This window comes from Nerophis ophidion, linkage group LG13, assembly GCF_033978795.1.
Source record: "Nerophis ophidion isolate RoL-2023_Sa linkage group LG13, RoL_Noph_v1.0, whole genome shotgun sequence".
Classification (NCBI taxonomy): domain Eukaryota; kingdom Metazoa; phylum Chordata; class Actinopteri; order Syngnathiformes; family Syngnathidae; genus Nerophis; species Nerophis ophidion.
Window position 1 is genome coordinate 31635709 of NC_084623.1, and position 144179 is coordinate 31779887.

The following is a 144179-nucleotide window of genomic DNA, read 5'->3' on the forward strand; positions in this document are numbered from 1 at the left end:
TTAACATCCCTGTTATAGACCATAAATCATGCATCTCACCTGGACAGAAGAAGTCTGAGTAGGTATTCTGACAAGTTGTTAAAATTTGACAGCCATTTAGGAATCGAAACTGGTGAGGATGACACAAAAAGACGGTTGAACCCTACCCACCCCTTTTCTTCATGAGGATTATGAGACATTCTTCATCTAAATGGGAATATATGTACATTCCAGCAGTCAGCATCCTGTTGACAGCTGATTTTGCACAGTAAGTGATGTTTTATTATGTTTGTTGTCTCTCATGAAGTGTGCAGTGAGCAATAATCAGTGATTAAGAAAAAAACGAAAACATTGTGATGCGTTTTTTAAATGAATGTGACGCGTACGCTTAAAATTATCAAAATAGGTAAAAATTAAATATTACTATAAATGTGCTGTTTACTACATTACACATATACTTACATCAGGTATATAAAACCTCAACGGAGGGGCTTTTATGTTTTTTTTAATGGTTTTATAGATGCAATTGCGCGGCTCCTATAGGCTCAGTTGTAAGCGGATTTTTGATCGCATTTATTTCACATTTAGAATGCAAAAAAAAACCAAACATCATTCATCGTCATGCCTCTCATAATGATTGTGAACAATAGGCAAAATAAAATAAAAATAAATGTGCTGTTTCCCTTTAAAAAACTTCTTTATGACTTTAGCTTCAGAATTCTTCCGTTTGTTTGATATTGTCGTTACTGCCCCAAGTGGTGATAAAGTGTATTACAACTGTGTACCGCTTCGGCCCATACGGACCACAGCTGAGAAAACAAATATTTTAATACGGCACAACAATGGGCCGCAGCTCTGTAGTTATGCTTTAATTCTTCCTACTCCATCGCTATGTTTAACGGGGTCAAGTGTACATTTGTGATTAGTTTGGATTGTATTCATAATGTTGACTTCTATTGTTTTTTTGTAAATGTTTAAACATCCATCAATCCATTTTCTACCGCTTGTTCCTTTTGGGGTCACGGGGGTTGGGGGGTGCTGGAGCCTATCTCAGCTGCATATAAGAAGTAATATGCAAAGTCCACACAATCCCGATCCCCATGGGTTTTTCTGCAGGACTTAACAGCTCGGACACCCATGTCTTATCGTACTAAACTCCATTTAAATGTTCGTTCAAATTCAAAACATAAACACCTTGTGTTGATTTTTAATAAACATCGATTTTTTGACACCCACATCTCAGAGTAACTTTTTGAAAAAAGTCCAATGAATCCATCTATTGACATAAGTGCGTTTATTTGACAATTTATACAGACGAATCAATCCCGGAGACAGTAGCATCTGCTGCATTAATTACATTTACAAAAAAAAAAGACAGAAAATAAATTAAAAGGAAGCAAAAATGGTCATAAACTGCTATGTTCCTTCATTGAAGGGATAAAGGGCTAATGCTCCCTCTCTTTTTCGCTTGTGACGTACTGTAAATTAACATCAATGAAGACCCTAACATACACATATAAGTCTGGAAAAAGCGTGTTAAGATATGATTGGTAATTCAAATGAAACATGAAAATAATGTTAATTTACGCAACATGTGATAAGTATATCACAAACATCAAACATACTGAATATGGTTTGTAAGGCTGCTACCTACTGCTACAACATAACATAAAATAAACTACTAACATGTCTTTGAATTTTAAACAACTCTTGATAAAAGCTATGAAATACATTTTACAGATCTTGTGATGTTTGGAGTCATTGAAAGGCTTACAAAGAAACCATGCTTATTTTCTGGATTCTAAAGAAAAAAAAATCACATTAACAGTCATCAACAAATGCATGTGTGTAAAAATGAGAAGCAGTGAAACAGGAACACATGAGAAAGATTGAAACAACAACCACCTACATTGATGTGGCCAATAGCTTGACAGTATGTAAGACAAGAGGTACAGTATATTTACACCAAGCTGTGCATTAGTAGGTTTAACCTCTTAAATCCTTATGCTCGAGAAAAAAAAAAGACATATCCAAAATAAATAAAGTTTTCTCTGCATGTACAAGGTCTACATGGATGATCTTGGTATCATCTTACTGTAAATGTGAAATTGTAGATATCTTAGCTACAAGGTAAATGTATTTGCTACGTGTTCAGTGAGTTTTAGTGATAGAGGAATGGTAATTGTACTTTTGGAAGAGCAAAGGCCAAGTTTGTTGCATTAAGTTAAAGTTAAAGATCCAATGATTGTCACATACACACTGGGTGTGGTGAAATTTGTCGTCTGCATTTGAACCATTCCCGTGTTCACCCCCTGGGAGGTGAGGGGAGCAGTGTGCAGCAGCTGTGGCCACACTCGGGAATCATTTCCTGATTTAACCCCCAATTCCAACCCATTATGCTGAGTGCCAAGCAGGGAGGCAATAGGTCCCATTTTTATAGTCTTTGGTATAATTCGTCCGGGTTTTGTAATGACAGTCTCAGGGCGGACACTCTAACCACAAGGCCACTGACTGTTTCAGGAAATTACTCATGAATTATATACTTTTTCCTAGTTTTTGACGTTTGCATCATTTAAGGACTTGTGCTTCGAGTTTTCCTCAAATCAGTTAAGTTGTACATGTTACGAGTGTTTATTGATAACAATAATAATAACCATAGCAACAGGGACGAGCCAGTGGCCCCAGCAATTTAAAAGGTTATTGCCATTTTCCTTTTGTGTGTTGTTATTTTTTTATTGATACAGTGGAACCCGCTTATGTCGGCTCACATCAACCTAAGTGGTTGTCCAGACTACAAAGACACTGAAGATTTTAATAAAGTGCAACTCTCTTATTCGGCCCCCCAAAAAATTTAATCAATGGCCGTATCTTGTTAGGTGCTGTAGTAGAATCTAAGTTAATAGTACTATGCTTTAATTATCAAGCTTACTTTTTCAATGAACAGGAAGTCACTGTGAGCACATTTTAATGCTAATTTTATCACTGTTGTCATTTTACTTGACCCAAGGATGAGGAAGTTAATAATGTGGGTATAAAAACTTAAAATCCCCCCTTTGGCTGTTAAATTTAATGTCAACAAAAACGGTTTACCATATATGTCGACGCTTACTTACGCGGGCACTTTTTAGCAATACAGTTGGACATCGATTTACAAACACCTCTAATTGCGACCTTATCGGTTTACAAACCTTTACATCGTGCCATGTATGCCTTTGTGTATAAACCATGTTTCGGCGTACAATCGCTTCATTCATTCATTCATTTTGCATACCTCTTCAAGCCATCGGGGCTGCCATTTCGATTATTTTACTTTTTGTACACGCTGGCATTGCCATTTTGAAGAAGCTGGGCCCCTTACGTCCCATCTTGTTTACATCCTGTACACACGGGCGCAGCCATTTCAAAGAGCTCCGACAGCGAGCGGCACTTCTTACGTGTTTATTTTGTCAATGGTCCTACCTTGCGCTGGTCAGAGCTGTGTAAGCCTGTCTTAGAAGTCACTTTGTGTGATCAGAAATGCTTTAATTGTGTCTAAACTCTCACAGTCTTGATGTATACCTTGGGGTTTCTGGACAAGTACTTTGAGATAGTGTTTTAGATAGTTAGTCACCTTTAGTTCGAAGATTTTATCAGTGAAAGAGGCTTTGTTCAGCATAAAAGTCTTAAATTGTGACAAGACCGAAAAAGATGTCACGGCGGAACTTAATTACAGCAAATAAGAAGGCACTACTAGGACACTTGTAATAGCGCTGACTACGTAGAGCCACTGTTTGTTTATCACTCCGAAACTTACAGAGTGTTCAACAAACCACAAATATTTGCAGACACGAGGTAAAATTATTATCCTTTTTTTGGTTTTTATTTGCAGCAACATGGTGGTTAATGTGTTGGAGCGTACCAACAAGACGTTTGTGTGATAGCGTTTTGACAAATAAGCTTGCTGTAATGTTGTTGTGTTGTTTGGATAAAAAAAAGATTGTAGATCCAATATATATATTTATATATAAAAAAATATATACATACAGCTATTATAGTGGCTTCAAAGTGTGCATGTTTGTTTGTTTTTTTACTAAAAAAGGGACTTTTGTCGAGACTAGAACCAATTATTCTTGTTTGATTCTTCTGGGGAACTCTGCTTCACTACATGTATGGAAACTTTTAGGTTGACCAACCATGTTCATGAACGAATTAAGTTCGTAAATTGAGGTTGCACTGTATCAATAACATGGTGGATTTAATGATTGTTTGACAAAGATGGATTGTTGTCATAAGCGACAGACTTAGGCGGGTTCCGCTGTATATATTTAGTAAATTAATCCAACCCAAACAGTCAAATGATTGAGTTGTTCATTAGAGTGGAAAAAATAAAACACAGCACCTTCCATAAATGGCAACTCATTACATTCCCGAGGTAGTTTTTCATTGTTTACTTCCAACAGTGGTTGTCAGCAGCCAAAAGTATCACACGTTTTTCAGAGGCACTCGGGGTTGAAGCATTCTCCTGAAACAGGCGCAGGTTTTTTAGTATGATCACACTTCTCTGGTTCAACAGTCTTCCCAGTGTAGTCTATGCAGACGATGCTGCGATGCCGGTGCCCCTGACCACAAGTTTGTGCGCAGGCGGACCAAGGTCCCATCTGCCAGATGGGGCAAGGCAGATCCCCACAGGCCCTGATGTCCAACGGCTTCAATTCTTTATCACAAAGGCTAGAGAGAAAGCCTGTGCTGTCTCTGCACTCCACATTCCTCCTGGACCACCCAGAACCGCAACTCTTGGAGCACTCAGACCACTCCCCAAGCACCCAATCAGAAACGCTGAAGGGATGAATCATATGCAGAGATGGCAAAGAACCCTTTTTCTCTTTAGACTTGTTAAAAGTTACATCTTTGGGGACGAAAAATGAATATCTCACTTTGGGAGCAGTGGTATCCCCTGCTGTGGCCAGAAGTTGAATGATGATGGTCTCTTTTAGCTGCATGAAGCTCTGGATCCTCTCCAACATTGTTGAGGAGCCGCTGTACTTCAACACAGCACCAAGCACAGGGATGTCCTGTTCCATTGTCGATACAGAGAAGTTTCCATTAAGGATGTAGCTGCCAGTCTCTCTCATTATAGCCAGATAGTTCCCATCATGTTTGATTCCTCTGTGGCTCCGCTGTTTGATGTCAATATTGGTTGCACCAGCAGGAATAGTGACAATGTCGCTGTATCCATAGCTGAAAGAAAATCCGAACATCACTCAAATAGTCCATTCATTTTGCAATGCAGTCTACTGAAAATAGGCCCTTTTCCTAGAAACTTTAGCTCCGGGAACTATGGTTTCCGGTAGAAGTGTGTGGTTTGTGTTTCCACCACATTTCACAGTGAAGAGTAGTTTATACATATCAGGCTGATGACATATGGAGGAGTGGTCTACTATATTTCTTACCTCATACCATGTAAATAAACGGACTATATTAGCTCACAGTTCTGTTACTAAAAAGTTAGTAAATTAAATACAAAAGAATAATCTACAAAATGATATGATTTAAAAAATAAAGTGTAAAGAATTGTTCAGAAAAAGTCAGGCTTTTGTCCGCAACAGTCAAAAAGTCGTTTTCTCTGTAAATCATGAATTCATGAGATTCCTTGTGGTCCATTTCAGCTGTAAATAACATCCATCCATCCATTTTCTCCTGCCTGTCCCTTTTGGGGTCACGAGGGCTGTTGGAGCCTATCTCAGCTGCACAAGGGTGGAAGGCGGAGTACACCCTGGTCAAGTCGCTGCCTCATCGCAGGGCCATTACAGATAGACAGAAAACATTCACATTCACATTCACACACTAGGGCCAATTTAGTGTTGCCAATCGACCTATCCCCAGGTGCATGTCTTTGGAGGTGGGAAGAAGCTGGATTACCCAAAGAGAACCCACGCAGTCAAAGGGAGAACATGCAAACTTCATACAGAAAGATCCTGAGCCCAGGATTGAACCCTGGACCTTCGTATTGTGAGGCAATCGTACTAACCCCTGTAGCACCGTGCTGCCGCTGTAAATAACAATATATAAATAATAAATACAAGTGTTTACCTAACGCCGACAACACAAAGACATTGGCTTTAGCGTTAGCTTGTTAGCATTAGCATTCTGTTCACTCGGGTTGAAGGAAATAACTACCCCAATGGAGTGTCACTGACTACTTTCAGAACATGTAATAAAGTAAATAGTTAACGATTAATGCCATTTACCTTCATTCTGCTCGTAGACTGCCTCCTTGTTTCCACAATCATCCAACAAAGTCACAGTAGTAAGCAGCTGAGGTCATTGCTTTGAGTCCGGCTTTATACTTCCTTTGTAAATACGTTTAAAAGAGTCCATCAACCTCTTGTAGCTTTGCGTATCGAAATTAAAGTTTGTAAAAATAATAAACAACATTAAACTGCATTGATAGAGTTTAAAGACAACGGCTGAGTAAAAACACTGCAAGATTAATCCGCTGATCAGCGTTCTTCAGCACACAGATGCCCCACAAAAAATTCCTGCAAGTCAAAAGCTCCATTCGTTCTTCTTTCTCTCAGTTGTCAAGTTTGTTGTAATAGAAATACACAAGAAATGAAAAATAAAAAAGTCGTCCTCGCATAATTTTACTAAAAAGTTTTGGGAACGGCCTCAACAAACTTTGAAAAGTCCCACTTAGTTAGGAGGAACTCCGAAAAGGTTCCTGAAGAACTAAATCCTACTTGGATAGTTTTTGGTGGAAACACAGGGGGAACTTTGTCCCTCCAAAGTTCCACTCTACATAACAACTGACGCTGTGGTCAAAGTTGGAATTGTCACAAAACACATTTTAAAATATATAACACTTAACTGCCCATTGGGGCCATAGGAATACCCTTCCTACAGTAGTGCTGTTGAATAAATAGTCCATTGTAACTTACATTGTCTTATTGTAGGACCCAGTGATCTTTCTACACTTAAGGCCATTTCCTCCACATATTCCACACTTGTCCACTCTCTTATTGGATCCGATGACTTGGTCACAGCCTGCCTTCACACACTGCCCTTGGACGCACATCGACGTGGTGTCAGGACCACAGGGTGTTCCATCAATTACCTACAGAGATATATCGATCCTATTATTATAGTTCACGTGAGAAGGACTTCACATTTTCAGTATAAACACATAAAATAGGGTTTAGATGTTTTTGCACTTAGAGCCACATTCAGAAATATTAAAAGACATGGAGAGAACACTTTGATACATTTTCTACATAAAAGATGCCAAAGGTGTCAATATGTGCTAAATTATCTGAATGACACATCCACATATTGCCTTTGCATGAGAGTTGACAAAGCTAATTGATAACTGTGCAGAGGATTTAGGGATCCTCCGATCGATCAGACACAAATGAATATTAGGCGATTTCCTTAAAAAAAATATTCGATTGGCAAAAAATAGATTGACATTCAAATCCCGATTCTGATTTATTCCAATTCTAAATTGATTTTTAATGTTCAAGAATCTATAAAAAAAGTTTTGTTTTGTTTTGCTTTTAAAGAGTTAATTTTTAAAAAGACATTTTTGAAGTTACTCGCTGCGTGTATACGTAATATGTCGGCAGTCAAGAGGAGCTTTTGTAACCTGTTATGAAAATATTATATCATAAATCTTACACCAAATGAAAAACTGCAAGAATCTGTCTTAATTGAGAATTGTGTTGAATCGAGAATTGATTCTAAATGGAGATATCACCCCAAGAATCGGAATTAAATTGTAAGATGTTGTCAGATTCCTTTCCCTACTTGTCAATGTTGGTAATGCCTTTCAATAATGATCCTTTTTTAAAAAAAACATTTATTATTAGCAGCTAACTGCGCATGTTCACAGTCATACACAGTGTGGAGTCACACCCCTAAATCAATAACCATCACCTCCATTGCGGCATGTAAACAACATTTCTTACAGATATCATTACCCCTGGAGGACTGAAGGACGAGGCTAAATAGGTTACACGTCAAAGCAGACAAGAAGGCATGCTAATGGCTAAAAAATCGGCTTAAATAGTTTAAAAGAACATAAGAAATAAATGCCTGGTAAACGTGTAGTGTAGTGGTAGTAGATGCACCACATTACAGCAGAAAGCTATCAGCTATTAAGAGATCATTAAAATTAATACCAATGGCAGTTTCATTATCTGATCGATATGATACTAAAGTAATTTGATCGATATTTTTATTTTCACAAAATTTGTTTTTTTTCCCTTTTTCGCAATGTTTAGAAACGCAAGTCCTTGGACACGGGAGAACTTTAAAGGCTGAAAAAAAGGATTCAAATGTGCAGTAGATCATTGTTTTTTATTTAGTTTAGTTATTGTGTACTACTGGCTTTATTTTGTGCGAAAAATTGTATGTAATAAAAATACTATCAAACAATATTTTAAATATTAAATTACACTGTCTTATCCTATGTTTTTTTCTTTCGGATTATAATTGTGATTAAAACTTACAGTTAATACATGTGATCCGTATGGGTTGCTCTCACTCATGGATGAAAGGTGTCGGAATAGACCACATGATGTTCTTTAAAGGTGCTGTTTGCAACTTCCTCATAGTAACATTTTTCAAAGCAAAAGATACAACAAGAACACCACTGGCTAGCTTCTATTTTTACTATTAGTGATTTCACAGAACACATTTGTTTCACAATTGTCTATATTTTTCACAATGAAAAAGTTTATGTAATATATTTTTTTATCAGCCCGAATAAAATGATTAGTGTTTATGGTGGTCACTGAGCACTTCACGCGGGGAGCGCATGCATATGTAGAAAAGCAGTCCACGAGAAGCAACGGACAATATGCCGTCATTTTGTTGTTATGATAGAATATACATTCAATGACGGCTAAATCTCGCTATCTAAATTGCTAATATTAGCTAACAACTCCTAAAGCTAATGCGAGTGCATGTGTTACATACGGGAGTAATTAGGTCTAAGAAGCCGTGAGAGGGCGGATATACTTGGTAAAATACATTGGAAAGTTGCTGCCCTCTAAGCATCTGTGTAAATGTTGCAAACAGTCCCTTTAATGTAACATGTTAATCTATCCATCCATCCATTTTATACCGCTTGTCCCTTTCGGGGTCGCGGGGGGTGTTGGAGCCTATCTCAGCTGCAGGGCCAAAACATGTTCATCTGTCTGATAAACTTATATAATAACTACAACCACATCTATATAAGTGGTTAATGACGTAACCAAAACTAGCCATTGCTTGCATAATTAGGTGTGACTTTGGCCAGAGAAATAAGGAGAATGGGAAATAAAGGATTTTTGAACAAACAACACTTTATTGACACTGTTTTCCTTCATCTTTGCATATATAAATGGCTGTATCCTATTAGTTGTGGAAATGCGGATAAAGGAATGGCTGAGAAGTCTACCACACAAAAAGAAAAGATCCTTGGCCCTGAGCTTTGAAGATTGGGAGTGACTTTCCTGTTGCCTCTACCACCTATTATTGTTTGCTTTAAATAATTTTGACATAACTACAAATCTGCTTTTGCAAGTGATAATGATTGAATTATTACTACGACACATAAATATAACACCTGCGTTGAGGTGGCGACTTGTCCAGGGTGTACGCCGCCTTCCGCCTGATTGTAGCTGAGATAGGCACCAGCGCCCCCCGCGACCTCAAAGGGAATAAGCGGTAGAAAATTAATGGATGGATGGATGGAATGTTAATGGTTATGTTTAGGGATGGGTACTGTTCACATTTGAACCGATATGGTACCAATTCCTGTTACCTGGCAATCAATATCATTAGATGGCAGTAGCGGCTAGTCAGTTCAGTCTTTTGCTGTCTTTAGTTGCGCCCTAACTAATACTATAAGTATTGCACTTATTATGTACCAGCTGTTCGATTGTAAATTGCATCTTAATTGTAGTTTTCATTGACAAATTTGGGGGTGTTAAAATTGCAATAAAAAATTGCTAATACTAGCATCCATCCATCCATCCATTTTCTACCGCTTATTCCCTTTCGGGGTCGCGGGGGGCGCTGGCGCCTATCTCAGCTACAATATATATTAGCCTCAAGATAGCAACTTTTTGGACAAGGGGAGCCTGATTTCACTTATATTAGAGCGTTTTGTGAGTTATAATGTCTTTGTTGACATATAAAACCGCAACATTACCTATAAGTAGTTTGGCTGAGTCCGCTCTCAGTGCTGCTGGAGAGATCGGCGATAGCTGAGTCGCCAACCGGGTAGCGTAACATAGTACCGTTGGATTTTACGCGAATCGGTATCCGTTAGGACACCTGGGATTAGATCGGTGTCAAAAAAAGTACAGATTTTGGTACCCATCCCTAGTTATTGTAATTTCAAATATGCATACAATTACAATGTGGTCCATAACATACACTGCATTTGCAGTTTCACATTTCAACATGTCCGAAGAGGACTTTGAAAAAGAAGAGCCAACTTGAGATTCAATTTAAGCAGGCATTTTTTTGTAATAAAACGAGGGCTTAGAATTGTAGTCAACACTGATGACATAGACCTTAACAGGTTGCACTTGATAATGAATACATGTTAATTTTAGAATAAGTAGATGACCCATGAAAAAACAAGTGGCCCGTCGGACGCACTTTTTGGACACCACTCACTTTGCAACTGAGTTGCATAAAATGCAATGTTTGTCATTGGATTATTCAAAAAAAGGTTCAGCTCAGTCCACCTCTATCCATCTTCTACCGCTTGTCCCTTTCATCTTCATAAGTTATATACAGTAAATACTTAATTAAAAAGTAAAAAACTATTTCATGACTCAAATTCTAATCCTTATTTTTGCGTCTAATGTGTTTAGATCGGCTGTGATGCTGATTGCATATGTACCTTGGGTTCGAACACCTTAAATTCGTTACTGCCCTTGGCCCGGCAGAATAGTTTGCATCTGTCCCTGGGAGACACTCCAGCGTACTTTGGTATCCAAAGTTTCATGTTCCCGTTGTAGTCCAGGTAGTTGTGGCTGTTGTACTTCTCACACTGCTCCTCTCGAAAACTCTTTTCTATTAGGAGAAATAAAAATAAAACTTTTTTGAGTGTGATACACAGGATGTATGGCTTCGTATTCAATTCACTAAACCCAATCCAATGTGGTCAGTACATTCGTATGCTAAACCAGTACTTCTTAACCATAGGGCCTGGGCCCATTGTCGGGCCGTGAGATCTTCCTACAGGGCCGCCAAAAAATATCCGTTTCGAAGCTGCGGTCTGTATGGGCCGCAGCAGTACTCAGTTGTAATATACTTTTCCACTACTTGTGGCAGTAATGACAATCTCAAACAAACACAAGAAGTCTGGAGCTGAGTCATAGAGCAGTTTCTTAAACAAACAAATTATGACTAAAGTGGTGAAGCTGTATTTTCATTTGCAATTTAATTTGTTTTTATTTTTAGATTGTATTTATTTTGGAACTGCGTAATTGCATGTAGATGTCCCTCATTTTAAAGTATATTTTGTAGTACTTATTTTTGTAATCAGCCTGACCTAAGCCTTGATGAAAATATTTGTGATTAACACATGCTTTTATATATCATAACTAACATAAATAATAAATATAAATCGTTTGAGGTGCTTACTATGAGGTCTGTCACACCGCTGCCTCTACACCTGGCTGTTATCTACCGCCCCCGAGGGCCCTATTCGGACTTTATCAATGAATTCTCAGAGTTTGTTGCTGATCTAGTGACACACGCCGATAATATAATCATAATGGGGGACTTTAATATCAATATGAATACCCCATCGGACCCACCGTGCGTAGCGCTCCAGACTATAATTGATAGCTGTGGTCTCACACAAATAATAAATGAACCCACGCATCGCAACGGTAATACGATAGACCTAGTGCTTGTCAGGGGTATCACCGTTTCCAAAGTTACGATACTCCCGTATACTAAAGTATTGTCCGATCATTACCTTATAAAATTCGAGGTTCAGACGCATGTTCGTCAAACTAATAATAATAATAACTGCTATAGCAGCCGCAACATTAATACGGCCACAACGACAACTCTTGCTGACCTATTGCCCTCGGTAATGGCACCATTCCCAAAGTATGTGGGCTCTATTGATAACCTCACTAACAACTTTAACGACGCCCTGCGTGAAACCATTGATAACATAGCACCGCTAAAGTTAAAAAAGGCTCCAAAAAAGCGCACCCCGTGGTTTACAGAAGAAACTAGAGCTCAGAAATTATCATGTAGAAAGCTGGAACGCAAATGGCGCACGACTAAACTTGAGGTGCACCATCAAGCATGGACTGATGGTTTAATAACTTATAAACGCATGCTTACCTTAGCTAAAGCTAAATATTACTCAAATCTCATCCACCGTAATAAAAACGATCCTAAATTTTTGTTTAGTACGGTAGCATCGCTAACCCAACAAGGGACCCCTTCCAGTAGCTCAACCCACTCAGCTGATGACTTTATGCAATTCTTTAGTAAGAAAATTGAAGTCATTACAAAGGAGATTAAAGACCATGCGTCCCAGCTACAACGGGGTTCTATTAACACTGATACGATGGTATATACGGCGGATACTGCCCTCCAAAATAGTTTCTCTCGTTTTGAGGAAATAACATTAGAGGAATTGTTACAACGTGTAAATGGAATAAAACAGACAACATGTTTACTTGACCCTCTTCCTGGGAAACTGATCAAGGAGCTCTTTGTATTATTAGGTCCATCAGTGCTAAATATTATAAACTTATCACTCTCCTCGGGCACTGTTCCCCTAGCATTCAAAAAAGCGGTTATTCATCCTCTTCTTAAAAGACCCAACCTCGATCCTGACCTCATGGTAAACTACCGACCGGTGTCTCACCTTCCCTTTATTTCAAAAATCCTTGAAAAAATTGTTGCGGAGCAGTTAAATGAACACTTAGCATCTAACAATCTATGTGAAACCTTTCAATCCGGTTTCAGGGCAAATCACTCCACGGAGACAGCCCTCGCAAAAATGACTAATGATCTATTGCTAACGATGGATTCTGATGCGTCATCTATGTTGCTGCTCCTCGATCTTAGCGCTGGTTTCGATACCGTCGATCATAATATTTTACTAGAACGTATCAAAACACGAATTGGTATGTCAGACTTAGCACCGTCTTGGTTTAACTCTTATCTTACTGATAGGATGCAGTGTGTCTCCCATAACAATGTGACCTCGGACTACGTTAAGGTAACGTGTGGAGTTCCCCAGGGTTCGGTCCTTGGCCCTGCACTCTTCAGCATCTACATGCTACCGCTAGGTGACATCATACGCAAATACAGTGTTAGCTTTCACTGGTATGCTGATGACACCCAACTCTACATGCCCCTAAAGCTGACCAACACGCCGGATTGTAGTCAGCTGGAGGCGTGTCTTAATGAAATTAAACAATGGATGTCCGCTAACTTTTTGCAACTCAACGCCAAAAAAACGGAAATGCTGATTATCGGTCCTGCTAGACACCGAACTCTATTTAATAATACAACTCTAACATTTGACAACCAAACAATTAAACAAGGCGACACGGTAAAGAATCTGGGTATTATCTTCGACCCAACTCTCTCCTTTGTGTCACACATTAAAAGCGTTACTAAAACGGCCTTCTTTCATCTCCGTAATATCGCTAAAATTCGCTCCATTCTGTCCACTAAAGACGCTGAGATCATTATCCATGCGTTTGTTACGTCTCGCCTCGACTACTGTAACGTATTATTTTCGGGTCTCCCCATGTCTAGCATTAAAAGATTACAGTTGGTACAAAATGCGGCTGCTAGACTTTTGACAAGAACAAGAAAGTTTGATCACATTACGCCTGTACTGGCTCACCTGCACTGGCTTCCTGTGCACTTAAGATGTGACTTTAAGGTTTTACTACTTACGTATAAAATACTACACGGTCTAGCTCCATCCTATCTTGCCGATTGTATTGTACCATATGTCCCGGCAAGAAATCTGCGTTCAAAGGACTCCGGCTTATTAGTGATTCCCAAAGCCCAAAAAAAGTTTGCGGGCTATAGAGCTTTTTCATTTTGGGCCCCAGTACTCTGGAATGCCCTCCCGGTAACAGTTCGAGATGCCACCTCAGTAGAAGCATTTAAGTCTCACCTTAAAACTCATTTGTATACTCTAGCCTTTATATAGACTCCCTTTTTAGACCAGTTGATCTGCCGTTTCTTTTCTTTTTCTTCTATGTCCCACTCTCCCTTGTGGAGGGGGTCCGGTCCGATCCGGTGGCCATGTACTGCTTGCCTGTGTATCGGCTGGGGACATCTCTGCGCTGCTGATCCGCCTCCGCTTGGGATGGTTTCCTGCTGGCTCCGCTGTGAACGGGACTCTCGCTGCTGTGTTGGATCCGCTTTGGACTGGACTCTCGCGACTGTGTTGGATCCATTGTGGATTGAACTTTCACAGTATCATGTTAGACCCGCTCGACATCCATTGCTTTCCTCCTCTCCAAGGTTTTCATAGTCATCATTGTCACCAACGTCCCACTGGGTCATTATTGTCACCGATGTCCCACTGGGCGTGAGTTTTCCTTGCCCTTATGTGGGCCTACCGAGGATGTCGTGGTGGTTTGTGCAGCCCTTTGAGACACTAGTGATTTAGGGCTATATAAGTAAACATTGATTGATTGATTGATATCATTTGACAAGGTTTATCTACTTAAACTGTAAGTAAGTTAGATATAATTGTTGAATATGATAAAAATTAGGAGTAAGATTATTAATTCAGTGTTAATATTTGAGAGCGCCACAGGCCCTTCAGCACTGGAAAAGTTGGGCCCCGGGGTTAAAAATATTGAGAACCCCAATGTAGCAGGGGGTTGCTTGAGCCTATCTCAGCTGCAATCGGACGAAAGGCGGCATACACCCTGGACAAGTCGCAACCTCATCGCAGGGCCAACACAGATAGACAGACAACATTCACACTCACATTCACACACTAGGGCCAATTTAGAGTTGCCAATCAGCCAATCCCCAGGTGCATGTCTTTGGAGGTGGAAGGAAGCCAGACTACCGGAGGGAACCCACGCAGTCACGAGGAGAACATGCAAACTCCACACAGAAAGATCCCAAGCGCAGGATAAAACCCAGGACCTTCGTATTGTGAGGCAGACACACTAACCCCTCTACCACAGCGCTGCCCTACTTATCACAATCTAAACCAGGGGTGTCAAACTCATTTTAGACCAGGGGCCACACAGAGAAAAATCTGCTTCCATGTGGGCCGGACTGGTAAAATCACAGCACGATAACTTAAAAATATAAGTTTGATTGTTTTCTTTGTTTAAAAACAGAACAAGTACATTCTGAAATTGTAGAACTCATAATGTTGTTGTTGTTTTTTTTACACTTACATGTTGCAGTTCATAGTATTATATCTTTATTTGTCGTTATTTATATTTTCTGAATAAATTATATGATAATGTTCATCACTCATTGGTGTTTATTTTCAATCTATCAAGATAAAGAATTATATCAAAATCAAATTACAGTATGTTATTAATGTAGTTTGATCATTTTCCTCGACCGATGTACTAATGTGGTTTATTTTGTACATATGTAGCATCATCTACAATGATACAAAGAATTGCTATTGCGACATCCAGTGGACACATTTAGAACAGCTGTTTCTTTCATTAAAAAATTTCCGGTTAATTTTTATACTTAGCAAATTCATCCCGCGGGCCGGCTACAAGCTGTTCGCGGGCCTGATCCGGCCCCCGGGCCGGACGTTTGACACCCCTGATCTAAACAAAATACCCACATCTTAGCTTTGTGCTATTAGGGACAAAGCAAATTAGTGTAATATTTAATAATATATCTGATGAAAAATATTTTTTATTTTCAGGATGAACTGCGGGCAGAAAATGGCACATTGGACACCATTGCCCTAAATCATCCGCCTCATCTCTTTACCACCTATAGTTATGTTTCCATTCTACCAATTACAGTGCTTCTGGAGAGTATTCACAGCACTTCACTTTTTTCACAATTTGTTATATTACAGCCTTGTTACAAAATTAAATACACTTTTGTTCTCAAGATTGTAAAGGCATTACCATGACAATGTGAAACGTTTTTTTTTTATTTGGCAAATTTATTCAAAATTAAAAAATCACATGCGCATTAGTTTTTCCAGCTTCTGCTCCATACTTTGGGAGCAATTACAGCCTCAAGTATTTTTGAATATACAATGCCACAAGCTTGGCACACCTATCTTTGGGCAATTTGCTCAAGCTCCATCAGGTTGGATGAGAAGCGTTGGATTTCATCCAGGATGTGTCTGTGTATTATTGCAGTCATCTTAGTCTATTTAGGTAGGTGACCAAGGTGGTGGTGATGGTCACCTTCCAGAACGACAACCATCTCTGCAGAAAACCACCAATCAGGCCTGTATGGTATAGTGGCCAATTTTTTTAGAAAAAACATTTGCCAAAATGTACCTGACAGACTGTCAGACCACGATAAACATAATTATGTGGTGTGATGAGCCATAGATTGAACTCTTCCCAACAGTGAAGCATGGTGGTGGCAGCATCATGTTGTGGGGATGTTTTACAATGGCAGGAACTGGGAAGCCAGTCAGAATAGAGGGAAAAAATAATGAAATAATATACAGAGAAATTGTGAATGAAAACCAACACTTCTCATCCAATCAAATGGAACTTGAGAGGTTCTGTAAAGAGGAATGGCCGAAACTGCCCAAAGATAGGTGTGCCAAGATTGCGGCCTCATATTCAAAAAGACTAGAGGCTGTAATCGCTGCCAAAGATAGATTAACAAAGTATTGAACAAAAGCTTTGAATACTTTTGTACAGGTGATTTTTTTTATACATTTGCACAATAAAAAAACAAAACAAACAAAACCAACAACTTTTTACATTGCCATAATGGGTTATTGTCTAGAGAATTTTGAGGACACATATTGATTTATTCCATTTTGGAATAAGGCTGTGACATAATAAAATGTGTAATAATTGAAGCACTTTGAATCCAGATGGTTGTTTTTGCTGGATCAAAAAACTAAAATGGCATGTGCATCCAACATTTGTCTTGAAAACTGTTTTAGGCTGAAAAGCCTATATCAGGAATGGGCTATGCAAGGACAACTTGATTTATATATGTATATATATATATATATATATATATATATATATATATATATATATATATATATATATATATATATATATGTACATATTTTAATATCAATAAGAAATTACAATACAGTTGTCCCCTGCTTCAAACATTATGGCTTCACTATATCACAATTCAAAACAAAACAAAACCCAATTTTTTAACGTGTTTTTGGCCTTAAGTGTTGAATTAACTGTTGAATTAAATTTTATGGATTATATGTATTACAGTGCAGTATTTGTCTTATTTTATATTATACTATCATAGAGTTTTTTTTCACTAAGTAGCACTTTAGAAAACACTTGGCTATCCAAGTACAACCATAATGACCAATATTAAAATACCGTGGCGTAGTAGGCCTATGTATTCATAAAAACAAGACAGAGGTTTAATTGAACAGTTATGTTAAATAGTTTTAGCCATTGTAACACTGCGTTTGAATATAGGAAAATAAAACACTGTAATTTCATCAAGTGATTATTTGACGTACCACTAGATGAAGCCTGCATACGACCACAGTTTGAGAATCACTGCTTAATCATATTGTGGCAATCGAAAAAGCTATTCACCAAACGGGACTTCTGTTTCCGGATTTAGGTTAACCATGCTAACAACAATGTCTGGTTTAATCGTCGAGCTATCTTCACAGCGACAATCTCAAATTAACCAAATTTTGGCAGAAAAACTCTTTGATGGAAGTCACCCTCAACTCCTGCCTCAATGACACATCTTTACATTGCTGAACCTTGGAGAGCAATGTCGGACGACAACAGCAAGATGTAGCATCAGACATTCGGTGCAGCACTTCAGGAGACTACTATTAGCTACCATCAACAGCTGTCTTGGCTAAGTGTAGGTTAATTTTCCTGATTTGAGGTACACTTTATCTTTGACATCAAAAACACAGCTTTGGCTTGAGCTATGAGGATTGACAAAGCAGGACACATTGCTCACAAGACAGATTACTAACAAGTAAACTAATAATGGTAGCTGCTACTGTTGACAACGCTTTTGCAAAACTCCACACACCGGTGTTTCAGCACATGGGAGCCCAGTTCTAGCTTATAGGAATTAACCAGGACATGACAAAGTATTTCCACGTCGTGGCCTTGTTTTAGTGGCCAGGTGATGGCCTTAGACACGTGGAGGATCCTCCAGGCTACCTATGAGTACTGTGATCTACAATAAAACACACTCAAGGCTGTAACAAGTGTAAGTGGGACTACATGGATGTTATTTCATGTTTGGAGGGCTCAAACAATGTTAAAAAACATATTTAGAAGGTCGGAAAAAACTTTTATGCTCCAAATATGAAAATATTAAATTTATTAAAGACAATCCTACTTTGTGAAAATTTGGTTATCACGGTAATGTACAGTACCTTTAAAAGGACTAGTGCATTTTTTTGGAATTTTGTCTATTATTCACAATCCTAATGAGAAACAATAACACATATGTCTTTTTTCATGCATTCTACCTTGTAAATACATGTAGAGTCAGCTTACAATAGAGCCAATGGGAGCCATGACGTCATTGCGTCTCTTGCGTTTATTCTGACCAAAAAACCCAATAAATCAAAAAAGCGCCAACAATACTCCATTTGCATTTGGTTACCTGAATATTAACCAAGTTATTGCGATATTGTTGGCTCTCGTGAAGTCTGTCATGATAATTAGTGTTGTAGTTGAAGGAAAAAGTGAATGTTGTGATGCATTTGTGATATTATGCACCACCCGATGCTTAAAATGAGTTAAATATGAAAATATTACATGTCAATATGAATGTGCCTGTTACTACATTACACGTATATAAAACTTTAATGGAAGTGTTTGACCCTGTTTTAAACACTATATTGGCTGAATCGAGCGACTGCCATAAGCTACATTGTAAGAGGACCTTTGCTGTAATTTATTTACTAGTTTGAGTGCATCAAAAAATTTAAAAACATATGTGTTCTTGTCTTACATAAGTATAGTGAATAACGGGTAAAAAAAAAAAAATGCAGTTCTTCTTTAACTGTGATAAGTTAAAGCGAGTGGCGACTATATGGTCAAGTTTGTGCCTTATTTATTTATATGGTTTTTCGTGTCAATTGTCTAGTACCATTAGAATTTAGATTTTTGACTGTTGACCATTGTGTGAAAGCCTCATTATGGAACATTACCAACCCTGGATCTGACATGGCCCATAAAAAATACAGATCTGCCTAAAATCTTTTAATTCACACTTAACATCCCTATTTAGGACTACCAGAGCAATTGTCCCTATAAACATTTTTTAAAGTTCCAGATAAAAATTACACATTATATTTAAAAAATAATTAAATGTGTTCCTCACCATTGTTGCTACAGGGCTCTGTATTGCAGGACTGGTACTGAACCCTTAGTCCCTCACAGTATTTGCCCCCATTCTGAGGCTCAGGGCTTGTGCACTCCCTGTTGGAAAACTCCACTCCACCTCCACATGTCCTGGAACATTGCTGCCACGGCCCCCATGTGCTCCAGCCCCCATCCACAACCACCTGTGGTAAAGAAAAAAGCAGAAAAACAGGCAGTAGTTAGAGAGCTTGGTTGACACAGGAAGTCTTAACTGTGCAGACCAGACCGCAGTCTGGAGTTTCTGGGTCTGAGGCTGCTGTGGGTTGGCATGCCGTGATGTCAGACTAATTTTGTGTTGAAGTTCGGCACGCGTCAACTGTCTATCTGAACCCACATTTTTGCTACATGTGTCACTCACTACATGTGGAGCCTGCCGGGCTTCTACTTTATGTGGCAAAATGTTAAGTGTGTGGGCATTTTCCAGAGGTTTACTGACTTTGGGCAAACTCAAATCCCAGCTGCCACTTTGTCTGGGTGCAATAACAGATGTCTGATGATAACACACGCAGAAGCTATTCAGTCAACCTAACTACAGTTGTAATGAAAAACAACTCTTGGAAAATTAATTGTAAATATATATAACACACATATCATTTTGGTTGAACGCTGCTCAGTGCTGCAACATCAGAGCCATTAGGCAGAGGTGTCCAAAATGCAGCCATTTTTGCCCACATCTACATATTAATACAATAAATCATCATCACAGAAATAATATTAGAGAGTTCACATATTTTACTTTATATCACAAAGTTACTTTATATCACAAAGTTAAAATACGGGTAGGTCATTCAGATAGCCTAGCATTTTTTGACTCACATTTTATAGCCAAATTGCCAAAAAAAGGCATTGACTGTTTCTTTAAAAAAACTTAATGGTGTCCATACTGCACATATGGTAGCACATCTTCTAAAACATTTTCAACCCTAAGGTGCCATCACAACATGTCATTTACAGTTATATGAAATAAATAATCAGTGGAGTGCCCCATTTTCCTAAATGACAGGACGCTTTTTTAGAAATTTTACCGCTAAAGTATTCAAAGCCGCTTCCTGCTTATTCACTGATAAGAATATAATGGAAAATGCTATGGTGCAGTAAAATAGTGCTTGTCTCGTGAAACAATAGGCCATGGGTTCAAATCACATTTGAAATTGTTGTTGCAAGGTGGAAAAATCTACATTCAAATTAAATATTTTTAAAAATTTTGCGGTAATAATTATTGAACTGTTTATTTGTAATACATTTGTTTTAGTGCAAAACAGACATCAACATATATTCCAATTTAATTGAAAATGTAGAAAAAATGGTTTACATAAACAAAAATGTGTGTAATGGGGAGGGAGCCTCTAAATCAAATAATGCCTGTAGGGCCACAATTTAACCAGAGGTGGCCTTGCAAAGTAGAAATAAACCGGTTCAGGCCCACATTCTAATCAGTTGTTTCTTATCCCATTTTGGACATTTCCTGAAAGTTTCATGAACATCTATCGGTTCATCTATTATACAATCTAAATTACTCATGTGTTAGGGTAGGGGCTCTCAAACTTGTTTTACCAAGTACCACCTCAGAAAACACAACCACTATAAGGACCAACTTTAAAATAGATGAATACTTAGTAGGCCTAAGTATTCATTAAAACACTCCAGAGGTTTTATTTAACAAGTATATTCAGCATTTTTGACCATTGTAACATTGCACATAGTTTGAACAGTAACACTGTGTTTAAATATAGGAAAATAAAACACAGCACTTTTATAAAGTGATTATTTGGCGTACCGCAGTTTAAATTCACTGTCTTAGAGTATATCAACTGTTTTGAGGTATAGGAAGAGTGTATAAGTGTGTGTAAAAGTGCTGTGGAGGGTTTATAATGACTCTAAACACTTATAATATTAATAATATCAAGATCATAAAATAAATAGCATTTCTACTTTGCGGAAACACACCTACCACAGGGCGTTCTTGAACTTTGCGATAATCAAGGGAATACTGTGTATTTAGTTATTCTTACCAGTGGCTCGTGCACCCCATGAGTAAGACTGCAAACTCCATGCAGGCATGTCCTGTTGAGACTACACGGGGTTCCATCAGCCCAGGGCAGGCTGCCATTCTTTGTGGAGCACTGTGATGTTCCATCCTCCTGACACCAGAGCTGGCTGCAGATATCATTGTCTGTTGTGTTGGGACAATGGAAGAATTCCTCTCCAAAAATCTGCTGGCACTGATGGTTTAGGCTGTATTTGGTGCCTGGCAGCTCCTTTGGTAATGGCAAACTACTCTCTGGAACATCCAGCAGACAGTCCCCTGTGGTAAGTCAACACAGTACTGAGTCACCATTTTTTTGGATTTTGACAACAGACAATAAAATTAATATCAAACCAAATGTGCATCCAACTTTTTGAAAATTATTTTTAAATGGCATGTATGTAATTATTTTCTGAATTTGACTTTATTCATTGCTGTGTAATTAGCTGTAATGGCATTCAACAAGCATTTATTGTCAAGTCACGTTCTCAGTTTGGAATAAACATGTTTTGCCACCAAAGCAGTCTTTGGAGACATATTCAGATTGATAAAGAACATAGTTTGCCAACACCAGCTGTTTCTTTTGGCTTTACAGAGAGCAAACAGGAATTTGTTTGTAGTATGATTCAGAGATAAAAGGTTTGGCAATGTGTGTTTCGATGATACAAATACAGTCAATAACGTGAGGAAAATAATAGAGGGTTCAGAAGATAAACTATTCCTGTGGCTTATAATTTATAGGTGTGACATGTTAAAGCAAGAAAGACACCCCTGAAGCGGAATATCTGTATACAATGTTCATCTCTGAATCAGACTTAATTACAGGGTATATGAACTTGTCAGACGTCCACAACAAAGAATAGTCTTATTTTCACACTACTGATTTATACTTTGTTTTCATCCACCTACATATCTCTTACCATGACCACTGTCGAAGAAGTCTGTAATGTAGAGAGCACTACAAGGAGACCAAGGCATGTTTTTTTTGAGGCTAAAAAACAAAGGAGCCATCAAGTAATGCCCTCCAAGATCCCCAAACAGCCTCTCGCAGGTTTTGGAGTCATCGTGCGGCATGCTTAGCACATGACCTACAGTAGGCAAAAGGGGGGAAATATATGAAAAACAGCAAAAAAAACTAAAGATATAAATCCCACATTCTTAAAAAAACTAACCAAGCTCATGTGCAGCAGTGAAGGCAGCTTGCAGACCGTTGTCCTCTATAACGGAGCAGCTTCTCTTATGATCACACATCGTCCCGACATCGGCAACACCCAGAGTGTCACAACTCTTTTGTCCACAGATGTCCTGCCACGTAGAGAAAACACATCACAGTACTGAATTGGCAACAATCACGCATTGTTTGTCTTATTTAAAAAATGCTTAGCAAAGATACACAGAAGACAAATACTTTCATGTTGACACAGATCAACATGTCCGAAAAGGAGAAGGAAGAATAATATCATATTTTATCCTATACTCTTTCACCTCGTCTCAGCAATTACTGATTATTTGTTCACTTGCTCTGTTTAATTTGACTTTCCTCAAATTGGCTGAATCACTTAAACATAAGCGGGTGTTGATGTAACTGAAAACAGCCTTCATGCATATTTTCGTGTAACTTACACCAGAAAAATTAGAATGATGGGAGATTAATTTTGAACCTACAGCGGTTGTGACATTGTTTTCCTCTGCCTTTGGTTCTAACTGGATGTTTCAATTGTAAGTAACAGTTACTTTCCTTTTTCCCCTTCTAACCTTGTTTGTTTGTTCTGACTGATTTTGACATAACCACCAGTGACGTGCAGTCAGGCGTGGCCTCACCTGCCATCATGGAAAGAAAAAAATTTAAAAAGAAAAAAAAAATTATATTGTTATATGTATCCAGTGATTATACTATAAAGTTATTTTCTATTTAACTTCACCAGTTTTAAACTATTTTTCATTCAAAATCGCTTAATTTTCACATTTGCCGTTCAAATACTGAGAATTACTTGCTGTGAGTCACAGCCAGCGGTGAGTCACAGCCAGCTGATCATCCCGTGGATTGCGCAATGACTCAGCTAACTGCTGTCTGCTGTGCAGTGAGACCGTATTGCTATATGAATTATATTATACATTTCCATAGTTTAGTTAGCTGAGGTATATAATGTACAGTGTATTTTGTCAACAACTGTATGTGTGTAACGTAATTCTTGTGCTGGGCAATCATAAAACTGCTGCAAAACACGTACAATGTGAGGCTCCTGTTCTCCTGGTGGTAGAGGGCACTAGTGATCCCAGAGATAATTCTTGCACTACTCGGCTTGGCCGAAGCCGGTATGTTTTAAAGTTGTCGTTTGCCTGCATATCGTAAAAACAACCGTCCGACATTTTACAACTAATTGTAAACTTATAGGCGCCGACCATCAGGGCCGAGTTGCGACGAAAGAGTGTGTCGATGTTGAGATATTACGCCGAGTTGGTAAGTGAATTTGTTTGCTAATAGTAGTTACTAGCCGTACCCATGTATCTTCTATGGGCGGCTAGCATGAGGTTTTAATCCCGTTTCCGCCAATGTTTCTGATCCGATTGAATTTATATTTATGTCGAGTCTTTATTTTGGGTACTTAAATATGGTGACTGAGTATTGTGGCGTTTTAAGGCCATCTGCATTTTTTATGCTACAGTAAAGACAATGAATAAACACGGCCGCTGGAGCGCGGTTACACCTGTCATAGTGACAACACTGTGTACTGTCGTGTTTGTTATTTTCTACATACATGTGATTATTTAATATTGTTAATGTTAGCAGTATTATCGCTAATAATGATAATAATAAGTGTAATTTATTTATACTATACTATACTAAAGTACCTGCTACATTAAGTTAAAGTACCAATGATTGTCACACACACACTAGGTGTGGTGAAATTTGTCCTCTGCATTTGACCCATCCCCTTGATCCCCCCCTGGGAGGTGAGGGGAGCAGTGAGCAGCAGCGGCCGGGAATCATTTTGGGTGATTTAACCCCCAATTCCAACCCTTGATGCTGAGTGCCAAGCAGGGAAGAATGCTGGTATGAGCTTTTAAACATAACCCGTTAACTGCTGCCAAACAAATGGTGAATAAGATACTCTATAGGGTTCATATGTTTATAAATCTGACTGTGAAGAAGTCAGTGCCTCACCAGCCATGAACCTCATTGCACGTCACTGATAACCACATATCCACTTTGGTAATAAAAATGTGCTAGTGATAGTAACAGAGTTAACAAAACCGTAACACTGACATAAACAAACCGAATTTCCATTTAAAAAAAAAGGTTATATATGTCTCTTTTGTAATAAAGTTTGGTTGTGCATAAAAACATCTCTGAGTGGATAGGCACGCAACTATGAATCGGTTCGAAAAACAGGTCCGAATGGGTAAGAACATTTGTTTTTGCATATTAGGTCCCTGTTAAGGTCAGCAAACACACATTATATGTCTACAAGATACATGTTATTTAATACATGCAACCGTTTTGAGTTTCATAACAAGCCTGCTATAGTATGCTATAGTGACTTTGGATTACATAGTCTACACATTTACGCTGAATCTGACTAGGCACTCCAGCTGGACCATGGCTTGTTGTGTCATTTTATGGCTGATTTGTGACCGCACTTAAGTTAGCTTATCCATGGGGAGCCTTACAGCTACTACTTTTCAAAACATATCTTTGTGTGACAAAAAAAAAAAAAGAAAACACAAACAACATTTGCATTAATGAAGCCTTTTCTGAATTAATCGAATACCTTCATGTACCTCTCTCTCATAACATTGATCATCATGTGGTTATGATTTATATGAGCATGTTATTCAATGTCTCATCAAACTGCACCAAGACGAAATGGCTGTAAACTGTTTACAATAGTTGTTTTTACTGTCTAGTGTTTAGTTTTGGTTTGTCTATTATTGAACATTTTCAGATTCTTGCTTTGAATTTTTTCATTTCTTCAAACCACATAAGTTATCATTATCCCTGCCAAGCGTGAAGGTATTGTTGTATCCCAGTTTGTTTGTGGGATTGTGCAAAAATCAAAAACAGAACACAGGAAAAAATGTCATGGTTAAGTGAGCCAACGGAAAAATCTTTACCCCGCCTTCTGCGCAGGATTAGCTGGGATATGCTCTATCTCCCTGGTGACCCTCATGATGACAAGCGGTATACTGTAGATCAGTGGTTCTCAATTTTGTTTTACCAAGTACAACCTCAGAAAACACTTGCTTCTCCAAGTACCACAAAAATGACCATGATTAAAATAAAGTACCGTAGTGGGCCTTAGTATTAATTAAAAAACAAGACAAAGGTTTTAGTTTGATTTCACAATCAAAACATGTGTTTAAAATCTTTAGATTAAGAACTGCTAGTCCAGTTACTTTTACAATCTTAAAAATTGTCATTTTAATGCCTACTGTATACTCATGGAACTTAAATGGTCTTGAAAAATGTATCCAAATATGCAATCCCACCGTGCAAATTCCAGACCAAATGTCTACTGCAGGTCTAAGCAACAGCACAGCCCCACAACATGGTATGGCTCTAAATCAGAGGTCTCCGACATGCGGCCTGCGGGCCAATTGCGGCCCGTGAGACGTTATTTTGAGGGCCCCATCTTAATATGAAAGTTTAATGTTTGTGCGGCCCGCGAGTTTTACTATATGAATGGTGCTTGACAGCGTTGTGTGCGGAGCTGAAGTGATCTACCAATCACGTTGTGGTATATGGTTCTCGAGGGCCGAACATTGACGTCACTTGCGTGATTCAAGCAGAGAAACGTTTTGCCGCTTTTCCACTAGACCAAAATGGCTTTTTCAACTTTCTGGGTTGCCTACCCCGTGTTAGTGGAAAGGCGGCAAATGAATGAGAGCGACAGAAACCTTCCCATGGAGACAAGGGTTTTCATATGTGCCTGGCTGCAGTCACACCTCGACACCTGTCCGTCAGTAATATCAGTCCCTGATAACCTGGACCAAATCAAACATTTTTTTTTTAATTGTTTAATTTACGATGCCTTACACATTGTTGCTGACTGGAGAAATCAAATTACTATTGTTATTACTTATGACTGATTTATTTACTTAATTTTCATTTTGTTCATTTATACTTTGATTTTATTTTGTGGTGAAAATAAAAATAAAGACATTTAAGAAATCTTTTCTTGCGGCCCGGCCTCACCCAGACTCTGCATCCAGTGGCCCCCAGGTAAATTGAGTTTGAGACCTCTACTCTAAATGAAGTGATAATTGGTGTTCCCTTCCAATCATATCTTTGACCGCCACAATTTATTAGTAGAATATTAGTAAAATGTTGGTTCTACATAATACCCTAACATTTTAAAACTACAGAACCCTAGAACTAGGGGGTTGCTAGGTCGTCTATTTTTTGCTTTGGTAATTGCTAAAGATAAATAAACACATGTCCACGTGACTGGAAAAATGTCAGTTAAAAGCAAACGTAACAGATTTTAGGATAATAGAAAACATTTCAATCAACCAACCTACATTGGGGCAACTGTCCAAATCAGTGAAGGAGTTCGAGACCAGCTTAAAAGCTTGTAAGCTAACACATAAACTTTACAAGTAACAGAACAAGTATGAATCATCTACAGATAATGTGGCCAGTAGCATTCACAGGTTCACATTTATAGTAAGCATCAACATTTCCCCTTTAATTCACTATTTTTGTTATGTTTTATCAAGGAAAATGGTGCAAGTTTGATGAGATTATTGCATAATGATGATGGTGTTCCTTAAGGTTCAGTTATTTGACCATTGCAATTTACTAGTACAGCACAAGTTAATTATCGGCTCCATTTTACACAATTTTAATGTAATGGTGCTAACAGAAAAAGCCTTTCATTGGACATGCTTAACAATCTATTGAATATTTTTATATTTGTTGTGTTCATCATCCAATTTCTGTTCAGTGCAAGACAACGCTGATAACTTATTCCACTTCTGATATTTGAACCTCAAATATTGGCCAATACTGATATGAATCCAATATAATATCAGCATGACTTGCACATAATGTAGAATGTTAGAAAAGGCTTAATCAAGTGAAATTACTCAGAGAACAATTGTTGGTATGATTTAACTTATGGTGTCTTTAGGTTGAAGGCGAATGGAAATTGTTTACTGCCTTGGAGACTTATTTGTAAGTAATATGTAACTACAATTACTTGATACTTTTTTATATTGACAAATGTTGCGTTTTGGCTGCAATATTGTTCAATTAAAGACATTTTACGTACGTCTAGTTTGTGTGCTTAACTGTAGTGTACCTGCAGTCTCCCACGAGCATATATCCTACAATGTTAAACTTATGTAAATTACTTTTCCAAAATACAAGAAAACGCAAACCATGTGTTTGTTTTTTGTATTGGATGACATTTAGATATTAGAGCGGAACTGCACAATTTTGGGAATTTTGCCTATTGTTCACAATCATTATGACAGACAAGATGACAGATGTATCTTACAGAAAAATGCATTTTAACTTAAATAGAAGTCTGCTTAAAATGGTGCTAATTAGCGGTCTTAAATTCCGCCCATAAAACCCACTAAATAACCATCCAAAAACTGCCTACATTTAGATTTTGCGACTTCAATATTAACTAATCATTAGTGATATTGTTATTATAAGCGCTAACGTAGAATAACTATTTACTTATAGCAGCGCCGTGATCGCTAGATTGTGTGGCTATGTTGACATTAGCGGCTGGTAACGTAATCTCTCGCGTCAGAGCTCGTGGAAGTTTATTCTAGATCATAAACAATTCCTCTCACCTTGATAGTAGAAAGATGAGTGCGTAATCCGACAAGTTAGTAAACGTTGACAGCCAATTTAGATTCGGAATGATGACCTCCACTTTTCTTTGTAAACATTATGAGTCATTCCTCATCCAAACGGGAATGTAACAAGATTCTATTAGTCTGCATTCAAATGACAGCAGACATTGTACAGTAAGCAATATTTATTATGTTTGTTGGCTCTCATGAAGTCTGCAGTGAGTAGTAATCGGTGATGTTAAAAAAAACTAACAATGTAAACTTAAAATTATCAAAATATGTTAAAATTGCATGTTATTATGAAAGTGCCTTATAATACATGACATATATACTTACAGCATGTATATAAAACCTTAATGGAGGTGTTTAGATGTTTTTAAGGGCTTTATAGGCAAAATAGAGCGACTCCTATAGGTAAGCGAAATATGTTCTTGTCTTACATAAGGATTGTGAATAATAGGCAAAACTACAAAGAAAGTGCAGTTCCTCAAAACTACCTTTCAAGCTCTGAAGAAATAAACGCGCTATGGAACTGCTTGTATCGAAGAGATTGTATTGGAGATTTTAGATGCAAGCCGATATAATTTGATACTTATCTATTTTTTGCTGATATTTGGGTGATATACAATGTCAATATCGGACTGAGACACTGAGTTTCAGGTGTCATACCGCAATTATTTGACTGGACTTTAAGTACTTGTACATCCACTACAGTATTTTCTACTTACCTCTCTCGTGAAAAGCATGGCGGTGTCAAAGTGCTCCGGGTGTCTCTGACTTGATGGGTTGAAGAGCTGCTGCCAAGAGCAAAAGTTCCTTAAGGCAACTCCTCCATTGCTGGAGACATCTGGACCGACTTCCTCATCCTCTATGACTAACAACTTTACTACCAACAAAGTCACTGAATTCTTGATGCTGGGGTGCTTGTACAGCTGAGCAGCCATTGACATTAAAGTCAAAATGTAGTGCTGAAGACAGGAAGAAAACATGAAAGGTACTTAGAAATATTGCAATGTGAATGACAAAGGAATGTTGTTCATTACAAGCTATGGAGATATTTCTTTTTGCGGGTATAAGTGAATGTTTCACCAAATAATGACTTGCATTTGGCTAATACTGTACTACTACAAATTTCGTAAAGCAGAACAATTTCATTTGGACATTGCCATTTCTTTGCTTTAACTGTGCATTGCCAAGCAGAACAAAAAGTGAAGAAAAACTGGAGGAATTGAGACTTTGAGGCTGAACCAATGCCTTTCAAAAGACATGCAATGCTAAAGACTCTATGTAAGAAGTTTTATTGTACAATCATGTGACCATTCAAATTGCTTAGATCAAGGGTGTCTACATTTTTTCCACTCAGAGCAGCATACAAATAAATTGAAGAATGTGGAGGGCTACTTTTGTAATAATGACCTTTTTGCTAATTGAACACATAAAATCAATTTTAAGTAGATCAAAGCATCCTAAAAAGTTAAATTGAGTGCAGGTTCACGTCCACCTTTTTATTCCGATATGTTGACAAATGTGTCTACATTTTAGAGACCGCTGGATATGTTGGTTAAACAGAAATGTGAAAGCATCATAACAATAACACCTGGGTTAGTTGTACCACTAATTCAACAGTCTAAAGTTATTATACACAAATTGTGCAAAAACAGAATTGAGAATGATGAATGTCATCATTATTTGTGCTAGCTGTATTTTCATTCCAGGGTTGCTACATTTGTGTGGTTTCACTTAGACCGTGCTGTTGCCATCTGGAGGGAATGAGGGGAGCAGATGCCATGAAGTCTGAAAGTGATGTGGAATATTTTAGACTCTTTTGCTAAGTGAATAATTAAGATTGATCCTCTCACTGGACTTGAACGTGGAAAGACTTGCATCCAAATAGTCGTATGTCCACTGGCCATGACTTTCATTCAAAGCAGCAACAGGCATGCTCATCCCTCAAAACCAGTAAAATGCAGGAACTGAATGCACTTTAAATGCATTGGCTATAGCTTTTCCAATGTTCCTTGTCTGGAAACATTACTGATGTTTTGACATCTGGTGTTCAAACCAAACCCAGGTTTATTTGTCTGACCTTTGTCTATTTTACCGTGAGGTCTGTGAAACCCGTTTGACAGCAGAGAACACTGTTAAATGACAAGCCAGTAGTTTGGTCTGCACAAGACAAATGCATTATGCTAAAAATAAAAACAATAATATGTATGGCATTTCAAGATTTTAACCCATTAAAACTAGGACCCCTTTTTGCCTAAAGTAAAATAATAGGATATATATAAATCACAGACCAAGTGGAACACACAAAACACATTTATAAAGTTTATTTTTTCCAACAATGCTAATTAATATTGGCATGGCGCAGCTGGAAGAGTGGCCGTGCCAGCAACCTGAGGGTTCCTGTTTCAATCCCCACCTTTTACCAATCTAGTCACATCCGTTGTGTCCTTGAGCAAGACACTTCACCCTTGCTCCTGACGGACGTGGTTAGGGCCTTGCATGGCAGCTCCTGCCATCAGTGTGTGAATGTGTGTGTGAATGGGTGAATGTGGAAATAGTGTCAAATCGCTTTGAGTACCTTGAAGGTAGAAAAGCACTATACAAGTATAACCCATTTACCATAATATAAAAAATGTGTGCTACAATATACGCGTTCATGGTGACGTATATGTGTTATGTTGTTCATGGCAACACATTTTTATGTAAGTATGGATGCATGTTCCTCAGGAACCAATTTTAGGACCCATTCTTTTTCATCGTTACAGTATATGCTACCTCTTGGGGACGTCATTAGGAGACACGGCATCAGTTTCCACAGTTACGCTGATGATACATTGCCGTGTCTCCTGATGACAAAGAACCAATAGATACCCTTTTTAACTGCATTGTAGACATTAAGTCATGGATGGCAGTGGATTTCCTACAACTCAACCCTGACAAAACAGAGGTTTTAGTTATAGGTCGCAAAAAAGGCCATCGGGGGAATCGGTTACCAAAATTACAAAATTTTAAATAATCAAATCTATAAAAAAAATCTGGGCCTGATTTTTGATTCCAAACTGACTCTTATCCCACATATTAAAAATATTACAAAAATTGGTTTTTAATCATCTTACGAACACGGCAACACGGAAGTGCTAATGCATGCTTTTATTTGTTTACTTTATTTATGTGTGAGCATGTGTGTGTTTGTTGTCTTTTCTACTTAATTCTTTTTTGTGCAAATTGGTTTGTGTTAGCCACTTGAGTGCTATACATAGAAGTTGTATTTAATATGTCTTACATTGTTCATAGTAAAATATGTGTTGCATTGTTTATGGCAACATGTGTGTTACATTGTTCATGGTAACATATGTGTTGCAATGTTCAAGATAATACATATGTACCATTGTTAATGGTAACACATACGTGTTACATTGTTCATGATAACACATGTAACAGTGTAAGTGTAAACATATATTGTACGTGTAAGTGTTACATTGTTCATGGTAACATGAAGAGTTCAGACACAAAAACAGATACCTCAATTTTCCTTGTGATGAGTAAATCAATGTTTATGGTGGAGTTTTTTTTAATAAAACCATCATTTTGCTGATTTGGGTAGCAATTGAATTGTTTCCTACAACCAAAATGAAAGTCTCAATTTAAAAAATGGGCATTTGTTACAAAAATTGTATTTTGATCATTCTGTACAAATTTTGCATAAAAAAACCCCAGATAACGCCAAACAGTGTTTCTTTGCAAAAAAAAGACTAATCTACTTAGTTTTTAAAAATAGTGAAACCTGGGTTTGTTTTTTTTCATAGGAATGCATATTCCATCACGGCAATGAATAAATTTGTGAGTGATCCTTGGACATGGGGTCCAGGGTTTACATTGATCACTGCATCACACGACAACAACAGCAGAGTCAAGACACGATTCATTTCCTCATTCGAGAGAGTGGTGGCCACACACATATTGCACAGGCAATAATTGGGATTTTTACGATCGCACTGACGACCTTTCATGCTCACTGACCACTCGGATTTATCAGGACAGCATCTTGCACCACACGATCACTGATTTCAACAAAGTTACTCATAATTGAGGCTTTAATTTAGTTACAATCATGGCCAAACAGGCACGGTTTAAATGATATGAACCAAAATATGAATTTAAACCAAAACAAACCAAACCAAACAATGCTTGATGATATCATCAACTTTCAATGCACTGATTGGTCCTGATGGATTGTCTGTTTGTGCCTCAAATACAGCAGGGTGCATGTTGTTTTCTGAAGTATGACAGAGTATTCAACATCCATCCATCCATTTTCTACCACTTATTCCCTTTTGGGGTCGCGGGGGGCACTGGCGCCTATCTCAGCTACAATCGGGCGGAAGCCGGGGTACACCCTGGACAAGTCGCCACCTCATCGCAGGGCCAACACAGATAGACAGACAACATTCACACACTAGGGCCAATTTAGTGTTGCCAATCAACCTATCCCCAGGTGCATGTCTTTGGAAGTGGGAGGAAGCCGGAGTACCCGGAGGGAACCCACGCATTCACGGGGAGGACATGCAAACTCCACACAGAAAGATCCCGAGCCTGGATTTGAACCCAGGACTGCAGGACCTTCGTATTGTGAGGCAGACGCACTAACCCCTCTCCCACCGTGAAGCCGAGTATTCAACAGTGAAATACAAAAGATAAGTCGCTTTTGGGAAAAATTGTATTTCAACTCCTGGTAGAGAATGGTGTTTGTAAACGATTAAGTGGTAATCACAGCTCAAAATCAGGAGAATTGCTTTCATCGGTTTCTGCGTCTGCCCTCCTAATATAAGTTACATTGTTCTTTGTAACATTTCTGTTGCATTGTTTATGGTAACTTACAGATGAAACTCAAAAAAATTGAATGTCGTGCAAAAGTTCATTCATGTCAGCTTCAAATGTGAAATTGGTATGTGATATAAACTAATTACATGTAAAATGAGATATGTTAAGCCTTTATTTGTTATAAGTTTGATGATCATGCCTGACAGATTTTGACAACGTCAAATGTTCTGAGATTTTCCATTTGAGGTTTTCAAGAGCTGTAAGCCATAATCATTAAAAACATATATCAAAAAAAGGCTTGATATACCTTGATATTAATGTCATATATTAGTTTCACCTAGTAAGTGTAAATTCTGGAATTAACAAACCTTTCGATGATATTATATGTTTTTCAGTTCCACCTGTATATGTTAAATTATTCATTGTAAATGTATTCCTTATTTGAACATATTTCAACTTGACATGTTTTTTACTTATCACAAACTGTACTACAACTTGAACGAAATAACGTAATAATTAGAAAAAAATATTTAAACTTGCCGAATTGCCTTTTTGCAATTGCACTATTGTGACAAATACATCACAATTGGGGGGTAAATCACCAAAATGATTCCCGAACACGGCCACCGCTGCTGCTCACTGCTCCCCTCACTTCCCAGGGGGTGATCAAGGGTGATGGGTCTAATGCAGAGAATAATTTCGCCACACCTAGTGTGTGTGTGACTATGAGTGGTACTTTAACTTTAGCTTTAACATTAGGCTTGCCATAGCATTTTTAAGGCTATATTTTTTTGAGGATTGTTTTAGTGCAGTAAACCGCGCTTTTGGAATTGAGCAAACTTACCTGATAAATAGGGGAAGCTATATCTTGGAAAATCACATGACTGTCACATGACCACCACTCCAAATTGTTTCTATTGAACTAGTCCCAATAGCTTACACAGTTTTTTTTTACTGTATCACTGCTATTCCTATCTGTATTTATTTATATATGTTTTTATTTTAATTATAAACATATTTTATATTGTTTGTCTTGTATTTTAACTGCACCTTAACAGAGTAGCCACCGGTATTTTTGTCATGTTTGATGACAACAAAGCACTCCATTCTATTATGTTCTATATAAAAATAAAATGCATAAGTGTAATAATATCATGAAGCAATTATACATTTTTATTCATACATTGTGTCTATTTCTATATACACGGTATATATTAACTGTGGTGTGGTTTAGTGAATTTCAAGTATCCTTGAAAAACGATACATTGAAGAACATCACGTGTTTACACTAAATTAATATGTCTAGAAAGAAGCAGATTTTTATTTCCGATAGCCCTTCCCCTTATCTCAGCAATTACTGTAGGGCTGCAGCTATAGATTATTATAGTAATCGAGTAATCTATAGATTAGTTTGTTTGATTAAAGGGGCTTTTTGCAACGTTTACAGATCCCTCGAGGGCACTAACTTTCCAATGTATTTTAAGCGTTATATCCCGCCTTCTTACATCTTCTAGGACATAATGATGTGCACTGCACGCACCTTCACTTTGGTTGTTGTTAGCTATTGATAGCAATTTGGATAGTTTGTATTAGCTGTCATTGAATGTATATTCTATCACAACAACAGCATGACTGCAAATTGTTTGTTGCTTTTCTTGGACTGTTTATGTACTGTATGTGTGCACGTGCTCCCTGTTAACAAGATGGGGTGAGTGACGGCCGTAAACAGCAATTGTTTATTCTGCGTCAGAAAAATGTTTTATTGCATAAACTTAGTAATTGTGAAATATATAGACAGTTTTAAAACAAATGTGTTCTGGCAAACATGGTAACATAAGCTAGCAACGGGTGTTCCAGATATATTTTTTGCTACTAAAAATGTACATGTGAGCAAATTGAAAACAGCACCTTTAATAGAGTCATCAGATAAAAGACACTTTATAGCCCATGTGTGTATTTTAGGTAAAATAGTTGAAAAAAACAAAACACATTTTCTTGCCATAACCTTCAATCTGTTTTTTCTAACAAATGCACATCATCAACATTGAAATTGCAACTTCAAGATGTGTGCATTTATGAAAATATAAAATACAATTGGAATCTCCTCTTTTTACTACAGCTCTTATGTTGTTCTATTGTAGCGGCCGTGCAGAAATCTATGTCCAATTAGTTAAACTAATTAAAGTTCCGGGCACTCCAGGCAGTCCGTATTTTAACAATTAATAATTACTGTATTTTAAGATTCACTCATTAAACAATTAATCAAAGCAACAGAACATAAAGTTTTTGTTTTTTTTAATCAAATTAATTGATCTAATCAATTAATCATTGCAGGCCTAATTTAGACTAATAATTTCCATCGAAAATTCACAGCAATATTACTGGCTCATAATTGCATTACTTTCACAGTAACATTACAATAATTTACTGTGAAAAAGATTTACAGCAATTTACAGTAACTGCAAAGTTGCGATTTTACTGTTAATTCCTATTAAGTTAGAACTAAATACTGCAACTTTATGAAAGTAATTATATAGTTCATTACAATAAAATGACAGCTGCTGTAACTTCACAAATCTATTTTCATAGTTAATTGCTTTCTCTGTTCAACAACATACCGCTATTGATTGTACAAGCGTGTGTAAAGCAGTCTACGGTAAGTTCGGAAACCCTTTGAAGACAAATCACTTTAATTTTACAGTAATTTCTTGTGATATTATAGAGCAGTGGTTCTCAAATGGGGGTACTCGTACCCCTGGGGGTACTTGAAGGTATGCCAAGGGGTACGTGAGATTTTCAAAAAAATATTCTAAAAATAGCAACAATTTAAAATTCCTTTATAAATATATTTATTAAATAACACTTCAACAAAATATGAATGTAAGTTCATAAAGTGTGAAAAGAAATGCAACAATGCAATATTCAGTGTTGACAGCTAGATTTTTTGTGGACATGTGCCATAAATATTGATGTTAAAGATTTCTTTTTTTTGTGAATGAATGTTTAGAATTAAGTTGATGAAACCAGATGGATCTCTATTACAATCCCCAAAGAGAGCGCTTTAAGTTGATGATTATTTCTATGGGTAGAAATCTTTATTTATAATTGAATCACTTGTTTATTTTTCAACAAGTTTCTAGTTATTTTTATATCTTTTTTTCCAAATAGTTCAAGAAAGTCCACTACAAATGAGCAATATTTTGCACTGCTGTACAATTTAATAAAACAGAAATTGATAACATAGTGCTGTATTTTACTTCTTTATCTCTTTTTTTCAACCAAAAATTCTTTGCTCTGAATAGGGGGTACTTGAATTAAAAAAATGTTCACAGGGGGTACATCACTGAAAAAAGGTTGAGAACCACTGTTATAGAGCAGTGGTTCTCAAATGGGGGTACGTGTACCCCCGGGGGTACTTGAAAGTATGCCAAGGGGTACATGAGATTTTTAAAAAAATATTCTAAAAATAGCAAAGATTCCAAAATCCTTTATACATACATTTATTGAATAATACTTCAACAAAATATGAATGTAAGTTCATAAACTGTGAAAAGAAATGCAACAATGCAATATTCAGTGTTGACAGCTAGATTTTTTTGTGGACATGTTCCATAGATATTGATGTTAAAGATTTCTTTTTTTATGAAGAAATGTTTAGAATTAAGTTCATGAATCCAGATGGATCTCTATTACAATCACCAAAGAGAACACTTTAAGTTGATGATTATTTCTATGCGTAGAAATCTTTATTTATAATTGAATCACTTGTTTATTTTTCAACAAGTTTCTAGTTATTTTTATATCTTTTTTTCCAAATATTTCAAGAAAGACCACTACAAATTAACAATACTTTGCACTGTTATACAATTTAATAAACCCGAAACTGATGACATAGTGCTGTATTTTACTTCTTTAGCTCTTTTTTTTTCATCCAAAAATGCTTTGCTCTGATTAGGGGGTACTTGAAGTAAAAATATGTTCACAGGGGGTACATCACTGAAAAATGGTTGAGAACCACTGTTGTAGAGGACTATGATTACAGTGTGTTACTGTAAAATAACAGTTAGTTGCTGTGCAACATAAGGATATTAAATTTTTTCAAAGTCATTTGGTGTAAGGTTACAAAAAACATTTGTTAACAGTATCATACTAGGGAAAAATAAAGTTAAATGCTTAAAAACTGTACTTATCATTTGTTCACTAGTTACCTTTTTGAGTAAATAAAAAAAGGGATAAAAAGTGTAGCAATTAAGGTAAGATATGCCGATAAATTGTAGTTATTAATATTGTGGTTATTTAGCATTTTTTACATAACAGGAAACAAACAAAAAAAAACAAAAACGTACAAACCTTGATTAATCAAAAATGCATGGTGAGTTGCTTGTCTCTACCAGTGATTCTCCAATGGTACACAGGCCATGAGTGGTACGCCAAATAATTAATTGATTAAAGTACAGAGTTTTAATTTTTCATAATCTATCTTATTTTCCTATTCTCAAACACAGCGTTACAGGTCAAACTGTAATGTTACAGTGGCCAAAACTATTGAATATACTTGTTAAATAAAACCTGTACCTTGTTTTTAATGAATACTTACGCCTACTGTTCTACTGTATTTTAATGTTGGTCATTATGGTGTTTAATGGAGAACCAAGTGTTTTCTGAAGTGGTACTTGGTGAAAAAAAGTTTGAGAACCACTGTTCTATACTGTGTGGTGAGAGTATTTTGACAAGCTCATAAATGAATAATAATGAAAAGCGACTTGTCCAGGGTGTACACCACCTTCTGCCCGATTGTAGCTGAGATAGGCTTATCGAAATCTGTCCATTTCTAGCAGGCACACAACATTGATACAGCATTGATTATACATACATGTCCTTTAAATCTCACTTTGTAACAATGTTGCAAAATAGTTGTATTTGTACACTGAGACAACGTTGATGTCTAACGTTGGGAATTTACCAAAACTCAATGGTCAAATCTAAGTTACAACCTGACATTAAATACAAGTCGTCAAAGAGCATGTTGTTTCATCGTTACGATTGAGTAGCTCAACGTCGGGACCTAATTCAAAAAGTTCTCAATGTTGTTTCAGTATCTTTTGCCTGCTGGGTGGAGAGAGTGTTTTCTGTATTGGTACTTTGTGAAACAAGTTTGAGAACCGCTGGTCTATATTGTTTGGTGACAGAATGAATGTCAACAATAAGTATTTTGACAAACTCATATACTAATAAAAAAACTAAAATATTAAAAGCCCTTGTTCCAGGACCTATTTCAGACATTTTCTGAAAATTGTATCTAAATCTGCCCTGCAGGCACAAGACATTAAAACAACGTTGTGAACTTGTTGAGTTAGGCAACTTAACGTTGGAACAACACACTTTTTTGACAATGTTTAATCAATATCAGGTTCTGACGTTGATTTGCCCATTGAATATTGGTCTTTTCCAAACCAATATTCTACAACAATAACACAACATTAAAACAACATGCTTTTTGACAACGTTTATTCAATGTCAGAGTTTGATCTCGATTTGACCATTGGAATTTGGTCATTTCCAAACCAACAATTTACAGCCAACATTAGACATCTATATTGTTTCAATTTACAAATACAACTATTTTGCAACGTTGTTTCGAAGTCAGTTTTAAAGACATGTATGTATAATCACCGTTGTATCAATGTCTAAATAGTCTGATTTCCTTAAAATTTACAAAAAATATCCAAAATAGATCCTGGAACATGTGGTTTTGTAGTTTTCATTAATATTCATATATGAGCTTGTCAAAAGTACTTATTGTTGACATACATTCTGTCACCACACAATCTCAAACTTTTTTCACCAAGTACCACTTCAGAGAACACTTGGCTTGGTACAACAACGTTTTGACGAAGCAACACTTTTTTCCTCCCAGAACATTCAGTATTAAAAAAAAATACAATACAAACAAGATAACAAAAACTGCGCCAAAAAGTTTAATTGGAGAATAAAAGTGTATTTTAAGACATTAACATGTTTTCAATGGTTACAATAAATCAGATTTGCTGATTTTATGAAGGGCTTCACGGTGGTAGAGGGGTTAGTGCATCTGCCTCACATTACGAAGGTCCTGCAGTTCAATCCCAGGCTCGGGATCTTTCTGTGTGGAGTTTGCACGTTCTCCCCGTGAATGCGTGGGTTCCCTCCGGGTACTCTGGCTTCCTCCCACTTTCAAAGACATGCACCTGGGGATAGGTTGATTGGCAACACTAAATTTACCCTAGTGCAGTGGTTTTTAACCTGGGTTCGATCGAATCCTAGGGGTTCGGTGAGTCGGCCTCAGGGGTTCGGCGGAGGTCAAAACACACCTGTCTCATCGTGTAGATAAAAACTTCTACCTGTCGGCGTATTACGGATACGGCAACAGCAGAAGTCACACTGATTTGCAGGTGTGTAATTTGTTGTGAGTTTATGCACTGTGTTGGTTTTGTTCTTTGAACAAGGTGATATTCATGCACGGTTCATTTTTGTGCACCAGTAAAAAAATATGGTAACACTTTAGTATGGGGAACATATTCACCATTATTAGTTACTTATTAACATGCAAATTAGTAACATATTGGCTCTTAACTAGTGATTAATAAGTACTTATTAATGCCTTATTCGGCATGGCCTTATTATGACCCTAACCCTCTAACCCTAACCCATTTAAATTAAGTCTTTGTTACTTAGAATATGTTCCCCATACTAAAGTGTTACCAAAAATATATAACTTTGTCTTGAATTTGAAAAAATTTATTTTTTTTATTTTTCACTAAAGAACGGTTCGGTGAATGTGCTTATGAAACTGGTGGGGTTAGGTACCTCCAACAAGATTAAGAACCACTGCCCTAGTGTGTGAATGTGAGTGTGAATGTTGTCTGTCTATCTGTGTTGGCCCTGCGACGAGTTGGCGACTTGTCCAGGGTGTACACCGCCTTCCGCCCGATAGGCGCCAGCGCCCCCCGCGGCCCCAAAAGGGAATACGCGGTAGAAAAAGGATGGATGGATGCATGGATGATTTTATGAAACCAAACATGGTTTGTCACATGGAATGCACATTAAATATGCGAGTTATGACTCATAGGAAGCATCTCCTATGCATGCTGCCAAATCGTGACTAAGTCCTAAGAAATGTCTTTCAGCATATTTCACATTTCTCCAGCCTGACTTCCTAGCGACTTTTATTTAACACCCGGAATACCAAAATCACCCATTTTTTTAACCATCTCTTCCCATTAAATAACTTATTTTTGATAGGATGAAGTAGTGAACATTAACAAAAATGTGCAAAGAGCAGAGAGTGTCTGACCTTGATTTCGTCCCCGTAGAATTGAGTCATGCTGGAATCCGCCACGGCCAAAGTTTCTATGAACCGCGGCGCGGACACGAAGCGTCTGCGCCGATATTTCCTCTGTGCGTCGCTGCTGTTGCGGTGCGTAAAACTAAAACCCAACTTGCGGCCCATGTGGTCGAAGAGTAAAGGACGACTTTGGGACAATGTCCTCCTCTTGATGACGTGCAGCTGTTCGGCAGTGGACTGAGCCCCGACGCCGCCTGGAAACTTGGGTTCGATGCTGTACTCGTTTCCTTCCGTCACGAAGGAGCCGTAGACCCCGGAGCACAGACTCAGAGCCACAACCGAGTCTCGATCTTCATCTACGCTCCCCGAATAAAAACAACTTCTCAACTGTCCTTCGCTTTCCTCCGTCTGGTTGATTAAATAGCGAATATCTTTGCCCTGCAATTGCGCACCTGAGCGTAACGCGCCCAAATCTTTGGCTTGCAGGCGTTTAATTGTGAAGTAAGGCGCCATGAAACTGGTGTCGGGGATGAGATTCAGCGTCAAGTCTTTGCCGAAGGCGTTGAGGACGACTCTCGCCTGGTCCTCGCTCCGTTTCCAGAAGCGACCGCTGCGTCTTCCGAGTATCCGAACAGGCACGACATCCTCGGATTCCGACCAGGCGGCGAGCGCCGGGTGGAAGCCGCACAGGAGCAGCAAACAAAGACCAGAACGCATCTTCTCCATTCAAAATGTTATTTGGTCTCCTTTTAGTAGTCAAAGAAACGTCCAGCAAAAACCTTCTCACATAGTTTTTAGTTAAAGTGTTGTGTTTAAAGTGGAGTGTTTGTGTGTGCGCATGCGTGTGAGTGAGTGCGCGTGCGTGTACGTGTGTTTGTCGGCCCTTGTTGTGCCACTCACTGCAGTCTGGACACTGCGGTATTTATACTTGCGGCTCCTCTTCAGACTGGAGGCTTGGAGGGGAGGGGGGTGTTTTTTTTGTTTTTTGTTTTTTTTTAATAACATAGCTTGCTGGAAATCCTCCTCCCACTTACACTGGAGAAAGTGGAGGATAAGATTGTGGACCCAATGAGAAGGAGCCACACCATACCCTTGTGGAGCATGTCGAAAAGCTCTCTCCTATTATTAACCCAGCAGGCTGGATGGCGTGCAGGACGTCTGCACCACACATAGCTGCAAGTCCTGCTCGAGTTATCTTACACACTTGTTTGTTTGAGTGACAGCACACCCTTGGCCCCCTCCCCAGTGCCCCGCAGATGCCTATCGAATTTATTGCTGCCTAAGAAAGACATTTATGATTAAGATTAAGATTACTTTATTTCTAAGGGGACAATGCAATTTCATATAACACTTCACTACACATGGTTAAAGGCCTACTGAAACCCACTACTTCCGACCACGCAGTCTGATAGTTTATATATCAATGATGAAGTATTAACATTGCAACACATGCCAATACGGCCTTTTTAGTTTACTAAATTGCAATTTTAAATTTCCCGGGAGTTTCTTGTTGAAAACGTCGCGGAATGATGACGTGTACGCGTGACGTCACGGACTGTTAGGAAATATTAGCGCTGCGCACACACACGGCTAAAAGTCGTCTGCTTTAACTGCATAATTACACAGTATTTTGGACATCTGTGTTGCTGAATCTTTTGCAATTTGTTCAATTAATAATGGAGAAGTCAAAGTAGAAAGATGGAGTTGGGAAGCTTTAGCCTTTAGCCACACAAACACACGGTGATTCCTTATTTAAAATTCCCGCAGGTGAAGCTTTCCTATGGTTTAGAGCGGTCAAGTGAACATGGATCCCGACCAAATGTCAACCAGCAGTTTTCTGTGAGAAAATTGTGGTAAAAAGTCGCCACTTACCGGAGATCAGCTAAGCTTGTGCCGTCCATACGGCTGCCGTCGACTTCCATCAGACATTGGCCTCAAGACACCCGTGGACACACCCTTCCGACCAACAGGTACTATTAAACTCACTAAAACACTAGCAACACAATATAAATATAAGGGATTTCCCAGAATTATCCTAGTAAATGTGTCTAAAAACATCTGCAATCGCGTTTTTTTTCCCTAGTCCATCGCTATCAATATCCTCAAACACAAATCTTTCATCCTCGCTCAAATTAATGGGGAAATTGTCGTTTTCTCGGTCCGAATAGCTCTTTTTGTTGGAGGCTCCCATTAAAAAAAATGTGAGGATGTGAGGAGCCCTCCGAGGGTGACGTCATCGTCTGCGACTTCCGGTAAAGGCAGGGCTGTTCTGTTAGCGACCAAAAGTTGCAAACTTCATCGTCAATGTTCTCTACTAAATCCTTTCAGCAAAAATATGGCAATATCGCAAAATGATCAAGTATGACGCATAGAATGGACCTGCTATCCCTTTTTAAATAAGAAAATGTAATTTCAGTCGGCCTTTAATAAAGCCAGAATTAGCCAGAAGGTTAGTTTTCATCTGTAGTCCGCTGGCCATGATGTAAAAAAAAAAAAAGGCAGTACAAATTTCATTTTCAAAGAAAAACACAGAAAAAGAAAAAAAAAAGCACACAATACATATACCATATAATAACAAAATATGATAAAAAAAACCTTAGTATGGGGAACATAATCACCATTAATTAGTTGCTTATTCACATGCAAATTAGTAAAATATTGGCTCTTAATTAATCATTATTAAGCACTTATAATGCCTTATTCGGCATGGCCTTATTGTACAACCAGTAGGCCATTAACTAAGTCTTCCCTCAATAACCTCAGCATTATTTCTTATTAGTAACCCTAACCCTACTGTCCAAACAACTCTTAATAAATTAAGTCTTTGTTACTTAGAATATGTTCCCCATACTAAAGTGTTACCAAATATAAAATACAACATCACAACAAAACATTTATCATAGCATCAAATCAGGCTCATCTTTTAGTGCTGGCAGCTGTAGGCGTTGATAAGCCACATTTTCAAATTTTTTGTTTAAGCCTTGTATCTTGTGACCAGTTTAACCTCCCACACATTTGCACTCCTTACTGACCAGGCCGACTTACTGAAAGTGCTGCTGCTCAGAGGAATATAACAGTCACCTTTGACAGAGCCTCAGTGACACTTTCACGACCGTTTCTTTGGCTGATGAACTCTGCCGAAGGACGTGTGTTCTCACATTGACTCTTACGTTGTTTTCAAACTTTAATGACAACCTAGTTTAGTGGTTCTCAAAGTTTTTCTTTTTTTTTTTACCAATTAGTGTTACTTCGGAAAATACTCAGCACTCCCAAGTACCACCATGAGGACAAACATTAACATACAGTAGCGTATTATGCATACATATTCATTAAAACAAGGGAGGGGTTTTATTTATCAAGTATATTTAATTTTTTGGGCCACTGTAACATTACACACATTTTTAACAATAAAACTTTGTTTGAATATAGGAAAATAAAACCCTGCACTCTAATCAAGTGATTCTTTGGCGGACCAGTAGATGAAGCCCGCGTACCACAATTTGGGAATAACTGACCTAATTAAAATAGAGGTAGAATATTAATAGTGTTGACACCAAGGAGAGGTGGGCATCTTTGGGAACCTCGCTGTTCGATTATTGTTCAGGGGCTAAGGTTGTATTATACATATAGTATTTATACATCTTTAATTAAAATATTATATACTATTATTATATTGTTAATAACTTTTATAAATTAAAGTTAAAGCACCACTGATAGTCACACACACTAGGTGTGGTGAAATTACCCTCTGCATTTGACCCATCCCCTTGTTCCCTGGGAGGTGAGGGGAGCAGTGACTGGCAGCATTTTGGTGATTTAACCCTCAATTCCAACCCTTGATGCTGAGTGCCAAGCAGGGAGGTAATGGCTCCTGTTTGAACTCACGACCTACCGATCTCAGGGCGGACACTCTAACCATAAGGCCACTGAGCAGGCCATTTATATTATTTTAAATACTCTTAAATGTATTACATTACACTTTTAAAACATGCAATACACATATTAGAGCTGTCAAAGTTAACACAATAATAATGTGTTTACTAAAAGTTCCTTTGACAACGCACATTTTTTAAACGAGCGATAAACACGCTAGCGCCCTGACTCCTTTTTGACCCTCGATCCATTCCATAGTGTGTGGAAACGTAATGGCGTTCAGTTACATTTAAGCCTCAAGCTGGAAAACAGGAAGCAGACATGCACAAAAAAGGGGACGTTATGGTAATGTCAGATCCAAAGCCCTGGCAAGGTGTTCTCCAAACAAGACCATTTTATCTTCAATCGCCGGGAGAGATCATTGGAGCAAGCGGCTGCTGGCATACTTTGCTGCCTCCGAACAGGAGGAGCTTTACGTCCGTGTGTACATTACAGTTGAGTGCATTAATAACATTAAATGTAGATTTTTACTGTACACTAACTGCTTTAGTAAGATGGAAGCTCAGCAGAAAAAAAGACAGTAGACAAGACGTCCAGTCACTTTTTAGTCAAAGACTTTCGTCACAACATGACAATACACCTCTTCTCAAACCAATCACATACATCTGGCTTGTGAAAAATAGTGCTACGTGTGCCATCCGGTCTACTAAATAATTAAATAATCATTCTTTCTTTTCAATCATGCTTCGTCAAATATGTTTTGAAATGTAATCTGTGATATTTTTACCTGAATAAACGTTTTCTGGCAGATTGAAATAAAGTGTATAGTCTTTTATAATGTGTTTTGATCAATAGTCCGCAATTGAATATTACATTTTATTCAGAAATAGAGATGTTAAAACATTGTCATGCAGCAATATGAAGACCATTAACTTGTACAATATGTAATGTATAAAATATCAGAAGCATTTATTCAGATAAAAATGCCACTGATTACACTACCAACAGCTTTGACGGTCAAACTATGATGGTAACAATCCACATTTGGTGTTATTAATGCCTGAACCTAACTGGTATCTAAACATGGAAAGGAAGCTCCTCCAAAGAATGCAAGTGCTCCTACATCAGGAATACAAATTCTGTATTCCTACAAAAGGCTAAATCTGTCAAGACACCAATGCAATGCAAACATATTTTTTAAATTGTTATTAAAAGTGTGTACATGTCCTTTTTGCGTTGAGCTGTTTAAAAAAGTTTGATGTTTAAAAATTATATTTAATTGTCCAGTCACAGAAATAACAACTTGCAAATGATTCTGTTAAATGTATAATTATAAATGAAGAAAAGTTGTCTCTGTGATTAATTTTAAATCAACTATGAACAAACTGCAATTAATCCCAATTAAACATTGTAATCATTTGACAGCCCTCACATTAATATGTCTACAAGGGTCCTCATTTCGCTTCTGATATTTGCAGTATTGCATCATTTCAGGTTTTTGGATGTTAGCGTACAGCATACAGTAGATATAGATTCATGAGAACTAAACGTAAAATAACGCAATGAGCGTAAAAAGAACTTAACATTCCTACTTATTTTAAGTTCCCCATTACATTTTTTTTTCACAGTTTTTAATCAGTGTCAAACTATTTTCATACGATTTAAATCAAACTTTAGTTTAAGTTAATGCATGCTTCTTAATAAAACAAATTCATAGGAAATAACTTGTTCAATAATTTATTTGTTGTGACTTCCTAAATCACAGAATCTTCAGACCGTTTAGACACAGTCGCTATAAACATGCGGCTCAAAGACTTGTCGTTATTGTTGTCTCTCCTGACTTATTAATCTCCTTGCTAATTTCCTCTTCTTAGCTGATTACGCTCTGCTGTTTTATTTGTCTTCTGTTTAAATGTACAAAGCATTTGTGATTTTCTTGTTTCACAACTTTACATTCAACATATTTTATCACCAGGGCTAGCATAGCATGTCCTTACAAGCGATGTTACGATGTGAACATTTCATATCACATTTATTGTGCCCAAAATTTTAACAGTTATAATTATTATCACTGTATTGTTGAATATTCTCCAAAAGTTTTTATATACACACACTGAAACTTTTAACAAACCTATATTTTTTAAATGTTACTGTGTTTTGTATCCTTGTTATTATTTAAGCTTGTTAACATTTATCATGGTCGCTGCTTCTCAAGGAAATGAGCAGAATAAATACATTTTTAACATGTGGTAATCAATCTCGTTTTTAACGATAAATACAATTTCAAAATATTACTCCACGTTGAGGTTTTTTTTTATTTTTTTCAATGTTTCAAAGTAACATGGTCAATTATGTCTTGTAAATATATTGCATTAAAATCCATGTTTTATTATTGTTATAATTAGGTAATGTGTGTATTACATAAAAATAGCTGATGTTTGTTTTATGCTATGTCAAAATGTGGACTTTTGTCTCACTGTGCTTAGCCTACTGCATTAATTAATGTGACATCTGCCTCTTTATGTGTGAGAAACGCTTTTGTACTTGCTTTTTTTGTCTACGATCTGCAGAAAAATGTGTTGCTTGTTTCGTTTCTTTATCTTTCTGTTGCTGTATATCAAGTACGGACATGACATTTGGCAACACTATTGACCACATTGATCTGTATTTAATGTTGACATCGTCAGATAAGAGAAAAATTCTGCTGTGCAACAACCCTGCTGCCAATCGTTTAAAATTATCCAAAACATGCAGTGACAAACTGTGACTGTTTACACCAAGAAATTTCCCTTATATTATTTTCACTGATGGAGCAGAAGGGGGCTAGGAATACATTTGTGCTAAAAGTTCTTGTAAGCGCTCAGTTATTCATTACTTGACATTTTACAAGCAAAACAGGGTTTGCTTAGCTTTTCCTTTATTAGTTTGCACTATTGAATGTATTTTGCTGAAACAATTGTGTACAACAAAAGGGAATATTTGTATTATTTTGTTGATATTGTTATGTGGTCTTACTTTGTAGATTTTTTATTGGTATAATGTTCACATTTAGGTTAACACAAATATTTTAGTTTATTTGCCTAAAACCTTCGTCACATTTAATTCCGATTATAATCATCATTAACAAAATCTCAAAATCAGTCAATAATCTTTAAAATGTGTATTTAAAAGCATCAACAATACTGGCTTTTATTTATTTGGTATCGGTGCGATACCAAAATTTGCAGTTGAACACACGTTTTCATTCTTTCAAGTAGGTTTGCAACTAACGATTATTTTGATAGTCCACTCGTGAGAGATTACTTTTAGTCAACTAAGCAAACGATTATTGGTGAGCTGTACACGGTTGAGTTTGACATTAGGTCTGCGAGTTGATTTGAACTCATTTTCAAATTAGTTTTACTTTATTCCACTACAGGAAAAATTACATCAACAGACCAACATCAACAGTGTGATATGTCCCGTAAACATGACATTCAGAGCAAAATTATTTTTTATCTAACACTGTTAGGGTTATTTACACTAGATGCAATTATTTACTTAGAGGAATAAAAGCGTAAACATGAACATTCCATCGAAATTTTGTTAAGGGAAAGTTGACAGTATTAAATCTTTGTCAATTAATTTCTATAATCGATCAATTATAAAAATTCGACATTGTCAAATATTTCGACTAATCGTTGCAGTCCTATCCTCAACTTCAGCAACTAAGGGTCAGCGCATCAATCTAATTATCGATAATAACAGTATTAGACCGATACTAGGGTGATGAGAGTCATTAATATTTTTCATTTCTCTTCGATGTTTTTGTCCACAAAAGTGTTTTCTTATTTTTACATTGCAGATATTGATGTATTTAAAATAATAATATTTTCTTTACAAACTCAAGGGAATACGTCATTGTACACAGGACGAAGTTAAGGGCAACTAGCCCAAATATTTGAATATCCAAACATACACATCTTTAAAAAACAGGTAGAAAACATGGACCCCGGTATTTCAGTGGGGAATATATGTATATATATATATATATATATATATATATATATATATATATATATATATATATATATATATATATATATATATATATATATATGTGTATATATATATATATGTGTGTATATATATATGTATATATATATATATGTGTGTGTATATATATATATATATATATATATATATATATATATATATATATATATATATATATATATATATATATATATATATATGTATATATACACACACACACAAACTGCATGCGCTTATAACCATAATGTTTGAACAATTCATCTGATATCACCGTCATTACCTCATAATACCAGTAGATAGCAGTAGAGTATAAAAAAAACGTTTTCTTCCTGTCACAATCTTGCAGAAGGCAAGTCACTTTTATTTACCGACAGGTGTCGCTCTTTTTCTGCATGTCATACGCAATATATACATACATTATGTACAACTTTTTCACGATGCAAACGCGTATAGAAAACAATAAAATATGCTGTGGGTTAAATTTGAAAGTTGATTGTATTGCAAATGGTAGTTTAAAAGTAAGGGGACAATAAAAAATCGATTGATGCCGGAATGTGTGTTCAAATACAAATAAAAGTTGTAGGTGCGCCAAAGTTTAAATCACTTTCTTGGGGTGCGGGTCAATGACCAAAAATAAGTACATTGCAATTAAAAATAGGGACATTCATAGAAATAACAATTCAAATCTTGGCAAGCGGTACATTATTTGCAGTGAAGCACATTCAAGTCATACGGATACCGATAATTTTCATCTGAATTGTTATCTGATCTTGAGCAATTTTGTGATTTTGGCTGTAATTTGTTGATATATTCCTCTCCAAAACCAATTCGCGGATAATCTAACAATTAATTGGTACAATATATTGCAATGTAACAATATCAGCAAATAATTCAATTGCAAGATACAGCAGTTGTTTGAGCTGAATAGGTTCAATAAATCTTTTGTTTTTTCAGCCCCCTAACCTATAGCACGTATAAACAGATACTATCAATGTATTTATGATATCAAAACAAAGCTATGTTTTAAAAAAATGGTTTGACTTCATCACGCTGGTATCGATCCGATACTGACTATATGGTATCAATTAGATCGATGTTTGTATCGACCCTCTGAATGATGCTGCGGCTCCGGACACGCACGCTGCACAGCAACAATAATATTTGGCACCAAGTGGCTGCAGGAACGATGCACACTTTGAGCTGACTTCACTGCATGAGCTGGAAAAAAGTGAATTCCTGAGTGGATTAGACGGGCAAATATGGGGAGAAACCCAACTGCTGTTGAATGCAAAACGGCGTAGAAAGACGTCTGTTAAGAAGATGGCTATAGTTATAAATGCTCAGCTCTTTTGCATAAAAGTGCTTCTTTACGTGACACTGACACATTGCATGGAATCTGACCTCTGCAAACCTGCTCGAATCGACCCCCGGACGCATGGCAAACAAGTGATTTTTAGGATGAATGCGTTCAAACAGGAGTTTTATCTTCACCTCCAACCGGATTCCAGTTTCCTGGGACTGAAACCTGCAGACCTGCAGGAGTGTTTCTTCTCCGGTGATGTCAACTCACAGTTGGACTCTTTTGCAGCGCTGAGCTTGTGCAAAAGTCTCAACGGCGGGTTTTATTTGAACGGAATGGAATATTTCATCAGCCCCCAGGCTGGAGACGCAACCGGGACGCACGTCGTTCGCCGCCGTAGAAGCTCTGCGCAATCCAGCAGGTGTGGAGTGGTACCCGACTCTCACTTGTTTAACACGTCTCTGGAAAAATACAGGTATATGAGCGAATTGAGGGCTGCAGAGACTGCGTTGGGAAGGTCCAAAAGATTCGCCTCCGTCCCCAGATTTGTGGAAGCGCTGGTGGTGGCGGACGCGTCCATGGGTTCATTTCACGGCGACGACCTCAAGCATTACCTGCTGACACTCATGTCAGTGGCAGCCAAGCTTTACAAGCACCCAAGCATCTTAAACTCCATCAACGTCGTGGTCGTGGGTTTCATGGAGCTCAAGGAGGATGACAAGGGGCCCAAGGTTTCCAGTAATGCAGCCTTGACTCTGCGGAACTTCTGCTCCTGGCAGAAAAAGTTAAATAAGTACAATGATAAACATCCAGAGTACTGGGATACCGCAATCCTTTTCACCAGACAGGTAAGAAAGGTGCCATACAGTGTGAATGTATCCACGAGCACAAAATTATACAGTCGTGGTCAAAAGTTGACATACACTTGTAAAGAACATAACGTCATGGCTGTCTTGAATTTTCAATAATTTCTACAACTCATATTTTTTGTGATAGAGTGATTGGAGCACATACTTGTTGGTCATAAAATAACATTCATGAAGTTTGGTTCTTTTGTGAATTTATTATGGGTCTACTGAAAATGGGACCAAATCTGCTGGGTCAAAAGTATACATACAGACATTACATGGACAAAGATAAGACCTTTTGGAGCTAAGTTATTTGGTGAAATGAAACAAAAATTAAGGTGTTTGGCCACAATACCCAGCAATATGTTTGGAGGAGAAAAGTTGATGCCTTTAATTCCAGGAACACCAAGCATGGTAGTGGTAGTATTATGCTCTCGGCCTGTTTTGCTGCCAATGGAACTGGTGCTTTAAATGGGACAATGAAAAAGGAAGAATACCTCCAAATTCTTCAGGACAACCTAAAATCATCAGCCCGGAGGTTGGGTCTTGGGCACAGTTGGGTGTTCCAACAGGACAATGACCCCAAAAACACGTCAAAAGTGGTAAAGGAATGGCTAAATCATGCTAGAATTAAGGTTTTAGGATTGACTTCCCAAAGTCCTGACTTAAACGTGTGGACAATGCTGAAGAAACACGTCCATGTAGAAAACCAACACATTTGGCTGAACTGCACCAATTTTGTCAAGAGGAGTGGTCAACAATTCTACCAAATCTTGCCAGAAGCTTGTGGATGGCTATCAAAAGCGCCTTATTGCAGTGAAACTTGCCAAGGGACATGTAACCAAATATTAACATTGCTGTATGTATACTTTTAACCCAGCAGATTTGGTCACATTTTCAGCAGACCCATAATAAATTCATAAAAGAACCAAACTTCATGAATGTTTTTTGGATGACAAACAAGTATGTGCTCCAATCACTCTATCACAAAAAAAGGATTTGTAGAAATTATTGGAAACCCAAGACAGCCGTGACATCATGTCCTTTACAAGTGTATGTCAACTTTTGACCACGACTTTAAGTGTATCTACCATCTTCACTTGTAAAAACTGTTTAGTAAAACAAACTCTTGAGACTGAAATACCTTGGTTTTTGTTAGTAATCAGTTCCAAAATGTCCAACAAAGACCCAAATTACAAAAAATAAAATCCAAGCAATTTTACCCTTCACCTAAGAAATAATGGAAATCAAATTAATCTTTTTCAGAAATCCCAAAATAATAAAATTCTTAGATCCATCCATCCATTTCCTACCGCTTATTCCCTTTGGGTTCGCGGGGGGCGCTAGTTCCTATCTCAGCAATGTGAAACACATATACATGACTCTAAAATAGATACATTAAAAATATTACTTCACTTTAAGCTTGACTCAGTCCAGTACAGTCTTTCAAGTAGGGGAACATCCTTTTCTGCTACTGTCTAAACATGAGTACAGTCTTCAATAATAGATAAACAATATAAATATACCTGAGTTTAAAAAGAAAACATCACTTAGAGGACTGTAAAATTCTCCATATCAACTCGGAACAAGGGAATGAAACTTGATAAACGCTCTGTTTTAATTTTTAGATCGCCGATTTGCTCATTTTGAAGTAATTAAAAAAGGGATTCACCCTCAGCGAGATCATCCAATTATCATGCAAAAGCTCAGTGTCCAGGCCTGCTGAGGCCAAACCCAGTTTCCATACACTTCCAGAGATGCTGAGCGTCTGATGGGCGGAAAAAAGCACAGCATTTTGGCTGTAGTGGAACAAGCCACTCTACGCTCTCCTATTGAAGTCAATGGAAGCTCAGCTTCATCACAAGCTATGTGCACATGGACACAATTAATCGGATTAAAAACCTAACCGGAATAAATATGCTTCATGTAAACATGCCATTTGGAATATTTTGACACGATCACACACGTTCAGATCCGAATTTCATTCCGAATAAGACGGCTGGTTTATGCCGAGAGTCATTCAGATTGGAGCGCATGGAAACACTTCTTCTGAAGTTCGGGTAAAAATAATCCTTACTGCGCATTTCTTCAATGTCAGCGATACTTTGGTGATTGAGGGGGGTCTAAATGTAATAATCTTGGAATGAAGCGGTTGTCTTGCTGCTGTCTCCCCCCTCGTACTGACGTCGCGTTACATACTGTTGAGTTTGTTGCTCTAAAACCGAGACTAGCAAAAACAAAATTCTTGTTGCTGTCTCCCCCCATTGAAACATGTACAAAAGTAGCGTTATATACTTTTAAGTTTGTTGCTCGAAAACGAGACTTGCAAAAACAAAAGTATGGTCTGGAGTGTCATGTCATGTGTCAATGTAACAATAAACTGAGGGATCCAATTGTTGTCTCAACAAGCTGTTTTATTCCAAGTGCTAACAGCTAGCCTCAGACACGTGCAAAAAATTTTGTAACGTGAAGACGCGCGGCAACCTGTATATATGACAACATGGAAGGCAAGGAACCGCTCCATTTAAAAAAGAGAGGTTAAACAAAAGTAGTACACAGAAGGAAAAACTATACAAATAAATAACATGGACAAGGTTGGACAAGCAGAATGCAAGGAGCCATGTTTGTGTTCAGCAGAAGTCACTGTTTCTTCTTCTTCTACTTCCATATACGGCATGTGCTGCACATGTCAAATTAATGTATTCCGATTTAAGGTGTGATGCATGAAAATGCACGTTATAATCGGAATTTTTTTTTCAGTGTCCATGTACACGGGAACATTCTAAACTGAATTATGATCAAGTTAAAAACATTTTTCCCATGTACGCATGGCGACTGTTTAATGCACTGTGACGCTACCATAATGAATAAGAGGAAGTCGCGTCACTCGTCACCATAGTAGTTAATTTGGAACAACATGTTTTACATATTCCAGCGCATATTTAGTCAATGAAATGTAAACACAATAGTATTTTTTTCTTTACATATTAGGGGAAGCTTCCCTTGCAGTCTGAGAGCAATTGCCATCAATTCAGTCCTTCAAGGATTTCATTGGCATTTTAATGTGATTGTTTTGGCCTAAAATGCCTTAATGCAACTTTTTAAAAAAAGCAAAAATTGCAATGTTTTAAGGCTTATTATATATGTATATATATATATATATATATATATATATATATATATATATATATATATATATATATATGTATATCGCCACCTTATCGCAGGGCCAACACAGATAGACAGACAACATTCACACTCACATTCACACACTATGGCCAATTTAGTGTTGCCAACCAACCAATCCCCAGGTGCATGTCTTTGGAAGTGGGAGGAAGCCGGAGTACCCGGAGGGAACCCACACATTCACGGGGAGAACATGCAAACTCCACACAGAAAGATCCCAAGCATGGGATTGAACCCAGGACTACTCAGACACACTAACCCCTCTTCCACTGTGAAGCCCATTAATATATATATATATATACATACATATATATATATATATATATATATAAATATATATATATATATATATATATATAATTTAATTAACATGTAGTTTTTTTTCCCAACTATTTATCAATGTTGTAAGTCCAGGGTGTCAAACGCGTTTTTATTGTGGGCCTTGTCACAGTTATGGCTGCCCTCTGAGGGTCGGTTGTAACAGTAAATATACAGTGTAAAACCAGTAGGAGTGTCAAAAAATAATCATTTTCAAATGAACCGTGATTCTTGTTTGTAGCGATTTTTAATCGATTAAAAAAAAAATTGATTTAGAAAAAAAATCTACATATATTTTCTGATCTGTCCTGTCAAGCCTTCTAAGCAAATCACATTGTTGATGTAGATGCCCATATTTTTGCTGTACAGATTTACTTTAGAAATAAGAATTGTTGGATAGTTGTCTTGTTTCCCCATTTGTATTTGACTTTATTTAATGTTTGGATAGACTTTTATGGACCAAAACCATAATCTGAATCAAACCATTACCCCCAAGAATCGATTCAAATTGAATCATGGGGTGCCCAAATATTTACTGCCCAAAAAGATAGGTATGCCAAGCTTGTGGCATTTTATTAAAAAAAGAGTTGAAGCTGTACTTGATGCCAAAGGTGCATTAACAAATTAGTGAGTAAATGCTGTGAATACTTATTTACATGGGATTTTTTTGTTTTTTATTTTTAATACATTTGCAAATGTATGTACAGGTATGTTGACTTAGCACTTTGTGGTTGTCGTCTTACTTGGGGCTGACTTGAAAAGGGTGCAACAGCAACATTTCTAACTAGATAAGGCAGTTTGTGTTGAAATCATGCGTAATTGCTAAAGAGCTGAAACTGGACTAAACGGATGTATGGACAATTGAACATCATTGACTTAGACTTGGAACAACTTTATTGATCCATCCTTTATTCATGTACATTCTGGGCGTATTGTTCAGTAAAAACCTGTAAGACTCAATTTTGTTTTTGAGTGTTCTGCATACCACTTCAGGCATGCAGTAGGGGGCGTACTGATATATGTCAAGGACTCAATGCAAAGGAAATCTCCCTGACTGCTGATATATCTACTGGATGTTTATGGATTAATGTCACTCAATCACAAAACATGCAATTCAATGTATTGGTGGTATACAGCCCTCCATCTGCGTGCACTGTAATGCTATGCTGAAGAGTTAGATGTAGTGTTTAAGAATTTCAGGAATAACAGTGAAATACTTGTCTTCAGAGACTACAACTTAAACTGACTAAACAAACATTGCAGAAAAAAAAGACCTCACATCTAAACATGACTTTAGTCAGAAGATAGAAACCCCCACACGTATCACTAAAAACACTCAGACACAAATTGATTTAATCTTCACAAAAAAGCCTGACAGAATCGTAAAAACGTACAATCTCGTCACTGGCTTGTCAGATCACAATCTGACATTAGCTGCAAGAAAACTCACAAAGAAACGTTTCACGAGATTTAATAGCCAAGATCAGAAAACTTTTAAACTTGAGATGCCTCGCCAATCAACAACGGCATTTGAAAACAAATTAAAGGGTATTAATTGGGACAAGCTCCAACAACATGACCAAGTACACACCTGCTGTAATCAGCTAACGTCTACTATCGGACGCATTATTAAGACATTTATTAAAAAGCGAAAACATTTCAGTTACCATGGATTAATGACGATATCCGGAAATTAATGAAAAGGAGAGATTATGCCTTAAAAACTTTTATCAAAACTCGTAGTGACACCGATTTGAAAATATCTTAAGGCTTCAAGTAGTTAAACAGCTTAGAATTTTCCAATGATACTATTACATCCACATGCTATTTGAGGCTAAAGGAAATGGCAAAATTATCTGGAAACTACTACATAGCCTATTAAACCCAGGGAATAACACCACCGAAACCCAATATAAACTTAAAGTAGGAGACACAATCATTACTGATTGTACCCAAGTCTCAAATGAGTTCAATAATTTCTTCATAGAATCTATAAAAAAATCTTTCCTCTGGTTTCTCTTGTATGACTAATGATGACCAAACAACAGACATACCTGATAAACAAGACAGCTCATTTCAACTCAAGGAGGTTAGTCAGACAACTGTGCTAAATGCCATACATGACCTAAACACCACATACTCAAATGATATTTATAACATAGACACAGTTTTTCTTAAAAAATGTAGCGGCATCCTTACCCAGCCTCTTACCCATATTATTAATATTTCCATTAAAACTGGGCAATTCCCAGATGGATGGAAAACTGCACAGGTAATACCAATTTTAAAATCTGGAGATGCTGGAATGACATCTAACTATAGACCTATCAGCCTTCTTCCAGTTTTATATAAATCCTGGAGAAGATTGTTTCGGAACAACTAATGCACCACTTTGAGACAAACCACTAATTGAATCCCCTGCAATTCAGATTCAGACGTAACCATTCTACAGAATTTTCCACTTGTTTTTTAACTGAAAATATCAAACATTCCCTTGCCAAGGGACAGGTGGTCGGTGCAGTATTTCTAGACTTTAAAAAAAAAAAAAAAATTTCAAAACTAACTAAATTCTACTTATCTAAACAGTCTTTGTCCTGGTTTGAGTCATATCTAAAGGGCCGTGAACAATGTGTCACCATTAATAATGTGGGATCTTCCTTCTGCAATATTGAAACAGGGATACCTCAGGGTAGTGTCTTGGGACTGAGCCTATTCAGTCCATACATCAATGACCTGCCATATGTATGCATAGATATAGATCTACAGATGTATGCGGATGACACACTCATATATACATCAGGGAAGACCTGTACTCTAGTTGCTGAGAAGTTAAATGCTAAATTAGACAAAATAGCATCTTGGCTGGCATCATCCTGTTTAACCCTAAAGACTAAAAATACAAACTCTGTCTGCTTTTCCATAAAAAAGCTACCTCAAACAAACCTCCTGAATATAAAAATTAATGAGGACCTCGGAATTGAACAAGTACCTGAAGTAAAATATTTGGGTAAATTCATAGACTATCAGATTTCTTATCACATTAAGAACCTGTGTAAAACCCTGAAGGCAAACCGAGGCTGCTTTAAGATTATAAGAAACTGCTAAACTCTCAGCTGAGCTTTTACTTTTATGAATTCAATGATTCTTTCACACATATCTTATGGCTTAGTTACATGGACACAGGCACCAGTCATCAATCAAGACCATTGAGTGTCTTTATAACCGCGCCTTGAAAGTCCTAGACAAGAAGAGTATACAATATCATCATTGCCAAATTTGAACCAAATACAATATTTTAAGTTTTACCAATTTTATTTTGTTACACACAGTCAAAATGTATTTTTAAATGCTTAAATAACTCTGCTCCCCAATTGCTCTGCAAGGTAATTACAAGACTGCAAAGTGCTACCAGATCTACCACCCGAGCAACGTCAAAAAGCAAATGTTGCGTTCAATTCCGTAGAACATCTTTTGCCAAGACTGCCTTTTCAATAAAAGGACCACAACTATGGAACTCTCTACCTGACACTTTGAAATGTATACCTGCACTTGTCACTTTCAAAAAACAAACACAATTGTGGCTAGTTGAGCAACAATCGTGTTCGTATGTTTAGTTTTTAATAACTTTTACTAATTGGTTCTTGTCTATATTGCACTTTGTTTGTATTATTACTATTATCATTATTATCGACTCCTGTTTGCGTCATTCTTTTTATTTTCCTATTTTAATGACGTTAGATCTGTGTAGCTGTTGTTGGGGACAAGTGTTGTAAAATCGCTTTGACTACAAACACTATGGTGGATACATTGGATAACTCTTTCAGATATCTATGTTTCTGTATATGTGCCTATTTCAAGTAAACTTTTTTTTATTCAAAACAAAAGCCACGTGTTAAAAAAATAGTTCTGAAAAAAGGGACAAAAGCATGCTATAATGACAGACTAAATGTGACTGTGTTAAAGGGGTTTTATTATGGTATTTTTTCGACATTTAAAAAAATTCCTTGATGATCCACATAGCATGTAATGGTCAACATTTTACTTAGATTATGTTTCACAGACCGTTTTCAGGTCACTTTCTGACTGGCTCTTCAGGATGCGCCACTTTGTGTCCGGTCTTATTTACGTGCTTTCACTTCGAATGCGTTTTTTCCCCGCCAACCATTTTGTAATTTTTAGCACTTCCATAGCGAGTTTACTGACAGACTTAAGTTCAAACTATTAGCTACTTTGTGTTAGAAATGGAGACAGCGATGGATGCGTGTGCATGTATGAGCCAGTCTGCCCCACAACAAGAGGATAGAGAAAAAGAAGAAACTCAATGACCACAGCATCGGACTATAATGGCGGACTTCGGAAAACATTTCTAGCATACAGGGAGATATGTCACATTTGGAAAAAAATGTCACATATGGGGAAAATTCCAAATGGCTCGTTGAGAGGAAATATGAAGGAAGGCAAGATTGTTTTATAAATATCTCCACCATGCCTCCACTAGTTGATTTCAAATCATGCCGATTCCAAATACACGAAAACAGAGTCTAATGGGTAAGAAAATTAGTTTTTTTTGTAATAATTCCCCTTTAAAAAAACAAAACACAAAAGATGATTTATGACCCTGGAGCAGAGGTGGGTAGTAAAGCTACATTTACTCCGTTACATCTACTTGAGTAACTTTTGGGATAAATTGTAAACGAGTAGTTTTTATGCAACATACTTTTACTTTTGCTTGAATATATTTATAGAGAAGAAACGCTACTTTTACTCTGCTCCATTTATCTACATTCAGCTCGCTACTCGCTAATGTTTTCTATCGATCTGTTAATGTTTGTTTTGGTTTGTCACATACCTTCAAAGTAGGACCTATGCATGCCTGCGTTTCGCCAATCACATGCAGTCACTGGTGACGTTGGACCACTCAAACAGAGCCAAGTGGTCACATGACCGTCACACGTGGAACCCGACTTAAACAAGTTGAAAAACTTATTGGGATGTTACCATTTAGTGGTCAATTGTACGGAATATGTACTGTACTGTGCAATCTACTAATAAAAGTTTCAATCAATTAATCAAAAGTGTAAAGGAAAAAAGACACTTTTTATTTCAACCGTACTTCCCGTCAAAAGCCTAAAGACTGATCGCACAGTTCCGGTCTTCATAATAAAAGTGCCGCTCCATCGCGCCTGCGCTAACAAAATAAGAGTCTCCGAAAGCCAGTGCAAACAAGCTATCAAGCTACGGCATTTGCCGCCAATGTATTTCTTATAAAGTGTACAAAAACAAATATGGAAGCTGGACAAATAACATGCCAAAATACAACGACTTTTATGTGGTATTAGACAGAAAGGAGGAACGTTTTTTCCCCTCCATTTGAAAACGTGGACGTTATCAGCACTATACTGTCTGATTTCAATCAATGCAAGTCATCAGAATCAGGTAATACACCAACTTATATTCTTGTCTTCATGAAAGATAGGAATCTATATGTTAAACATGCATGTATATTCATTAAAACACCTTTAACATGTCGACAAAAACGGCAAAATAAATAAATATAAATTATATACTGTATATATAAATCTGTATATATATATATATATATATATATGTATATATATATATATATATATATATATATATATATATATATATATATATATATATATATAAAATGTGTGTATGATATGTGTGTGTATGTATATGTATACCTGTAAATGAGGTAAATTGTACTGTACAATCTACTAATACAAGTTTCAATCAATCAATCAATCAATGATTGCCTACTGATCTTATGGTGCTGTTAAGTTATTGTGGCTCAATTTGCCTTAATTTTTTTATTGTCATGTATTATAATTTAATATATATTATTGTTTTAGTTACTTAAGAGATATTCCTGGCTCTGAATTTGCTCATTGCTATTTTTATGTTTTTGTGCATTATTTGTTGCCGTAATCATTAAACGAACAGGTTACTCACCAGTTACTCAGTACTTGAGTAGTTTTTTCACAACATATTTTTTACTTTTACTCAAGTAAATATTTGGGTGACTACTCCTTACTTTTATTTGAGTAATAAATCTCTAAAGTAACAGTACTCTTACTTCAGTACAATTTCTGGCTACTCCACCCACCATACTGTATGTTAAAAATATATGCGTACTTGTTAATTTCACCTAAAGCAACCACGCAATGCTGTATATACCCAGTTATTACATTTAAGACAGTAGAGACAAATGTGAAAAATATTACGCTAATTTTCCAAAACGTGCGGGGAAGTCGTGGATTTATTTGTAGGGATTGGTTGGATTTGCATGAATTGGCCCCATTGTGATGGATTTTACAATCGAATACATTCAAGACGTGTTGGAGAGTAAGCTTCTGGAAGTGAATCAGTTCATCTGACACTAGTGATGGCTAAGTGAGAGTGGGGCACACTCACTGGCTGTATTGACACTGCACTATACACTAACTGGTTCAACACAGTGCTATCTGCTGGACTTAAAAAAAAACGTCTCATTTGATGAATGTAAATGTTTTTTTTTTTTACCCTAAATGAATAGTAAAGAAATAATAGATATGCAACTCTGGTAAATGCACCAAAAAATAAACACCTTTTTTGGCACTGCACGATCAAAATACAACCACCGTGCGGAAGAGTTGTTAGTGCATCTGCCTCACAATACGAAGGTCCTGAGCAGTCCTGGGATCTTTCTGTGTGGAGTTTCCATGTTCTCCCCGTGACTGCGTGGGTTCCCTCCGGGTACTCCGGCTTCCTCCCACCTCCAAAGAAATGCACCTGGGGATAAGTTGATTAGCAACACTAAAAAAATTGGCCCTAGTGTGTGAATGTGAGTGTGAATGTTGTCTGTCTATCTGTGTTGACCCTACGATGAGGTGGCGACTTGTCCAGGGTGCAGCTGAGATAGGCTCCAGCGACCCCCGCAAACTCCAAAAGGGACAAGCGGTAGAAAATGGATGGATGGATGGATATGTGCATAATTTGACTCAATAATGTGCAAAATATCAATGAGTTCTACAGTGTGTGGACTCTGGAACATTTATTTTCTGGAGATCATCATTATACGGTAATGTTAATAATCGAAAATCCTATTCTAAAATGTCAATACACTTTGATTTGAAAACATGAAAAAAAAAAAGAAAAAAAAACTAAATATACAAAACAAAACAAAAGAAACAAAGAGCAAGGGATGACATAGTGCTGTTTGGCATGAACCTGGGATGCAAAGACAGAACGCGGCATTCAGGTAAAAGGTTTAATTATGTAGCTAGAAGGAAAAAAGGACTTGTGTAAAGCCTGTAGTAACAGTAAGAGAACCCACGCACAAATGAAACAAAACACAATGTGGCATACTTGAAACAATGAACCAGTGTTGGGAGGCAGGTGATGCTGGTACAGAAACCCACTTGATTGACAATCAGAGACAGGTGAGCCTCCTAATTGCCAACCAGGAACAGACGAGGAGAAAAGCCACTGCAGAGCAAACCACAAAAAAGAAAGTAGAACAAAAGGCAGAACGCTTGGCAAGAAGAAACACTAAACAAAGGAAAAACAACACAAAACCTGCCACACAGACCAAGACAATATAAACATAGCTATTATGACACACCAGGCTACTAATGCTGATCAAATAAACAGGATAGAGGCAAGAATAACAAAGTAAAAACTGTTCTTTATACAACAACATTTAAATGGATCTGTCAGTTGGTTTAAATCTCGAAATGATTCCACACAAAATCGGTCCAGTTCAGTGGTTTGCCACAAATTGGTAAAAGACAAATTTGAGTTCAGCCATAACTTTTGCTGGATTTAGGAATAGCAAAACTACCCAACTCAACTTAATCTCCATGGAGGTATAACAATAACTTGTTTGCCAACTCAAACAAACAATATAAAATATTCAGAACCGACTTGAGTGCAAAAAAAAAAAGGTGCATGCTCAAGTCGGCCTCGACAGTGGTTCTCAACCTTTTTTCAGTGATGTACGCCCTGTGAACATTTTTCTTAATTCAAGTACACCCTAATCAGAGCAAAGTATTTTTGGTTGAAAAAAAGAAATAAAGAAGTAAATTACAGCACTATGTCATCAGTTTCTGATTTATTAAATTGCATAACAGTGCCAAATATTGCAAATTTTTAGTGGTCTTTCTTGAACTATTTGGAAAAAAGATATAAAAATAACCAAAAACCAAAAGTGATTCAATTATAAATAAAGATTTGTACACATAGAAGTAATCATCAACTTAAAGTGCCCTCTTTGGGGATTGTAATAGAAATCTCAGGATTTGTGAACATAATTCTAAACATTTCTTCACAAAAAAGAAATCTTTAACATCAATATTTATGGGACATGTCCACAAAAAATCTAGCTGTCAACTCTGAAGATTGTGCATTTATTTTCACAGTTTATGAACTTACGTTCATATTTTGTTGAAGTATTATTCAATAAATATATTTATAAAGGATTTTTAAATTGTTGCTATTTTATAATATAAAAAAAAATATCACGTACCCCTTGGCATACCTTCCAGTACCCCCAGGGGTACGCGTACCCCCATTTGAGAACCACTGCTGTACATGGTCAACCGCTTTTGTCGACAGAAAATTGGAGACCCACCGGAATCATTTTATTAAAAAAAATTGTCCTTTTGTTTCGACATATGTTGTAGTGCTGTTAACTTCCTCTTATCGCTAAGCAGCGTGAAATGACAAAAGCAAGATACCTACAGTCCTTCTTGTTGCAAAGTAAGCTTCAAAATAGAGATGTTCTGATCAGGGTTTTATGCTGCTGATTCCGATATCGATCATTCATGAGTGAGATGGGCTGATACTAATCATGTGTATTAACTAGTGTATTAACTATACATTGTTTAAATGTATTTATGTTGAGTGCTATTGACAGTTTTAACACAATATTTAACTTTGTTTCTTATGTAATGCCTTGGCTAGAATGAGGACTCAGTTGCAGACGGGGAACAATTGGCGCAGGGTTTTATTCTGCAGTTTTTATGAACTCTTTTTAGACAGAGTGAATAAACGGCTATAAACTCTAGACTTGATACACTACAGCAGACCTGGGCAAATTAAGGTCCGAAGGCCACATGCGGCCCGTTAAGCTTTTCAATATGGCCCGACGGACATTCTCAAATGTTTTATTTAGATCTTTAAAATGGAAAGTGTAGCTGCCATTATGATGTGCAGTCATGTTTTCTAATCACCGTAAGTCTTCCACTACACTACGTCTTTCAATGGTTGGAATATTTGCTTATGGATAATATACCAGTTACTATGGTCATCTAATGAGTTACTATGGTCAACTAATGAGTTACTATGGTCATCTAATTAGTTACTATGGTCATCTAATGAGTTGCTATGGTTATCTAATGAGTTACTATGGTCATCTAATTAGTTACTATGGTCATCGACGTCACAGCAGCTCAGACGAGGCACCAAGCAGTGTGGGCGGGAAGCGTTTCCACAGATGCGGAAGGAGATTTTCACAACCAAGTTCTAAAGCTTTGTGATGTATCAGATATATCAGATTGTAGGTGGGTTTATTTTGTACCCTTCGTGTTCATATTTCAGTGTTTGTTGCAATTTTGATGTGTTTCACTTGATTGTAAAATGTGTCGATTGAAAGGGGGCATGACATTAATATTCAGTGTTTTATCCTTCATAGAAAAATTTAAAATTCCATTACGTTTTTTAATACTATTTGTCATAACGTTTTTAGCATGAAATCAGACATTATTGTGAGGTTTTGTATTAGTGCTCCTAAAAATAGATTTACCGGCCCCCAGACACATTTTTGTTCTCTAAATGTGGCCCCTGGGTCAAGATAATTGCCCAGGCCTGCACTAGAGTAACACTCAACACAAATGTAGCACAGGGCGCAAAACAATAAACAGAATATCACTCCTGAGGGAGGAAAAATGGCTGTAGCAAAATCTAGACTGATCGGATAACAAAAAACAACAGTCTAAGATTAGCTACACCAAAAGAAAATTGCTCACGAAGAGGAAGAGACAAAAAGCTCTGAACAGAAACTACACTATGAACTACCAATTAAAGCGCACCAAGGGGAGAGAAAAACGAAGGCACTATGAAACTAGCTACAAAAAACTGACCAAAAACTTTAGCAAATCAAAATCACTCTTCTTCAAAGAGTACAAACAAATCACGGAATAAGGCGAGTCACTACTTAGCGACTTGGACAAGACTGTAGAAGATGGCTGGTGGTAAACGGTGAGACGATATACTCTGGCAACAAGACAGTGGAAGACGAGGACTATATACACATGAGGGAGGGTGACACAGGTGAGCAGAATCAGGCAATCAGGAAAGACATGAGACCAGTGACACAGGAGGTAGGGCAAGTGGCTTGAAACGAGAGGACGATTAGACTTTTAACATAAAACAGGAAGTTCGCCAGACAACCCCAAAACAGGATTTCCCTCACCGCGGTGTGACACCTTATTCGCTTTCTCTGTGTGTAATACTGTCTGTATGTTTGGCCTCGTCCTACAGTGATGATGAACTTGGTAATGATACTTAAGATACAAAGAAGTGCTGTTTATTTGCCTTAGTGTTTATTATGAATATTGAGGAGAGGCTCAAAACTGTGTATGGAGACAAATAATTACATGCTAGCTCAAGCCTGGGCAAATTAAGGCCCGGGGGCCACATGCGGCACGTTGAGCTTTAAAATCTGACCCGCCGGAAATTCCCAAATAATTGTTTTAGATGTTTAAGATGGAAAGTGTAGCTGCCATTATGATATGCAGTGATGTTTTCTAATGACCGGAAGTCTTCAACTCTACTAAGTCTTTCAATGCTTAGAATCTGCATGATATACAAGTTACTACGGTCATCTAATTAGTTACTATGGTTCTCTAATTAATTACTATGGTCATCTAATTAGTTACCATGGTCATCTAACTACTTAACTATGGTCACTATGAGATATCTCAGATTGTAGGTGGGGTTTTTTCCCCCACTATGTTTGTTGCATTTTGGGTGCGTTTTGGTTGATTGTAAAATATGTTGTCAATATTCAGTGTTTTATCATTCATAGTTAATATTGTAAATCCCAAATTCTTTATTTTCATTTACATTCTGGGTGTCTCATTCAGTAAAAAAAAATGTCAAATTCCATTCCGTTTTTTAAGGCGGTCCGTCATAAGGTTTTGTATTAGTGTTCCTAAAAATAAAAAAAATAAAAAAATAAAAACCTTACAAAACCTTATGACAGACCGCCGGTTTTGTATTAGTGTTCCTAAAAATACTCCTCTCTGAGCTGCTACCTTACCGTGGTAGAGGAGTTTGCGTGTCCCAATGATCCTAGGAGCTATGTTGTCTGGGGGCTTTCATGCCCCCTGGTAGGGTCTCCCAAGACAAACAGGTCCTAGGTGAGTGATCAGACAAAGAGCAGCTCAAAGACTTCTATGGAATTACAACAAAATAAACTCAGATTTCCCTTGCCCGGACGCGGGTCACCGGGGCCCCGCTCTGGAGCCAGGCCCGGAGTTGGGGCACGATGGCGAGCGCCTGGTGGCCGGGCCTGTTCCCATGGGGCCCGCCCGGCCGGGCACAGCCCGAAGAGGCAACGTGGGTCATCCCTCCAATGGGCTCACCACTCATAGGAGGGGCCATAGAGGTTGGGTGCATTGTGAGCTGGGCGACAGCCGAAGGCAGGGCACTTGGCGGTCCGATCCTCGGCTACATAAGCTAGCTCTTGGGACGTGGAATGTCACCTCACTGGGGGGGAAAGAGCCTGAGCTAGTGCGCAAGGTAGAGAAGTTTCAGCTGGATATAGTCGGACTCACCTCGACGCACAGCAAGGGCTCTGGAACCAGTTCTCTCGAGAGGGACTGGACTCTCTTCCACTCTGGCGTTGCCGGCAGTGAGAGGCGACGGGCTGGGGTGGCAATTCTCGTTGCCCCCCGGCTCAAAGCCTGCACGTTGGAGTTCAACCCAGTGGACGAGAGGGTAGCTTCCCTCCGCCTTCGGGTGGGGGGACAGGTCCTGACTGTTTGTGCTTACGCACCAAACAGCAGTTCAGAGTACCCACCCTTTTTGGGTACACTCGAGGGAGTACTGGAAAGTGTTCCCCCGGGCGATTCCCTTGTCCTACTGGGGGACTTCAACGCTCATGTTGGCAACGACAGTGAAACCTGGAGAGGCGTGATTGGGAAGAATGGTCGCCCGGATCTAAACCCGAGTGGTGTTTTGTTATTGGACTTTTGTGCTCGTCATGGATTGTCCATAACGAACACCATGTTCAAACATAAGGGTGTCCATATGTGCACTTGGCACCAGGACACCCAGGCCGCAGTTCCATGATTGACTTTGTAGTTGTGTCATTGGATTTGCGGCCTCATGTTTTGGACACTCGGGTGAAGAGAGGGGCGGAGCTTTCTACCGATCACCACTTGGTGGTGAGTTGGCTGCGATGGTGGGGGAGGATGCCGGACAGACCTGGCAGGCCCAAGCACATTGTGAGGGTCTGCTGGGAACATCTGGCAGAGTCTCCTGTCAGAGAAAGTTTCAATTCACACCTCCGGGAGAACTTTGAACATGTCACGAGGGAGGTGCGGGACATTGAGTCCGAGTGGACCATGTTCCGAACCTCTATTGTCGAGGCAGCTGATTGGAGCTGTGGCCGCAAGGTTGTTGGTGCCTGTCGTGGCGGTAATCCCAGAACCCGTTGGTGGACACCAGCAGTGAGGGATGCCGTCAAGCTGAAGAAGGAGTCCTATCGGGTTCTTTTGGCTCATAGGACTCCGGAGGCAGTGGACGGGTACCGACGGGCCAAGCGGTGTGCAGCTTTAGCGGTCGCGGAGGCAAAAACTCGGACATGGGAAGAGTTCGGGAAAGCCATGGAAAACGACTTCCGGACGGCTTCGAAGCGATTCTGGACCACCATACGCCGCCTCAGGAAGGGGAAGCAGTGCACTATCAACACCGTGTATGGTACAGATGGTGTTCTGCTGACTTCGACTGCGGATGTTGTGGATCGGTGGAAGGAATACTTCGAAGACCTCCTCAATCCCACCAACACATCTTCCTTTGAGGAAGCGGTGCCTGGGGAATCTGTGGTGGACTCTCCTATTTCTGGGGATGAGGTTGCTGAGGTAGTCAAAAAGCTCCTCGGCGGCAAGGCCCCGGGGGTAGATGAGATCCGCCCGGAGTTCCTTAAGGCTCTGGATGCTGTGGGGCTGTTTTGGTTGACAAGACTCTGCAGCATCCCGTGGACATCGGGGGCGGTACCTCTGGATTGGCAGACCGGGGTGGTGGTCCCTCTCTTTAAGAAGGGGGACCGGAGGGTGTGCTCCAACTATTGTGGGATCACACTCCTCAGCCTTCCCGGTAAGGTTTATTCAGGTGTACTGGAGAGGAGGCTACGCCGGATAGTTGAACCTCGGATCCAGGAGGAACAGTGTGGTTTTCGTCCTGGTCGTGGAACTGTGGACCAGCTCTTTACTCTCGGCAGGGTTCTTGAGGGTGCATGGGAGTTTGCCCAACAAGTCTACATGTGCTTTGTGGACTTGGAGAAGGCATTCGGCCGTGTCCCTCGGGAAGTCCTGTGGGGAGTGCTCAGAGAGTATGGGGTACCGGACTGTCTTATTGTGGCGGTCCGCTCCCTGTATGATCAGTGTCAGAGCTTGGTCCGCATTGCTGGCAGTAAGTCGGACACGTTTCCAGTGAGGGTTGGACTCCGCCAAGGCTGTCCTTTGTCATCGATTCTGTTCATAACTTTTATGGACAGAATCTCTAGGCGCAGTTAAGGCGTTGAGGGGTTCCGGTTTGGTGGCCGCGGGATTGGGTCTCTGCTTTTTGCAGATGATGTGGTCCTGATGGCTTCATCTGGACGGGATCTTCAGCTCTCACTGGATTGGTTCGCAGCCGAGTGTGAAGCGACCGGAATGAGAATCAGCACCTCCAAGTCCGAGTCCATGGTTCTCGCCCGGAAAAGGGTGGAGTGCCATCTCCGGGTTGGGGAGGAGACCCTGCCCCAAGTGGAGGAGTTCAAGTACCTAGGAGTCTTGTTCACGAGTGGGGGAAGAGTGGATCGTGAGATCAACAGGCGGATCGGTGCGGCGTCTTCAGTAATGCGAACGTTGTATCGATCCGTTGTGGGGAAGAAGGAGCTAGGCCTGAAGGCAAAGCTCTCAATTTACAGGTCGATCTACGTTCCCATCCTCACCTATGGTCATGAGCTTTGGGTCATGACCAAAAGGATAAGATCACGGGTACAAGCGGTCGAAATGAGTTTCCTCCGCCGGGTGGCGGGGCTCTCCCTTAAAGATAGGGTGAGAAGCTCTGCCATCCGGGAGGAACTCTAAGTAAAGCCGCTGCTTCTCCACATCGAGAGGATCCAGTTGAGGTGGCTCGGGCATCTGGTCAGGATGCCACCCGAACGCCTCCCTAGGAAGGTGTTTAGGGCACGTCCAGTCGGCAGGAGGCCACGGGGAAGACCCAGGACACGTTGGGAAGACTATGTCTCCCGGCTGGCCTGGGAACGCCTCGGAATCCCCCGGGAAGAGCTAGACGAAATGGCTTGTGAGAGGGAAGTCTGGGCTTCCCTGCTTAGGCTTCTGCCCCCGCGACCCGACCTCGGATAAGCGGAAGATGATGGATGGATGGATGGTTCCTAAAAATAGATATACCAGCCCCCAGACACACTTTTTTTTTTATCTAAATCTGGCCCCCCCCGAGTAAAATAATTGCCCAGGCCTGTGCTAGCTGTTTGTCAGCCAGGAGATTATGATAAGAAAGGATCAGCGTTTGTGATCGTCAATAAAATACATAAATCTACCATGGTGATCGTATATCTTTTCTCGAAATGTTGCAGATCGATCTGCACATCCCTACATTAAAATAAAAGCACAACAGTATAACCAGGATTTTACCACAACAACAACAAAAAAATGCACCGATGTAAATGTTCAACCAAATGGCTAGTTTTGGTTTCGGTAATGTCAACCATCACGGATGTTGGCGTTTGTCAGCCAGCCTGAGGGGCATGGACATAAACGGGTTCCACTGCAACTGCATTGTGGACCAAATACAAGTAATCATCTCTATGCATCAACAAACTGTTAAAGACAAAGATAGACCATCTGCCTTTTATTAGTGTCTCCCACTACTTTTTCCTTCTCTGGCTCATGCTTCATATATGCAAAACCTAATATGAGTAAGAATATGATACCTTCACAAAGCAAACTTTTTCACAATAAACTCTGTTACTAACCAGAATCTTTGCGGGGCCACAACCTGTGATACCCTGGGGATGGCCGATGTTGGGACAATGTGTGACCCCAAGAGAAGCTGCTCGGTCATTGAAGATGATGGCCTGCCGTCAGCCTTTACAACAGCCCATGAACTTGGTAAGAGAGATCCATGTACTGTTGCAGATAGTTTGTGTTTGGAAAAAAAGGTTGATTCGAGTGGTTATGTGACATAAATTATAAAGAGTTTCTTTTAAAGAAGACCTATAATGATTTTGATCTAAATTTAAAACTCTACCTTGCTGTCTAGATAATATATATTGGATATGCTATGGTGTGAATCTTGTATAACATTTTCTCCACAGTCACATTTATAACACCTTTTTTGAGTCTGTCTGCAAGATCTTGTAGGGGTTCCCAGATTGAAAATGAGACAACACCCTACCCACTCCAATATAATCAAATTATCTTGTAAAGATATACACTGTTTAAATATATATATGTATTAAAACCGTCACCGCCCTTTCGTTTTCAAAATAAACTTCATGAACCTGGTCACAACATTACGTACACCTGCCTACTCGTCAGACTCTGCATAAAAAAAGCTTCTTCTTCCAGCATTTATGTCCTTGCATGTCTGTGTTGTCTTGCACATGCCAAGATTTGAAAAAGATGTTACTTAATTTTTCCTTTTTTTGTGTTTTCTCATAGACTGAAGCAGAGGGAGAGGAGCTCCTCCCCCTCTGGCTGAGAGCTTGAAATAATATCTAGATAAGTACGTCCACATTATGGCGACATCACAACGTAGTGTGACTGAAGACCCCGCGAACGGACATCCAGAACTGCGTGCAAGGTCACGCCAAAACGCATGAACGTCATGATTTTAGCATTGGTTAACACGACTATCCAACTTTGTAACAACACTCATAAGTCAGAAAATACAAAATTCATCATGTGTCCTCATCCGATTTATATTGGATCATTGTAGCTGAGATAGGCGCCAGCGCCCCCCGTGATCCCGAAAGGGAATAAGCGGTAGAAAATGGATGGATGGCATTTTAGCTTTAATCTGAAATCTGATAAGCGCTCTAATACAAATACTAAATGTCCTCCAATAATCACAGAAGGCCGTTTTTTTCTAGTATTCTAGTGAAGTCCTTTGTAAATATTAAAGATGGAAGGCTATATAGGCTACCAGGAGCTACCAGCTACACAACAGCAAAGCATACTGTACAATAGCCCACTTAGCTGAACAATATTGCAGTCCAAAACATGAAATGTGTCATTTTAAACAAGTTAAAAACAAATTGTTACATGTTACTGCACACCAAGCTGAGAATACACTCAGCATGTGTAATCAGCAGAATGCAAGTACAATTATATTTAATATCAATTCAGGTCAGAGCATCCAGAAAGTGCACAATTAACAAAGGAAACAAACACTGAGAACAGCGAAAAACCGAACATTATACTTGAGTCACGATAGGATACAGTATCGATTGTGAAATGGTTATATATAGCAATATTCTACATAGTTCACTGATAAATTTAAAATGCAACTTAGTATCAAGTTGTATTAATATATACTACATGACAATAATAATTTATTGTCCATAATTGGTTGCCCATTACATGTAAAAAACACCCTGTACTTCTTAACTGCCTATTTCTTGTACCGTTTTGTGTTGTATTTTGGGCTTGGCATTGACCCCAGGATGCAGAGACAGCAGGTGAATGCAGGTAAAATGTATTTGATAAAGCCAAAAACAAGGGAGCACCAGCGTGTACATTACAGGTGACGAAACATAAACAAACAGACAAAGTAAAAAGATAGCTTAAATAGATTCCTGAAAGGACACACCTACCGTATTTTCCGCGCTATAAGCTGCCCCGGGTTATAAACCGCACCTTCAATGACTGGCATATCTAAAAACTTTGTTCACCTATAAGCCGTACCGGGTCATAAGCCGCGCCTACGCTGCGCTAAAGGGAATGTCAAAAAAACAGTCAGATAGGTCAGTCAAACTTTAATAATACAAACCAGTGTGCAAATGTGCAATCACAACAATAGTAACACTCAAAATATTGCAGAGCAATAGCAACATCAATAACTCAACGTTGTTCGAACGTTAATGTCACAGCACACAAAATAAACATTTAAAGCTCACTTTCTGAAGTTATTCCTCATCCATAAATCCCTCGAATTCTTCTTCTTCGGTGTCTGAATTAAAAAGTTGGGCGAATACGGCATCCAAAATGGCGGGTTCCATCTCGTCGAAGTCATCAGAGTCAGTGTCGCTGTTGTTGTTGTACGCGTGCCTCTTAGTAGGAGCCATTTTGTGGTCGTCTTTACAGATACACACAAATGAAATGAATCGTATTAGTAGCGCAATTCTTCTTCTACGGGGGCGGGTGCTTACCTTGGTGGTTGCTTACCGTAGAAGAAGAAGCGCTTCCTCTTCTACGGGGAAAAAAGATGGCGGCTGTTTAACGTAAATGCGAGACCTAAACTTTATGAAAATAAATATTAATATTAATCCATATACAGTATTTTTCGGAGTATAAGTCGCTCCGGAGTATAAGTCGCACCTGCCGAAAATGCATACTAAAGAAAAAAAACACATATATAAGTCGACAGGAGTATAAGTCGCATTTTTGGGGTAAATTTATCTAATAAAACCCAACACCAAGAATAGACATTTGAAAGGCAATTTGAAATGAATAAAGAATAGTGAACAACAGGTTGAATAAGTGTACGTTATATGACGCATAAATAACCAACTGAGAAGGTGCCTGGTATGTTAACGTAACATATTATGGTAAGAGTCATTCAAATAACTATAACATATAGAACATGCTATACGTTTACCAAACAATCTGTCACTCCTAATTGCTAAATCCCATGAAATCTTATACATCTAGTCTCTACGTGAATGAGCTAAATAATATTATTTGATATTTTACGGTAATGTGTTAATAACTTCACACATAAGTCGCTCCTGAGTATAAGTCACACCCCTGGCCAAACTATGAAAAAAACTGCGACTTATAGTCCGAAAAATACGGTATAAGGCGCACCGGGTTATAAGACAGTCAGCTTTTGAGAAAATTTGTGGTTTTTAGGTGCGGCTTATAGCACGGAAAATACGGTATTTCTGGTTTCAAGATTGCCAATCACGGACAGGTGAGTAAGCCAATGCTCAGATCAGAGGAGAAATGAGGGCAACTGGAGGCAAACCGGAAGTGGAAAGAAAAATAAAAGCGCTGGACAGGAAACATAAAACAAAAAAACAAAATAAACAAAAGTCCAAACCTGTGTTTACAGCTTGCTCATCACTAACCTTGAACTGCAACGTAGCTGCCTAGCTTCACTTAGCTCCACTGCTGCCAGTATTTTGAGTTAGTTCCTGTCTTTCTGCTTTGTAGCCAGGATGGCGACAAGTACCCGTGTCCAGCACTGCACACTCACCATTTTGAGTGCTAAATCCGGGTAGTGCCAGTGCAGTGCATTTTGCCATACTTCTCAGTGTGGACGCATTTTTAGACTTAAAAGTTGAGCTGAACCCCATTTCTCAGTCATTTCCCCTAGCCTGCACCCCCACAGGCTAAGCACCCCCATATTTCAGTTCTAACATCCTGGGTTAGCTGTAACAATAACAGGCATCATGTCAAAACAAAACATTTTATGTAAAAGCCCCTGGAGAGGCTCCATTCCTCCAATATATGTAATGTAATAACTAATTACACAATTTCCCCAACTTTTTTTTCTCAATATTATAATTAAACACACTTAAACCACAGCTCTGTTTTTCTTTCGCAAAGTTTTTCATGTTCATACGAAGGGAAAGAAATTGTTTCCTTGGGAACTGAATTCCCCTGTCAGGCCTCGTTAAGTACATGGATGTATGCCATACTTTATATTCCCAGGCAACGACATTCCGGCCTGCTATGACATCAGCTCCAATTTAAGCCTGCCTTCATACATATTAAACAAATGGCTTGGAAACATTTTTTTATGTTGCCTAATACAGCGAAACCCACTTAAGTCGGCCTTGTTTATGTCGATTATAACTGTCGACCAACTCTTTTGTTACACAGCACAAGTTCAATGCAAACAATGGCCAGTTTTGGTTTCAATTTCGATAATGTGGATGACTGCTTATGTTAACGTAAGTCAGCAAGTCACAGCGTTTCCACTCAGAGCCTTGTATAAAGAGAGAATAGACAACGAAACAACAGTCCCGTGTTTGCTACCAAGGACTTGTGCGGCTGTGCGCGGAATCATGAAGTACAGTCAGTCTGACATTAGTTTTCCTGACAAAATGATAAACCATAATAATATGGCTATTATAGTTCTCAACATACTACAGCTCATAAACGTACAATAAAACATGCAATTTTTTCGTCAAGATATAATTTTGCGGTATTTGATGCACTCCGCTGTAAACATTCATGAAGTGTTTGGTGATCAGCAGGCTGTCTGACACGCTCTCAATGTTGCAACAAATGTAAATAAAATACACAGAATGACCAAACAACCTCAAAACTACCTTCATTTTGCCAAAATACTCATTAGATTTGGAACAACAAGTACTGTGCTATTATTTAATTCATATATATATATATATATATATATATATATATATATATACACACACACATACATATATATGTACATTATATATGAATGTATTAGAGATGTGCGGTTTGCGGTCTCATCCGCGGAGTCCGCGGATAAACCGCGGGTTGGGCGGTTGACATGACGAAAAAATTTATTTTAATTACATTCGGGCGGGTGGCGGTTGAACCATCCGGAAATATTTGATATGCATGGTTCTGTGATCGGTATCCTTTGCCAATCAAAGTGCCATTTAAGACCCGTGTCATACAGCGAAGAAGACAATTCTCCTGAATGACTGCCGGTAATCACCCAGATAATAAGTATTAGGGCGTGCTATGAAACCGTTGGCTTTCTCGCCTACTACAACATGTACAATCTGCTTGTCAGTACAGCATCATGTTGTGTGTGGCTTCCGCAGCAACACGCACACGACTGCAAGGCATACTGGGTGACACACAGTACACTAATGGTTGTGATATAAACAAATTTAACACTCTTAGTACGATGGGCCACGCTGTGATGCCACACCAATTAAGAACGACAAACACATTTTGGGAGAACATCCTCACAGTAACACAACATAAACGCAACACAAATACCCATAATCCTTTGTATTCATGACAGTTCCTGACTATTTTATACACCCCGCTAGCAGCAAACCCCCCGTGCGTCGGTAAGGTGGGCGGGGATGGGGGGCGCGGGGGTGTAAAATATATTCAGGATGTGTCATGAATACAAAGGATTATGGGTATTTGTTGTGTTGCGTTTATGTTGTGTTACTGTGAGGATGTTCTCCCAAAATGTGTCTTTCAATCTTGTTGGGTGTGGCTTCACAGTGTGGCGCATATTAGTAAGTGTTAAAGTTGTTTATATCACAACCATCAGTGTACTCTGTATCACCCAGTATGCCTTTCAATCTTGAACGTGTAATTGTGGAAGCTGCACACAATTTGTTGCTGGACCAACAATTGGTTCGTACATGTTGTTGAAGGTGTCTAAGGCAATGGCTTCACAGCACGCCCCTAGTCTTGGAATCAGGATGAACGCTATTGGATAGTCGCGTGAACGTTAGCGGTTCCGATTGTTGTCGTTATTCTGTGAAACGGGTTTAAATAGCTCTGTGAGTGGTAAAGGCGGACAACCTCTGATGTATTTCAGCAGGCGGTTGGCGGGCGGGTACGGTCCTGATAAAATGTTGGTTTGGGTGGACGGCGGGTGGATTACGTCTTTGGAGATGCGGATGCGGATAATATAATTGCCTATCCGCGCATCTCTAGTATGTGTATATATACATATACATATGTGTGTATTATTATTCAATATTATTTAATTGTATGTATAATAATAATCGAGATACATATCATGTATCTCGATATTTTGCCTTAGCTTTGAATTAACACTTGATGCAAATAATCACACCAGTATAACAATTCTATGTGTCTACATTAAAACATTCTTGTTCATACTGCATTAATATATGCTAATTTTAAACTTTCATGCAGAGAGGGAAATCACAACTAAGTCAATTTACGAAAACTGTTTTTATTAAGCAGTTATTAAGCAGTGGCACAAACATTCACGTAATTTCCAAAACAGAAAGTGCAAGATTGTCAGAGACATTTTTAAAACAAGCTATAAGTGCACCTTTGTGAATGATGTCACTAAAATACCACTACAGTATTTTAAAACAAATAAAGTGCACTTTTGTGCATGATGTCACACAAGCTATTTCAAAAACTGTTAAATAAGAATTAGCTGTATAATAGGAAATCAAATAGTGTATGTCCTTCACTATGTGGTAGGTTACTGCGGATGTTATCTCCTTTTGTTTTTGACAATTCTTTTCATACTTGTTGATGTGGAAATGGAAGACGCCAGCCTCAATTGGGTCAGTGCTGTTTGCTTTGGCATTTTGTTGGGTGTGACACCGACCGGAGATGTTGACATGTGAGGTTTCAAGCACTCCTTATTCAGTAACGGGCGACTTTTCAAATGATGCTACAAAATTGTAGTGCTGCTACTTTTTGTGGCAACGCTTTTTCCGCATACTTTACATATTACGGTGTCTGTTCAACATCTTCCCGCTTGAAGCCAAACCACCGCCAGACGATGGACCCCGTGCTGTTTTTCTTGGAAATGAATTTTTCCTCCATTGAAACAGATTCGCATCGTTCTGTCTCTCATATTACCACTCGCACCCCTTCGCTTGCACCACTTGCCACTGCTAACGTTACAATGTCGCCCACCTCTCTGCTCGGCAAGGGGTATGACGTTGCACGCGCGGTCTTTGACGTATGTAAGAAGGTGTGCTTGTTTTATCTCTCTGTGAGAAGAAGAGACAAGAAAGAGAGAGAAAAGCCTTTAGTGTAATGCCCGCAGCTAAAAGCAACTGCGTGAGAATGTATACTCGAATACTCACGAAATAGTTATTTTCTATATTACAGAGACAAACCCGTGATATAGCAAGGATGTTCAATGTATCACCCAGCCCTAATATATATATACATATATATACATATATATATATATATATATATATATATTTCCATAAGAATTGGGAAATTGTGTTAGATGTAAATATAAACGGAATACAATGATTTGCAAATCATTTTCAACCCATATTCAGTTGAATATGCTACAAAGACAACATATTTGATGTTCAAACTGATAAACATTTTTTTAGTGCAAATAATCATTAACTTTAGAATTTGATGCCAGCAACATGTGACAAAGAAGTTGGGAAAGGTGACAATAAATACTGATAAAGTTAGGAATTCTCATCAAACACTTATTTGGAACATCCCACAGGTGTGCAGGCTAATTGGGAACAGGTGGGTGCCACGATTGGGTATAAAAGCAGCTTCCGTGAAATGCTCAGTCATTCACAAACAAGGACGGGGTCACCACTTTGTGAACAAATGCGTGAACAAATTGTCAAACAGTTTAAGAACAACACTTCTCAACGGGCTATTGGAAGGAATTTAGGAATTTCACCATCTACGCTCCGTAATATCATCAAAAGGTTCAGAGAATCTGGATAAATCACTGCACATAAGCGATGATATAACGGACCTTTGTTTCCTCAGGCAGTACTGCATCAAAAAGCGACATCAGTGTGTAAAGGATATCCCCACATGGGCTCAGGAAGACTTCAGAAAACCACTGTCAGTAACAATAGTTTGTCGCTACATCTGTAAGTGCAAGATAAAACTACTATGCAAAGCCAAAGCCATTTATCAGCGACGCCCAGAAACTACGCCGGCTTCGCTGAGCCTGAGCTCATCTAAGATGGACTGATGCAAAGTGTAAAAGTGTTCTGTGGTCTGACAAGTCCACATTTCAAATAGTTTTTTGGAAACGGTGAAGGTCGTGTCCTCCGGAATAAAGAGGAAAAGAACCATCAGGACTGTTCTAGGTGCAAAGTTGAAAAGCCAGCATCTGTGATGGTATGAGGTGCATTAGTGCCCAAGGCATGGGTAACTTACACATCTGTGAAGGCACCATTAATGCTAAAAAGTACATACAGATTTTGGAGCAACATATGCTGCCATCCAAGCAACGTTATCATGGATGCCCTTGTTTATTTCAGCAAGACAATACCAAGTCGCTTGTTACAACAGCGTGACTCCATAGTTTAAGAGTGCGGGTACTAGACTGACTTGCCTGTAGTCCAGACCTGTCTCTCGTTGAAAATGTGTGGTGCATTATGAAGCCTAAAATACCAAAACGGAGACCCCGGACTGTTGAACAACTTAAGCTCTACATAAAACAAGAATGAGAAAGAATTCCACCTGAAAATCTTCACCAATTAGTTTCCTGAGTTCCCAAAGGTTTATTGAGTGTTGTTAAAAGAAAAGAGGATGAAACAGTGGTGAACATGCCCTTTCCCAACTACTTTGGCACGTGTTGCAGCCATGAAATTCCAAGTTAATGATTATTTGCAAAAAAATAAAATAAAGTTTTTGAGTTTGAACATCAAATATCTTGTCTTTGTAGTGCATTCAATTGAATATGGGTTGAAAAGGATTTGCAAATCATCGTATTCCGTTTATATTTACATCCAACACAATTTCCCAACTCATATGGAAACAGGGTTTGTATATATATATATATGTATATATATATATATATATATATATATATATATATATATATATATATATATATATATATATATATATATGCACTGAAACAAAGTCTAAGTTCATTGTGTTGACAAAACTTCACCGATGTTTCCCTCAGAATTTTCAAGTTAACTCAAAGCGTTTTGCCAGAGGATTATTTGTAAAATGTACATTTTCAGAATGTGTTTTTTCTAATTTGTGGCCAAAGTAAAACAAAGAAAACGACCGGAAGTTGGCTTTATATTTTTAGTTATTATGCCATGATTTTAACATTCCGACTATAGGGAAAAAGGTTGTCTTCCTTGTGGCCCCTGAGCTTAAATGAGTTTGAAAAACCTGATTTATATATTTTTGTACTAGATTATTGCTGTTTACAATGCATAATTAATTTACTGTTGACGTTCTCTTTATACACAACTCTGTTTCCACTGTAACCGCATGTGAACTAAAACTACTATAAAAACTAACAAAATGCTCCAATTGCATCTTTTTAAATGATAAGCAATAACATTGTATTGTTATTGTATTGAAGACATTAAATGAAACTACCATAGCAGCTTGTTTGATAAGAATATAAAAAAAAAAAAAAAAATTGAGATATTAATAGGCCCTAATAGAGAAAAACAACATCAATAAACTGTGATACAATCAAAAAGATAATTTCATTATCTCCCAATCTCCTAATGTTTCTAAATAAAGTCACAAATAAATGCGTGAGCAATGACTACTTTTGGTTTCGGTAATGTCGACAACCTCTTATGTCGACATGAGTCAGCAAACCCGGACATAAAAAAAGGTTCCACTGCAGCACAAACAGAAGGCCTATCTTGTTTTCCCATGAACTTAACATGAAATACTTCTTCTCTCCCTTTTTAACCCAATCCTCATAGGTCACGTCTTCAACATGCCCCATGATAATGTGAAAGCATGCGAGGAGGTCTTTGGGAAACTCCAGGAGAACCACATGATGTCACCAACTCTAATTCAGATCGACAGGAGTCGTCCCTGGTCTGTGTGCAGCGCGGCAATCATTACTGAGTTTCTGGACCGAGGTCATGGTTAGTGAAAACTTTGTTGTATGGACCTAGACACTGAGGTCTACTGATTGTGTGCAGGCCTCGTCTTCTCAGCTGGTTATGATCTCGTTGTATATCTTTCAAAGACAGATATTGACTCTTTTGAGTTAGGCGTTGTTTTTTGTACTTTCAACTGCAACTTGTGACTCTCTGACTTTGTGTTATCACACAACAATATAAAAGCTTAATAAGCAGTGGTACCCATGTTCTACAGTAATCAAAAGTATAATCAATTGTGTTATAACAAAACCCAAATCCAGTGAAGTTGGCACATTGTGTAATTCATAAATAAAAACAAAATACAATGATTTGCAAATCCTTTTCAACTTATATTCAATTGAATAGACTGCAAAAACAAGATATTTATTGTTCGAACTGAGAAACAATTTTTTTTTCTTGCAAAAAATCATTAACTTGGAATTTAATGTTAGCAACACAACAAAATATTGGCACAGGGGCATTTTTATCAATGTGTTACATGGCCTTTCCTTTCAACAACACTCAGTTAACGTTTGGGAAATGAGGAGACCAATTTTTGAAGTTTTTTTAGGTGGAATTCTTTCCCATTCTTGCTTGATATACAGCTTAAGTCAGGGGTCAACAACCTTTTTGAAACCAAGAGCTACTTCTTGGGTAATGATTAATGCGAAGGGCTACCAGTTTGATACACACTTAATAAACTGGTAGAAATAGCCAATTTGTCAGTTTACCTTTAATAGATAAATCTCCAAATATATAAATAAATGGGTATTTCTGTCTGTCATTCCGTCGTACATTTTTTTTCCCTTTTACGAAAGGTTTTTTGTAGAGAATAAATGATGAAAAAAACACTTAATTGAACGGTTTAAAAGAGGAGAAAACACACAAAAAAATGTAAATTTAATCTTGAAACATAGTTTATCTTTAATTTTGACTCTTCAAAATTCAACCGAAAAAAATTAAGAGAAAAACTAGGTAATTCGAATCTTTTTGAAAAATGTCAAAAACATTTTTATGGAACATCATTAGTAATTTTTCCTGATTAAGATTAATTTTAGAATTTTGAGGACATGTTTTAAATAGGTTAAAATCCAATCTGCACTTTGTTAGAATATATAACAAATTGGACCAAGCCATTTTTGTAACAAAGACAAATCATTATTCCTTCTAGATTTTCCAGAACAAAATTTTTTAAATAAATTCAAAATACTTTGAAATACGATTTAAATTTGATTCTACATATATTCTAGATTTGCCAGAATATTTTTAAAAATTTTAATCATAATAAGTTTGAAGACATATTTCACAAATATTCTTCGTCGAAAAAACAGAAGCTAAAATGAAGAATTAAATTAAAATGTATTTATTATTCTTTACAATAAAAAAAAATAAATTTACTTGAACATTGATTTAAATTGTCAGGAAAGAAGAGGAAGGAATTTAAAAGGTAAAAAGGTATATGTGTTTAAAAATCCTAAAATCCTTTTTAAGGTTGTATTTTTTCTCTAAAATTGTCTTTCTGAAAGTTATAAGAAACAAAGTAAAAAAATAAATGAATTTATTTAAACAAGTGAAGACCAAGGCTTTAAAATATTTTCTTGGATTTTCAAATTCTATTTGAGTTTTGTCTCTCTTAGAATTAAAAATGTCGAGCAAAGCGAGACCAGCTTGCTAGTAAATTAAAAAAAAATAGAAAAATAGAGGCTGCTAGTTGAGCTATTTTTAGAACAGGCCAGCGGGCAACTCATCTGGTCCTTACGGGCTACCTGGTGCCCACGGGCACCGCGTTGGTGACCCCTGGCGGTCCCCTCCAAGGTTTCTCATGGTTATCCCATTGGGTTGAGTTTATTCTTCCCCTGATGTGGGATCTGAGCCGAGGATGTCGTTGTGGCTTGTGCAGCCCTTTGAGACACTCGTGATTTAGGGCTATACAAGTAAACATTGATTGATCGATTGATTGATACCACCAAACTGTCCAACATTAAAATACAGTTGCGTAGTATGCCCAAGTATTCATAAAAAAAAGGCAGAGCTTTTATTTAACATGTACATTTAAAATTTAGTATCTCTCCATGTTTTCTGATCATCGGTTGATGAGATGGTTTGGGTAGTATTTCATGTTTTAAGTATATATTTTGTTTTATTTGTTACGGTGTATTTGATAAGTGCCGTCGGAAATTCAACTATTTATTTTATTTATATATATAATAAAATAAATATATATAGCTAGAATTCACTGAAAGTCAAGTATTTCATATATGTATATATATATATATATATATATATATATATATATATGAAATACTCGAGTTGGTGAATTATACTCCTCCCCTCTTAACCACGCCCCCCACCCCAACCACGCCACCGCCCCACCCCCGACCACGCCCCCCCACTTCCCGTAATCGGAGGTCTCAAGGTTGGCAAGTATGGCTAGTATTCACCCAACAATCAATAACAAGGGCATGTTATGATGACACTGTCTTAAACGCCCTCTACAACCTGAACTAACGGCTTGCCGGCCCAGTCACATGTTGAATTTGGTTTTTGTACTCACATGGAAGTGACTGCAAGGCATACTTGTTCAACACACTTCGGGAGAACACCCGCACCATAACACAACATAAACACAACAGAACAAATACCCAGAATCCCATGCATCCCTAACTATTCTGGGCTACATTATACACCCGCGACCACCAACCCCCCTCCCTCCGTGTGTCGGTTGAGGTGGGCGGATTAGGGGGGGTGTGGTTTGGTGGTAGCGAGTGTATAATTTGGCCCGGAAGAGTTAGGGATGCATGGGATTCTGGGTATTTGTTATTTTGTGTTTATGGTGTGTTAGGGTGAGGATGTTCTCCCGAAATGTGTTTTTCAATCTTGTTTGGTGTGGGTTCACAGTGTGGCGCATATTAGTAACAGTGTTAAAGTTGTTTATATCACAACCCTCAGTGTAACCTGCATGGCTGTTGAAAAAGAAAGCCTTGCAGTCACATTCGTGTAATAACAGAGGCCGCATATTACATACATGTGACCGGCCGGCACGTAGATAGCAATGTGTAAAGGCGGGCGCGATGACATGTTTCAGAAAGCGCTGATTTCGGCACGCCATCGATATTGTCGTCCGTGTGAAAATCGTAGAAAGTTTTCCCTGAGAGAGGCACTGAAATCCGAAAACTTTCTGGAAAAATCGGGGGGGGGGTCGGCAAGTATGCGTGGAAGCCTTCCTCGCTCGTTATTGTGGACAAAAGGGAAGTAGAAAGGCGTGTCCAACACATACAAAGAGGCAGATGTCACAACAATTATTGCAGTAGGAGGGACAACAAGACAATGGTTAATGTAACTTACACATTTTGTGTAATTATAACAATAATACTACATTATAAAATACATTATTTACATGACATAATTGACCCCGTTACATGTAGAGCACATATGTTGTTTACATTGTAGTTATTACGAAAATGTTTAAACAAAACATTTTGATGAAAGCATGGAGTAGAAAAACATCTCACTGAAATCATTTGCTGACACTTTGGTCCCCATGAGTTTAAAAATCCCATCTGCATCCTTTATTTAATACATACTTAAACAGATAAAAAATTAGGAAGGGAGGAGAGAGACGGGCATTTTGTAGCTGAAAATACAGCCGTTATTTTGATTTTTTGGTCAGTTAATGGAGTCTCGTTTTGTCTTGTAAAATCAACAAAGCTATATTTGATGGCCTTGTCTTGCGGCGCAAATTAAGCCTTCCCCAGATCAGATGTTTTTGCACAGTGTGTCATGCAGACACTGGATGAACTGAGGTTTGTTATTATTATGATGCAAAACCAACTTTTCTTTCCTAATGACACCTGTCTTTGTGTATTTGGGATCCCCATAACGGGAGGAGTGGCGGATATGTTAATAAAATACTTTTGCTTCTTTCCAACAAGCATGAAGTTTACATGAAGAGGAGGTCTAGCTCAACAGGTTTTATTTGAGCTTTTGCTGAATACGTAGGCTGTGTATGCTTCTATGTGTGTGGATGCAAGGGTATGTGTGGAAGTTAACCAAATATGAATTACCAGAGGTTGTTGTAAGTGGTTTTGGCAGCAAACACGTCCAGAAGGGCGAAGCAAAAGAGGTCCGTGATCCGAACGAGGTCTGTGGGGCAGGAAAGAGGCGTCCAGAAGTCCAGGTCCGAGCGCGGGGGTCGAGGATCGAGGAAGGCAGTCACAGTCCAGGGGAAGATCAGATGGTGAGGTGCACGGCACACTGCTGAGACACGGAGGCACTGTGGGAACAGGAGACGACAAGAAAAAATAAGGAATAGGCACGAGGGAGACAAAGCGTGCGAGTGAGAGAGACACAGGAGCCGGTACGTGAAGCTTACTGAACCAGGACTACGTTCCGGCGTGGAGTAGTCAGTGGAGTGAGCCTTTACGCTGCTGCCTCTCGTCAGGTCCAGGTGTGTAGACTTGAGATTGCCTATGGCTGCGGAGGGCGTGTCTTGCGGTGCTCACCACGGAGCCTCTCAGTGCTCCCGCCAAGGAGGGGGAAGCAGAATGCTCGTGTGTCGTAAAACTTTGAGTGAGTCCGCTATTTTCATTCAGCTGTAGTCCAAAGTTGTAATCAAAAGGTTCCTTACTTTTCTGTAGTTTCTTGTTGTGTGTTGTGTTCCATTTGCTGCCAATGGGACTGGTGTTTTACAGAGAGTAAACGGGACGATGAAAAATGAGGATTTCCTCCAAATTCTTCAGGACAACCTAAAATCATCAGCCTGGAGGTTGGGGTGTTTGGGCTCAGTTGGGTGTTCCAACAGGACAATGACCCCAAACACATCAATAGTGGTAAAGAAATGGCTAAATCAGCCAAGAATTAAGGTTTGAGAATGGCCTTCTCAAAGTCCTGACTTAAACGTGTGGACAATGCTGAAGAAAGTCCATGTCAGAAAACCAACACATTTAGCTGAACTGCACCAATTTTGTCGAGAGGAGTGGTCAAAAATTAAATCAGAAGCTTGCCAAAAGCTTGTGGATGGCTACCAAAAGCGCCTTATTGCAGTGAAACTTGCCAAGAGACATGTAACCAATTATTAAGGGGCGGTATGGGGCGGTTGGTAGAGGGGCAGTGCCAGCAACTTGAGGGTTGCAAGTTTGATCCCCGCTTCAGCTATCCTAGTCACTGCCGTTGTGTCATTGGGCAAGACACTTTATCCACCTGCTCCCAGTGCCGCCCACACTGGTTTAAATGTAAAAAAAATAGATATTGGGTTTCACTGTGTAAAGCGCTTTGAGTCACTAGAGAAAAAGTGCTATATAAATATAATTCACTTCACACTTAACATTGCTGTATGTATACTTTTGACCCAGCCGATTTGGTGTCATTTTCAGTAGACCCGTAATAAATTCATAAAAGAACCAAACTTCATGAATGTTTTTTGTGACAACCAAGTATGTTTTCCAATCTCTCTATGAAAAAAAAATAAGGGTCGTAGAAATTACTGGAAACTCAAGACAGTCATGACATTTTGTTCTTTACAAGTGTATCTCAACTTCCGACCACAACTGTATTTATCATATACATTGTCCAGACTCATGTGACAAAATATTTCAAAATGTGGAAAAACAGAATGTACCATCTTAGAACCGCTGTTTAGCTCCTTAGCTTTATTGAAGCTTAGTATCAGTGTTGCCAAGCCTGTTCATTTTTAGCGACATTCGGCTTTTTTTTCCAAAGTCGCTTGCAATTCTCCTGAGTCGCCGGTTGCATTTAGTTGGGATTTTTGGGCTCGCTTTTCTGTCTGTGTGGTAAGGTAGTTAGTTTTTTCTCCATTAATGTTTCTTGGAAATTGGGGCTCAGCACGCCCCTAGACACATTCACACACGGCATGTGGCTCTTTGAAGGAGCTGGTGTTCTGCAGCCTTGCACACAAAGAATCATTTAAAAAACTGGCTTGTTGTTTCGTTCTTTGTAGAAATCAACCAGTGGTAACTCGTTTATTTTATGGAAACAATCATTGGTGGTGTTAGATTTGTTCTGAATGCAATAATACCTTGGCTTGCGAGTGCCCTACCTCCTAAATTTTTGAGATACCAGCTGTTTATCGGCTATTTTTTGCATTAAGTTGTGTGCAATAATTTGGGTTATAAGACAGTTGAAGATACCTTCCAATCACTACTTGGCATAGCGAATGCCACAGTGAACCTTATAAGAATTACCCAACATTTGGTGTCTGACTCATTAGCATTAGCTAGTTAGTTAGCTAGGAGATACATGTTTAGACAGACACACTTTTGGCTCTGAATCCAGACAGTGACCGCGATCAGCACAAACATCCATTGACTTGTTTCTTAGCCTATTTTTGACATTGAAAGATAAATGAAAATTCATTAATACCATTTTGAGCTATCGATTGCGTGGATTTACATGACGTCATGTCCGGCTCATTAAATATGCGTGGTGGTCAAGCTATAATCTGTCCTCAATGAGTACAAGGCGCCATTTAGCCTTTCTCAAAGAAAAATGCGCTATGCTCCATTAGTTTTGGCCGTATGAACCTTTCAAATTGCAAAAAAAGATGAAAGTTTCTTCAGAGTTTCTTGCTAGGTAAACAAGAAGGGCAAACGAGTGCACAATTTTTACAAAAGACGACGAGAAAAGTGGCACAGACTCCAGTACAAGGGAGCGGAGTCGAAGAACACACAAGTTTGCAGTGATCACTTTGTTAAAGATTTGTTTGATAAACTTTTACCTTTGAGTATTTTCCATTCAAGTTTTATCAGGATAATATGTGTATTTCATGTTGTTTTGGAGTTCTCCATCCATCCATTTACTACCGTTTGTCCCTGTTTTGGGGTCACGGGTGTGCTGGATCCTATCTCAGTTGCATTCGGGCGGAAGGCGGGGTACACCCTGGACAAGTCGCCACCTCATCACAGGGTCAACACAGATAGACAGACAACATTCACACTCACATTCACAAACTATGGCCAATTTAATGTTGCCTTTTTTTCATAATGCACTATGTCTAAAAAAAGGAAAGTAATTGATAGTAAAACCTCAGAGTCAATTTTTTTGCCAAGGGCAGCAATCATAAATGAAGCTTTCAGCACATAAATAAGTTTAAAATCCATAGTTATATTCTGATAAAGACAGAAAAAACATGCATACTTGTAAAACGCGCAAGCAACAACAACAACAAAGCAACAAAGACGGCTGTAAATCAAGAAATGCCTTCTTACCCAAGCAAAAACAAGGCATGATTTAATTGAGTCTAAATACAAAATTACTTGACCCAGCCACACACAACAAAGTTGTGGACCTCAATGCTTTTCCGAGTTTTCATCTGTTTTGTCGTGACGTGTGGAGCACAAGATAGTTCGACATATCTGGGAACTCGACCGATAGATAAGCCTTGATAACCTACTCAGTGGCCTAGTGCAGTGGTTCTCAATCTTTTTTCAGTGATGTACCCCCTGTGAAACATTTTTTTATTGAAGTACCCCCTAATTAGACCAAAGCAATTTTGGTTGAAAAAAAAGAGATAAAGAGGTAAAATACAGCACTATGTCATCAGTTTCTGATTTATTAAAATGTATAACAGTGCAGAATATTGCTCATTTGTAGTGGTCTTTCTTGAACTATTTGGAAAAAAAAAGTACAAATAACTAAAAGCGTTTTGGAAAATAAACAAGTGATTCAATTATAAATAAAGATTTCTACACAGTAATCATCAACTGAAAGTGCCCTCTTTGGGGATTCATGAACTTAATTCTAAACATTTCTTCACAAAAAATAAATCTTTAACATCAATATTTATGAAACATGTCCACAAAATATCTAGCTGTCAACACTGTATATTGCATCGTTGTATTTTTTTTTCACAGTTTATGAACTTAAATTCATATTTTGCTGAAGTATTATTCAATAAATATATTAATAAAGGATTTTTGAATTGTTGCAATTTTTTGAATATTTAAAAAAAATCTCTCGTACCCCTTGGCATACCTTCAAGTACCTCCAGGGGTACGCGTACCCCCATTAGAGAACCACTCGTCTATTGGTGAGAGTGTCTGCCCTGAAATCGGTAGGTTATGGGTTCAAACCCTGGCTGATTCATACCAAAGACTATAAAAATGGGACCCATTGCCTCCCTGCTTGGCACTCAGCATCAAGGGTTGGAATAGAGGATTAAATCGCCAAAAATGATCCCCGGGTGCGGCAACCGCTGTTGCCCACTGCTCTCCTCACACCCCAGGGGTGAACAAGGGGATGGGTCAAATGCAGACGACAAATTCCACCACACCTAGTATGTGTGTGACAATCATCGGTACTTTAACTTTAATATAACTCGACAAATATGTTTTGATAATTTATAGGCAGAGATGCCATTGCATAGTCTTTCTGCTCATATCTGCTTTTTGCAGGAAGTTCTAGGCCCCTTGCATCCTCAGAGAGTTTGTGCACTGCTTGCTGCACAACAGCCATTCTTGTTTAATTGACTACCAGTGTTTTTAAGTTCCGCGAAGATGTCAGGTGATGGAATACAAGCAACAGCGTAATGAAAGAAACAGAGTGAAGCCTCTTGTCAATAATAGAGTATTTTTGTCTTTTGTTGATGAAGGCGGCTCCACACGCATACACATAAACAGAAATTGAAACTTGAATCGTATACGTCAGGTAACGTAATAGGTACAGTAAATAGTCTCAGGTATTTTGCTTTCTGAATTAATTACCAAGTAAACCTTTTCTGTTTTTTTTTTGTTTTTTTTTACAAATATGACATTATATCAAATAACTTGTATGTAGTACAAAAATCATCATTATTGGTGATTATGCTACAGAGAATTTTAGGGAACTCTGCAATTCCCCGAGTATTTACGTAGCTTCACTGAAGTTGTGCATGCCGCACAGCTGCGCTTGTGCTGTTTCAGCTCTTGAAAGCCTATTGCACACGCTGATCAACACCGTTTGTAACCAGCTGGTGCACAAATGGAGCAATTACCAACTAAACAGCCATAGATTTATTTTAGAAAACCAGACACATCATGCATGCAATTCAAGATTCTGCAAATCAGTGGGTGATCCAGTATCCACATTTAATATCACACTATTTACGCTTAATAGTCATTTGTCTTTCCTGTGCTGCTTTTTTAGGCCAAGTTTGTCTCAGTGTAAACTCTTTTAAGTGGTGTCTGTTTAAAAAAGGAAATTAAACAGAATGATTTACTACCTTCTCTTGTACTGTGAACACAACTTTGAGTTTAGCGTAACAAATCATTTGTACAACATCAATATTATTGCTTGCTATACAAACCAATGTCATATTAGTCATATTTTTTGACAAGGTTGTCCGGCCTATTTTTTGTCCATCCATCCATCCATCCATCCATCCATTTACTACCGCTTGTCCCTTTCGGGGTCGCGGGAAGTCGCTGGAGCCTATCTTAGCTTCATCCGGGCGGAAGGCGGCGTACACCCTGGACAAGTCGCCACCTCATCGCAGCGCCAACACAGATAGACATCATCGGCGGTCACTCGTGGTCGAGTATGACTGTCCTCCTTTCTGGTGGGCGTGGAGGCCGATTCTGGACCCGATTATTCTGGGGCAATGTGGATAAGGGAATGTAGTGGTGGTAAGTTTGGGTTGGGCCTGTTTGGTGGATGCTGTCTCCTTTCTTAGTCTGCGCTTGTCTTGTGCAGCATGGCGGAGGTTGTCATTATATTGCGCGGCACCGTCACGGACAAGGTTTCTCCACATCGTCCCGTCTGTTGTCTTGACTTCCCAAGACTTAAAGGCCTACCGAAATGAGACTTTCTTATTTAAACGGGGATAGCAGGTCCATTCTATGTGTCATACTTGATCATTTCACGATATTGCCATATTTTTGCTGAAAGGATTTAGTAGAGAACATCGACGATAAAGTTTGCAACTTTTGATCGCTAATAAAAAAGCATTGCGTGTACCGGAAGAAGCAGACAATGTGCGCGTGACGTCACTGGTTGTAGGGCTCCTCACATCCTCACATTGTTTACAATCATAGCCAGCAGCAGCTAGAGCTATTCGGACCGAGAAAGCGACATTTTCCCCATTATATTTGAGCGAGGATAAAATATTCGTGGATGAGGAAATTTGGAGTGACGGACTAGAAAAAAAAAAAGGCGATTGCATTGGGAGCGATTCAGATGTTTTTAAACACATTTACTAGAATAATTCTGGGAAATCCCTTATCTTTCTATTGTGTTGCTAGTGTTTTAGTGAATCAAATAGTACCTGATAGTCGGAGGGGTGTGTCCACGGGTGTGTTGATGCCAGAGTCTCTGAGGGAAGCCACACAGCTGCAGCACGACAGAAGCTCCGCTGATCTCCGGTAAGAGGGGACTTATTTCCACAATTTTCTCACCGAAAACTGCCGGTTGACAAGTGGTCGGGATCCATGTTCGCTTGACCGCTCCGATCCATAGTAGAGCTTCACCTCCGGGAATTTTAAACAAGGAAACACAGTGTGGCTAAAGGCTAAAAGCTTCCCACCTCCACCTTTCTACTTTGACTCCTCCATTATTAATTGAACAAATTGCAAAATATTCAGCAGCACAGATGTCCAAAATACTGTGTAATTATGCGATGAAAAGAGACAAATTTTAGCTGTGTGTGGTGTTGGGCTAAAATGTCCCCTCCAACCAATAACGTCACAAACACGCGTCATCATACGCGTCACCATTCCGTGACGTTTTCAACAGGAAACTCTGCGGGAAATTTAAAATTTAATTTAGTAAACTAAACCGGCCGTATTGGCATGTGTCGCAATGTTAATATTTCATCATTGATATATAAAATATCAGACTGCGTGGTCGGTAGTAGTGGGTTTCAGTAGGCCTTTAAGGTCTATGCATCACGTTGTCAGGTTTGCCTTGATGTTATCTTTAAGTCTCTTCTTTTGACCCTTCAACAAGCTGGGAATAAAGGACTTGTTTTGGGAGGCGAGAGTCAGGCATGCAGACTACATGGCCAGTTCATTTGAGTTGGTTTTGGGCATTCGTGGCAGTGATGGTGGGCAAGCCAGCCTCCTCCAGGACGCTGGTGTTAGTGCGTCCGTCCTCCCAGCTGATCCTGAGGATTTTTCTGAGACATCTATGATAGTAGGTCTCGAGTGCCTTTAAGTGCCTGCTGTAGGTGGTTCCAGGCTTCTGACCCATACAGAAGGGTGGGGAGCACGACTGCTTTGTAGACCAGGATTTTGGTCTTTGCTCGGAGGTCACGGTTCTCAAAGACTCGCTTCCTCAGCCTTGGGAAGGCCCCACTGGCACAGCTGAGGCGGTGGTGAATTTCATCGTCAATGACAGCTTTAGATGACAGGAGGCTCCCGAGATATGGGAAGTGGTCCACATTTTCCAGTCGGATTTTGTCAATTGAGAGGTTTGGGGGCAGGACAGACGCACTACTGTTTGGTGGTGGTTGGTGGAGGATTTGGGTTTTCTTTATATTGATGGCAACACCAAGCTGTTTGTATGCCTTCGCAAAAGCAGACAGAGTGCACTGTAGGTCCTCTTCTGAGAGTGCTACGAGGGCATTATTGTCCCTGGGGCAGATGTATGTTTGTGAGATGGAGGACAGCAGCAACAAAAATGGAAAATAGTGTTGGAGCGATGACACATCCTTGTTTTACACCTTTGTCTACCCTAAAGGGTTCCGTTTCATCTCCACTGCCACTGAGCACTGTGGCTGACATGTTATCATGCAGTAGTTTCTGTACCTGGATGTATTTTTCTGGGCAGCCAATCTTGGACAGAACCAGCCAAAGGGCCTGACGGTTAACCGAGTCGAAGGCTTTGGTGAGGTCTATGAAGGCCATGTATAGTGATTGGTTTTGTTCCCGGCATTTTTCTTGCAGTGTCGTGCGATGAAAATCATGTCTGTGGGGCCTCTGCTTGGGCGAAATCCACTCTGAGACTCAGGAAGCACGCTTTTTGACAGGGGGGTGAGTCTGTTGGCCAAAACCCGAGCGAGGGCTTTCCCTATGGTGGACAGGAGAGAGATGCCACGGTAGTTCCCACAGTCTGCCTTGTCTCCTTTCTTAAATATCGAGACAATTAGGGTATCTCTGAGCTGTGCAGGGATTTCCTCTTCTTCCCATATTTTGAGAAGGAGGGCATGGATGTGCTTGGTAAGATCGGGTCCGCCTTTCTTCAGGACCTCTGCTGGAATGCCGTCGGGCCCAGCAGCATTGTTGTTCCTCCTCTTCCCAATGGCATCCTGCAGCTCATCCAAGGTAGGTGGTTCTCCCATGCTTTCATCTGTGGGTTGTTGTGGGAGTTGGTCAAGAGCCTCCATCTCAGGTACAGTGTCCCTGTTTAAGAGGTCCTCGTAGTGTTCTTTCCACCTGTTTGAAATTGCGTCCTTGTCCTTCAGCAGCAGCAGACCATCCTTTGAGCGAAGGGGGGTTAGGCAGCGGTTACTGAGACCATACACAGCTATCGTGGCACCGAAGAAGCCTCTCGTGTCTCCAGAGTCAGCAAGCTGCTCGATCTCCAGAGCCTTCTTTGTCCACCACTTGTTCTTCAGTTTCCTAACCTGTGTTTGGACAGCTGCCTTCGCTTTGGCGTGGGCTACTCTTTTCACTTTGCAGTGGATGTCGTTTTGCCAAGTGATGAAAGCTTGCTGCTTCTTGTCAATTAGTTGCTGGATCTCAGTGTCGTTCTCATCAAACCAGTCTTGATGTCTCTGCTTTTTGAGACCAAGGATAATTTTGCAGGATTTCATTATGGCAGTCGAAAGTGTGCTCCAGTGTGTTCCTGTATCCTCTGGGTACTGTTTGGGCAACGCTGCGCTAAAAGCCTCCTGTAGCTGTTGTTGGTAGGTGGTGTCACTCAACAGCTCGATGGTAATTCTTGGCCGACACTGTCTTTTCTGCATCCTTCTTTTCCGCATTAAGCGGATGGACATGATGGAGCAAATGAGGCGGAGGTCGGTTAAGCCGTCGTCTGGACTGGTCATTGCTCTGGTGTTTAAGACGTCGCGACGGTCTTTAGAGCGGACAATGATGTAGTCAATGAGATGCCACAGTTTGGAGCGAGAGTTCATCCATGATGTTTTGAACTTGGTTTTCTGACGGAAAAGTATGTTGGTGATGACCAGGTTGTGCTCCGAGCACTTAGTTAGCAGTAGTGTGCCATTAGAGTTTATATTTCCTACCCCTTCTCTACCCAGCGTACCCTTCCATAGGTGGTGGTTTCGTCCCGCTCTGGCGTTGAAGTCTCTGAGCAGGATTAACTTGTCCTCCTTGGGGATTTCAGATAGAACTTTGTCCAGGTCAGCATAAAAGGCCTCCTTAACTTCATCCTGTGCATCAAGGGTTGGTGCATAAGCACTAATGACCGTGGCCATATGACTGCTAGCAAGCATAAGGCGTAAGGTCATTAGGCGCTCGTTGATGCCCACAGGGAGTTCATGGAGGTGGTTGATGAGGCAGTTCTTAATGGCAAAACCCACAACGTGGATTCGTGGCTCATTTGCAGGCTTTCCTTTCCAAAAGAAAGTATATCCGCCTTTTTCTTCCTTCAGCTGCCCTTTGTCGGCCAGCCGGGTCTCGGAGAGTGCTGCGATGTCGATCTGGAAATTCCTTAGCTCTCTGGAGATAATGGCAGTTCGCCTTTCAGGTCGATCGCTGGCTTGGTTGTCCGTGAGGGTTCGAACGTTCCAGCCTCCAATGTGTAGTTTGTGTTTTCTTTGTTTCTGACCGCGTGGTGGTGATCCCTCTGGATGCGGTATTCCAGACAGGATGTTGCGAGGCAGGCTATTTTTAGGGTACATTTTCTAACCCCCTCCCCTACTGGGGTGAGCCGAGTGGATCCTGAATAGGGCTGCTCAGTCATGGGTGCAGCTGCCGAGAAGCTCTTCTGCCTCAGTCCATGAGCTTAACGACTGAATCTAACACCCACCGCCTGTGTGCCACGTTGTGGCTCGGGACTGCCAGACTTCACTGTCCTGCCCCCGTTACCACTTCCCGGTCGCCAAAGGACTTTAAAGTATCCGGGATGTAAAATGGATGGCTTCCCATTCGGGAGGACACCTGCGCGTGACGCCTATTAGCGTGGGGAGACTGATGCGCCTGCAGCCACCACATGGTCCTTGGCAGAGAGGGGCCGTGATCCAGTAGCATGGATCCATGACGACAGGAGACCACCCTCTGTTTCAGCCTTCAACTGCCTTCAGTGCCGTTGTGACATACAGTGTCATCCTCCGCCACTTCCACCGTTGAGATCTTTGGACCGTACTTTGTCTGGAACCTCCCTCTCGACCTTACCGCCATGGTTAAACCTACCAGGAGCAGAAGCTCCCGACGGCATCGCTCTTAGGTTCATTGGAACACGCAAGGCTCTCCACCACGGCAAGGTGGCGGTCCATGGAGAACACAGATAGACAGACAACATTCACACTCACATTCACACACCAATTTAGTGGTGCCAATCAACCTATCCCCAGTTGCATGTTTTTGGTGGTGGGAGGAAGCCAGAGTACCCGGAAGGAACCCACGCAGACATGGGGAGAACATGCAAACTCCACACAGAAAGATCCTGAGCCCGGGATTGAACCCAGGACTACTCAGGACCATCGTATTGTGAGGCACATGCACTAACCCCTGTTTCACCGTGCTGCCCTATTTTTTTTCCTTCAATTTTTTCTCTCAGTTCATTGATATAATACAATTCTTTCCACTCTGACATGGACAGGACAATACAGGTACATACAATACATTTTGTAATAGTACACTGGAACCCTTTTACCTTACCTAACTTAATTATCTTTCTTCTTTATGCCTTTTTCCACATAAGTTCTCTGAACGCTTCTGGTATAAATAGTAAATGTGTTTTTCCGGGAATGAGTAACTACCCCATGGCCCAACCTCCAAACTGGAGGACCAGCGTGGCTACTCTTTGTTAGGCTTCTCTACCTGTCCACCTGTTTGTCTTGGGTGGCCCTACCAGGAGTTCTAGACTCCAGACGGCATAGCTCTTCAGGTCATGGAAACACACAGGCACCCTCACCAACGATAAGGTGGTAGCCATCTCTCATGTATGAGAGAGCGAGGATGAAACTCGCTTCATTTTTTACACATGTTGTTATTTTATAACCTTATTCCAAAAAGGAATACATTTATGTTTGTCCTCAAAATTTTACACACAATACCCCACAAGGACAATGTGAAAAATATTAGTTTTATTTTTGTAGAAATTTTGCTCAAAAATGCTTAAAAATAGAAAACCAAGATATCACATGTCCATTTCAGCCCTTCAAAAGTGAGCATCCTGTTTCAACTGATCATCCTTGAGATGTTCCTAGAGCTGAGTTAGAGTCCACCTGTGACAATTTGTTACTTCTTTTCTGTTTGTGCTTCCTTGCTTTGTGTTTATTTCCTATCAGTGCTCTTATTTTGATTTTAATTTTCTGCACGTCTCCGCTGAGCTCTGTTTTCCCCTCACCTGCTGCTGATTTGGCAGCCTTGCCATACCTGGTGGTAATAATCAGCAGGCTTCTATTTATGCGGGTCTCGTGTGCTCTTCAGTGTTTGAGGATTGACTGATGTTATGGACCTTACATGCACGACTGATTCATCCTCTGTTTGAGTTAATTAAAATCATCTTACCTGATCGCCACTCTCCTGGTTCCTGAATCTTGGGGTCACTAATTCCACAGCCATGTGAGTTTGACACCACCTGCATTAAATTCAGTTGATTGGACTTCATTTGGAAAGACAATCATTTGTCTATTTATACGGTCCCACACTTGACAGTGCATGGCAGAGCACAAACCAAGAATTAAGTCGAAGGAATTGTCTGTAAACCTCCAAGACAGATTTGCATCGAGACATAAATAAATTTGGGGAAGGGTACAGAAAAATATCTGCTGCCTAGAAGGTCCCAATGAACACTGTGGCCTAAATTACCCGTACATGGAAGAAGTTTTGAACCACTAGGGGCCTCATGCACTGCACGTTGCGTGGCATTCGTACTAAATATGGAGGCATGGTCAAATTTCATAAAATGGCATAAGCCAATGCAAATTCAGATCAATGAAATTGTTCACTCACATTACTTTTTACCTTGCAATCTACTTGGAGTCCTCTGCAGACGTGTGCATGGCTTGGCGCGCCCATTTAATGCCCAGACCATATACATATGCAAATCATATTGAAAATAGACGTGTGCCTGAGCTCGGCACGTTCTGACCAATCACAAGTCAGTAGGAGGGGCTTTTTTTCTCCTGTTTGGAGTAAACCGCAGAGCGATTGTCAGCCTGTCATTAATTGAACTGAACACAGGCTGAAATACAAAAAAGGAAACGTAATGTCAGGAAGAAATTAAATCAGAAGATATATTTGTGTGGCCAAAACTGACTCGGGGAAATTAGTGCTGCAACCCGTTTGAAACGATTATCACTACAATGATACTTAACCCCCTTCCCCACCCCACTACAGCAGTTACAAGAGGGACAATTGTGGTAGAAATGGATGGATGGACTTGCTTCAAATCTTTTAAATGTAAACATGCCATCGTATCACAAAAGATCCAAAATAATTGGACTCTTGTTTGATTACTCAATTTATTAAAAAGATACAGGAGATTCTTGCTGGAGAAGCTTTACACAATATCCTCCTCGGTCTGCTGCTGTCCACCTGACATGGCCAATGAGTCACAGGATTATGTAACAGCAGATAGCAAAATGATCGCCTAGATACATTAATAGATGTCCTCACAAATATTAATATGAATATGAAACATTAAATGCATTGGAAAAACAAATATTTTGTGCCATTGCCTTTATTACATTGTTAAAATCAAATGTGGCCAGTCGGAATGTGTGTGTGTTGCTTAGTGCCAGTGAAAGGGATCCAGACCCTCTCAGGCCAAGACAAAAGTGTTAATTTTCAGTTCAGTTTCAGTTTATTTCGAACATGCATATGATACAATGTAGTGCAACACATAATTCCAGTTGTTTCATTACAGCAAGTCCAAAAAGGAGTAGGAAGAAGCTGACCTTATTTAACCCTACCCCTTTCATGCCATATCAATTTTATCCCATTTCCTACTTCTATGTAACAGAACAGTGAATAAATAATAAATAAATAATATACCATAGTAAGTAAAAAAAATATTAAATTCATATATAATCTTTATCTCAAAAAAGTGTCATTCCACTTGTAAGTTGCTGTATCATCTCAAAAGTTATGAAGATATTTTCCAAAGGTTGAAAAATTACTTCGTGCTATTTTAATTGCATGCTTTTGACTCGCTGGCTTTTTTTGATTGATTGATTGATACTTTTATTAGTAGATTGCACAGTACAGTACATATTCCGTACAATTGACCACTAAATGGTAACACCCAAATAAGTTTTTCAACTTGTTTAAGTCGAGGTCCACGTTAATCAATTCATGGCCAACCATTACTTCAAAACTGGTACGGTTAACATTATGAGCAAAAAATAAAAAATCACAATTTTTGGATTTCCCTGCTCTTTTCCTTTGTGTTTCTTCATGCTCTTTCAGTATTTCCTCAAGCATCTTAAGGAAAACATCAGTAGAAGAGAACACAAATCAGAATACCTATGGCAAAGACTATAAAAATGGGACCCATTACCTCCCTCCTTGGTACTCAGCATCAAGTGCTGGAATTGGGGGTTGAATCACCAAAATGTTTCCCAAGCGTGGTCACCGCTGCTGCTCACTGCTCCCCTCACCTTCCAGCGGGTGGCACAAGGGGATGGGTCAAATGCAGAGGGTAATTTCACCACATCTAGTGTGTGTGTGACTATCAGTGGTACTTTTACTTAACTTTAACTTACCTGCTTTTTCTCTCTTTTTTAAGTGCCGGATCTCCTCTTCTTTTCCGGTTTTTTTTTTTACAAATTCTGACTCGATCCTTCTCTCCACAATAGTGCTCTGGAATTTAGGGATTGCATTTTGCTTGAGTCTTTTACATATTTCCTATCCAAGCTTTGACAAAAAACCTTCTTTGAAGTCAGAATCATTAAAATGATGGCTGCTAATTCCACTATTCTCGCTTCGTTCGTAACAATTTTGTGCGAGTGAATTTCACTGGAGAGGTCCAGATTTTCCTTATATGCTCATCATTTGGAAATGTATGCAGGGTGACCCCATCTTTAGTTGTTTTGTTACAACCTGCAACAATGCATCTGGCAGCAGTAGTTGCTAACTCCTTCAAATGATTCGGGATGAAGCAGCCACGAAACCACATATTACATAGACTGACCTTACGTCCTCTTGTGCGGGACTGTCCGGGGTGTCCGGGCGGGGTATCTTAAATGCCTCAAATGTCCGGCGTTTTGAGTCAGAGTTGCGTGCATTTTCAATGTATGTACAGAAGGAGTTAAAAACGAAACAAAGCAGCAGAACTCGTGAGGGAGGTGCAGAGACAGATAGAGCGAGATCGTGGATTGCTCGTTGATCAAGGTATGCTTGGTCAACAGCCATACAAGTCACACTGAGGGTGGCTGAACAAACAACTTTAACACTGTTACAAATATGCACCACACTGTGAACCCACACCAAACAACAATGACAAACACATTTCGGGAGAACATCCACACCGTAATACAACATAAACACAACAGAACAACTACCCAGAACCCCTTGCAATACTGATTCTTCCGGGATGCTACAATTTAAACCCCCGCTACCCCCTACACCCCCTCCGCCCCAAAGACCTCAACCCGGATTACGTCACATCAAATATTCCACTTTGAAAAATAATTTTGGTGGAATATTTTACATATTTTGTGTTTGCCATGAAAAAACATAGTTTTGTTTGGCAAAAAAGGTGGAAAACAAAAAAAACAATATAAAAAAAGAACTAAAACATTTTGAAATGAGGAATAGATCTGAAGTTGATGTAGACTCCAGAGATTTAAGCGTTAAATATAAAATGTATTTATGCCTAGGCACACCATTATCATCATTTCATGACCGAAGTAAAACACATTTATACTGAAATAAATACACCTACAACTTATTAAATAAAAACATAGAAAATACTACCAGCAGCGGTAAAGTTTGGATCCATGAAGGAAATAAGATATTGAATGAATGGTTATAACTGAATACATTTACATATGCATACAAATTTGTCTTTTTTTATTATTTCTTTTAATGAATGAAGTAACGCTTATGATAACCTTTTTCCAAAACACAGTATATAATGTGAGCTATAACAGGATAATGGCATATATTTATACATTTTTTTTCAAAACGCTTACAAAAACGTGGGAGCCCAAAAATTTTGGTGTGGGACCCCACTTTTTGGACTTGATGGGGTCCATAGGACTAGCGCCAACACTGCTGTCAACAGAGGAGAAAAAATGCTTTATTTAAATAAATGAATTATTTATAAAGCAAGTTCAAGTATAATTTGCAAATTTTCACCCAGTCCCTGCTTTGGCGTGCTGCCCGCCTTGGCACGCATATATATGTCCTCTTTTTGGGATTTCAGAATATGGTCAGCCTATATTACACAATATGAAAATCTCCCAAAATGTCATGAAACTCGTTAACAAACAAGCCTAAAATCACTATTGTGTCGATTTTGGGGGAGATTTTACCTTTAGACATAATTTTTTAGGTCCAAAACTATGAAATAACTGCCCATGTTGTCATCATTAGAGGGCCTTTTTAGCGACAACCAGATATTTTTTTGTACAATTTGCTCTGAAAGTGTTTTGTTTTAGTGGATTTAAAAATAGTGCTTTAACAGAGGAGAAGAACAGGAAAGGATACATACCGGAAATGATGTAGTAAAAAGCAGACCAATCCCATGGCACAAGATGAGAATTATTTTCAGAGGTGCATGTCAAGCTCCACCAGATGCTCTGGAGGGGTAGTTAATTATACCATAATGAAGCCTTTAAACAGGTTCTACTGTTTGTTGAAAAGCGACAGTTGGAATTAATAAATTTTTTTTGGGGCTGTTTTATTTCCAGGAGACTGTTTGCTGGATCAACCCCAAAGGCAGTTGGCTCTTCCAGATAACCTTCCTGGCTACAGTTACAGTCTTCATCAACAGTGTGAGCTGGCTTTTGGGGATGGCTCCAAGCCTTGCCCATACATGCAGCCATGCTCCAAACTCTGGTGCACTGGGAAAGCCCGTGGACAGCTCGTCTGTCAAACCAGACACTTTCCTTGGGCGGATGGCACTGGCTGTGGCACAGGCAGGGTGTGCTACCAAGGGGCGTGCACTGAGAAGAACATGACGATGCATATCAAGGTGAGACATTGCAGAAAGCATTTTAGTGCTATGAACTTGAAACCAAAGTGTCGGCTGTATATGTTTTTTTTTTGCCTTCTCACCCACTCGCAACATACAACACAAACTACCATAGCTAAAATGATTGTCCTATTCCTACTCTCCTACATGTAATTATAAATGTTGATTGACTTGGTTCTATGATGGAGCTTTGCAACCCAAAATACTTGTAGCTCAAATTAACATTCCCCATTGAAATTAATTGAAATTTTAATAACAAACATTTTAACTTGTTTTTTTTCTAAGAAGAAAAACTATTTTCTAGATAACCAATATCCATCCATCCATTTTCTACCGCTTATTCCCTTTTGGGGTCGCGGAGGGCGCTGGCGCCTATCTCAGCTACAATCGGGCGGAAGGCGGGGTACACCCTGGACAAGTCGCCACCTCATCGCAGGGCCAACACAGATAGACAGACAACATTCACACTCACACACTAGGGCCAATTTAGTGTTGCCGATCAACCTATCCCCAGGTGCATGTCTTTGGAAGTGGGAGGAAGCCGGAGTACCTAGAGGGATAACCAATATTTTATGAAGTAATGTAAGAATAATGTACAATGTTTATCCTGGAGGGTGTCTGCCTCACAATACAAAGGTCCTGCAGTCCTGGGTTCAATCCCAGGCTCGAAATCTTTCTGTGAGGAATTTGCATGTTCTCCCCGTGATTGCGTGGGTTCCCTCCGGGTACTCCGGCTTCCTCCCACTTCCAAAGACATGCACCTGGGGATAGGTTGATATGCAACCTATGATATGCAACCAGTGGCCCTAGTGTGTGAATGTGAGTGTGAATGTTGTCTGTCTATCTGTGTTAGCACTGCGATGAGGTGGCGACTTGTCCAGGGTGTGATAATAATAATAATAATGGATTAGATTTATATCGCGCTTTTCTATTGTTAGATACTCAAAGCGCTCACAGTGAAGTGGGAACCCATCATTCATTCACACCTGGTGGTGGTAAGCTACATCAGTAGCCACAGCTGCCCTGGGGTAGACTGACGGAAGCGTGGCTGCCAGTTTGCGCCTACGGCCCCTCCGACCACCACCTATCATTCATTCATCATTCATTCACCAGTGTGAGCGGCACCGGGGGCAAAGGGTGAAGTGTCCTGCCCAAGGACACAACAGCGGCGATTTGGATGTCAATAGGTGGGAAGCGAACCTGCAACCGTCAGGTTTCTGGCACGGCCACTCTACCCACTACGCCATGCCGCCTTCTGCCCGATTGTAGCTGAGATAGGCACCAGCGCCCCCCGCGACCCCACAAGGGAATAAGCGGTAGGAAATGGATGGATGGGTTTATCCTGGAAAGCAGATTTCTACGGTATCTTCTTAGAGCTGTTTCTCTGTCAAACACATCAGCAGCAGCTTCTCCATATTTTCCTGGACAAAATTATTTCACCACCCTTAAAAATGGCGTTATCGATTCATTTTGTTTGAGTATGGTGAAAGTTGTAGCAAAACATGTTCACTTTGATTGAACAAAATCCTTGAAATTGCCACAAATGTGCCACAACCGAGAGCTACTAGAATTGAAACCATAATTACTTCTGTAAATACTGCAGCATGTCTGCATGCAGGTCACTTTGCGTTCACACCAGACGTCGCAATCATTTTGTAATGTGAATGACTACATGAAAAAATTGTATTTGACAAAAAAAATAAAAAAATAAAATCTGAATTAGACATCCAACCCTGCAATGTGAACAAAGTCCACTGTCCTTCACAGTCATTTTCTTTGTTCAGATGGTTGAAAAGACAAAGGCTATGCTCACAATGCAGGTCAGTTCCTGTTTTGTTTTTTATACTCATATGAGACATGTAAACCCAGGACAACTAAACATGGAGGCGCACTCGTAAACAGCGGGCAAAGAAGCAGAAAAAAGTCAATAGTGAAATTATGATGTTGTAGAAGTTTAAAAACTATAAGAGGACCTACATGTATTTTAGATATATGTCATATTTTATATTTAAACTACGGTGCATTTTTAGTCTACTTTATACCTGCATTATCCTTTCCATCCTTTGTAACTGAGCTACTGTGTGGAACAATTTTCCTCGTGGATCAATAAAGTTTGTCTAGCTCCTGGTCTAAGAAGTCTAAGTTTACATTAGTGTCCTAACGCTTGGCCTGCTCACCCACATGCAACAAGTGCCCGGCAGCTCTACAAACTACCATAACTAAAATTATTGTCCTACTCCTATTCTCCTACATTAAATAATAAATGTTGATTCCAGTTGAACAAACTTCCTCAAATTGTCATAAATCTGCCAGGACTGAGGCCATCCCAAATCAGGACACATTGATGTACACATTCGACAGTCAAAAGAGTCACATATTTTCTTGGTAATGTGAACGACTACATAAAAAGATCAGATTTCATTGCGCATCATACCTTACTGCAGTGACGTGCTGTCAGGGGAGGCAAGTGAGGCAGTGCCTCACCTGCCACCAGGTGGTTTAACCTTGAGATGTTCCAAAACGAAGTAATAAAAAAAAAAAAGTTGTAATATTTTTCTTTTGGTTTATGCTTTCTATGTGATTTTGGTGAGGTTCCTGTATACTTAAAAACATTTTATGGTCAAAATCACGGAAATTCCATGTTTCCTGATCAAAACAATGGAGCAGATGAGAAGTGAGGCAGACACAGACGGTGCCTCCACGGCTTGCTTGTTGTCACGTGGAAAAGGCAGTTCTTGAGGCAGTAAGTACCTCTGCCTCAAGGTATTGGCCGATATATTGTCAGATTGCAGTTCAATGCCTCAGCAGTACTCTGACTCGCCACACTGGGAGTAGTGGGGGCGCTCAAGCTAGCAGACACAGGTCTCTTTAGCGGAAGCCAGCATTTTTTTATTTTTTTATTATTTTTTTAAAACTGTATTTATAACAAACATAGCATTTTAGAGTAAGCCAGCGTTTGTGGGTGTTTTTTGTCAGATGCAAAAATATTGTATAATTTCTTGGAATGAAATTTAATTAAATGAATGTTTCTGCCAATATGGAGGATTGTATACTGTATCCAAGATTAAATACTTCTCTAAACTGGACTTTAAGACAAAATGAATGCGATCATACAAAGTATGTTTTCATGGATGATAGCTATTGCTGCTTCAGATACAAATACAGAAAGGTAAATTACACTCACAATACTTGATTTATTTTGTTAAAAACAAATGGAACCAAAAAGTATTTAATAACTTCATTAAAGAGTTTTTGGACCCATTTATTATATCATAATATCATTATGTTAACGTTTTTATGAATGCGAATAACTCCCTTTTTTTCCTGTTACTCTAATGTGCAACTTAAATCAACAATGACTAGAGCTACACATATGAATTTTAGTAAAAACAAAAAGAAAAAAAAGCATGTATGCCTCACCTGGTGTTTAGTTCACCGCACGTCACTGCCTTACTGTGTAAGAGTAGCCAACGTTTGTTGTCTTGCTATAGCTAATGCTAGCAAGTGAGACATTGGGTCTTTTGATTGGATCTTATGAGGTTCACTGTGACATTCGCTATGTCAACTTGAGGTGGGGACGCTCTTAACCAGAATTTTTGCTCGCAGCCTAAAGCATGACAATTAACGGAGAGACTGCTTGTATCCCAAATAAACTGTAACTTTCTTAGATTTATGTTTGACATTCCTGACTGCAGCATCACTTCTCGACTGACATTTGATATCCCTTGACCAGATTTTTTAGGCAGACATTCGTCAACAAATAGTTCATACGTAACTCTTTGACTATTTGTCTAGATTGGGGGCCACATGAAGAAAAATCTACTTCCATGTGGGCCGGACTGTTAAAATCACGGCACGATAACTTAAAAATAAAGACAACTTCAGATTGTTTTCTTTTTTAAAAGATAGAACAAGCAGATTTTGAAAATGTACAAATCATAATGTTGTTGGGTTGTTGTTTTTTTACACTTACATATTGTGGTTAATAGTATTCTGTCTTTATTTGTTGTTATCTATACTTTCTAAATAAATTAAGTGATAATGTTCATTAGTGAATAATATCAATATCAAATTTCATGATGTTATCTATGTAGTTTGTTCATTTTCCTCAACTGGTGCACTAACATCATGCGGTTCATTTTTTATTTTATTTTTACATTTGTATCAACAACTACAAAGATATAAATACTTGCTCACAAGGGAGAACAAGCAAACTCCACACAGAAAGATCCGGAGCCAGGTATTGAACTCAGGACTACTCAGGACCTTCAGATGCACTAACCCCTCTACCACTGTGCTGCCCAATAGCAGTTTCTTTCATTCAAAAATTTCGGTTCATTTCTATACTTAGCAAACTCATCCAGCGGTCCGGATAAAACCTGTTCAGATAAAACCTAGGCCCGCGGCCCGTACGTTTGACACCCCTGGTCTAGTGGACAGATCACGTATGGTAACATATTACCCAAATCATTTTGTAGCAGATAGGTGTAGCAGGTTTAAATGTTGTATTTGTGGTGACCCTAATATATTTTCTAAACGTGTCCTAGGTGGATGGCAGATGGGGTAAGTGGGGTGCATTTGTAGAATGTTCCAGAACTTGTGGTGGAGGTGTCCAGTTGGCCAAAAGAGAGTGTAACAATCCAGTCCCTGAGAATGGAGGCAAATATTGCTACGGCCTTCGAATCAAATATCGTTCCTGCAACCTGAGTCCTTGTCTTGATACAGGTACAGTGACAGTCTACAAAAGACCTAGTAAAGGACACACAATGTCACACATGACAAATAAGTTACCATTATTTGTTTACCGTCTTTACTTCTGACTACAGGAAAGAGTTTCCGTGAAGAGCAGTGTGAGGCATTCAATGGCATTAACCTGAACACAAACAGACTGGGTTCCTCTGTGGTCTGGGTTCCCAAATATTCTGGCATTTCCCCCAAGGATAAATGCAAGCTCATCTGCCGTGCCAATGGAACCGGTTACTTCTATGTTCTTGCTCCAAAGGTATGTACTGCAGCTAATTGTAACATTCTGCTGCTCATTTCTTTGCCTTCCTTTGCAAAAGTTGAATCAGGGCAACTTATTCTAACATAATAAGCCCTGCACTTTGTCTATGATAGGGAAAGTGCCATTTATTTCTGGTCAAAATAATTTCACACTAACCACAAAAAAATGGACTAGGGTTGTACGGTATAACGGTAGTAATTAATTAAAAAGGGACATTGCTGTCTTTGAAAAGTTACGGTAGTACAGTCTGTCACAAGTGAACATAAGACAGACCACTTGCAAGCAGAAACATAGTGGAGACAGAAGAGAGAGAATGGATGTATTTTGTCTCTCAAACGATAAAGGTGGTGTAGCTAAAAACCTTCAAGCGCTCCTCTGAAATTGGTGGCTAGCTAGCTAGCGCTTAACGTCCGTCCACACAGTGTTTTAGCATCTTCCAAAAAACATATTTTTCCTCCATGGCAACAAATAAAGTATATTTCTCACAAATATCCCTGCAGGAGGGGATGAATAGCTAAACATGCTTTACTAAACATATTAGGAGGATACAATAGTTAAACGCTAACAGCAAGTTAGCGCTCCGAATGTACACAAATAGGTGGATCGGCACCACTATAGACTGGACCGTTGACACGTAACTCGTGGGTACTACAATGATTACATCGATATTTTTATTTATCACAAAATACTTTGTCTTTTCTGTTGTTTAGAAACTCAGGATATTTTAATTATGACCAATGTATGGCCCTGTAACTACAGTACTTGATATTGGATTGATACCCACATTTGTAAAGTTTTATATAAAGTACAAAAACAACAGTAGAATAAGTGATCGTTGACATTTTAACAGAAGTGTACCGGTAGATTGAATATTTTAGAACAGAAAAGTAAGCAGATATTAACAGTAAATGAACAAGTACATTAATCCATCAATCCATTTTTAACGCGTGTCCGTCATAACTGACAAAATGATAGCCAAATTAGTAGCCTTTGTAACTTGTTTGCTTCCTTCTAAAAGAGAAGTTGTCTAGTATGTGCACTTTGGTACAAAACCCAAAACCAGTGAAGTTGGCACGTTGTGTAAATGGTAAATAAAAACAGAATACAATGATTTACAAATCCTTTTCAACTGATTTTCAATTGAATGAACTGCAAAGATAAGATATTTAATGTTCTAACTGAGAAACATATTTGTTTTGCGAATAATTATTAACTTGGAATTTAATTGCAGCAACACGTTGCAAAAAAGTTGGCACAGGGGCATTTTTACCACTATGTTACATGGCCTTTCCTTTGAACAACACTCAGTAAACGTTTGGGAACTGAGGAGACCAATTTTTTCAGGTGGCTTTTCAATCTTGCTTGATGTACAGCTTAAGTTGTTCAACGTTGTCGTATTTTACGCTTCATAATGCGCCACACATTTTCAATGGTAGACAGTTCTGGACTACAGGCAGGCCAGTGTAGTACCCACACTCTTTTACTACAAAGCCACGCTGTTGTAACACCTGCAGAATTTGGCTTGGCATTGTCTTGCTGAAATAAGCAGGGGCGTCCATGAAAAAGAAGTTGCTTGGATGGCAGCAAATGTTGCTTCAAAACCTGTATGTACAAACGTACACAAAGTGGCACTTTATTCATATGAAAGGGAAAGCAAAGTTAAGGCAAAATTCCTAATCATGAATTATATATTTTTTGTAGCATTCTTGTTTCATTTCCAGTGACTTTTTGTGGTAGAGAATATACATGCATCGTTCAGAACTAATACTGTTCATTTCAAACTGAGAAATCGTAGAAGTTAGAGAATTCTGATTTTAGCTTTTTACCGATATCCAATGTACCGATGCTGTCCAGTCCTTAATTTAAAATACTGAAATCAACTGATGCAGAATTTTGCAGCAGCTTTTTTCTTTCTGTCAAACTAGCATCCTGTCACACATTGTGTAATGAACAAACATTTTAAGCTTCTTTTTCTTGTAGCAAATAAACTCTGTGCAAAATAAAGCAATTAGGGCACTTTTGATACACCACAGTATCTAAATTGAAGATTTTGTGACATACTTTGTTTGACAGTCTTTGAATACACCATAGATGCGTGCTGTGAAGCAGGAGAACAACTTATAACTTTTCGATGTTGTCACAGATAGACTTGTGCTTTTTAGATTTGTTTTATGTGTTGTCTCTTGTCTCCATTTCAACTGGCAATTGCTGAGTTGTTGTTTTTTTTTTTTTTAATACCGCCTGTCGCTTGTCCGTGTTTTGCTGCATAAACACTGCCTGTGATTCTGATGGATTATTTCTGAGGTAAAAGGTTGGATTAGGAACATAATTAGTGATTTAATGGTCCTGATACAAGAACTGGTTCCTGCTACACCATGGACTGAGTTTCTACAGAGAAAATTAATAAAAACAGTTTTGTCAGGCTTTTTTTTTCTGTATTTTTTAGCCTTAATGATGCACTATTTAAATTCCGCAGGTTGTCGACGGGACACCTTGTTCTCCAGACTCCAGTGCGATTTGTGTTCAAGGGAGATGTATTAAAGCAGGCTGCGATGGGAAGCTTGACTCCAAGAAAAAGTTTGACAAATGTGGTGTGTGTGGGGGAGACAACCAGGGCTGCAAGAAGGTCTCAGGAATGTTCACAAAACCCATGTAAGTAATTCTGTTCGTACATTTGAGTCTCGCAATCCAAACAAGAGGGACACAAAAATAACTAGTTTTAAGGGGAAATATCTGCCTAAACATTATTCTACATTAGGTGTGGGCCATACTTCACAATTTGTTCTCATTCGATTATAAGTTAAGTACATGGTCAGCATTGCTGATACCGAAAAAAATACTTTTAATCTCAGCATTTTTCAAGACTATTTTCAGATTTATGATTTTTTCTAAATCGGGACTATAATCAGAATAAAACGGAGGTAAAATTCTAGGCCGAATAACAAAAAACATTATTTGTAAACAATGTTAAAATTTAAGCATGTGATTCTTACAACAATTTCATTCCTATTTTTAGGGTGACGAATAATTTCAGAACCCAATATCAATTCAGCACGATTCTCGATTGAAACACATTCTCCCATTATATCATTAGGTGTAAACATAATTAAAAAAAAACCTTTTAGAACAGGTTTTTATGTTACAAAATCTCCTATTGGCTGCTGATGTATGGCATGTACAGTACGTGCAGTGAGTTTGGAGATGGCCTAAAAAACGTCTTTTGTACATTCTTAAGAAAAAAAAATGTTTGGAAAGGAAATAAGTAAGGATCCGGGTTTGTATGTGCATCGATTTTTTTCAGCATCCCTATGATAAACACAACAATATAATACAATGTTACATCCATCCATCCATTTTGTACCGCTTGTCCCTTTTTTTGGGACAATCTGCATTTGGGCGGAAGGCTGGGTACACCCTGGACAAGTCGCCCCTCATCACAGGGCCAACACAGACAGACAACATTCACACTCACATTGACATACTAGGGCCAATTTAGTGTTGCCAATCAACCTATCCCCAGGTGCATGTCTTTGGCGGTGGGAGGAAGCCGGAGTACTCTGAGGGAACCCACGCAGTCACGGGGAGAATACAATTATTTCATTTTATTACACACGATTGCAAAACAAAGACAATTGTGCAAAAAAAGTAAGCAAAAGCAAAAACTATTGGCACGCTAATCCTTTGACTTTTTGAAAGTGGAAGATTTGTGAATGTACAAAAACTTCACAGTGAAATTACTTCAGCTCTGTCAGACAAGGGCACCATATAGCATATAGAAACACAATACTAATGAAAATATGCAGAAATGGACGAAAACCATATCAACAAACCACTATAGGGTAAAAAAAAAATGTTCATTACCACATTCTCCAGTTTTTCAAACTTTTTTGAGCCGAGGCACATTTTTTGCATTGAAAAAATGCGGAGTCACACCACCAGCAGAAATGATTTAAAATTGAAACTCACTTAACAGTAAAATGTGGTTGTCACAATTGTTGGACATGACCGTAAAGCATAAGCAAGCATGCATCACTATAGCTCTTGTCAAAAAAGTAAGTGTACTGTCACCACCTTTCAGATCACATCATGACTTATTTTTACTTTTTTGCTGTTTTCCTGTGTGTAGTATTTTACTTCTTGTCTTGCGCTCTTATTTTGGTGGCTTTTTCTCTTTTTTTATTGGTATTTCACTGTAGCAGTTCCATGTCTTCCTTTAAGCGATATTTCCCGCTTCTACTTTGTTTTAGCAATCAAGAATATTTTAGTTGTTTTCATCCTTCTTTGCGGGGACACTGTTGATTGTCATGTCATGTTCGGATGTACATTATGGACGTCGTCTTTGCTCCACAGTACGTCTTTGCTGTCGTCCAGAATTTTGTATTTGTTGACTTTTGTAGCCCGCTCAGTTTTAGTTTGGTTCTGCATAGCCTTCCCTAAGCTTCAATGCCTTTTCTTAGACCCACCTTTTGTTTATTTTTGGTTTAAGCATTAGACACCTTTTTACGTTCACACTGCCTCCCGCTCTAGACAGCACCGACACTCAACAACATTTGCAGACTATAATTACTGCTTAGTAAACAATATTTTTAACCCAAATAGGTGAAACTAGATAATCTCTCAGGGCACACCAGACTCCATCTCAAGGCACACTAGTGTGCCGCGGCTCAGTGGTTGAAAACCACTGCTCCAGTGCATCCGTAAAGTATTCAAAACGTGTCACATTTTCCATATCTTGTTATGTTATATCTTTATTCCAAAATGAAATACACTTATGTTTGTCCTCAAAATTTTACACACATTACCAATAATGACAATGGGAAAAGTATATATATATATATATATATATATATATATATATATATATATATATATATATATATATATATATATATATATATATTTATATATATATATATATATTTATATACAATTTTAAAAATGTATTGAAAATCTAAAAAAATGCATGTACATAACTAATCACAGTTTGCTCAATACTTTGTTAATGCACCTTTGAAAGCAGTAGGTTGTATTCAGTCATGTGACTTTTGAGCTGAAGTAAACAAAGTGGTGGGCCACCAAACTAATATGTCTACTGTGCAGCAAACAGAGTGCGATCTACGTGACCAGGGGGCCTAGATTTGACCACTAAAAGCTGATACGAGCAAAAAATTCAACTAAGCAATGGAATTTATCCCTTATTAATAATAATGGATTCGATTTATATAGCACTTTTCTATACACAAACACTCAAAGCACGCACAGAGAAGTGAAAACACATCATTCATACACACGTGATTTTAATTTTTTTTTATTTTTAATACATTTGCAAAAATGTATTAAACCCAAAAACGTTTCACATTGGCATTGTGGAGTATTGTGTGTATTTTGGAATAGGGTTATAACATAACAAAATGTGGAAAATGTGAAGCGCTGTATGTCTCCGTCCAAAGTAAATGTGCAAGTAATTGTGGCGATCGCTAGGCATGGTGGTTAAGGTGCTTCTTTCAGGATGCAGTTCAGACTCGGACACAGCGTAAAGGTAAGAAAAGTTGATTTAGTAACTAAAAACAGACTAAGACACAGAAACACTGGAGCTAAGTAGAAAAGACAAACCAAAAGCGCTAGCATGGAGGCTAGGGAACTAAACACAGGAATAGCGTGGAAGCTAATAAGTACAAAACAGGATTACCAAAGTCGGGAGATAGCGTCGTCACAGTTGTGGTAAACAAGGCTAGAATCAGAGAGCGAGTAACAGAAAATGCAGGCTTAAATAAGGATGGTAATCAACAAGGAACAGGTGAAACAAATATGCAACTATGGCGACCTAAACAAATCAGGAAGTGCACAAACAAACTAAAGAATCTGAACGACAAATGATCCGTGCAGCAAATCGCAAAAGTAATGGCTTGTTTATATTTTTGGTTCTGTTGACAACCACTTATGTTGACATGAATACGCCGATAAAACAAGATTCTCTGTACATTTTCACATCCATTTATTTTCACACGAAGATCTTGTAAATGCAAAGAACAATTTTATTTTGGTCTTTTTTCTAGCAAAAGAGGGCATTCCAACTAATGGCCCGGGGGCCAGATCGGCCCGATAATGACACCAGAACGGCCGCTGGGTTCAGTTCAAAACTTTCTTGCAGCTAAATCCTACAACCACTGGCATGCTCTTGTAGTACAAAGGATCTTGGACCAGTGTAAACACATTGGCAGATCCTTGTCTTCACATTTTAACCTCCTAAAAGACACCGTCCACTACGGTGTACACTTGTATTTTGGGTAGCGCGGTGATTTTCTTTCTGAAATGTGTAACTCTGACAAAAAAATCGACCAAAAACAAATGGCCACTCCATTGGATGCTGTTTCTCAAAATAAAAATGAACAATGAAGAGAGAGGTTCATCTCGGTTCTTAGCTTTCTGGACATGTGCCCACTAAAACAATTTATTTGAATAGACCTGTTTTAGGACGTTCATATATATTTTGAAGTCAACTCAACTGGAATGACATTAACCTGTTAACATCTATGCTCTTTTCCAGTCACGGCTACAACTTTGTTGTGTTGGTGCCTGTTGGTGCCTCCAACATAGACATCCGCCAGCGGGGCTACCGAGGAATTGTCAGTGATGAAAACTACCTAGCGGTGAAAAACAGGCATGGGAAGTATCTGCTGAATGGAAACTATGTGGTGTCAGCCGTAGAGCGTGATCTGCTGGTGAAGGGCAGCCTGTTACGTTACAGTGGCACTTCAACGTCCGTAGAGATTCTTCAGGCCACCAGACCGCTGCAAGAGGCACTGACAGTGGAGGTGCTCTCAGTGGGAAAGATGACCCCTCCCAGAGTGCGCTACTCCTACTATATTGCCAAGGAGAGTAAAGAGGAAAAAATGATGCGGAAAGAGGAGATGGGCCACGTGGCGCACAACAGCGTCTTATTGGATAGCAACAAAGTAGAAGCCAAGAAAAAGGTGATGGGGAAGCGGCCGATAGAGCACTGGGTGACAGGAAACTGGGATGCGTGCACGGTGACCTGCGGTAGCGGTCTGCAGAAAAGGTTGGTGCAGTGTCAGAGTGTGGAAGGGCATCCTGCAGTCGGTTGTGACAGTGCTGGCAGGCCTGTTGCTCTGAGATCATGTGGGGATCCCTGCCCCGTCTGGGATATCGGGGCCTGGTCGCACTGTTCCAAGTCCTGTGGACGGGGCTTCAAAAGACGGCCAGTACGCTGCATGACAGAGAACGGTCTCGGTCTGCCAAGAGACCACTGCTCTGGGAGAAAGAAGCCTCAGGAACTGGACCTTTGCAATCTGAGGCCATGCTAAAGCTGATTAAAATGACATTTGACATCAGTGGGTTTTGTGGGATAATGAAAACAAAAGCCATTGATGACGATTTTTTTCCTTTCCTCAACTGTCTAACCAGCTGAGGCAAGTTGGACTTTAGTAAGTCTACCTCTTCCTGGATGTGTGAAATATGACACATTTCGCCTGAAGCAAGAGCGAAGAGAGCAAAAAACAAACTGCTAAAAAAGACACTTATGAGAGTCTGCTTCAATCCTGTGTTCTTATTAAGTAGCAAACTTTTACCTGTGTGTTGGTGCTCATTTCACGGAAGAACTGACATTAATGTGAAAGACAGTACTGTAAAGGAAATATTTTACTGGAATATATTTTTCTGTGGTAAAATTAACTTTGTAGTAAATTTAAACAGAAGTTCAGTTACAATCTGATGATAAAAGTACTGTCATGATCATGTCTAACCTGTGTCCAGTCTTGCTGTTCTCTACTTTCTCTTCTCATGGAAATGTTTGGAGTTTCCTGGGTCTGTGCCACCTGAGCACACTTGATTGAACTCTGCAAATCTGGCCTGAATAAGCAATGTGGCTGGGGCAGAAAGATGCACGACTATTTCTTCTGTCTTTCTCAAGCTTATGTACCATTATGAGTCAAAACTAACAAATCTTGAACCCTAAAACAAAAGGGGGATAAGCTGAGCAGTACAACAATGTTTTTTCAACAAAAAACACACCAGACAGTGAGTTTAATAAAATATACAATAATGATATTGACATTAATATCCATCCATCCATCCATTTCCTACCGCTTATTCCCTTTGGGGTGGCAGGGGGCGCTGTTGCCTATCTCAGCTACAATCGGACAAGTCGCCACCTCATCACACCTTGACATTAATAAAAATCCCGTTGTTTTTTTGGACTATAAGGCACACCTAAAAACGTTGCAGTGCGCCTTATAATCCGGTGCGCCTAATGGAGTATTGTATAGATAAATGTTACCAGTATGTGGCAATTAGACATAAGAGATATGAGGGTAGCAACACCAAAATGTTGATGTTTCACTGAGAATATAAAACAATACAAAATTTGTCAAAGTTTTAGTGCGACTTTGGTAAACAAATACCTCTATGTAGGTCTCACTTAGACTTACATTTCATATATTGACAACCCCCAGCAAAAATAAACAGGAAGTTTGCAATTCCCCCTTCAAAACAAAAGTTTTGTAAAAACCGGTCACTTTTTTTCAAATATTATCTCCTCTGAGCGTGTTTGTCGTGTCGGCTTCAAACTACCAAAGGAGAGAGATTTAACCCTTCTGATTAAAAGTTGATGAAAGAGTTTTAATTACTGCTACGGTTTTGATTTTATCAGCCTTCAAAGAACCGCTGCGCTAAAAAACATTTCAAAAATGGCCGCCGTGCGCGTACATAGTGAGGGAGACAGTTTTTTTCCCGTTTTTTTCCATCCCGTCTGCTGCTGGTGCGCACACACCAACATTCGCGAGGGAGGGGCTGTGATCGTCTATACCAGGGGTGTCAAACGTACGGCCCGCGAACAGGTTTTATCCGGCCCGCGGGATGAGTTTGCTAAGTATACAAATTAACCTGAAATTTTTGAATGAAAGAAACAGCTCTTCTACATGTGCCTACTGGATGTTGTAATTGCAATTTTTTGTATCTCTGTAGATCAGGGGTCGGCAACCCCCGGTTTCCGGAGCCGCATGCGGATCTTGGCTCACACTGATGTGGCTCAGTTGAATACTTGCCGATCCCCCCATTTTACCGGGAGGTTTTCCAAATTTCATTGCCTCTCCCAGAAATCTCCCCAGAATAACATCCTCAAATATTCATACAGACAACAATATTGAGGCCGTGATGTGATGGCAATGCCTTAAACGTCCTCTCGACCATGTCGTAGCGTCCGCTTTAATACTATGCTATCTGAGTGCCGGCCAGCCACATTGGGTGTGCGGCTGCTGACTCAACGGACAAGCGACTGCAAGGCTTACTTGTTCAACAGCCATACAGGTTACACTGAGGCTTTTAGCATAAACAACTTTAGCACTCTTACTAATATGCGCCACACTGTGAACCCACACTAAACAAGAATGACAAACACATTTCGGGAGAACATCCGCACTGTAACACATTATTAACGCAACACAACAAATACTCAGAATCCCATGCATCCCTAACTATTCCGGGCTCCATTATACACTCCTACTATCCCCCCCCCTCTTCTGTCCGTCGGTTGGGGGGGCGGGGTTTGGTGCTAGCGGGGGTGTACAATGAAGCCCGGAATGGTTAGGGATGCATGGGATTCTGGGTATTTGTTATGTTATATAATGTGTTACAGTGTTACAGGCGGCTTAGCTCGGTTGGTAGAGTGGCCGTACCAGAAACTTGAGGGTTGCAGGTTCAATTCCCGCTTCCGCCATCCTAGTCACTGCCGTTGTGTCCTCAGGCAAGACACATTACCCACCTGCTCCCAGTGCCACCCACACTGGTTTAAATGTAACTTAGATATTGGGTTTCACTATGTAAAGCGCTTTGAGTCACTAGAGAAAAAGCGCTATATGAATATCATTCACTTCACTCTACTTCTCAGTGCAGAGGTTCTCCCGAAATGTGTTTGTCATTCTTGTTTGGTGTGGGTTCACAGTGTGGCGCATATTAGTAAGAGTGTTAAAGTTGTTTATACCACAACCCTTAGTGTAACCTGTATGGCTGTTGAGTAAGTATGCCTTGCAGTCGCTTATGTGTGTCTGCAGAAGCCTCATACAACATGTGAATGGGCTGGTAAGCTGTTTGTTATGGTCGTGGAGGGCGCTAAACGCATTGTCATCATAGCACGCCCTTATTATTGTTGTTAGGGTGAAAACCAGCAGAAAGTCGAGAGAAGGGTTGCTCTGAAACTCAGTAGTCTCCCGGGAAAATTGAGATGGTTGGCAAATGTAATGTTGTCAAGCGGCATTGAAATAATACTCGCACTAATATTAAATGTTCATATTAAGATGCGGGCCGCGTGTCTGAGACCCCTGGTTAATACATAGCACAAAACAAAACTTTGTAAGCTGTGTTATTTCATTTTAAATTTCAAGAGTCTTGTGGCTCCCATAGTTTTCTTTATTTTGTGAAACGGGTCAAAATGGCTCTTTGAGAGGTAAAGGTTGGCGACACCTGCTGTAGATGATGGTATATATGTACAAAATAAACCACATGATGTTAGTACATCAATCGAGGAAAATGATCAAACTACATACATGACATACTGTAATTTGATTTTGATATTTTTTTATCTTGATAGATTGAAAATGAACACCATTGAGTTGACTGATGAACATTATCACATCAATCATTCAGAAAATATAAATAACGACATATAAAAATAGAATACTGTTAACCGCAACATGTACGTGTAAAAAAACAACAACATTATGATTTGTACATTTTCAGAATGCGCTTCTTCTATTTTTAAACACAGAAAACAATCTGAAGGTGTCTTTATTTCTAAGTTATCGTGCAAGGATTTTACCAGTCCAGCCCACTTGGGAGTAATTTTTCTCCATGTGGCCCCCTATTTAAAATGAGTTTGACACCCCTGGTCTATACCAAAATGGCTGCCAGATGCCGTAGCTAAGCTGTTATGTTTTAAAGTTGTTGTTTGCCTGCATATCGTAAAAACAATCGTCCAACATTTTACAACTAATTGTAAACTTATAGGTGCCGACCATCTGGGCCGAGTTGCTACGAGAGAGTGTGTCGATGTTAAGATATTACGCCGAGTTGGTAAGTCTATCTGTTTGCTAATAGTAGCTACTAACCGTACCCATGTATTTTCAATGGGCGGTTAGCATCAGGTTTTAATCCCGTTTCCTCCTATGCTTCTGCTCCGATTGACTATCGTTGTATGTCAAGTCTTTATTATGGGTACTTACATATGGTGCCTGACTATTGTGGCATTTTAAGGCCATCTGCACTTTTTATGTGCCGAGTTGGTAGGTCTATCTGTTTGCTAAAAGTAGCTACTAGCCGTACCTATGTATTTTCAATGGGCGGTTAGCATCGGGTTTTAATCCCGTTTCCTCCTATGTTTCTGCTCCGATTGAATTTATTTTTATGTCGAGTCTTTATTTTGGGTACTTACATATGGTGCCTACAAGTCTGATGTATAATACATGTGTATACAACTTTTTCTCTGTGTAATAATCCATCCATCCATCCATCCATCCATCTTCTAACTCTTATCTGGGCTTGGGCCCCATCCATCGCTGCTTGCAGCTTTAATTAAACATGATTTTTAAGATCATCAGAATAATTTTTTTATTTTGTCTTTCATTTGTTGATCATCAGAAATGTTATGGTCAAACTTATTGCCATACAATTCAACAATATAAAGTGGGAGTCTACCTATTCTTACGAGTGCCGCAGCCTACAAGTTTTTTGGGGGGATAAGAGCTGTCTCTCTGCTAATTGTTATGCTTTAGGTTTCAGGTTACAAGGCTCCTCACTGCTTGTTGACATAGTGAATGCCATAGTGAAACCCTTAAGATCCGACCAAAACATCCGGCGTCTTTTATCTAACATTTAGTAGGACAAAAACTTCATTTTTTGACCACAAGAAAACATAAATCAAGTGTGACAGACAGTGCTGAGAAGAAGTGGATAATATTCACTGAATTAAAAAAAAAAAAAAAATCATCAAAAAACTAAAATGTGTGCAGAACTGCATAGAACTGCTACAATAATCAGCACCATACAGAAGATGAAGGGGTTGGTATTGTAATGGAATTAAGGGTTTTAAGATGTGTTTTTTAAACAGCAAAGATGTCCCTCTCCAGAACTTTTCACATGCATGTCACGTAAGTTGATCCCAATCTTTGATCGTTAATTAATTAATGAAACGATCAATGACCAATTAAACCTCTGTCTCTATGGGTGGAGGTGCAGTTGCTATCATAGACACACGGGGCACAGCGACAAAGTGTCTCTAGTGAGAAGCACCGGAATAACATTAAAGAAATGATGAGGAAAACAGATAATTTCCGTTTGTCAGTATGCAGAAAACAATATTATAAACCATGACTTTCATTCAGTCCAATGTCATAATTGTAAATGTCAAGGCACCCAGTACTCTTAACAGGTGCTTGTCACTGGTAAAGGTAAAGAGGTAAAGCGGCAAAGTGACATTTAAAACTAAAAGGAAAGCAACTTGGAGGATAAGCACATGGACTTCCCGAAGGAAATTTCCAATCCCTCACAACCGACGAAAAACATGTTAAGCGTGTTATGGACTCACCCTCATCAGTTAAGTTAAAGTTAAGTTAAAGTACCAATGATTGTCACACACATACTAGATGTGGCAAAATTATTCACTGCATTTGACCCATCATTGAAAATAATCAAGAATTGCACACGACGCAGCCCCAAAGCTGAAGAAGATCAACATGGCAATCAAAAAAGGAAAAAGCTGCCGCATGGAAACAATATCCACCACATTTAATGGACCCCGAAAGTTCGGAACGCCACGTACCTAAGAAGATGACTTCAGCTGTTTCACCAGGCATGAGAAGGAGAAAAACGAAGACCACGTTCAATGACTGCTCCGATTGGCTACTGTATGCTGTGTTACAGGTACTGTCTTTGGTTTAATATTCTGAATGAACACAAGCGCCTGTATAAATATTTCATGTGTACAAAATCATGTGGGTGGGGCTTATGTTTAGTTGTGTTCTTTAGCCCGGAAATTATAAAACGTCTGTTTATCTGTGACGTGACAGTGTGCCCACTGTTAAAAAAGACACAGCTTTCGGGGGCATCCAAAACGGCGTGCAAGCTAATGCCCCAACGCATAAACCTAATGATTTGAAACTTTGGCAATGTTGAACATGACTAACTAACATTGTCAAAACATTAATACGTCTGAAAAAGGGAACTCATCATAGGGCAAGGTTCCAACATGAGTATGCTATAAAAATTTTGATTTGGGGTCGTTCAGAAAACATCCGCTTAGCCGCCCACCAGCTCCTTTCCTGGTCCTTGCTTTGAGATACTTTGGATAACCATTATCTGGATGACTAAAACATTGCTCTGAAAGTTCTCGAGTAAGCCAGCAACATTCAAAAAGCAGATGCTCTTACCTGATTGCAAAACATGATGTATTGACACACAACCAAACTATCTGACAGATGGGTGACAGCATAACCAAGCCGGGATGAGCAAGACTAAGATACTGAGGGATACAACTAGATTTATTATCATTTAGAGTACAGGAGGTCCTGCATATACGAACAGGTTCCGTACTTACGATGGCGATCTAAGTCGAGTTTCAATGTTAGTCAATAACTTATAACGAAATTAAACTTAATATATGATATTTTCTATCAGTCACCAATTCCAGGTGACTTGAAAGGTGGAAGGCAGACAACAGCTATGTGACCCGTTGCACGACCGATGGCCTGTGTGAGAACTCTCATTCAGTTTGTTAAACCCTTGTGTGGTGTTCATATTGTTGTTACTCAGCCAGTGTTTGTGGGTCTGATGGATCCGTTGCATTTTGTGAATTTTAATGCCTCACAATCAAACATTTTATGTTAAAATACTGAACAGATGTTTACCTTATCCCAATTACTAGCAGTATAAACAATATATATGGTTAATATTTGCCCTTTACCTTTGTTAGGTCACATTTATAACGTATTATTTAAAACATAGTAAAGAAAATCAATTAAAATCAAGATATGAGTGGAAACAAATTTACAAGTGAAGCAAGGTTTTTAGAAACTACTGAGTTTTATTTGTTTAAACTTGAAATTTAACCCATTCAGGTGCACAACACAAGCTGAACAACATGAACTCAGAGTAAACATATCAGTAAAGACAACACATCAGCCCCATTGAACACATGGCCTTCAGCCACTAGCCTATACAACACATGAGGGGCAGAGCTTTACTGTGTGTGTGTTGCAGATATATGTTTTGCACTTGATGCATGTGTTTTCCTGTCCATCTTGGGTTCGCACACTTCGCACCGCTTCTTCTTGTTGCTGGTGTTCACAACCGAGAATAATCAAAAGATCAGGAATTTTACTAACACTTTTGTCTCTCTTTCAAAAGACATGAGTGCCAGACACGTATCAACAGCATCACACGCTTACTTCAGGCTCTGCAGACAGGGCACCGGCATTCTCCTCCTGAATCCTCCTCACCATGGCTGCAGAGGCTGGGGTTCTGGAGATATGATTTCTTCTCCCCATTTGTGGTCTCACCAATGCCATTCCCAGATCCTCAAGAAAGAGCTGTCTTTTCTGGAGCTTCACTCGTTTCCACTCTGGGTTTAGTGCCATCCAAATGAAAAAGGCATTGTACGCTGAGATGTCCAACATGTCAAAGAATATCACCAGTGGCCAGTGTAAAGTCTTCCGTTTGCAGCTGTAGGCCGTCACCAGTTTGTCCATGTTGTCTACCCCTCCTTTTGTGGCATTATAATCCATGATGATCTCTGGTTTGTGATGTTCCTGGTCACATAGTCTTCCTTCCCCGTGCAGTGTACTCATGAGTACCCCATTCTTGCTTTTCTTCGGCACATAGGATACCAGGGATGTGTCAGCCGTGTATACAAACTTGGAAGACTGGACACGCCTGTTCTTTGAAGTCAGCAGTTGAGGTGGGAGCTCTGACCTGTTTTTCCTTATTTGTCCCACCATTGTCAGCTTCCTCTTCAGGAGCTCCTGTCCCAGTTTGTGCGAGGTAAAAAAATTGTCGCATGTGATGTTGTGTCCACTGAGTCCCTGAGACATGTCGAGGACAACTCTCATTCCTTGGTTTTTCTCGGGGGCTCCTCCATCAGGTTTCCCTGTGTAGACTTGTAAGTTCCAATCATATGAGGAAGTGGTATCACAGGCAGCCCTGATTTTTATACCATACTTTGCAGGTTTAGATGGTATATACTGCCGAAAGGGGCAGCGGCCCCTAAATGGCATGGGAGAGAGCGAACGGCGTTGGCAGGTAGCGATGCAACCTTGTGTGACAACTGCTTCTTTCATGTTTTTGCACTTGCGTTTCCCACGCCGGCACTGTCTACTCTCGTTTTCTCGCACATTTGACCCTCTGATGTTCTGTGTATATTCACTCTGTCCTCCTCCTGTCTAGGCCTGTGTGTGTGTGTGTGTGTGTGTGTGTGTGTGTGTGTGTGTGTGTGTGTGTGTGTGTGTGTGTGTGTGTGTGTGTGTGTGTGGTGTGCGTGCGTGCTCCACAGAACATCAATTTCCACACTTCTATTAGCCCCGGGTCCAGGGGACCCCGGACATCCTATATGTAATAGAAATATGTAGGGAGGGTGTATGGTGTGTGTTCATTAAATATGTATTCTGATATATGTTCTTCACATAAAATGAGCCAAAGCCAGTGAGTCTCAGTTTGAAAAATGTATTAATTGTATCATTTTTCTTTCAATGAACATCGAAAACGGGTCCCACAGACCCGAACACCACGCAAGGGTTAAATTGAGTACAAATTCACTTTCATCTTGAAAAGAGATATCAGTTTTGTAGGGGTTGCAAGAATGTATAAAAAGTAGGGATGTTCCCATCTGGGTTTTACTCTGCCAGTTCCGATACCGAAAACAATACCAATCACATGTAGTGATTGTATATTTATGGTGAATGCTATTGACAGTTTACCAACATCACCACATGATATGATGTAGATGTTTACTTTCTCTTTCATTACATACAATTGTTTAATCAAATCAAAGTCGCTAGTACACAAATACTAAACGAAAACACAACTACTATCAATCAATCAATCAATCAATCAATCAATCAATCAATCAATCAATCAATCAATCAATCAATCAATCAATCAATCAATCAATCAATCAATCAACAAATCAATCAATCAATCAATCAATCAATCAATCAATCAATCAATCAATCAAAGTTTATTTATATAGCCCTAAATCACGAGTGTGTCAAAGGCCTGCACTAGCCACAACGACATCCTCGGCTCAGATCCCATACTACTACTACCTACTAATCATTTAAATGCTTTGGTATTTGCTCTCAAAGTCCTGTATGTGTCGAAAGATTTCTTCCCTGAGTTTTTAAAACAATAAAAATACCAACACAAAATGGACTTTGAGAAAATAAAGATATTGACTTAATCCCTGTACTTTCAGTCATATACTGATAGTACACTTGTTATCAATAACATCAATTTATAAATCGAGCTGCCTTTCTCTTACAGAACAGTTGCTGTTATTTTATACTCTTTCTAGACTTTAATCAATCAATTTCTTAAAATGATGTTAATAGTTGCTTGGATTGGGACTTTATTGCCAGTGCACTTAAAAAGTACAACACATAGTTCTGTAATGCAGTCGCATCAACACTTCTTAAAAGTCTTCTAAGCACTTATTTCTTGTTGTTTTAATGTACATTAGTGTTTAGGTTAGCTATTAGCATGCCTATTCCTGGTTTGCCCTCAATGTTTAACATGGTAAACCTCGTTTGCGAGTGATAATGCTACTTAAGATACTAAGAACTGCAGTTTATAATCACAGATGTGATTATTTTAGCTGTAGAGCAGCTCCACACTGTGCATGGAGACAAATAATTAGCTCTTTCCTGTATAATTGATTAAATTGTTGATTAATATTAACCATATATTCAGGATCAATTAGATAACTTAGCAACTTATTCCACTGGCCAACTTGACTTGTCTACTTGAGTAATCTTCTAACATTGTGTGTTTTAAAGGACAGTAAAGATGCATCCTTTTTGCAGTCTTCCTGTCTTCAGCACTACTTTCACTGGCACAGATGATACACAGTGCATCTTGAATAGAATGTGGTCTCTGCTGCAGAAAAGAAACCTCCTGTCCGGAAATCACATTATCTGCCTTACAGACTTGGCAAGAGTGGATTCTGATGTACAGCCCCCACCACCTCTCCTTTCCAACGGGAGGCCTTTCCACATATTCAACCCACACTTATGTGGCTAATGGGCATGAAGTGCTAGTGCTTCAAGTCCATGGGAACCGCTGAAGCCTTTACTGGGCCTTTCTTTACATTGAGTGAAGTACAAAGTCAAAATGGCCAGCGTTACAGAATTAAATGCATGTGGAGGGCTGTGAACAATCGGCTCGTCCAAGCCGTTACATCCGGGAATGCATCAAGGTTACCCATTCAACTAAAACTTTTGAACTACGTCAAAACAAATTAAACAAACCTTTGTTTAAAATCTATTATCTTTAGAGGGTTTGACCCAATGACATGACTTTTCCAACACTTGTAATTGTCATACAAGAGGAAATTTGGGATTCTCCTTTTAGCAGCGAACTGTGTTCTGAAGGCAGCGTAGGGATATTGGCACTACAGATGGATAGCGTAGTGCTGGCAGTATTCAGATTTAATGTTATACTAACTAGCAAACATGCATAGCTTCATACACGATCAATAAATCAATCAACATTTTGTGATTTGTATAGCTCTTAATTGTAAGTGCCTCAAAAGGCTTCACAAACCACAACAACAACATACCGTGATCTGAACCCGGCCAAGAAAAAACTCTAAAATACCAAAATGGAAAAAATACGAAACCTTGGGCAGGGGCCACAGATGAGGGGACCCCCCTACTGGTTGATCGGCTGCAATGGTTGCCAAGTGGGTGCAATTATTGGATTAAATCCCAGGCTTGGGATCTTTCTGTGTGGAGTTTGCATGTTCTCCCCGTGAATGCGTGGGTTCCCTACGGGTACTCCGGCTTCCTTCCACTTCCAAAGACATGCACCTGTGGATAGGTTGATTGGCAACACTAAATTGGCCCTAGTGTGTGAATGTGAGTGTGAATGTTGTCTGTCTATCAGTGTTGGCCCTGCGATGAGGTGGCGACTTGTCCAGGGTGTACACCACCTTCCTCCGGATTGTAGCTGAGATAGGCGCCAGCCCCTCCCTCCCCCGCGACCCCCAAACGGGATGGAAATAAATCTCATAAATAAATATTTAAGTAATTTATGGTTCACCGAGGAAATGAGTGAGATTATCTAATTGTTTTTTTTTAAAAGGTTCAAGATCCATACATCGATCCTCTTTCGCTCATCCTCAGCCACTTCGTCCAGCTCCACCAGGGGGATCCCGAGGCGTTCCCAGGCCAGCCGAGAGACATAGTCTTCCCAACATGTCCTGGGTCTTCCTCATGGCCTTCGAACCGGTCGGACGTGCCAAGGTAGGCGTCCGAGTGGCATCCTGACCACTCTTGAAAATGGCGGCGCGCATGGACGCGACGTTTCAGGCTCTCCCCTTAGGTGCATTGTTTTTATTGTTTTTATATAGTTTATTACTAGCCCAGTCAGCAACTTGCTGGGCGAAGGTTATGTACAGCCGAAACGATTTGTTGGAGATTGGATTGCGGTCTGAGCAGACTATTTCGGTGGATTTTACAAGCCGACACAACATCCCAGAGGAGTTAGCACGTAGCCCTGGAGCTCCATGGCTACTGTGCCCGGCGAGGAGGAGGCGGAGGCGAAGACGCCGTGGCCGAAGGGGCGGCGTGTTAGCCAGACTAAAAATGAACCCAAACAGACCACCGATACCAAGTCTATTCCTGGCTAATGCGAGGTCGCTCGCTCCTCATGGTGAAGAGGACAAGATGGATGAGGTGAGGCTCCGTGTAGCACAAAACACTGTGATGGACAGCTGCGCCCTATTGTTTACGGAAACCTGGCTAACGTCCTCAATACCCGACGCTAGCATGGAGCTAACCGGTCACACAGCACACAGACAGGACAGAAACGCAGTGTCTTCCGGCAAGCGGCGTGGGGGTGGACTGCTAACCTACCTAAACAACAAGTGGACTTCTGATTCAAAGGTAGTTAACAGCCACTGTTCCCAAGATCTGGAATATTTTACAGTTAAATGCCGACCCTTCCATCTAGCCAGGGAGCACTCTGCTGTCCTGATCACAAACGTGTATATAGCTCCCGATGCTAACGCTAGCACGGCGCTAGCTCTGTTGCACGATACAATCAGTGCACAACAGAACAAATATCCCGACGGCATCCACATCATAGCGGGGGACTTTAATCATGTCGACCTGAAAAAAGTGCTCCCCAAACTTCACCAGCATGTGAAGTGTGCTACGAGGGGAGCTAACACACTGGACAAAGTCTATTCCAACATAAAAAAAGGATATAGAGCCAAACAACTTCCCCAATTAGGCAAGTCTGACCACATATCCCTGCTCCTTTTGCCAGCTTACACACCAATAAGAAAAAGTGCTCCTATCACAACCAAAACGGTCAAAACATGGCCGGAGGGAGCCATGGAACAGCTGCAGGACTGCTTTGATACAACAGACTGGTCAGTTTTTGAAAACCCAGACTTGGAGCAGTACACAGAAGCAGTCCTGGGGTACATCAAACACTGCATAGACACTGTCACAGTGGACAAGCGCATCTGAGTCTACCCCAACAGGAAGCCCTGGATGACAAAAACAGTCCAGGGCTTACTCAAAGAGAGAGACAGTGCCTTCAAAGCGCAGGACCTGGCACTCTACAGTGCTGCCAGAGCCAATCTGAAGAGAGGCATCAGAGAGGCAAAAGCCGAACATAGGAGGAAAATGGAAGCCCACCTGCAGAGCAACAACACCAAGGAGGTATGGAAAGGAATAAAAGACATGACCAACTTCAGACCCAGTAACCCTTCGGCTGACGGCGACGCCTCTCGAGCGGGGGAGTTAAACAGCTTCTTCGCCCGATTTGAGAGAAAAACACCTGCAGCCGTCACAACAGTTCCACCCAACACCCACAGCAGCTGCACCCTTATACTGGAGGAGCATGAGGTGAGACGCACGCTGAAGGCAGTGAACCCGAGGAAGGCTACGGGCCCAGATGTAGTCCCGGGACAGGTACTAAGAGACTGTGCAGACCAGCTGGCCGGAGTATTTACGAAGATCTTCACCCAGTCCCTCTCCCAGGCCGTCATCCCATCATGCCTGAAGACTTCCACAATAATCCCGGTGCCGAAGAAGAACTCTGTCAGATGTCTGAATGACTACCGTCCAGTTGCACTTCCACCTATAGCTATGAAGTGCTTCGAGAAGCTGGTACGGACCCATATCACCTCAGTCCTCCCTCCCGAGCTCGACCCACACCAGTTTGCCTACAGAGCCAACAGGTCCACAGAGGACGCCATCGCCACAGCCCTACACTCCTCCCTGGGTCACCTGGAGACGGGGGGAAGCTACGTGCGGCTGCTTTTTGTGGATTATAGCTCGGCATTTAACACCATTATTCCTGATAGACTGGTGTCCAAACTGTCAGACCTGGGTCTCTCGAACTCCATCTGCATGTGGATTAAGGACTTCTTATCCAACCCCCCCCAGAGGGTGCAGTTGGGTCGCCACATGTCATCAAGCCTGCACCTCAGTACCGGCTCTCCACAAGGCTGCGTGCTGAGCCCCCTTCTCTACTCCATCTACACATACGACTGCACACCTGCCCACTCCAGCAACTCCATCATCAAATTTGCGGATGACACCACCGTAGTGGGGCTCATCTCGGAGGGAGACGAGGCTGCATATCGGGATGAGGTGGAGAAGCTGTCGGATTGGTGCAAAGTCAACAACCTGGCCCTGAACACCTCCAAGACCAAGGAGCTGGTCATAGACTTCAGGAGGAAAAAAACGGACATCCTGCCCCTGATCATCAGTGGTGACTGTGTGGAGAGGGTCTCCGACTTCCGCTCCCTGGGAGTCCACCTGGCCAACGACCTATCCTGGAGCACCAACACCACGGCTACCATCAAGAAGGCACACCAGAGACTGCACTTCCTGAGAATACTCAGGAACAACCACCTCTCACAGGAACTGCTGGTGTCCTTCTACCGGTGCTCCATTGAGAGCATCCTGACCTACTGCATCTGCGTGTGGTTCAGCAGCTGCACGGCCGCAGAGAGAACGGCGCTCCAGAGAGTCATAAAGACCGCCCAGAAGATAATCGGATGCCCCCTCCCCTCCCTGGCTGACCTGTACAGCTCCCGCTGTCTCAGGAAAGCACAGAGCATCCTGAAAGACCCATTCCACCCCGGGCACAGCCACCTGGAACTGCTACCCTCAGGCAGACGCTACAGGGTGCTAAAAGCGAGCACCAATAGACTAAAAAATAGCTTTTACCCAAGAGCCATAGTAGCACTAAACAGGCACTGAGTGTCCATATGTCCATCATGTCCTCATGTGTAATGTTTAAATGTTTTTCTATTTTTTTGGACTACAATGTGAAATAATGTTTTATGTATGTATACATAGATACATCTGTCATCTCTATCTTTTTTTTTAAATTTATTTTTTATTTATTTATTTATTTAATTTATTTTTTTAAATTTATACTACCATATTGTATATGCACCTTAGGAGGAGCTGCTCCAATTTCGTTGTTCTTTGAACCTGTTCATTGCAATAATGACAATAAAACTCTATTCTATTCTATGCCAGAACCACCTCATCTGCCTCCTCTCGATGTGGAGGAGCAGCTGCTTTACTTTTAGCTCCTCCCGAATGACAGAGCTTTTCACCCTATCTCTAAGGGAGAGCCCCGCCACCCGACAGAGGAAACTATTTTCAGCCGTTTGTACCCGTGATTTCTTCCTTTCGGTCATAACCAAAAGCCCCTGACCATAGATGAGGATAGGAACGTAGATCGACCGGTAAATTGAGAGCCACTCAGCTCCTTCTTTACCACAACGAAACAATAGTGTTTGCATTACTGTAGATGCCGCACCCATCCGCCATTCCATTTCATGATCCACTCTTTCCTCACTCGTGAACAAGATTCAAAGGTACTTGAACTCCTCTACTTGGGCAACATCTCTTCCCCAACACAGAGATGGCGCTCCACCTTTTTCCGGGCGAGAACCATGGACTTTGACTTGCTGATTCTCATCTCAGTTGCTTCACACTCGGTTGCGAACTGATCCAGTGAGAGCTGAAGATCCTGGCCAGATGAAGCCATCAGGACCACATCATCGGCAAAAAGGAGAGACCTAATCCTGCAGCTACCAAACCTGATTTCCTCAATGGCCAACTGTGCTTAGAAATTCTGGCCATAAAAGTTATGATCCTCCCCCACCATCGGAGCCAACTCACCACCAGGTGGTGATCAGTAGAATGCTCCTGGTGCCCAGTGCACATATGGACACCCTTATGTTTGAACATTGTGTTTTTTATGGACAATTTGTGACAAGCACATACGTCCAGTAACAAAACACTACTCGGGTTCAGATCCGGGAGACCCTTCTTCCCAATCATGCCTCTCCACATTTCATTGCCGCTGCCAATATGAGCGTTGAAGCCACCCAGCAGAACAAGCGAATCACCTGAGAGAATACTTTTCAGTACTCCTTTGAGGGAGTCCAAAAAGTCCAGGTAGTCTCAGCTGCTCTTTGGTGTGTAAGCACAAACAACAATCAGGACCCATCACCTCACCCGAAGGCGGAGGGAAGGTACCCCCTCATTTACTGGGTTAAACTCCAACATGCAGGCTTTGAGCCGGCGGGCAAAAAAAATTGGCACCCCAGCCAGTTGCCTATCACTGCATGCAACAGAGCATTTTCTGTACATTGAAGTGAGACCGACTAGACGGAACTTCTCCACCTCGGGCACCAGCTCAGGCTCCTTCACCCCAACAAGATGATGTTCAGCATCCCAAGAGTTAGCTTATGTAGTCCAGGATCGGACCGCCCAGTGCCTTGACTTCGGCTGCCGCCCATCTCACACTGCACCTGACCTCTATGCCCACTCCTATGAGTGGTGAGCCCATTGAAGGAGGGGCCTACATTGTCTCTTCGGGCTTTGCCCGGCCGGGCCAAACGAGGACCCTCCAGGCACTCGCTTCCGAGCCCCACCTCCGCGTCTGAGCGAGGGAAATCTGAGTCCTCATTTTTTATTCTTCATAAGGGTCTTTGAGCTGCTCTTTCTCTGATCCCTCGGACCTGTTTGTCTTGGGAGACCATACCAGGGGGTATAGAAGACCCCAGACCACATAGCTCCTAAGATCATAGGGACACGTAAAGACCTCTACCTTGATAAGGTGTCAGCTCAGAAAGGAGAAGGTTCAAGATGAATCCAGCACAAGCCCAAGCCTGAGGCATCTTCTTCTTTTGTCTTCAATGTGACCGAAAACAATGACTGTTTACATACTCCCCATTTCTGTTTTGACTTTTGTTGTTGCATAAACATTGAATATCTAAATAAAAGAGGAGAGGAAAACCTTTTTTGTCAGAGCGTGGTGCAGGAACTATACAGACAGTACAGGGGCCATGTCTCTCCTCAAGATGGAGTCCACATTTAATTATGTCTCTGTTTGATTCCTTGCCTTTTGTTTTGTTTAATAGATGTCATCAGTGATTGAACCTGACAGTTGTATTTCTCCTCTTTTGTTGAGAATATGTGTTGCGTATTCCTCAGTATCAGGCTATATTTTGCTTTGTTCATCATTTTAACTGTTTACAAATGCACCAAGTTGTTAAATTTCAATATTTGTTGTTTATATTTCAAAAAATAATTGAAATATTGGATGTTCTCTATATCAAACATATATGTATTATTATTATTATCATTGTGACATTGTTGTAGTTTTTTCCCCATAATTCCACACAATAACTCAGATTTTGTAACACTGGCGAGCAGTAACATATTTTGCTTTATTCATTGACGTGTTTCTTGTTACTTTATGCTGTATATTTTTTAAATGACATTTCCACTTTATTTTATCATTTACTATTAAACCCAAAAATGTGTTTACTTTCACCCTGTCAATGTCTATTCTGTCCATTTGTATTTGTGTTTGACTTTCTTTTCTACTTTTACCGAATAGCATGTTTTTGTTTTACTGAGATTAAAATATCATTAATCAATTAATCAAAGTTTACTTATATGGCTCTCAATCACACATGTTTCGAAAGGCCGCACAAGCCACAACAACATCAGATCCCACATTAGGGCAAAAAAAACTCTACCCAATGGGAACAACGAGACACACTGGAAGGGACAACAGATGTGGTAACTCCCCTTGGGACCGGTGCAATGGATGCCGAGTGGATACAGTTAACAATTGTGAGAGTCTAGTCCATAGTGGGCCATCAGGGGATCCTCTTTCATGTAGACATGTCGAGGTGCAGAGATGTCACTGACTGATGCATAAGGAGTGGGCCGCCCTGAGTGCCAACTTCATGTGAAAATCATGTGGGAGGCCAGCAGGGGATCATCTTGAAATGAAGACAAGTCAGCAGTGCAGAGACCTCACCAACTGATGCAAAGAGGAGTGGTCCATCCTGGGTGCCGACTTGGAACAGCAAGAGATAAAACTACAAAGTAATTAATAAGTGGATAACAATAAATACATATGTGCAATGTAGCTATAAGTTGTTTAAATTAATAACTGCGGCTGGAATAAAGATATTTCTATACCGAGATGTTCTGCATCTCAGGAACCTAAGTCTCTGACCAGATGGGAGGAGCTGGAACTCACGATAGGGAAGGTGGGAGATTTCTGCTGTAATTGAGTTGGAAATCCGCTGTACCTCTGCCAAACTCAGCTGAGGCTCAACAATACGTCAACTTAACCACTTCACCACTTAATCGGTTTCTCTCCTTCAGAGGCAACTTTCCAAACCATGACACCAGACAACAAGATAAAACAGAGTCATTAAAAGCACGATAAAATAAAATCATCATGGCTTCGTCAACTTAAAGGAATGACAATTTCCTCACAAAGGAAAGACACTGGTGAACTCTTTCAAATACAGCCTCATATTTATGTTTAAAATACTAAGTAATGTCAATAATTTTTCCAAGATATACGATTATATTATACGATTGCACAACTTTGACAGTTTGTCCCTTCATGACAAATGTTAACAAATGACACATTTTATCAAGCAATGGTCCATTTGTCCATTGATTTATTCAACACTTCTTAGCAAAACTATCGTAGATCTTAGATACAAGCTTCAGTCCTCCATTTAATTTGATATAGATTTTACAGTTGGTACTCCAAATACCTTGAGTTTTCCTGTTTCCTCAACTTGTGTGCATTCATGGCGATGTCAGTGTTGCATTTGTCAGGTGTTCATTGATGGAAAATTTTTTTCTTTTTAGCTTGACCCAATCCCTCAGCAGTGCCACCTTGTCATTTTTGTTAGTGAACTTTATGATGATTACAAATGTGGTATTATTCTTGCAGGACATTGCAATGCAAGCGTGGCACGTCGTGGCTCAGATGAGAAAGCAACAGTCCAGCAACTGGAGGGTTCCTGGTTCAAATTCAGCTTTCGCCATCCTAGCCCCAGCCATTGTGTCCCTGGGCAAGAAACAGCTGTGCCATTAATAATCATTCATATGAATGTGAAAGACTGTTTGGTGGTAATCGAAATGGCTGTAGATGCAAATTGTCAGCCATGTTAGCTTACCACCATCAAAATGACAGAAAGATAGGTTCTCATTTCTCATTGTGAAGGGCTTTGATTGTCTAGAAAAACGCCATATAAATCGAATCCATTATATCATTTGTTGACATCCACGTCCATTTCCTGTAAATTCAAAAAGTTGTCCACCTCTTGCTCTGTTAGACCTGCAGCATCTTGTCCTCCTCTGTGAGCAACTCTGTCATTTGGTTTTTGTGTAATCAAAGTCAAAGTCAAAGTCAGCTTTATTTTCAATTCTTCACTTTTCCCTTTATTTCAAAAATCCTCGAAAAAATTGTTGCGGAGCAGTTAAATGAACACTTAGCGTCTAACAATCTATGTGAAACCTTTCAATCCGGTTTCAGGGCAAATCACTCGACGGAGACAGCCCTCGCAAAAATGACTAATGATCTATTGCTAACGATGGATTCTGATGCGTCATCTATGTTGCTGCTCCTCGATCTTAGCGCTGCTTTCGATACCGTCGATCATAATATTTTATTAGAACGTATCAAAACACGAATTGGTATGTCAGACTTAGCCCTGTCTTGGTTTAACTCTTATCTTACTGATAGGATGCAGTGTGTCTCCCATAACAATGTGACCTCGGACTACGTTAAGGTAACGTGTGGAGTTCCCCAGGGTTCGGTCCTTGGCCCTGCACTCTTCAGCATCTACATGCTGCCGCTAGGTGACATCATACGCAAATACGGTGTTAGCTTTCACTGTTATGCTGATGACACCCAACTCTACATGCCCCTAAAGCTGACCAACACGCCGGAATATAGTCAGCTGGAGGCGTGTCTTAATGAAATTAAACAATGGATGTCCGCTAACTTTTTGCAACTCAAGGCCAAAAAAACGGAAATGCTGATTATCGGTTCTGCTAGACACCGAACTCTATTTAATAATACAACTCTAACATTTGACAACCAAACAATTAAACAAGGCGACACGGTAAAGAATCTGGGTATTATCTTCGACCCAACTCTCTCCTTTGAGGCACACATTAAAAGCGTTACTAAAACGGCCTTCTTTCATCTCCGTAATATCGCTAAAATTCGCTCCATTCTGTCCACTAAAGACGCTGAGATCATTATCCATGCGTTTGTTACGTCTCGCCTCGACTACTGTAACGTATTATTTTCGGGTCTCCCCATGTCTAGCATTAAAAGATTACAGTTGGTACAAAATGCGGCTGCTAGACTTTTGACAAGAACAAGAAAGTTTGATCACATTACGCCTGTACTGGCTCACCTGCACTGGCTTCCTGTGCACTTAAGATGTGACTTTAAGGTTTTACTACTTACGTATAAAATACTACACGGTCTAGCTCCATCCTATCTTGCCGATTGTATTGTACCATATGTCCCGGCAAGAAATCTGCGTTCAAAGGACTCCGGCTTGTTAGTGATTCCCAAAGCCCAAAAAAAGTCTGCGGGCTATAGAGCGTTTTCCGTTCGGGCTCCAGTACTCTGGAATGCCCTCCCGGTAACAGTTCGAGATGCCACCTCAGTAGAAGCATTTAAGTCTCACCTTAAAACTCATTTGTATACTGTAGCCTTTAAATAGACTCCCTTTTTAGACCAGTTGATCTGCTGTTTCTTTTCTTTTTCTTCTATGTCCCACTCTCCCCTGTGGAGGGGGTCCGGTCCGATCCGGTGGCCATGTACTGCTTGCCTGTGTATCGGCTGGGGACATCTCTGCGCTGCTGATCCGCCTCGACATCTCTGCGCTGCTGATCCGCCTCCGCTTGGGATGGTTTCCTGCTGGCTCCGCTGTGAACGGGACTCTCGCTGCTGAGTTGGACCCGCTTTGGACTGGACTCTCGCGACTATGTTGGATCCATTGTGGATTGAACTTTCACAGTATCATGTTAGACCCGCTCGACATCCATTGCTTTCCTCCTCTCTAAGGTTCTCATAATCATTATTGTCACAGACGTCCCACTGGATCATTATTGTCACCGATGTCCCACTGGGTGTGAGTTTTCCTTGCCCTTATGTGGGCCTACCGAGGATGTCGTGGTGGTTTGTGCAGCCCTTTGAGACACTAGTGATTTAGGGCTATATAAGTAAACATTGATTGATTGATTGATTGACATGTACAAGACATACAAGGAATCAGAATTGCGTTTCTCACTATCCCGTGCGTAGACTATATTGGACAAAGACAAGACACAATTAGTAAAATGGCAAGACACAAATTACAAAAGTGACACAGCCTAAGTGTATCTACCTGCTATTGTAACAACAAAACAATGCAGTGATTATAACAACAATAATAATAGAAGCGCAGATGGTGGCGTAACACTCTTACGGGTCTTGAAAAAGATACATGATACGGATGTAAACAATTTGTTATTTCAACACATTACTGTGGGAAAGTGGTGTCTGTGAAACTTAACAGCCAAGGATGTGTGAATGTAGTAAGTTTTTAGTGCAAAAAACGGTTGATAGCCGCAGGTTTATATGTTCAATTTGCATAGTCATTTCAGCGTTTCAGGATGTCTCTTGGAAAGGTAGATTTTTTTTTATCTCTCCGACGCCTTGATGGGTTGAGCTGAGGGTGGAGAGGGGAGATATTTCAGCATCCTAACAGCCTGGTGGAGAAAACTGTCATTGAGTCTTGTGGTACGGGAGCAGAGGCTTCTGTTCCTCTTTGCAGAGGGCAGGAGGCTGAACAGTTGTTTGTAGTGTGGCTTGGATCACCCATGATTGTAAGCGCTTTTCGAGTGAGGCGGGTGGTGTACAAGGCTTTGAGGTATGGGAGTGGGGCACCAATGATTTTCCTAGCTGTATTCACTATGCGCTTCAAGGCATGATCTGAAGGCCAGTCATTATCACATTGTTCATGTGGACTGTTTCTTGCACTTCCTGGATCTGACATGTCGTTTGATATATGCTGTGATTATTTTCACCATTTTGCTTCTTTCAAACGTTCAATTTCTTTTGGAGTCTTACCACTTTTCCTTCCAGGCCATCCATTTGTTTAATGTGTTCATCGTTCCTCACTTCCCTAATGTGTTTTGACAAGTAACTCATTAAACATCATTATTATTACACGGTGACTACCTGATTCTCGACATGCTTCCACATCCTCCTCCCCAATGTTGTTGAGCTTTTAAGGCTTTGAAGTTCGGAGATTAGCAATGTCTGGCTTGTCTTGCTAGCGATCGTCGGCAGTTGTAACTCATCTTTTAGGAGTATCTAGAGTGCAAATTGTTCGTCTCTCTGAAAAATAACCCGACCTTAATGTTAGACTACATCATGGTTGGGCAGGTACTGTGTTATTATGTACATGTTCAAGTGACTGTGGTATCATTTGTATGTAAATGTATAACTATTTAAGTGATGGTCAACATCGCAACCTATTTTTTTTTTTGCAATGTCATTGATGTATCTGCCACAGTGATAACAATCTCAGTGTACACTACGGATGGGTATGGGTACCAAGGAAATCCATCAGTTCACATGAAATGAAACGGTGCCATGTTTCGATACCTTTTGTTGCACATGATGTCACGTCTGGTTGCATTCGACACTGGCTTAAACACTTGAGTTTAGTTGAGTTAACTTGGAGTTTATTTCAAACATGCAAGCATACAACTTTATACATCACCATTTCCAGTTTCTATATTCAACATGTTCGAAAAGGAGTAGGAAGAAGCAGAGTTTATTTAATCCGCCGGGTCAAACTCGTCACGAGTGAAACTTCCCCTGTCATCATTTTCAAAATGGAGGAGGCTGATTTCAAATAATTTGAAATCGCATAAAGGGAAGAATATTATGAGCTATTCAGTAGGATTTAAGGTCCAAGCTATTGAATATGCTAAAAAGAACAGTAAGCAGCTATGTTTTGTTAATATACCGAGGCTGCGTGTGTCAAATATGAGCAGAGGTGGGTAGAGTAGCCAGAAATTGTACTCAAATAAGAGTACTGTTACTTTAGAGATTTATTACTCAAGTAAAAGTAAGGAGTAGTCACCCAAATATTTACTTGAGCAAAAGTAAAAAGTATGTTGTGAAAAAACTACTCAAGTACTGAGTAACTGATGAGTAACCTCTTTGTTGAATTATTATGGCAACAAATAATGCACAAAATCATAAAAATAGCAATGAGCAAATTCAGAACCAGGAATATCTCTTAAGCACCTAAAACAATATTATATATTAAATAATAAAACATTAAAATTAAAAAAAATTAAGGCAAATTGAGCCACAATAACTTAACAGCACCATAGGCTCAGTAGGCATTGATTGATTGATTGATTGATTGAAACTTGTATTAGTAGATTGCACAGTACAGTACATATTCCATACAATTGACCACTAAATGGTAACACCCCAATAAGTTTTTCAACGTTAATCAATTACTTAATAAATGACCAAGTCGAGGTGATCTACCTCATATATACATATACATACACACACATATCATATATATATATATATATATATATGTATATATATATATATATATATATATATATATATATATATATATATATATATATATATATATATATATATATATACAGTATATAATTTATATTTATTTATTTTGCCGTTTTTGGTCGCATGTTAAAGGTGTTTTAATGAATATACAGGCATGTTCAACATATAGATTCTTATCTTTCATGAAGACAAGAATATAAGTTGGTGTATTACCTGATTCTGATGACTTGCATTTATTGGAATCAGACAGTATAGTGCTGATAACGTCCAGGTTTTCAAATGGAGGAGAAAAAAAGTTCCTCCTTCCTGTCTAATACATCATGAAAGTCGTTGGTTTTTGGCATCTTATTAGTCCAGCTTCCATATTCGTTTTTATACACTTTACTAGAAATACATTGGCGGCAAACTCCGTAGCTTGCTAGTTTGTTTGCGCTGGCATTCGGACTCTTATTTTGTTAGCGCAGGCGCGATGGAGCGGCACTTTTATTGTGAAGACAGGAACTGTGCGATCAGTCTTTAGGCTTTTGACGGGAAGTACGGTTGAAATAAAAAGTATCTTTTTTCATTTACACTTTTGATTGATTGGTTACATATTAAATATTGATTGGTTACATATTACATATTCCGTACAGTTGACCACTAAATGGTAACACTCCAATAAGATTTTTAACATGTGGGGTTCTACGTGTGACGGTCACGTGACCACCTGGCTCTGTTTGATTGGTCCAACGTCATCAGTGACTGCATGTGATTGGTGAAACGCAAGCATGCGTAAATCCTACTTTGAATGCGTGTCTGACAAAATCAAAACAAACAAAGCGTGCATTAACAGATAGATGAAAAAAAAAAAGTGGCAAATAGCGACCTGATTGCAGATAAATGGAGCGGAGTAAAAGTAGCGTTTCTTCTCTATAAATATACTCAAGTAAAAGTAAAAGTATGTTGCATAAAAACTACTCTTAGAAGTACAATTTAACATCTTATCTTACTGATAGGATGCAGTGTGTCTCCCATAACAATGTGACCTCGGACTACGTTAAGGTAACGTGTGGAGTTCCCCAGGGTTCGGTCCTTGGCCCTGCACTCTTCAGCATCTACATGCTGCCGCTAGGTGACATCATACGCAAATACGGTATTAGCTTTCACTGTTATGCTGATGACACCCAACTCTACATGCCCCTAAAGCTGACCAATACACCGGATTGTAGTCAGCTGGAGGCGTGTCTTAATGAAATTAAACAATGGATGTCCGCTAACTTTTTGCAACTCAACGCCAAAAAAACGGAAATGCTGATTATCGGTCCTGCTAGACACCGAACTCTATTTAATAATACAACTCTAACATTTGACAACCAAACAATTAAACAAGGCGACACGGTAAAGAATCTGGGTATTATCTTCGACCCAACTCTCTCCTTTGAGGCACACATTAAAAGCGTTACTAAAACGGCCTTCTTTCATCTCCGTAACATCGCTAAAATTCGCTCCATTCTGTCCACTAAAGACGCTGAGATCATTATCCATGCGTTTGTTACGTCTCGCCTCGACTACTGTAACGTATTATTTTCGGGTCACCCCATGTCTAGCATTAAAAGATTACAGTTGGTACAAAATGCGGCTGCTAGACTTTTGACAAGAACAAGAAAGTTTGATCACATTACGCCTGTACTGGCTCACCTGCACTGGCTTCCTGTGCACTTAAGATGTGACTTTAAGGTTTTACTACTTACGTATAAAATACTACACGGTCTAGCTCCATCTTATCTTGCCGATTGTATTGTACCATATGTCCCGGCAAGAAATCTGCGTTCAAAGGACTCCGGCTTATTAGTGATTCCCAAAGCCCAAAAAAAGTCTGCGGGCTATAGAGCGTTTTCCGTTCGGGCTCCAATACTCTGGAATGCCCTCCCGGTAACAGTTCGCGATGCCACCTCAGTAGAAGCATTTAAGTCTCACCTTAAAACTCATTTGTATACTCTAGCCTTTAAATAGACTCCCTTTTTAGACGAGTTGATCTGCCGTTTCTTTTCTTTTTCTTCTATGTCCCTCTGTGTATCGGCTGGGGACATCTCTGCACTGCTGGTCCGCTACCCTTGGGATGGTTTCCTGCTGGCTCCGCTGTGAACGGGACTCTCGCTGCTGTGTTTGGACTGGACTCTCGCGACTGTGTTGTATCCATTGTGGATTGAACTTTCACAGTATCATGTTAGACCTGCTCGACATCCATTGCTTTCCTCCTCTCTAAGGTTCTCATAGTCATCATTGTCACCGACGTCCCACTGGGTCATTATTGTCACCAATGTCCCACTGGGTGTGAGTTTTCCTTGCCTTTATGTGGGCCTACCGAGGATGTCGTGGTGGTTTGTGCAGCCCTTTGAGACACTAGTGATTTAGGGCTATATAAGTAAACATTGATTGATTGATTGATACAATTTATCCCAAAAGTTACTCAAGTAGATGTAACGGAGTAAATGTAGCGCGTTACTACCCACCTCTGAATATGAGTCATTAAATGACTCCCACCTCCTGGTGGTAGAGGGCGTTAGTGATACTTCTTGCGACTACAGAAGAAGTGACACAAGCAGCAAGAGTAAGCAGCGTAAGCAACATGGAGGATTACATATCTAAATTAAAAGTTTTCTAAACTGGACTTTCAATCGAAGCAGGAGGTAATAAAGGAAGATTTCCATCGAAACAGAGAGACTTTTAAAACTGAAGAAATATAAGGAAGACTTCTATAAACAAGTTATTGATGCTTTTGATCAGAAGGAGCTGCGCATGGACTTCATTTATAAGTAAAGGTAACACCATAATATGTTTTTTTTTTTTTTCATTAAATGTGCTTTTCACGATGGTATCCTTACATCACACTCACATTTATAAGCACAGGCCTAAATTCACCGCATGCCTTTGGTAAACGCCGGAATGAGAAGAGGTTTTAAATTAATCAGCGCCCCGGCGGCAATTCAAGGAAATACGGTATATGATACTCGCAAATGAGACTCAGAAGTTTACGAAATCAATATACCGGACTTTACAGTTATCATTATCAGCTCGCTGTTAAATGTAAAATAAAAATGAGATTTTGCTATTAAACAAATGTACACATTTTAACACATGAACACACACAAAAGTATTGAAAATTGTTACTGTTCAGTACCGGTATTGATTTCAAGGTATTGGTATCATATCGGGTCATTTTCCTACTGTGGACTGTAATTTTAATAACTTTTTCACTTTACATTTGCACTTGATGGAGCTATTTTTTTTTTTTTTTTTTTCAAATTAATTTTTTATTTGTATAGTTTAGTTTAGTTCAGTATTTATTGTTTTGATTGACTTATTCTCATTTAATTATTTAAGTTTCATTATGATTATATTTGTTATTTGCTATCTGGTTAGTTGAGGTACTTTCTTGTTAATTGTGCTTTTTGTTTCATTCAGGCACGTTAGAGAAAAACTGTATAAAGGCTGTCGATGAGGGGCCAGCATGCACTTGAGTGGACAAAGGCTGTTTTTTTTTTTTTTTAACCGTAATGGGAGAGGCACAATATTTTTATTTGCTTATTTTGGCTGATTAAACCACATTTTTGTTTCAATTGGACTTTGTGTACACTACAACACAGTGCAGCAGTGGCCTTTTTTGTTTTCCTTTGGTGAACAGTTTAATTTGAAATGATTTGTTGTTTTCAATCTTTTCACGAACGGTTTCTACACCACTTAGGTTTTTACTTTTGCACAATGTTTCTGTTTTGTTTAGTTTAGAATATCTTAAGGTGTTACATAAATTGAGGATCAATCAAAATTGCTATCGAAAGCTTTATGCGTTAAGAGTTGTTGTGAAAAAGCAGCAGCAGCTTTACAAAACTTGGGGCATGTTGGTCAATTAATTTCTTGCTTCAAGGGAACATAATATTTGTTGCATAGTTTGAACATGGTGTTCATAGATGTCTATATTAAGTAAAGTACGTGGATAGAAATGTACAAATACAATTAAAAGACAGAAGAAAACAAGTTATCAGACTGGTACTGCTATCTGCAGTCGCACCTTTTTGCAGTAGGTCTATTTGTATTGGACCTGAAGAGGTGTTATCGTGCTGTCTTCTATCTCTATAACTGAACTACATGCTCTGTGAAGAGTCAACATATGTTTGTATTTAGGGCTGGGAGTGGAATTATCACGGCCAACAAGTAAAGCACCAAGTAAAACTTTAACACCGCTGTGAAAATATGCAGTGATGTGATTAAATATTCTTTGGTGAAATTGTCTTGGAGGGCAAAGTGAGAATTCTTGCCTCTAAACTTTTCTTATTCCCAACAAGAGGATTACATTGGTAGAAAAAAAATGTAGCATGGTTTCAGCTTTGCAGTTTTGACGGATTAAATATTCCACATTAGAAAAGTCATGTAATAAATACTTAATTTTACACCAAGTGTCATATAGAAGAGTTTCACAAATTAAAGACACATCGGTTGTCAATCAATCAATCAATCAATGTTTACTTATATAGCCCTAAATCACTAGTGTCTCAAAGGGCTGCACAAACCACTACGACATCCTCGGTAGGCCCACATAAGGGCAAGGAAAACTCACACCCAGTGGGACATCGGTGACAATAATGACCCAGTGGGACGTCGGTGACAATAATGACTATGAGAACCTTAGAGAGGAGGAAAGCAATGGATGTCGAGCGGGTCTAACATGATACTGTGAAAGTTCAATCCACAATGGATCCAACACAGTCGCGAGAGTCCAGTCCAAAGCGGATCCAACACAGCAGCGAGAGTCCCGTTCACAGCGGAGCCAGCAGGAAACCATCCCAAGCGGAGGCGGATCAGCAGCGCAGAGATGTCCCCAGCCGATACACAGGCAAGCAGTACATGGCCACCGGATCGGACCAGACCCCTCCACAGGGGAGAGTGGGACATAGAAGAAAAAGAAAAGAAACAGCAGATCAACTGGTCTAAAAAGGGAGTCTATTTAAAGGCTAGAGTATACAAATGAGTTTTAATGTGGGACTTAAATGCTTCTACTGAGGTGGCATCTCGAACTGTTACCGGGAGGGCATTCCAGAGTACTGGAACCCGAACGGAAAACGCTCTATAGCCCGCAGACTTTTTTTGGGCTTTGGGAATCACTAACAAGCCGGAGTCCTTTGAACGCAGATTTCTTGCCGGGACATATGGTACAATACAATCGGCAAGATAGGATGGAGCTAGACCGTGTAGTATTTTATACGTAAGTAGTAAAACCTTAAAGTCACATCTTAAGTGCACAGGAAGCCAGTGCAGGTGAGCCAGTACAGGCGTAATGTGATCAAACTTTCTTGTTCTTGTCAAAAGTCTAGCAGCCGCATTTTGTACCAACTGTAATCTTTTAATGCTAGACATGGGGAGACCCGAAAATAATACGTTACAGTAGTCGAGGCGAGACGTAACAAACGCATGGATAATGATCTCAGCGTCTTTAGTGGACAGAATGGAGCGAATTTTAGCGATATTACGGAGATGAAAGAAGGCCGTTTTAGTAACGCTTTTAATGTGTGCCTCAAAGGAGAGAGTTGGGTCGAAGATAATACCCAGATTCTTTACCGTGTCGCCTTGTTTAATTGTTTGGTTGTCAAATGTTGGAGTTGTATTATTAAATAGAGTTCGGTGTCTAGCAGGACCGATAATCAGCATTTCCGTTTTTTTGGCGTTGAGTTGCAAAAAGTTAGCGGACATCCATTGTTTAATTTCATTAAGACACGCCTCCAGCTGACTACAATCCGGCGTGTTGGTCAGCTTTAGGGGCATGTAGAGTTGGGTGTCATCAGCATAACAGTGAAAGCTAACACCATATTTGCGTATGATGTCACCTAGCGGCAGCATGTAGATGCTGAAGAGTACAGGGCCAAGGACCGAACCCTGGGGAACTCCACACGTTACCTTAACGTAGTCCGAGGTCACATTGTTATGGGAGACACACTGCATCCTATCAGTAAGATAAGAGTTAAACCTAGACAGGGCTAAGTCTGACATACCAATTAGTGTTTTGATACGTTCTAATAAAATATTATGATCGACGGTATCGAAAGCAGCGCTAAGATCGAGGAGCAGCAACATAGATGACGCATCAGAATCCATCTTTAGCAATAGATCATTAGTCATTTTTGCGAGGGCTGTCTCCGTGGAGTGATTTGCTCTGAAACCGGATTGAAAGGTTTCACATAGATTGTTAGACGCTAAGTGTTCATTTAACTGCTCCGCAACAATTTTTTCAAGGATTTTTGAAATAAAGGGAAGGTGAGACACCGGTCGGTAGTTTACCATGAGGTCAGGATCGTGGTTAGGTCTTTTAAGAAGAGGATGAATAACCGCTTTTTTTAATGCTAGGGGAACAGTGCCCGAGGAGAGTGATACGTTTATAATATTTAGCACTGATGGACCTAATAATACAAAGAGCTCCTTGATCAGTTTCCCAGGAAGAGGGTCAAGTAAGCATGTTGTCTGTTTTATTCCATTTACATGTTGTAACAATTCCTCTAATGTTATTTCCTCAAAACGAGAGAAACTATTTTGGAGGGCAGTATCCGCCGTATATACCATCGTATCAGTGTTAATAGAACCCCGTTGTAGCTGGGACGCATTGTCTTTAATCTCCTTTCTAATGACTTCAATTTTCTTACTAAAGAATTGCATAAAGTCATCAGCTGAGTGGGTTGAGCTACTGGAAGGGGTCCCTTGTTGGGTTAGCGATGCTACCGTACTAAACAAAAATTTAGGGTCGTTTTTATTACGGTGGATGAGATTTGAGTAATATTTAGCTTTAGCTAAGGTAAGCATGCGTTTATAAGTTATTAAACCATCACTCCATGCTTGATGGTGCACCTCAAGTTTAGTCGTGCGCCATCTTGCGTCTCTGTATCTAACTTTTAACCCAGATTTGATAGATCTTACACTGCAGGGGATCAAAACTACAATATTAAAAATAGGTTGCTGTCCAAAGATGATTATATTTTTTTGTTATTTAGGCGCAATGCGAACAACACTTTACAGCAATCACAATGATAAAAAAAAGATCACATAGAACAATCATTGGACAGATTAAATTCATGTAAATGTAAATTCATATGTTGACTGCCATTGCTGTTTCGTACGTGAATTAAATGCTTTCATATGTGGAAGCAGACATACGCATAACTTCTGCACCTTTTACTCATGGCTCTCGATGATGAAAAATGTTCACGAGTCATTTGTGCTCCGGTGGGCTCGTAAAAATGAAAACCTGCATACTGTGACTCTCACGCCCTTTTTTGATGCTCTCAGTGAAATAGGGGTTTTCCAGGTATACACAGATTCAGGTTGCCATGGAAACCTTGCAAAATAAGGGCTCTGCTAAAGTTTCAGCAATCAACTTGGCTGTAATGAAAAGCAGCATGTCACAGTACTTAGACCCTTCACCCCTCTTTGCGATCAGACTTGCATTTTTTATGCATTAGGTAAGAAAATGAAGTTGTGTTGGAGGCTAAGTTGATGAAGAAAGAGCTCAGTGGCTACGTAGGTATTTACTTCACATACAAAATGGTCGATTACAGGACTGTCCTAGATTACTGCAGATTTTGTTCCCATCGATGTGCCCCTGACCCTTAGCTACAATATATCATGCTGTGATGATCAGAGGAGTGGGAAGGAACAGCAAAAGAAATTGGTTAAGGTCACGGAGGCTGAACATTGAGAGCTACATTATGAACCTGCGCTATCAACATATTTGGTGTTACCAAGCAGACGAGGGAAGAAAAACAGTCTCTCATTAAAAGTTCCAGAACTTTGTTGCTAAAATGAAAGTCTCAAAATTTTATTGAGTGAATTGCATTTCTATAGCACTTTTCTCCGGTGTCTCAAAGCGCTTTTCATAGTGAAACCCATTATCTAAGTTACATTTAAACCAGTATATGTGGCACTAGGAGTAGGTGGGTGAAGAGTCTTGTCCAAGGACATAACGACAAAATTGCTCTAAAAACAGTTATTTACTTGTCCAAATCAATTTCTGTACTTACACAATCTAAAAGAACACACTTGCTACAACCTGAATTAAAAAGCCCTGTCACTGTTTTCATTTTCTTCCAGGCTGAACAAAAAATATTTGCAGCCAGTGTATCCTCCAAATTTAAATGTATACTTTTTTGGGGCATTTAATATCTCAGTCTACAGCTCTTTTGTGGCCGAACGCTGCAAAGGCACTAATTCCTGTTTAAAAGCAGTTCTGTTTTCTATCCAGTACCAAGTAAAATCCAAAGCCTTTCACTGGAAAATGCTTCAAGATCATTAAATGATTCTGTGATTTTCAGAATCAGAAATACTGTTAGGATGTCGCATGGCTGCAGTTGTGTGACCCCGTGGATGCAAGAGTCCAGGAGAGAATTGAGTGAAGGTAAAATAATTTCATACTCATAAGAAACAAATAAACAGAAAGCAGTTTTGCATAGTAACATTTCCAAACATGGATGTATCTTCGAGCACTGAGGAGTGCTCGAGTGAAACATAAATAGGCAGTAGTTTGATTGACAGCAGGTGTGAACCGCTGCCAATCAACGAAAAGAGAAAAACAACAGTGCTCGTGAATAAAACAGGAAATACAACAAAGTAAGAGCACTGAACAGGAAGTAAATACAAAAACACGAAAATTAACAGAAATAATGAGACAGATTGTCACAAATTAATAATCCCTGAGGGGAAATTATTATTTTCAGCACAATCCCATTCAAGATCAGACAAACATTACAGGGAGACAGAAGAGGATTGCTGACGGGTCTGCCAACTTCCGGCGCACCTTACAAAAAAGGTGAGAAACAGGTAAACGCCGGGGAATGTGGGGGGTGACAAAAATAAATAAGAAATAGTCTAAGCCTGGGTTCCTGGAGAGGTGGTGCAGACTAAGGCCAAGGGAAAAAACCTCATAGCCATAGCACACATAAACATGTGTGTAAGAGGGAAACATTAAAGCACACAAAGGACATTAAATACATTGAAAGAACAGAGCTGATGCAACCAGCCACTTCTACACACAGCCACAAAAGTAAAACAACAACAACAACAAAAATATATATATACACTGCGGCGGCCTCTGCGGTGTTCCATGCCATCGTTTGCTGGTGTGGGGGGAGCATGGCCAGAGAGAGGAGTAGACCCAACAAAGGAACCAAGAAAGCCGACTCTACCGTCGGCGGCCCACCAACTCTCGGCCAGTGTCCATTCCGGATAGATGAGCGAAGATACGTCTAAGGAGACTGAGGTGTCCGATACCTGCTCATTCAGCCAAGACACTGTGAAGCTTGTCCGTTCCGGCACTCAGCGTCAGCTCCGCAGCCCTGTCTCTTCATCCGCATCTCCTCCAGTCTCTCCAAAGTGGACTCTGGTGTGGCAGAGACCCAGCAGCTGATCTCCATGGCCAAAAGGCTCCCGGCAGGCAGATCCAGCAGTTCACAAAAAAGCACCGCAGAAGTCACGATAGTGCCACCCCTTGTCACACGGTCCCAAAAGGTCCTGGACCAAAATGCAAAAATTAAAACAAATTATAAACTAATGAA

At 39.6% G+C, this 144179-nt stretch overlaps 3 protein-coding genes across 3 annotated transcripts in view; 2 read left to right on the top strand and 1 right to left on the bottom strand.

The window, feature by feature from the left end:
• Positions 1-1256: 1256 nt before the first annotated feature.
• Positions 1257-41422, bottom strand: LOC133564448 (A disintegrin and metalloproteinase with thrombospondin motifs 8-like). Its single transcript, XM_061918781.1, has 9 exons — positions 40538-41422; positions 29106-29345; positions 22737-22869; positions 22485-22652; positions 21551-21843; positions 19498-19681; positions 10856-11028; positions 6897-7072; positions 1257-5196 (listed from the first exon to the last, which is right to left on the bottom strand). The coding sequence occupies exons 1-9, from the start codon at positions 41252-41254 to the stop codon at positions 4452-4454; spliced, it is 2829 nt and encodes a 942-aa protein (XP_061774765.1). The 5' UTR covers positions 41255-41422; the 3' UTR covers positions 1257-4451.
• Positions 41423-49571: 8149 nt separating this feature from the next.
• On the top strand, positions 49572-112162 carry LOC133564449 (A disintegrin and metalloproteinase with thrombospondin motifs 15-like). Its single transcript, XM_061918782.1, has 8 exons — positions 49572-50584; positions 69363-69495; positions 78972-79139; positions 99112-99395; positions 103943-104120; positions 104222-104397; positions 106877-107052; positions 110948-112162. Exons 1-8 carry the CDS (start codon positions 49757-49759, stop codon positions 111723-111725), a joined length of 2721 nt encoding a protein of 906 aa, XP_061774766.1. The 5' UTR covers positions 49572-49756; the 3' UTR covers positions 111726-112162.
• A 31595-nt stretch (positions 112163-143757) lies between these two features.
• The window catches only part of LOC133564032 (craniofacial development protein 2-like), a 7604-nt gene continuing 7182 nt past the window's right edge, over positions 143758-144179 (top strand). The window contains exon 1 of the mRNA XM_061918119.1: positions 143758-143833. Within this exon, the coding sequence (XP_061774103.1) occupies positions 143758-143833 (76 nt within the window). The remainder of the gene's footprint in view (positions 143834-144179) is intronic.

Excerpts from the sequence above, each read along its gene's own strand:
- LOC133564448 (XM_061918781.1), bottom strand. The coding sequence starts at position 41,254 with ATGGAGAAGATGCGTTCTGGTCTTTGTTTGCTGCTCCTGTGCGGCTTC. Across the intron at positions 22,870-29,105 it reads CCATGCTTTTCACGAGAGAG|GACATCTGTGGACAAAAGAG; the intron begins GTAAGTAGAAAA and ends TCTACGTGGCAG. Across the intron at positions 11,029-19,497 it reads AGAGCCCTGTAGCAACAATG|AAAAGAGTTTTCGAGAGGAG; the intron begins GTGAGGAACACA and ends TTCTCCTAATAG.
- LOC133564449 (XM_061918782.1), top strand. The coding sequence starts at position 49,757 with ATGGCTATAGTTATAAATGCTCAGCTCTTTTGCATAAAAGTGCTTCTT. Across the intron at positions 50,585-69,362 it reads CAATCCTTTTCACCAGACAG|AATCTTTGCGGGGCCACAAC; the intron begins GTAAGAAAGGTG and ends GTTACTAACCAG. Across the intron at positions 69,496-78,971 it reads TACAACAGCCCATGAACTTG|GTCACGTCTTCAACATGCCC; the intron begins GTAAGAGAGATC and ends CAATCCTCATAG.